The sequence below is a fragment of the Neltuma alba genome, unplaced genomic scaffold (genome assembly GCF_004799145.2).
Source record: "Neltuma alba isolate B1F8T4 unplaced genomic scaffold, ASM479914v2 tig00012763_pilon, whole genome shotgun sequence".
In the NCBI taxonomy this organism is placed as follows: Eukaryota; Viridiplantae; Streptophyta; class Magnoliopsida; order Fabales; family Fabaceae; genus Neltuma; species Neltuma alba.
In genome coordinates this window covers 460,255-602,058 of record NW_021637174.1, presented here as the reverse complement: position 1 = coordinate 602,058, position 141,804 = coordinate 460,255, and the positions used below count along the sequence as shown (strand labels likewise).

The window sequence follows — 141,804 nt, the reverse complement described above, 5'->3', positions numbered from 1 at the left end:
CTAGTATCTTTTTTTATAAGACTTAATTCAATTTTTAGTCCCTCAAGTTTTTTTTATTTAAAAAATTAGTCTTTATATCTCAATAAAAATCTGGATCATTTTGCCCCTTTCAATAACAAAACCTATGATTTGAAAATTGAGGGACTAAAATCAAAATGAGAGTAAATTTGAGGGGCAAAAAATTATAGTAACTCTTTTTATAATTGAAATCAAGTATGGATATATTAAAAATAAAAAAAGAGTTAAATTAAAATACAGTACCTGTTTTTTTAATTACAAAATGATCCTCAGACAACATGGTGCAAAGTTTGACAAGTCAATCCATGATATGGAGATATTTTTGGTTCGTTGAACCACATTTTATGGTCAAACATGTTGGTGAGTACCCGTTGAATCAGTATCAGTATGAATATAGAATCAGTATCAGTATGAATATATATATATATATAATTGAAAATGACAGCTTTTATATTATTTAAAAAATAAATAAAACAGTAAAATATTTAGTGACCTTTAAACGTGGAAGATTATAAATGGTGCGCCGAAAAATACAAAAAGAAAACGTGGAGCATGGTTGAAAGTTGAAACGAGAATGAGAGTTGCCAAAGTAATCATTTGAAAAGAGATGCAAACATAATTACGACTGTACACCTAATGGCGCCGACAGATGAATATGAATCTTTCGCCTCCATGGGCTGTGGGATCTTTTTCTTTTAAAAGTATTTTTATTTCAAATTTACGGTAAAATGGTAAACAAGACCCTCAAAAATATAAAATTACATTGGCAAAAAAAATATATATATAAAATTACAATTTGTGTACTTCAATTCAGATACTGTTTACAAGCAGAAAGAAAACTTTTAATTCAAAATGCATTCCGGTTTTCCCCGAAGACCGCCTGGGTTTCCAGGGTTAAGTTTCAGCCAACCGTTCAAACCAAAGGCAAAAAACTTTTCATTTATTATTGTTTATACTACTATTATTTTATTAAAATGTTATATATTAAATAAAAATGAAGTTATAATACTGTTAAATTTTAAAACAGAAGTAATAAAATTTATGACGATGTTCTTTTCTTAGACTTGTTGTATTAGAAATGATATTGGTTAGTTTCTCGTTTGTAACTCTTGATTGTAAACTAGTTTCTGATATTTTTTATGGGTCTTTAGGTTGTATGCTTAGGTATTCGCTTTTTCTTGTGAGCTTTGGTGGATATGTTAGGTTGCATTTAATTTTTATTTGAGTGTTTGTTTTTGTTTTTGGTTATTGGTGGTTGTACTTGTCTTTTTTAATTAATAAAACTGACTTTGTTTTGGTAAAGATAGGGATTTTATATGTCTATTTCAGCTAATATATATTTAAAAAATTACGTCTAAATTTTAATAAATAAACAAGATTAAAAATTATGTATTCTCAATTAAATTATATAGTCATGTCTTAATTTAGTAAATTTAATATTAAATAGATCATTAATAAATATTAATATCAAAAGACAAATTAGAGATTTAATATAATGAGGGGTAAATAATACACAAGATTTATTATAATATATGTTTTTTATTAAAAAATATACTTCAAGAATTTTTTTAGAATATCTTTTTAACAGTGTCAATGACTTAGACTAAATATATATTATTAAAATATATCAAAGGTTTGTGTAATTAACATAAGACAGAATGGTGGTCAGAATATTTTATTCTTATAAAAAAAGACAAGGAGCGTACTTTCTTTTTTTCGATGGCTTATCCAATAAAAACAACTGTCACCCCTATTATTTATAGAGTCAAATTAGATCACATGCAAATGTTTTATAACAAATAAATCCCGTTACATATAAATGATAACATTGATATCTATGCAGTTTTTTGGCCAAAAAAAAAAGATATCTATATAGTTTTGTTTATTTTATAAAATGTACAGTACATTTACCAAGAACAAAATACAGAGCACATCATTAAAAAAAATCATTTAAGTAATAGTCATATTCTAAATAAATTATCAAAATAAATACCACCTCTGGTCCTTAATATAGGAGTTAGTTAACTAATTTAAATAAATTAAAAAATTCATTAAGTTATTTATTTATAATAAATAAGTGCTATTTTCTTAAAAATACCTTTGTTAATTATGTGTATTAGCTATAGCTACTATTTGATAAAATCTTTAACTTATACAACTACTAGAAAGACTATTTTAAATAAATAAATAAATAAATATAAAAGACAAATTAGTTTGTAGTCTTATATTTAGAATTTTAATTAATTTTTATATTAAGAATCGGACACAATATAAGCAATATCATGAACTTCCATACTATATTTGATGAATGAATGTGTTAAGTCATCAATGGCTTTCAAAGTCTACTGCTATTACTACAATGTTGAAAAGTTCAAAACTAATAATATATTCCTCTGCTCCTATTTATAAAGCACTTCTAACATGTTTCACACAGACCAAGAAAAACCTTAAACTTCATTAACTCTCATTTAAAACTTAATGACTTTTCAACTTTATCCTTATTTAATATACATTAAACCTCATATAAACAAAGTCAACACAATAATAAATGAGAGGTAAAATTATACATCCATACAAAAAATTTCTCTTAATATCTTATAAATAGGATCAAAAAATACTTTCTCTTTCTGTCTTATAAATAGAACTAGAGGAGTATTAGAAACTTGGAAGGGGTCGTTGCTGGTAGTAATTCTGAACAGAAAAGTCCTATGAATGGACAAATTTGACTGATTTTCTCATAGATGGATTCCTAAATAAATAGACGCAAGTGATTATAACAGATACCTAATTCCGTGATTCATGAATATTTGGAATGCTGTATTCATAATAATGACGATTATATTACTTGGCACCACGTCCTACGGTATATTAAATTAAGCGCATTAATCCTCCGCGTTACATGGCTACCACTTTTATACCCCCCCTGCTTGTATGTGAGCACATTCCGTGTTTATGATTAGCACGGGGTGCTCAGTTCATATAGGCGTCTAGTTTCATATCCTCAAATTAGTCAATTGGCTCTTATAATTAGGACTGGAGGTAGTATATTATACAGATTTTTAGGGTCAATTAATGTCTTTTCTCTTCTTCCTAAAATGCCCATAATAGTATATTGAAATTACCCCCTCATCTAATTAATATGATCCATGCCTCATGGAAGTGTGGGTCATTATGAACTAAACTTTAGATAAGAACTACTCCTCCGGTCCTTATTATAAGACCCAATTTGACTTTTTATTTGGTCCTAATTATAAGACCCAATCCATTTTGTCTCTTATATTTATACATTTTTTTCCAAGATAATCCTTCTAATAATGATAGTTTTAGCCAATATACTTAATTAGCAAGGATATTTTAGAAATGACAACACTTATTTATTATAAATAACCAACTTAACTTACTTTCTTAATCTCCTCAAATAAGTCAATTGGGTCTTATAATTAGGACCGGAGGAGTAGTTAGAGATTTGATGTGATTCTAAATGTAAGCCTCAATTTTTTTAATAAATAAGGAGGATGGGCCCAATTTCTTGGTCCACTAAGTATGGGCCACGACGACACTTATTGGGCTCCACTATTTCTTTCTTTGAAGCCCAACATGACAACACCAAAATACGATATCCATGACAATTGGTTCAGAACGGACCCCAAAAATTGTACGGATCGTGATGAAATTTTACTTGTAAAAAACAATTTCCTCATTATATATATGACGAACCAATATTTAACCTTGTTAAGAGAAATATTTATATCTAGTACTCGATAATATATCGAACTAAATTGTCTCTAATAAAAAGATATTTGCATCTAGAAAAGAAATGCAAAGAAGCCAACATTTTTTACTCATAAACAATTGGGTTCTAAATACCATCTCCGGTACTAATTATAAGAGCTAGTTAACTAATTTGAGGAGATTAAGAAAATAAATGAAGTTAGTTATTAATAAATATATATTGTCTTTCCTAAAATATCCTTGTTAATCAAGTGTATTGGTTATAACTACTATTGTTAGAAGAATTAGGAAAAAATGGTATCAACATGAAAGAAAAAATAGATTGGAATCTTATATTTATGATCAAAATAAATATCAAATAAAGTCTTATATTAAAGATCGGTGATAATAGTATAAAAAATGCACAGCAAGGTAAAAAATTATTACTTTATCTGTCTTGTTTTATTTATTGAAGTTTTTTTTTTCCCTTTCTCGCTCTCCTTTTTAAAAGTAGATGGGAATTTGCTTTCTAATGCAAGGGCCGTGATAGTGAGTCCATTAGGACCGTGGATTTAAACGCAGACTTTTTAGAGGGCGGGGCTATCCTTTTTTTTGGTACAATGGGGTGATTAGTTATTGCACATTACAAACACAAAAGAGCCTTGTTTGATATATTAGGCCCAACAGCCCAACTATCTGGCCTTTCAACTAAATAAAGCCTTTATTTCAGTTAGACGTATCATTTATAAATTATAAGTAGTGTGAATTATTTCAGTTTTTCAGCAATTAAATAAAAAATGTTTAGTTATGAATAGCTACGTTACGAAAGAGATAATGGTCAAAATTACGTATTATGCCCTTTTAGTATCAACTCATGTGAAAACCATAGCTAAAGTTTCATGAAGTAATTCAGTCTCATTTCTCTTATTAAAAAACTATTGATAAAATTTAAGTTTGTTAATTTTAAAATGTTAATATTTTAATAATATGTTATATTGGAATAATTATGAGAAACATGCACGCACAGCTACTGTCAAAACTAACAATAATAAAAATATTGCAGTACTAAATTTTCTTGCCGCCAAAAATTGTAATAAAGTAAAACTAGGCGCAAACGAAGGGTTTCAAAACAGTAAGAAACAAGCATGATCTATTGGGGAATTTGAAATTGAAATTAAATGAGACAAAAGAAGAGAAAGAGACAAAATGAGGAGAATCTAATAGTTTGAACCGCACGCTTTGCAAATTCCACAGTAGTCAGAAAGCACGTGTGGCCTCATCTATCAAAGCATCATTATCGCAATGTTGAAAGAAAAATAATGATTATAATTTAATTAATTAAGTTCTAAATTATTCTAAAAGAAAGTGGAGAAGATAAATAATTAAGCAAGTTGATGAGTTATTTGTGGGCTGTGTCGTCCTTGAGATAACAATGAACTATTTTAGCTTGTTCACATCCCAAAAAGCAAAATAGTCTCTAATCACTTTCATCATTAAATTAACAAAGAAACAAACACTACGTTTTGGTTGCTAGCTAAGACATAATCCCTACTTTTAAGTAAATAATATTTTAATTAATTAATAAACAAATAAGTCAGTCAAAGGTACAAAAGGAATAAGAAATGAATAAAGCTAAGGTGGGTTGTATCCTATTATGGCCGACATGGTTTGTTTGGGAGTAAAACAAAAGGGGAACATATAGATTGTGACTTAACTCATTAGTCATTTCTCCAGAGGGATATTACAAAGTAATAGTACATTCGGTCTTTAATATAAGAGTTAGTTAGCTAATTTAAACAGATTAAAAAAATTAGTTAAGTTAGTTATTCGTAATAAATAGGTACTATCTTTTATAAAATATCTTTACTAATCAAGTGTATTAATTAGAATTAATATTATTATAAGCACTATATTAAGAAAAATAAATAAATATAAGAGATAAAGTGAATTGAGATCTTATATTTAAGACCAAAATAAAACTAAAACAAATTTTCATATTAAAGAGAGGAGGTAGTGTGTGTATGTATATTACGAACAAAAGGCAACTCAAAAAAGAGGTCCCCATACTCTCAACATTATTAACTAAAGCAACCCAAAAAAAAAGTTAAAGGTATGTATATAAGCTTTTTGCAGTGCTGAATTTGACTACCATTTGTCCCCAAGCATGAAAAATGTTTGCTTACTTTTTTCATTCTTCTTTTGTTTTTAAAATGTTTGTTTTCTAATTTCGAATAATTTGTTTTTAAAAGTATATATAGTAATATTATGAGAGAAACAGAAAAGGAATAAAAAAAATGCACATTAGTAATATAGTCATATTTTCGTGTTATCATTTAAATGTATTTTTTTCACTATTCATCGAAGAAAAATAACCCGCACACTTATCATATTTATAGACAATCGAATATACAATTTCATGTTTATGAAAAAACTTAAAGAAGTATTTGGTGTTGTGGGTTAGAATGCCTCGACAAATTAATATATTTAGGTTTGATTGATGGGGTGCCTTTTTGTTAAGATAAAAATAGAGATACTGAATGAAAATGCTAGGAAATTAAGTAATTAATAAAAACAAGTGTAAATATATGACATAAAATTTTTAATGCATTTGTGTTTTTAACAAATCTCTTTATTATCAATATAACTTTGTTTTATATTTTTGTGTGTATGTGGATTAAAATGAATCTCTATCTCTATTTGTTCAAAGTGCAGGATTTTCCAAGATATATAGCATGCGCATGTCGACTAGCTGGGGTTTGAATTTTGAAGACGAACTTTGTTGGTCTTTAATTAAATTTAGTTGGATATAAAGTACAGAATAATACAATTAATGCCAATCATAGAAAATGCATGGTTGGTGCAAAATTGATAGCCACTAACATATGCTGTGCTCACTGTGTAGGATCAGTATTTTATATATAAAGTAACTCTCCATTATTTGTGAAATGCTTAAATAATTAATAGGACCCCCATGTGAGCACACTATCACTTATAAAGATCTGCCATTTATGTTACTTTAAAATATCTATATCCAACGGCATTTTCAGAAAATTTTGAATGCAGAGCCTCTTTCTTTGAAATGAAGTAGCCTTATATTCACACCATATTATGGTATACTGCATTTAGTTTGTTATAACTATAACACTACTCCTATGATTTCATTTTAATTTGTCACTCCTAAACTTGGCCATTTTGAACATTGAGATTTCATTAAGAATAGAAAATATTTTACGACTTCAAGAGCATTGTTTCACTACCTCTGCTAATTAATATAAGATCCAATTGATTAATTTGAAAAGACTAAAAAAGATACTAAATTATTTAATTATAGTATATGTTAAATTAAAACGATAAATATTAACAAATTAGTTTGGTTAAAAATTATAAATATAATTAAGTAAGTTAGTAACTTTTTTATTCTTTTCAAATTAATTGACTGGTTCTTATATTAAGAACCAAGGTAGCATAAAAGTATTTATATATTATTAACAAAGTTCAAATATTAACAACATGATTTAATTTAAACATTTGTCTTTACAGAGTGAGTTAAGTTATTACTAATATCTACTGTTGTCAAACTCGCGAGTTGATTCTTTAAGTTTAATATTTTTACGTTTTCAACTAACAAAATCATGTCGATTCAGTTTTAAACTCGTGATAATTGTAAACTTGATTAAACTTACGAGTTCATTTATCGAATTTATCGTTTTTACGTTTTAAGCTTACAAAATTATGTTAACTCGCTTTTAAACTTGTATTAAATTTTTGGATTTGATTATATTTAGTGACTTGATATATGAATTTTATAGAAATTTCTTAGTTGAATGTGATAAATTATGAACATTGATGGATATAATTTCAATTATTTAAATTTAAAATATATTTAAATAAAATTGTTCTCATTTTTTATATATTGATTATTTGATTATATACTTTTAATACCAGTTTATTAATAAAAATAAACTTACTAATTCACGATCTAAGCTTACGATCCGAGTTTATATCATTCTCATAAGTTTGTTTAAACTCGCGAGTTTGACAACCTTGACTAATAACCATTCTAACTTCAATGTCGATGTATATATTTATATATATAGGCCTAAAATAATTAACACGGAACATGTTTAATTAGTATTTGTGAAACATATATGCTATACTTAAATAGAAGCACAAACTTATTAATAAAAAGTCATGTCTCAAATGGAACGAAATTGGGAAAAGGAAAATTTTTTGGGGAAAAAAACGGAAAGATGATTGAAAATTTGTGTGAAAGTATTATAAAGCGCCTATAAAAGATTTCCAAATTTGTCATTATCCTTGCTTTCAGGCTGCAATTAATTTTTCCCCTTTCACATGGAAATTTATCTCTCTTTCTTGCTTTTTCTTTTTTTAAGGAAAGGAATTAGATTTAAACCGAGGAAAAAGACATAGATACTTAAAATTTACCTACTTAAAAGTACTTAGCTTGTTTCGAATAAAACCAAAACATGTGAATTATTTAGACACTATTTACTTAAAGTACATAGGAAAGGAATTTGATTTAAACCAAGGGGAAAAAAAAACTCGTCTCTTGATGAGCTTATCAATTACATAAGATTCTTAATATTCTTTTCATTATATCGCATTTGCTTTTCCTATTTTTTTTTGATACAGTGAAAGAGAAAAGAAAGAACAACCTCATGCGCCTAATTTGTTGTTTCCAAAGATTCTTTAACAACTTTAAATTTACACAGTTTCCACATCTGCCAACACTATATAAATATATATATATATATATATATATATAGTTTTCTTCACGAGCACTCAAGCCACCGCATAATAAATATAACACAAATGTTTTTTTTTTGTTGTCTTTAATTTATTATAACTAGATATATTTCCCCAGATATTACGCACTGCTTGTTTGCATTAAATCAGAGTGCAAAGAAAAATTGGAGAAAAGTCTCTCATTAAGAATTTTATTTGTGAGAATGACTTAATAAATCATAGTACATATACTATATGGAATCAATTTCAGTGCTTATCGTCCATGTTTGGCATCAAAAAAATGCCATGATGCTTATCAAATCATCCCAAAAATTCAAAATTAGTTTTAATGGTCTATATTTAAAATTTTCAACTAGTAATTTCTAAATAAAAAATTATTTTCTTAAAAAATTACAATGAAGATATTATATTTATTTTGGAATATGTACATACTAAAAGAAATACATTTTTTGAAAAACAAAAATATTAAATATTAAATCTACCATCGATATTAAATTTGAATAGTTAGGATTTAATGAACATCACGATGGTCGTCGCTATGATAATTATTGAAATCAATGCCTATACTATTTGTATACAAAATTTGTAAAGTGCTAGTATTTTTTTAATAAAAATTTATCAAGTCTGATACTTCTCACCAATAATATTTTTAATAGGAAAATTTTCTGCATTTTTTCACATAAAAATAATTATTTGTGAATTTATTTTAAAGCAATCCATGCTGTGCAGAGCAAAGGGGGGAAAAAAAACTTTTGTATGGCAATGCGCAGGATGAAAAACCAGCAGGATTAGTTATCAATCAGACTTGATAACAAAGCTAATTATTCCCAGCATCGTCCAACAAAGATGCAGAGCAGAAGATTAATTATGTAAAACTAATAATTATAGAAGCCCTCCACACGTTGTCTCAGTCACCTCAATTTTCATCATCATTTGATTAGAGTTAAAACTTAGAAGTGAAAATATGGCATTATGGCTTAACTATAGCAAGCAAATATATATATGAGAAACCTAATTATTCCAGTTTCCACGAAAGCTTCTTTGCAATACAATCACAATGGAATATTCTCATAGCAATGGGGTTGGATCCAGTGATGATCCATCACACAGCCTTATAAATCAAAACAGCTTTCATATTTACTCCATGGCTTCCGTTTTTAGTACTTTATTGGTACTTCAAAACTGAAACACAGTAATTTAATTTTCAAAAGAGAAAAAAGAAAGGCAAAAACACTGACCAAACGGTCAAAACAGTGGTCAAAGATGAAGGCATGGTGGTGGGGAAGAATCTAATGAGCGCCGAAAGGTACAAAGGACAGGGTCATCGTCGTCATCATCTTCTTTTCTTCAATCCTAAGAAGAGGGTTTATTAACATGAGACAAAAAAAGATGAAAACTTTCTTATTCTTTTCCCATTTTTTCTTCATTCTATTCCCTCGATCCTTTTCCATGTTCATGTTTTCTTCCTCTTTAATTTTTGAACTCGACATGAGTTGTTGCAAGTTCAAAAGTGAATAAGGGGGACCCCATTTCAAAAAGCTCACAAACAATGTATATATATATATATATATATGCACAGAGAGAGAGGGTTTAAAGGTTTCTTAGTTTCTGTCCCTTATTGCATATATATGATCATGATGATCTAGTTTTCCTTTAACTTTTGAATTTGGATTATCTCACACACACACATATACTTTTGGTCAAAATGGTGCTCGTCCTTCATAATTAGTGGCCCCTAATAAGTTTAACTTTCTAATGTGAAAAGTAAGGACGACCAATTATTGCAGCCTCAGTTCAAGTCGTGTATGGTGCTGATGAGAAGATTCACTTATAAAATTAAACTCATGCACTATGACTTACACAGTAAGAGAACAAAAAGTTGGTAGTAAAATAGTACCTTACTGGTTCGTGCCATTACTAACGCTTTCTCTTCGTAATATTCTCTCGATTTTTTTGTTAGCTCTGTTAACTTGGCACAGGTGTTTTTTTATCAGAGATAATCATATTTAAAACACTGTCAGACATTAGATTTGAACACCTCTCTTCACCAGAATTCAAATATTGATTCACTAGGTTATAAAAAATTAGTTCTTTCTATTAAATTCAATTCCTACTAGTATCTTTTCAATAGTAAATAGTACTATTCTTTTGAGTCATTGAACCACTGATGTGAGCAGAGATTGTGTACGAAGCAAGGTATCAGGGTAAGCATCGAACACTTTATATTTCATGTCCTGGATTCCTCATTAGCGATCTGTGCCTTTTCTCTGTTATTCTACGACGTTGATGAACATTATCCATGCATCAAATCTGGTCTGTTTCAGGTGAAATGTAATTGGAGTTCGCGCCTTCACAATTAGTATATATGTTGAATTATAGTGGAATCACATAAATGAAACTTAATTTCAAAGCAGCGAGTAAAAGTAATCATTTTCTTTGGACGTACCGTCAAAGAGCAACATGCTGGCCACCACAAAGTACAGCCTATTGGACAAGCATGTGAGAAGAAAAAATAATAATAAATCTAAAGTGTAAACTAAACGAACGTATGTTGATTTTTTTTAAAAGAATTTTTAAAACATAATTCCAACTATTTTTTACCACAAGATTGTATGCTTTATATTTTGCATGGGGTCATTTGAGTTACATGATTCGCATATTCACATATTCACATGTCGATTGATTGTTGTTGTCCATTATCATAATATTTAAACATGATAAATAAAGACGAGCCGACGTGGAGGGTTAATATTAATCACCAGAGACTTCAATATATCTCGTTATACATTCAATCTGAATTCTGAAAATTATTTTAATATCGTAAAACAATCATGAATCACAATTATAATTTTACTGGGAAAAAAAATTAAAACGATCAGATTAAAGTTGAGCTTAAATTGGTGTTAATTGAATTGAATTCCCTGAAAAGGCTGAACATATAAGGATCTGGATATACATATCCGCTGAGAGGAAAATATGGACGATAGATATTTTTCATTTTTTTTTTCCACAATGAAGGAAAAAGTTGGTAGGGGCACCAACAAAACGAAAGGATTACAAAGGGATACCTTTCCTATTATACCCAAATAAAACATATCAGTACAGTAGTAAAGGAATGATAAGAACCAAAAAGCAAAAGGCAAGAGAGAATGAGAAAAAAGCAAAAGCTAAATCCAACACTTTGACAAGACCACCTTTGTTAGTACTGTGTCAGCCCTCGTGAAATTATCAGTCACCCCTTCCCCACCTCATCCTCATCCTCATCCTCATCTCCTTCCTCCCGCGCCTCTGCATGTTTAAACCTTAAAACCCAGATTCATAAACTAATCATATCCACGTTCCCGCGCAGATCAGTTCATAAAACCTTATCCCTTTCACACAGTCTATATATATAGATATACACACCAGTAGTGTAATAATCGTTATTTGTGTCCCATAATGATTCGTTTCATGTTTGGCAGAGAGGCATAGGGGTGGGTGTGTGAGAATGTCCTCCCCTTTCATGATTATGCACAGATTCTCATTTCTGCATGCAAAAGAGGGAGCTACATATAAAGAAAGCTTATTCCATGCCAAAAATTGGGGTTTGAAAGAGACTGGTTTTTGCATGGGTTTGGAAGGTGTGCAGGGTAGGTCCAATGATGCTCCAGTTTCCATAGCCAGAGGAGCTTTCATAACTAGGGTTACTATTTAAAGCAATGGGCGTGGCCAATGGGATCATCAATGAACTCGAACCGGACGAAGAATCACCGCCATTATTATTATTATTCCCACTTTGTTGTTGCTGCTGCTGAACAAACATGCTCGTACTGGAGGGAGTAGTGGTAGAGAGGTCCACGTTGAAGGGTAGGACAGATGTTACGGAGCCATTGGTGGAAGAAGATGGTTGGATCAAGGAAGGGTTCTTGTTGTAACCAGCGAGAACGGAGGACCAGTAATGATGATCTGAAGTGTCCTGTTTGATGGGTATGGCGAATGTGAGAGAATTGTTAGAGCTTGATGGCGGTGGTGGAGGTGGTTGGGATGCGAAAGTGACGGAGGAGTTGGCGGAGGAGAGGTCTCGGTCGTCGACGGACCGAGCTCCGTCGGGGCTCTTGGTGTGGTCGGACGGAGAAGAATCCGTCGAGTTCTTGGTCTTGCCGGAGAGTCCACCGATGGGAAGGCTACTATTCGCAATGCTCTTCACGTCGTAACGGCTCATGTCGAAGTTGGTCACCGCATTTATTCCTCTGAACTTTATGGCCGCTATATCGTACGCCTCCGCTGCTTCCTCTTGGGTGCCTATTTTGTTGAGATACCATTTAAAAAAAAAAAGGGGCAAATGTGTCATTTTCCATAGGAAGATTTGTATCTCACATGTATAAATTAATTAAATTATTAAATGAAATCTATGTGCGCGTGATATGTACACAAACTGTCACCAAGACATATGATTAGTTTGGTTTAGGTGTATCCGATACATGATATCAGATCTAATTTAGATGGCAAAAAAAAAAATCTAATTTAAAATTATATATATTAATAAAAAAAAGGACTCACTGAAAGTGCCAAGGTAGAGGTCTTTGTTTCCGGCGACTCTGCCTATTCTTGCCTGCCATCGGCCATGCTGGTGATGTCTGAGACAACAAAGTTGAAATTTTAATCCCACAAATACACACACACACACATATTTATATGTATATGATTTTTTTTTTGGTGACACATTGTAGTTTTCATTTGGAATCAAAAGATATGGTGCCAAAAATGCTAGATGCCAAAAAGATTTGGACTATACCTCGTCACTCCTCTATATATTGAGGCGCCTCTCGAGAATCCACTACTCCTCCTAAAATATAAATTAAAAAATTAATATATATTTATAGAAATACATTTTTTTACCGGAATATTTATAGAAATACATTAAATGCATGGAAAAAGAGGGGTCCAAAGAATGCAAGAATTTACCTTCGAAGAGAAGCAACAAACTCCTGCCTTGTCATGTTCTTCATCTCTTCCAGTTCCTTCTGGTAGTTTGAAATCTAACAAAAATAGACAAAAAATAATGAATAAAACAAAAAAAATTGTAAATAAGCAAAAAAAAAAAAAAGAAGGGCATTGCGTGTTGGGCTTACCGGAAAGTTGGTGGTGGTGGTCGGACCCCAGTACTTGAGAGCAGCGAGATCATAAGCTCTGGCTGCCTTCTCTTCCTTATCGTAGCCACCTGCGAATATATATCACAATAATAACACAAACAAGAAGAAACAAAAACCTCTTTTAGCAAAATCATTAGCCTTGTGTAGAATCTGAATCTAACAAATTTACTAAATAAAGCTTTTTCACAGTAGCAACATAATGACGCTTGCTGTTTTTTTTTCCCAAAAAAAAAAATTGCTCACCCAAATACACTGAATCATGATCAGAATCAGGCATCGTTCGTCAGTCAGGCCCAAACCAAAAGCACCATCACAAGAAGCACCCGTCAGAATCTTCAGACTCAGAAATTTAAAATAATAATAATAAATTTTCTCTTTTCAGACGAAAGATCCTTAATCTTAATCTGATGACATAAAGCGAGTAATCAGATCCATTGAAATGGCTATTCGTTATTGGGATTTGAGAGGGAGACACATTCTTTTACTCCCATTTATTCTGGTCCCGTTTATATAGCGAACCGTGTTTGTCAAACCCAGTGTTTCCAGTCCCAGATCTAGTAGACCCGGTTCGACTCAGTTTTAAGAAACCCTAGAGGACGCGATCGTCAATTCCAACATTACCTTGTCTTCCTTTCCGACTTTGCCCTTCCCTTCTGCAACTGTTGTCCCATAGATGAGCCTCGTATCTTCCCGTCCATCTATGCCTGCACTTAAATACTTCAAGTTCATTTTCACACTAAAAACAAATTTAGATAAACAAATAATATCGGTATGTATTTTTTCTTTTTTAGTTTTATTGGGGGGTTCTTATTATTCTTATTGGAGTTATGATAAATCGAATCCCCACCGTGTGACGCCGCGGTAGATGGAGGTGCGTTGGCCAAAGGTGTCGACGCTCTTCTTCGGGGACGGCTCAGCCGGAATCAGCTGCGTCTGTTTCTGTTGCGGCTCGGCTTGCCCTCCTGCGGGAGCGAAGCCACGAAGGAAGCTGGCGGCTATCGTCTTCAGCTCGGAATCATATATCTCGTTCTCCACCACCGTGCCCAGCGTGTTGTCGGCAGGGAACTGCGTAGGCGCAGGAGCAGTTGTGGCGGCGGCTGAGGCGGCAGCAGTTCCGCCAAGGAAGTCCTCGAACTTAGGGCCCCCAGTGAACATGGAGAGGCTGGTCGGTGCTGCTGCGACCGCACCATCCTTGGCTTCGGCAGGGGCGTCGACGGTGTGGTTACCTGAAACGTTTTTTGCAGAAATTTCAGCAAATAATAATTCACAGGAATTAATTATGGGGTGAAATAAGGAAAACAAGAGAGAGATAGAGATACCTGTGAGAGAGAGAGTGGGGGTAGGGGAAGAAGAGGTGAAGGAAGGGAAAAGAGGGAAGTGTGAGGAGGAAGATAAGGGGTTGGAGAGAGAGAAAGCGAGCCAGTTAGAGGAGGAGGAAGAGTCCATGGTGGTGGTATTGGATGATGTGTATAACTGTGAGAGACTGACTTTGGGAAGTGGGATGAACCGGAGGTATCTTCGCTTTTAGGGAGAGAACGAGCCTGAGAGAGAGAGAGCGTGTGTGGGAGAAGTTGAAGAAGGGGGACGCAGAATATGACACAGATATAGAGGCGGTCTTAAGAGAGAGGGGGAGGGAGTTCTGCTAAGTTGGTACCTGCTGAGCCTTGCACGAAGAACGAGGGTCTTCACCATGGTAACTCTAATATCATCAGCCAGACCTTAAGTGATGTTTAAACTAAATGACACACTCTTTCTATCCGTGCCATCTTCATCTAGAAGAGTTCCATCATTATAATTAGAATTATAAATCACTTAATAAGACATCCCCCCTCATTATAAAGTTTAAATATTGCATGGTTTACAAAATGATTAAAATTGATTAAAGATAATAAATATTCTAAAAATATATATTTTTCAAATAAACCCTTGTTTTTAAGTGGGTTGGTGTGTGAGAAAAAAAAATAGAGAGAGAATGCATGTGAAAAGATAATGAGAGGAAGTGTATTAATCAGAGATGTATTTACTATTTAAATAAACCTACAGGAGATCTTATTAAATGAGACAAATCATTCAAAAAAAATAGATCTTGTAATAAGAAATGGAACTAGTATTAATTAATTTTTTTATAATATAAAAAATATTATATTTAAATATACATATAAATAAAATTGAAATTTTCTTTTATTTTCAAATAAAGTCTGTAACTTATTACCTCTCATTAGTTTTGACGAGGTGGCAGGGATGCTATATTCCAAAATTAACAATTCAGAACAATCTCATTTTGTTGCTATAGATACATGTTAGTGTATATCATCGATATATAATATGTCTCATAAAGTTACATGACATCCACGTTAACAAAAGTTTACACGAGTTAGGAATAAGTCATATTGTTTCCCACTTTAATTTGTGAATGATAATATATATATTTGTGCATATATTAGTCATGGAAACAAATATTTTTATTTTATCATAACGAGACAATTCAAATGTGAAATTTACTATATTACCTACTGGTCTTAATATAAAATTTAATTTGTATTTACACTACAAATTAAAACTTACATTAAAGATTAGAAGTAATAAACGAATAAATTGATATATTAATTAACTGTATTTGTCCGCCTCGACGCGATGGGAGATACTGACAATGAGACGATGTTAGCGGCCTTTCCTAACGTTATGTTAAATTGCATGCCGAAAAGTAAATGCTACTTGCAGTTTATAAAAACCTTTTTTTTATTTTAGTTTTAAATATAAAATTTTAATCTATTTTGTCTCTCATATTTATTATTTTCTTAAGGTAGTTATTATAATAATGATAGTTTTAACCAATACACTTGATTAACAAGAATATTTTTTATATCTTAGAAACGTTTATGATGTGCTAATCTCTAGATGGCATGGAAGGATAACAGGTTATTAATTACTACCTAACTTGACTTTTAATTATAATATTTCAATTCATTTTATTTATTTATTTTTTCTCAAGATAATCTACATAGTAATGGCAATTCTGCTAATACATTTAACTAGTAAATATTTTAGGAAAGACAATATCTGTTTATTACCAATAACTAATTTAACTAATTTTTTTAATTTACTCAAATCAGTCAATTAGCTCTTATATTAAAAACTGAAAGTAATAATATTTAGTATAATTAAATACTACCTCCAGTCCTTAATATAAGACTCTATTTGACTTTTATTTTGGTCCTAAATATAAGAACCCAATCCATTTTGTCTCTCATATTTATGTATTTTTTTCCAAGATAGTCCTTCTAGTAATTGTAGTCTTAACCAATATAGTTGATTAGTAAGGATATTTTAGGAAAAGCAATACCTTTTTATTATAAATAACTAACTTAACTTCTTTCCTTAATCTCTTCAAATTAGTCAACTAGGTTTTATAATTAGGACCGGAGGTAGTAACTGGCAAGAAGTTTCTAATAAAAAAAATTAGTTTGAAAGAAAAAACGGTGAGGGTTTTGCTTTGCATGAAAAATTAGTGGGCATTTGCTTCAGAATAATGGTGAGTACTTGCATGCAAATCGCAAAATATACGGAACTGATCAAATATACATGTGTGAATGATCAGGAGCACGGTTCAGCAAGAAGGCATGTTTTTTGATTAATTTCAGCTTCATATTTCAACTTTAAACACTAGAATAGCATCTAAACGAATAATTTACACTAAAATATTATACAGTGATGGCATGAATTTTGTAAAGCGTAAAATCCGAGGAAAAAATATTGATAAACGAGGTTAAGGGATTTATAATTTTAATAAAGTTAGTAAGGGTAAATATTCAAAATTTATAATGCTCACTTGTACGAATTTTCCCAAAATCAGTGGAGACATTGGCGCGCCCACCCTGTGCAGCATGTACCCTGCGAAGTATGTAGGTATGCCTTTGTTGCATGCTAGTACCATTCTTAATTTAAAATCTAATTAATTAATTTAAAAAAATTAAGAATGTTAATTAAATTAGTTAGTATGATATGTTTTTTTATAAAACACCTTAAATATTTTTCTTAATTTTCTCCCCCTCTCCTCCTTTATTATTATTAGGGAATATGAATGGGGCTAATTTAAAAAAAGTTGGTGAACATATAAAATAAAACTTACATATAGGACCAATATCAACTCTCCAATTAAGTCATACAATATGTTATATGAAGCACTACATAAAGTTAGCTACACTATAACCCATGCATATAAAATGTTTTTACTATTAATTTTATATGCTAATTATATATAATAACAATAATATGTACTTTTTAATTATATTGATGACTACCTATTAGCAAGCCCTTCTAATGAGAAATCAAAGCTAGCTACACAAAGATACACTGTCCTGTTGTATCTCACTGTGATAAGTGCTTATAAATACTTTTATACAAGTCAAGACAAAATTCATCTCACATTTTAACTTTGTATTTTATAAGGCATGATTAAAAATACATTTTAAAAAGATTCAATCGTAATTTCACGCAAGCCGGTAGATAATTATAGAGTATTAGTAGTGAGGCGGTTGGTGTATGATTGTGGGGAAGCAGGACGGAAGAAGAGGGGACACGATGACCCATGAGGAGCTGCCATTCTTCACAGTTCTCTCTTTTTCTTTATCTCTTTTATGTATGCTTTGCCCTTTCTTCGTTTCATTCTCTCTGCTTTTGAACATCCCATTCTGATCACTCCCTCCCTTTCTTCTTCTTTTCTCTCTTTTCTTTGACTCACTTCAACCTGCCTTTCCCGCCATTTTCATTACATTCTTCATTTTTTTATCCTTCCTTCAATCCTTACGCATAGAGATAGAGAGAGACCAAACACGTCTCAACTTTGAACCATACATATTTTATAATTTGATCCTATCCTATAATCATTGATGTTCTTCTTTTTTTTTTTTTTTTTAACCTTTTGAATATAAAATAATTTTAAAAAACTTGGAGTGGAGATTTAATTGGGAACACCTGGCTATGTAAATAAAATCATATATTTAATTAAACGGAATTAAACTCATCAGCTGGATTAGCACAGAGCTAAGTTAGATTGATTGATTCTATACTTTTGGCCAAAAGATTGATTGATTGAATGAGTTAATTTGGAAGAAGAAAAAAAAGAGAAAGGAATTAAAGAAAGAAAATGTGATTTGGGCTGTGAGATGAGATAACAAAAATTGGCCCCGGCAGTAGCATACGGCAGCACCGAACTGTGGGGACACGTGTAGCAAGTATCCATGTCCTAAACAAAGAGGTGGTGACACGTGTTGAATCAGTGAGGAGCATGTATCTACAGGTGGAGCATTTTCCCCATTTATAAGTAAATCATGATTGGATTCGTGAGTAATTAATAAGCCACTCTTACTTCTTATAAGAAGCAAAATATTGCGTTTTGCATGCTCCCTATGCCCATTTTTTGACATCCTTTTAACTAAATTACACAATTTTAAAAATTAGCTAAAAATAATTAAAAATAATAAATATGTTAAAGTTGATTTTTTTTAAGTACGTTCTTATTTAACAAAAAAGAGAAATACCATTAATGAGACAAAACATGAAAGAAAATGAAATGTGAGAAAAAACGATGAGAAAAAATAAAAAGCTGATTCAGAATAAAATTGGTAAAAACGCATTTAATATTTTGATACTTCTGAAGAATATCTTTGTAAAAAAATCTAATCGATTTCCATCTAAATTAGTAATGTTATCTCTTCTTTTTTTTTTTGTTGACCAGGAGTAATATTAAGAACCGTGGCGAGGGGAAGGCATAATGCAATGCCTCCAAACAGAAGGAAGGCTCCCCCTGCAACAACAGTATGGCACCGCCACCTCACGCGAAAACCAGAGACGTTCATGCACATATACATACCAACCATCACATTTGTCGCCATATTTATTAATTAATAATAATAATAATAAATGTACACACATATAAATAGGCTCATATATATCTACCCTTTTAATTTATTGCTCTCGCATTTATAAATAGGCTCATTTCCCTACCTACAACGAACTTTCTTCTTTTCATTTCTAGAAACCTCTCTTCATCATCGCTTTAATTTCTACGTAAATACGTACAAACTTGCAAGTCCATCGTTGGTATATATAGCACATATATCGAAGGTACATGCACACGGAATATTACTCTATGTGCATTTAATATTATAATAATAAATATATCAAAATAAAATGATCGCGAGTGGATGCTTTTTTTTTTTCCCCTGTGCTTATCATGTTCAAACCGGTACCTTCACACTTAAATTAAAAAAAAACCTTAAGATAAGTGTTTAATATCAATTGAATCATAAGAGTCCGATAAGGAGGGCTATTAATTAACTTATGGGATTTGGATTGATACAAGGTTTGCATAATCATGAATCTGAAGCATTATTAGATTCCGTGAAATCCAATTTGGTGAGATACTATCTTATCATTATTGGATCATCATTCTCAGTATATATATTACTTTTATTTTTAATATAAGAGTTAGTTTGATATTCAATTTAGTCATAGACATAAGATTCTGATATACTTTATCTCTCATATTTATCTATTTTTTTAAGGTAGTTCTTATAGTAATGTTAATTTGCTAACCAAGACACTTGATTAACAAAGGTATTTAAAAAAAATAACACTTATTTATTATAAATAATTTACTATATTAATTTTTTTAATCTACTCAAATTAATTAACTAGCTCTTATAGTAAGGATTAGAAATAGTATATGAAATTGCGTGAGCATTTTGTCTTTGTATGTGTGTATACGTATTTTTGTGTATGTGTGCGCGCATATATATATATATACACGCATATACGTTGAGAAAGTAGGTAAAGTCCAAAACTCACATGGGGGAAGGAAACAAAAGAAAAGAGAGAAGAAACACATGGAGGAACAGAAATTGCCATACCTAGAGAGAATGGCGGAGTTGTTGAGACAGGAGTGACGTTGTCAGAAATCATTATTCAACTTATATGTGTAACCAATTCACGTACCCTCTCGTATTCAATCAACTTCTTCCCATACAAGAATATTCCGCCTTTCTATTTTTATCAGCTTTTTTCTTTTAATTTTATTGTGAAGGGAAACATCCAGCCTCCAATAACATGAATTTTGATTTGTGTGACTGACTATATGTACCGCTATAGATTTCCCGTGATTTAATCGTAAAGCACGCGCACGCGCACACACATATATAAACCTATATGTTGTAGGTTTATTTGAAATGGTGATATAGGATCCTTCAAACACAGTTTTGTCTTGGTTTATATATGTAAACGTTCTTATGAAACAAATTAACATAAGCAACTCCAAACTAAAGAGACAGGATCCGAAAATTAAAAGGAACATAGAAGTAAGCAAGGTGAAAGACTAATTAGATTATCTTAGAAACGTTTATGTGCTGATCTGGATGGCATAGAGAATAACAGCTTATTAATTAGTTCGGTTTAAAGATGATTTAATAGTGATGGCCAAGTTTTGACAAAGCAGTTGCTAGTTAATTCACAAGCTCACAACTTTCTTCTGGTTTTAATTTTTTTAGCCCCTTTTAGTCAGAAGTGTTATCGTAGTCGTTTTGCGTCACAAGTTTATTTCATCTCAATCTTGAGAGCGTGCAGTGTATTTTCAGATTTTTTTCGATATCCTGGTTCGTAGATAAAATGCTGCAGGGTTCTTTATACTGAAACTTTAAATTGTTACTTTTCAAAATTATATTACTCTATGACTCGTAAAACTCGTTCGAAAGAAATAAGAGGGACGAAAAAGTCAATTAAAAGTGATAAAGACAATGCTATTTTCTTTCAAAATGTTCAATAAATATTATAAAGAATTTTGTATTAAGTACTAATGAGTAGATTTTATAAATAAAACAGAAGAGAATAAGCTACGAAAAAGGTGATAAGAATATAATGAATGTTTTATTTTATTTAATGCCTACAAATAGAATCCATGAAGCTTCTCAATTAATTAATAAAACATGATTTCCCCAAAAACAAACACATTGTCCCCCCACATGCGTCCACATATTAATATGAGGAACCCGCTAATTTCTCTTTAACATATACTCCTCCGGTCCTTAATATAGAACTCAATTCTTGAGTTGGTTTTGGTCCTAAATATAAGACCCATTTCCCATATTTATCAATTTTCTCTAAATTACCCCTATGAATACTCCCTCAACCATGATCAAATAGAAGAGGGAGAGGGGATATTAAGAAAGATGATTATGGTGTTTTAGGAAAAATGTGTCACTTTTCTTATACTTAACTAACTTATCTAACTTCCTTAATCTAATCAAATTAGTTAAATGGGTCTTATATTAAGAACCGAAGGAGTATTATTAAACAGGATGCTGCCTATAATGCACATCTTTAAGGCTTTGTTTGGTGTATAGAATTTGGTTTGTGGGAAGCAAAAAGAGAGGGGGAATCACTAAATCACTTGGTCTAGAACAACCCCATATATGGAAATTTTTTTGATATTCCTAGGAGATTAAAGGTTTTTTTTTCAAAAAAAAAAAAAGAGACCAAAATGTTTTGTAATGACACAATCACGACGTTGATGGGCTGTGCAAACAAACATCAACATTAACGACAAGTTTTGTAGTCTCCAGATCTCTTCGCTCCACGTTGCTTTGTCATCATCCTCTGTGTCCATTCCTTCCTTCCCTCTTTGGATGCCAATAATGAGTCTGTCTATTTTTGAAAATTTCTTCCTCTTAATATTTTCTCATCCCTCTTTTTCTTTCCAGTCCAAACGAAATCTAAAGATCATCTTAATCAGTCTTTAACTATCTTTCCTTCCATTATTCAAATACATACAAAAACATGTTTTATAGCCACATATTCTCCTCTCTATTATACTTTTGTGTTCGAAAATTAATTCACATTAATTCATTGAAAAATCTTGATATAATATAGTGTACCAAACAAGGCCTTAACTGTATAGATCATGCAGTTGAAGAGGATTTTATTGTTGTTAATTTGAATGAACGGTCCGGCTCTTTATAATACGTTTGTATTGAAAATTTTAATTCAAATGGGATAAGCACAAGTCCAAAGGGGAGACAAAAAAAGGCCACAAATCAATCACAAAGCACATGCGAAAGAGATTTAAAAAGAGGAAAAAACTAGACAGAGGAGGAAAAGAAAGAAGGATTAGGTGCATGTAGGTAGAAACAATGGGAAGGAGGATCTCAAAACCCGGATACGAGTCAAAATGCTTTTACACGAAGCAATCAATTATATATAGAAGATATCTCAGAAGAAAGTTGCAGAATATTAATGGTAAAGTCATTTCTTAAGGAATAAATAAACAGAAAGAGACAAAGGAAAATGGCTTCACATTGGTTGAGAGTTCGGCGCGAGCAGTGTGTGTTCGCATTTGAGTTTGCTTTCCCTTCTATCTAAACACAACATGATCCATCCTTAGCCATATATTTATAAGGCCATTCAATAAAAAGCATAACTTACAAACCCAAATGAATCGTCCTATCTCTCACCCTTTTCCGTTTTGACTCTTTATGTATACATTTTTAATACACGAAGATGCTCTCTGAGTAGAGACACAATCAGGTATTAAATGAAAATTTATCTCTTAACAGGAATTCTAATCTTGATTCATTATACTGTGAGAAATTAGTATATTCAATTAAATCTGATCCTTATAAAATATATTTGTAGTTTGTGTGGCGAGTGCTTCTCCAAACCAAAAAAAAAAGAAAGATAAATGAATCATAAAATGTGTCAAATACTTGTTTGTTGCGAGTAATGCTGTTTAAAGTATTATGGGGCATTAAATATAAACATCTCTTGCTATAGGAATTTAAATATTGGTCTATGATAAGTCACGTTATGAGCACTCGCTCTTTTCATAGATTAACCAAATTCTTTGAGTTATAGATATCTCTATTTTAATTTTTAATATTTAAACATTTTCTTGTGTACAAATGGCATAAAATTTGGGATGAGTTGAATTGCTTTGTATTATAAATAGTATAATTAATGTGATGTAAATTTTAAATTTGAGAGTAAGAGTAAGAATAGTTACCGACAAAATGGAGGAGGGTGTAGTAAAAACAACTGACAAGCAAATAATAGAGAGGATAAAGGCGAATATATAACAGAGCAGGTAGGGAAGCAATTAGGATAGGTTAAAGGAAGATCGCATATCTTTGCAAGACCGGTCAAACTTTGTGACTTGTGGTCATATGGACAAGACGAATCATTCATTCATCACGTTCAATCACTGTTCATTTAACATTTTTTAATAAAATATTGGTGTTTATTATTATTGCTTTGTGATCACTTCTCACACTTGTTGACCCACCTCATATTTTTGCAGCACTATATGTATGTGTGTGTGTGTGTGAATATATTTGGCAATACGGATTATTAGTTTAATAATATGGAATAACGTGGTCTTATTTCTCAGCTTATACATGATTAAAACAGGGTCATATAATTAAATGTGGGTCCTAGTCCTAGCTATGGGCGATTTCTATATGTATGATGTGAGATTCACATTACGTGTGCTTCATTATCATTCTATTATAAAAGGAGATCCACCCACAAGTGCATCATCATCATCATCACAACTTGTTCTATTTCTTTTTCCTCCCTCTATCTCTCACAACATCCACATATACTTCTACTTTTTTAATCATTTTGTTTTTCTAAATTGTTAGCACGGTGTTGCTGTTTTAGAGTAAGAAAGCACAGTGACACATATATGTGTGTGTGTGTGTGTGGGTTTACAAAAGCTTGTTGGAATCGTTCAGATATGATTTGAGTAGTTGAAATTTTTTTATTTTAATTATCTATCTATGTCTGTATCCATACCTGGTCTTTTACACAACATTTGCTAATTCATATTTAAGTAACGATCTCTAATAACAATTTTTTAAATTTAAAAATTCAGATTGCAATTTTATATTTTTGAGGGTTTATATCTGTGATTTCTCATAAAAATTTCATTGAAAAATGACATTATTTCTTAACAGTTATAAATAATATATTACTGATGGCTGGATTTGGGGAAACAGGAGCACCAACAGAAAACCAGATTGCGGTTTTACCGCACACGCAGAGACTCAGAGGAGGGTGGAGGGAAAACAGGGCGTCCACATGGAAGGTCAAAAGTCAAAGCATGAGGAAGGGCTGGCACGTGGCATGGTACCAAAACATGCAACTCAGTCATGTGACATTGCGACACGTGGCATAGGACCTGGGCGGCGTTCACGGTGGGGGATTGCAAACCACGTGACTCCTCTTCTTTCTCGCTTCCCTGAATTTGCACTGCCCACATCCTATAGTCGGAGTTTCCCTCCATGCTATGGATAACGTTGCGTCGCTCTGTATTTTCTTTTTTCTTATATTTTCTCATCAAAAGTAATTCTGTTCAAGATATCGTTGAATATTAAGAGCCCGTTTCGTTCAATCCCGTTACAAGACTGCAATAATGATTAACATTGTATTACCAAAAAAAACATGTTTGGTTGCTCTTTAGTTTAGTAATAGGATTTACCATGGTAATGATTATTAACAAAAAATTGGTAATGCCCTTTCATACCTCCTCTTATGAATTCTCACTACCGTTCATTACATGATTCAAAAAGTCTAATTTATCCTTGTGTTTGTTCTTGTTGCCTCCTCCATTATCGACAGCCACCCCCCACAGTACTATTAGCCCCATCAACCAGAATCAATGTTTTTCCCCTTCCTCTCCAACCCTTCTCTCTATTTTTCTTTTCCCGTGACAAGCTCTTCTCTTTTTTTCTCCCTCCCTTCATTATTGTCATTTTCATCTTTAGCCATTAACATTTGAAACTGTGAACGTATTCCTTTTATATCTGTTTTCTATGAACGTCTTTCTTTGGATCTATTTTTCTGTAAATGTTCAGATCATATTTGTTGGGACAAACATGAGATTTTCATGCTTCTATGGTTAGATCTTAGTTTTTATTTTGTTCCCTCTGTAAAATTTGAAACCATGTTTAAAACTTGATTCATATATATTTTTTCTCTTTTAATTTGTTATGCTCGTGATTTTTTCTTTTAAACATGCTGATTCTTATTTGCGTTTTGTATTGATGCTAGTGTTTTGGTTGAGGAAGAAGATGATTGGGAATTGAGAGTCTTTGGGCATTTTGGACCTTTTATAATTCTGATTAAATATGAAAATTAATATATGCACATCTTGTTAATAACAAACCAAACATATTGATGGTAATCATTACTATATTGCACCCTATTGCATTGCATCTCATTGTATTCCCAAAAGAGTTTGCAATTGAACCAAACAAGCTATAAATATGAGTATTTCTCCTAACAATTAAAAAAATTGCATTCGATCATGATTGCCAAACTAGTCATGGGCCGATAATCCTTCAGCCGAAAAGCCCATTAAGCCCAGAGGTTTTAACAAAGTTGATGTCTCGTGCTAACATGGGCCAGCTTTTTTTTGGGGGGGGGGGGCTAAATTTGTCGTTACATCGAATAATTTATTCCAATCCGTATTGCGACATATGCATACGTTTAATGTTCTACAATATCTCAAATAGATTATTTTTAAAAGAGGATATCTGTACCCAGAAAAAAATTATTAAATTGAATAAGGTTTTTTTTTTTTTTTATAATATGAATAAGGTTTCTCTTTTTAGAGATAGTTGGCAAAAGATCTCACAATCGGCAGGGGGGATTTTTTTTGTAATTAATATAATAATTACCACTCACTGGAATTAAGTACTTTGATGCCTGTATTCCGTGTGTGGGTGTGTGTGTGTATATAAGCAGCAAGCAAAAAGAATCCTAGATATTATAATTATAAAGTAATTAACGTAATTACTGCTCTCCAGATCGTGTCCAAAATAAAGCTTTTCTTTTGCTCTTTCTTTTTCTTTTTTGAAATAACGCTTGTCTCTGTATGTGCTCTTGCTTTTATTTCTTTTATGTGGTCAAAAGTAAAAGTAAGTAAATTTATGTGTTTTGAATAATGCCTTTTATAAACAATGAAATGATTTCTGCTGACATATCACGGCTCTTTAAAGGAACATAACTTTATAATATTTCATGAATCTATTTAAAGAATCGCCTCTCCTTCCTAACATTGCATGGACCTACACAATTCATGAGCTTTATCTTAAAAATATCCTTCATAGAATCCATTCTTCAAATATATATCTCTCGTAACGATTAATATGGATCAGACTAGGATAGTTTTGAGATGTTAATAGTAACTTTTTTTTTTTGAAAAATAAGACGCATAATTAATGTTAACTACCTGTTTTTAATCTTGATGTGATTAGATTTAAAGGATATATATAGATATTTTTTTATAATTATAAAAAAACATAGAGACTATAAAATATCACTTACTTACGATCACTTTAATGTTATGCTTTTACTATTAGATCTCATGGTTAATGAAGTGTGAATTGGTTTTTCATTGTTAATGATCATGATAAGGTTTTACGCGTACATGCTTTAAAATTTAAATTAGGGACGGTTTCAAATTTCTTACTTTTCAATCTAATCTAAAAAAATAAAAATAATACAAATACTCAATAACATTTGTTCATCCTAATCATTTCAGGTTTCTCTTGATGACGTCGGTTAGAACAATAATAGGGTCTCTTTTAAGGCATACCTCCCCCCCCTCCTTTATGTATTGCTGTCTTAGGGAGTGTTTGGATAGAAACCAAACCATGGTTTCAGAAGTGCTTTTACGGATTACGAAGTAAATATGTGGAGGAGGTTACCTCGTTTTGCGGAAAAGTGCTTCTGAAACCACGGTTTCAGAACACCCAAACAGGCCCTTATTTTGTGAAGTTACAGGTTTTCTACATTTAGGAATTTATATATACTCACATGACCAGATTACACATGTCAAACTGACAAACTCACATGATCATCAGGATCTGTAAAAAATAATAAACCTCAAAAGTCAACTGGATTAATAATGATGAAATCATACTATCTACTCTCCTTAATATAAGAACTAATTGACTAATTTAAATAGATTAAAAAAATTAGTTAAATTAGTTATTTGTAATAAATAGGTGTCGTTTTTTCTAAAATATCCTTAGAAAAATCAAGTGTATTGACTGGAACTATCATTATTATAAGGACTATTTTCGAAAAAATATGAACAAATATGAGAAATAAATAGATTAGGGTCTTAAATTTAGGACCAAAATAAAAATCAAACAAGCCATTATATTAAGGACCGAAGGTAGTATTTGATAGCATTTGACATTAATGAACGAAGTTCAATGAATGGATTACATTTTTAGTTTTTTGATTTCTTGAGATAATAGTAAAGTTCTCAGATCCAAAGCCGATATTGTGCAGTTAGATTTCCACAATACTCATCAACTTTATGGTCATATTTTCAACACAAAAGCCTAACCTCAAGACTACTTCTCGTATTTTCTATTCCACAATTTCAACATCATACCTTATTTCGCTTGTTGTAGACAAATTATTGGGCTGTGTCTATATTTTCTGTTAATAAGTCTCTTGATAAATTAATCTTGATACAAGTTAAATCAAACTTTAGTAAGAGAGATGCTCATTTAATGTGATCTTATCGATATGTTACCTTTGGTGCTAAATATAAAACTTAGTTAATTAATTTGGAGAGATTAAAAAAAAATTAGTTAAGTTATAATTTAATGCTTGTGTGAAAACGATTTCCTAAAATGCTACTTTCAAGATTCCTGTTTAATAATAGGATTGAAAGATGCTATGAATTTTGAAAGAGATAAAAGAGTTCCATTTTTTAAGGATTCTTAGGATTTATAGGTACAAATATGACTTTTTTTTTTCACTTTATTTAACTTCATATATATGAAATACTTCAAGAAAATCCTAATTATATTTGTGCAACCCTGTTATTTTATGCACGTCCAAAGTAATAAATTAACTATTAGTATATATCATTGACATTGAGTATATACGTTGTCCTCCTAATTGGGCTTCTTTTGATTAAATTTGGTTGCTTCTAAAAATTCTTTCTTAAGATTGGGTCCTTTTTATGACCGCCGTCCACATAAAAAAATAAAAAGTAAAACTACTAGTTATCTTAATTTTCAAATATGTCCTCCGAATTGGATTGTCCGATATTTCAGTTATCTATAATATATTTTGTTCTAATAAACCTTTGCTCCATGGTTTTAAAAAAATTTCTTGTCATTAAGTTTAATTAGTAACAAAAACAATTACGCGATCAAATTAAAAATTGAGCAATATAATTAAGGACTTAAAAAAAATTTTCCTATCAAGGCAATGGCGTGAAAAAAAAATACAAAGTATTACGAGAAGATGTATTTTTTTAAGTGAAACCAAAACGATTGAAGTGAAAAAAAATAGTAACTATAGAAAGAAAAAAAAATCAAATCACAATATTGAAGACAATTCACAAAAAAAAAATGAAGAATGAAATTTGTGGACGAAGCAAAGACGGTCGAGTCTAAAATGGTTTTGGTCAACAATAAATAAATATTGCCCCAACAAACAAATAATATATATATAACGTAACCTTACAAACAACGATACTTGTCATACGCATAATGCTTCCCATTTTGTTTCCTTCTCATTCACAAAAGGACTTTGATCTCTAAAACCCTAAGTAACACAAACACAAAGTGATAAACTTCATTAATTAATTAACATACAACCACTAATTCTACTCAACATTTGAATCTTTCAAACTGAAACTAGTATATATATACATACATATATGAATCATCATCATGCACAAATGGTCTATATATATTATCAAACACCAAGGATTCTAAGTATAGACAGAAAATTTCCATTGATCAGCCCTCCATTATCAGAGATCCTTAGATATTATGGATTTTGAGAAAGAGAAGCAGTTGATGAGGATTCTTGCGAGGAATTCTTCAGTGGGGTGTTCTTCTAGAATATTCTATTACTATAGAAGTGGTGAAGGGGTTCCATTCAACTGGGAAATGAAGCCTGGAATTGCTAAGGATCCACCAAAGGAAGAGCTTCCTCCTCTCAGTCCTCCTCCTGCTCTTGTTAGCTTAGGCCTTCCAAAACCATGCATCCATGAAAACCCTAATTCTTCCACTGTCTGGTGCAGGCTGCGACGTCGTCTATGGAAGAGGATCACTAAAGGAAACCGTAAGAGATCATCACTCCCAGAATGTCCCAAGAATGTTGATGATGATGATCATGTCAAGGATTTGGATGTGTTTGAAAGATTCTTAGAGTACAGTTCTGATTTTGAGTCCCTCGCTTCGCCTCGTGATTCGAGTTCTTCATCTTCTTCTTCTTCCTCATCTTCGCCGTGTCGTCCGGCAATGCATTTAACAAGGTCAGGATGTTCTGCTGGGGAAGCATATGGACGGTCCTTGAGTTGCATGCCATTACATTTTGCAAAGACTCTGAATATTATTATGAAGCGGGACTGATATTATGTGATATGCATGTCGACAAGTGATTAATTGAATAATTTGTCCCTCTTATTTTCCATACTGTTTGATTAGTTTGTGCCGAAAAATAACGTGTTCATGTTCCATATGAGAAGGATCTTCCCAGTTGTGCTGTTATAATTGTATAATGTTTCCACACCTGATGGATCTGCTTAGTTTCAACAATTCCTTGTATACTTGGGTGAGATTTTTACTTGTGATCATTCATGTAAATCCCTCCGAACAAAAACGAATTGAAGAGGCACGTCTTGAAAGATAAAACCTCTAATCTTAATATAAGAGTTAGTTTGTCTAATTATCTCAATTCATTTTTTGTTTATCATATTTATTTATTGTTTTCAAAATAGTTTCTGTAGTAGTTATACATGTTAAAGATTCTATCAAATGATAGTTCTAGTTAATTCACATGATTAGTAAGAGTATTTTAGAGAAGACAATACATACTTAGTATAATAACTAATTTAACTAATTTTCTTAATATTTGTAGATTAGTTATTTAACTCTTATATTAAGAACCAGAGATAGTACAATTTGATGCTTTTTCCCCCAAAAAAAAAGTGAAAATGAAAACAAAATGCAATCCTATCAACGGCATAAAGTTACCCGAGTAGTCAACAAAGTTATACCCAAAAAAAAAAGATATAACTAGCTCTGGTATTTAATATAAGAGCTAATTCACTAATTTAAGTAAATTAAAAAAATTAGTTAAATTAATTATTTATAATAAATAGGCGATATTTTTTCTAAATTCATATTGCCATACCACAAATTTCATAGTTCATGAAATTTAGTATATAACATGTCATGAATGTTATGTTGATAAATATATTGATTTAATAAATATACACCGAGTTAATAAATCGTGAAGATCCATTTAAATCTACCGGACAAGTCCATGTTTTCATGTCATAGACTTGATGTAGATTATGATAGGCTATGCTAATTACATTGACAATACAACATAAGTAAGGCCTAGTCACATGTATCAGCTTCAGCAGTGACGAAGAAGGACTAGATATCAGGGTGCCCTCAGCATCCATAGTTAAACTGCCTGAAATCAGAAAGAAACAAGATCAGGACACAACAACAAATTATGGGACAAATTGAGAAGCAAGTGACAACCAATCTATCACAAAATGAGAAGAAATGCCAAATTATACACTTGGGGTGTTTGGCAACCCTCAAAAGTGCTTCTCCGCAAAACGAGGCAAACTCCTCCATATATTTACTTTGTAAACCGTAAAAACACTTTTGAAACCATAGTTTGGTTTCCATCCAAACACCCTTTTTATCTGGGATGAGAAAGCCACTAATTATCCTTTGTATTTGATTTATAATGCGAGCATAAATCAACGTTTCAACATTTATGGACCTGAACAACTTGCAAGGTTAATGAATTTTAACAGTACAGAGGCACGCATGAATAAGTACATACCTCAGCTGGTGATGGGATGACAGATTCCCTGTAAAATTAAAGAAACAATGACTTACTACTGCATCACACGTAATCAATATTTCCTCAACCATATGGCTTGATTGGATAAGGGAAAATAGAAAGGAAAATAGGGATGAGAGAATACTACCAGGGAAAACTTTTAAAAATCGATTTTTACCAAGGGTAAAGCATTGTGAAAGTACCTTGGCCTCTCAGACTTCGCAAGATGTTTGGACATTATGGACGCCTGCACAGTACAATACATCGTCATATAATATTCAAATATGCAATGCATTGTCATTACAACAGACTGACAAGAAAAATTCTGCCAAGCAGCAAGACAGTAGATAATTGAAAGGAATGATTCAGTAAAATCTCTTTTGTTGGGTTTAGTAAAAGTGGAAACCTTTTTATAATTTTGGATTCAATTGAATTAATAGCCAGTGGACCAAAAGATTTCCTTATGATCTTAATAGAAAAAAAAATCCTCATAGATCAGACGGAACAGAAGTTTCCACTTTAGTCATTCTAGGACGGCTAACGGATATAGAGTCGCTTTACACTCACCCATAATACTGAATTAGAAGCCCCAAGGCAAGTTAGACAGATCGATCCTAAAACCTCACTTGGTGTCTGGTATAGACAAGAGATCAAGGGCGGTGGCAAAGTTCTCCTATGTTTTAATTTTCTTTTTCTATTTTATGAACAAGTAAATGCACCAAATTAGTATTTGCAAAAGCAGAAACATTACCTGCTCCTGTATGATGCTCCTTGCTTCAACAAGCTGAGCTTCAAGCTCAAGTTCTCTCTCAGTCGCTTCTGAGGTAACTTCAGCTCCTTTCTGAGCATCTTGCAATTGTACCATCCGCTCCTTCATATTTCAAGGCTTCAACAATTAAGACATGAACGATGCTCATATTCGTATATGCTAATACTCAAAAGTGGAAAAAGATATTGGTAAGTAAAAACCTTTATGGAAGCCATCTTGGCTCGAAGGCTTTCTTCTATTTGATCTCTAGCCATGTGAAAAGGGAGATCAAATACATCCTGCAAGTAGTACTTGATTAACTACATATGGCAGCTTGGCAAAGGCAAAAAGTCTAATAATAAGCTTCATACCGTCCTCCCAACCAATGGAGATTGTGAAGGATCACTTTCAGCTCTTTCATTATCATTGACAGATTGCTTTGATTGCCCATTGGGAGCATTAATAAAATCACGCATGTCCATCTGAAAGCAGCACGCTCACAAGTCTCAGAATCATGGGCAAGAACACGACGAAAACTACTATGATCTAAGGATGAAAGAAAAATGCTCAAGGAAGAAGTTTCCAAAACAAAATGCATGAACTCAAAATCAATAACTTGCGTACAGCAGAGTAAGTATAAAAGGCATATCCTTACGGCTAGCTACTCGGAGAATCAGGAGTTATAAATGTTTAATTCTAATTTGCCAACTGCATGGTATATATTCCCCATCATAATAAGGGGAGGCGAGTTGAAAGATCAAAAAGGCAGCCAATGCTGAATGAGAACATATAGAAAAAGTTGAAGAAAGGCATATTACATTCAAACACTTGTCGCAAAGCAGAAACTTCAAAAATTGCCAATTAGTACAAGAGAATTACCTGCATTGATCTCAATAATGCCCGTAAATCAGCATTCTCTGCTATCAGTTCTTGATTTTTTGCCTCATAAGCATCTACCTATAATATTATAAACGAAATGTAAGAGATGAAAAAGTCCAAAATACAAAAGCCTGTCAAGCCACAGAGAAAACAAATCAAGCTGCATACAATCTTTTTATAGAAGTCATTGTCTGTCTTCTTCCCATTCCATGTTCCACGTTGCCGCCCTTCTTTCTGAATTACACACATAATGGATACCAAATTACCATGGCACTGAAAAAGTTGCCAGACACATTAAAGCCACTTGTATAATTTATACCTGAAGCAAATTCATTATTTCCATGCCTGACCTAGATTCCTTTTTCTTCTCCATCAATACTTGATTTAGCCTCTCCTGCAGGAACATGATAGACCTTCATTTAAAATTTAATATCTGATAAACTTGTGTTATGTAATTGTTCATAAGTACAAATCCTATCATGTAAGCATTATTCATATAAATAGATTTCTTTTCTGAATTTGAAGAAAGAAAAAAGAAATCCCACCTGCAACTTAATGTATTCCTTTTCCTTCTTCTTCATCTCATGCATTTGTTGAGTCCTTACTTGCTATATCAGCATTGATATATGCATTTTGATAAGAGTCATAATTTGACCAATATAAAGTGATGATTATCAAATGCAGCAAGAAACAAAATAGATCCAGTTTCAGACCTGATTACCAATAACCATTCTTTGAAATTCATCTCGCTCCTGTTGAAGCTTCTCAATTTGAGCCTTGAGAGCAGCAGTGTTTTTAGCTTCCTGAACAGGGATTTAATTCGGAATTAACCAAAAAAAAAAAAAAACGAGAGAATCAAGTAACACTATTTTGTAATAAGAAAGTCTTGAATAACGACATGATTGATAAATTTTGAATTATACTTTCTGTAATATAATTTGCTCTAAATTTAATATAAAAACTTCATATCGTCTTACTGTTCTAGTAATTGTCGCAATCTCCCTGTCTTTAGATTGTAGTTGTCCTTCAAGCCTCTCAACTTTGGCTTCCAATCTTGATATGTCAGATAGTAGTCTATCACACAAAACGTATAGAAGGGGAAAAAGGAGGCCAATCAGCTACTTTATGAAAAAAACAAGTGGAGGTTAAATGCTATTCTGCAACTGCCACAATAAAAATAATCTGAAACTTGATTTCTGAAATCCCATGGCAATAACGTGGATATGGACCTATAAATGTGAAACAGTATAGAAACGCCACTCTCTAGTCTCTTCACCAATTTAGATGACTATCGACCAATGAGCTGCTGAAAAACTGAATCTATAGAAATAAAATACGTGATAGGAACATAGCATATAACGAAAATAAACACACGTGGGAACATAAATCTGATGAAGTTGAATGTCGGATATGTCAAGAAAATAATCCTAGTAACAGAGGTAGCTGGGAAATTGAACTTTATTACGTAGAAACTAGCCATCAGAAAGCCATCCCAAAAATAATACTACAAGTTGGGCAGCACAGACCGGAAGACCGAAATTAAACATACAATAAGGTAAAGGGAACAATTACCGTTGTCTTTGTTCATTAGCAGACTCTCTAAATTCGATATCCCGCTGTCTCTGCTGTAGCAAGAAGTGTATGCAATTGCAAGTCCGTGCAATGGAAACCTGCCAAAGTAAAGGCATATTAAAATGAAATGAGAGGGAAAATCTCTTTATTCTTTTTCCCCGATTTTATAATAAACTCAAAAGTATCACAAATCAATTCTCACAGGGTCATTCGCGAAAAGATCCAGAGAAGCTGGAAACCCAAACGTAACAAGAGACTGGTTCAAATACTTGGCGCAGTGCTCCAAATTCCCCGCATCGGCAAAGGTGTACTCACTATATAACGAGCGCGACATACAGTGAGAGATGTTTTAGAAGGTGAAAAACACAAAGAACCCAACGGGTGAATGAATTGGGAGGAAAACTCACTCGATTGTGGAAGAAGACTGAGAAGACGGCTGCGAAAAGCGAAGGATGAGTTAGCGAAAAAGAAAAGCACAACATTACTTGGGCATGAAAGAATTCAGATTACCCGAAGATCGAAACCTCCGTCAATGGCAGACATTGTGTTTGCGAGTTTTCTTCTTCGTCTTCTTTCTGTCTGTGAAACTGAGCGTGGATTGCATAGATCTAAGCGCTGTGAAAATTTGAAATATGCGAAATGAACATATATACACACGGAAACAAATGCAAAAGCAAAAGGAATAGAGGGAAATAATGTTAACGGATTCGTCAAGGAAGTGACGGTTGAGGACAGGAATTTGGTAGCAATCAGGTGGGGTCGAGTGTTTGGCTTCAATTGTATGCTTAGGCCGTGGAAACAACGATTCCTCCGTTAATTAATTTGGATGGATTAGAAAAATTAATTAAATTAATTATTTATAATAAATAAATATTATTTTTTAAAAATATCTTTATTAACAATGTATATTAATTAAAACTAATTATTTGATGATATTTTTAACATATACAACTACTATAAGTATTATTTTGAAAAAATTAGATAAATATAAGAAACAAAGTATATTAAAATCTTACATTTATAATCAAATTAGATGTCAAACTAGATTTAATATTAAGGGTTGGAGGTAATATGTTTTATTAAGAGATTTGCAAATTGCAAATGGCGTTGGACAGAACATAGTAATAACATAATATGGGGAATTATTTTTGTTTGAATACATCTAATATCTTTTTTTTTTTACTACGCATAAGTATCTTTCTATTATAAATAATCTTATTTAAGGCATTGTGAAGTATTAAATGCGAACACATTTTCTATCGAAGATTTAAATATTGATTTGCTATTTTATGAGAAATTAGTTCCTTCAGATAAACCTAATTCTATTGATTATAATATCTAATTATAGTATAAGCACGACTAAAATCAAATTTTCAACACAGTTCATAATTTCTTGCCAAATGCAGAAAGATTGTTGGCTTGAGATTACAGGCTGATATAGGGGTTTGCCTCCCGACAACACCATAGGTAGCCACAGCCTACAATACCATGGGATAGATTCCTTTGACTCTACGAACTTGCTTTGGAAGGTTTCTCTCCCCATTTTTAAAATATCAACTCAATGCTTTGAACAAAATTCTAATTAATTTAATGAACATAGAATTGCATGAGTATTCATGAAAAAATAATGCTCCAACTGTCTTGGGTGAGGAAAAAATTGAGAAAAAGTTTTTCATTAAAAATTTTATTAGTGAGAAAACCTGATAAATTTTTATACACAAAAAGTCTCAGTATTCTACCTTTGGATAGTGTTGTTCGAGAAAGAGATAAATATGCATATTGCTTGATAAGTACAGAGTGAATTGAGCTGACATTAGCTAAGAATCTTACATAGAAGAGATAAACATACATATTGCTTGATAGTGTTGCAGGCAGTAGGGAATTACATAAAAGTGGCATTTGGAGATACGTGCCATGACTAATAAGCAATATTTCTTGCGACATACACATTGGTTCATAATTTTCAGTTATGAAGTGGATTTTATTCAGATAGGTGGTTTTAGGCAATTTGGCTTATTTACCTTATAAATTCAAAACTAATAAAAAAATTAAATTTGAAAAATAATTTTAGTACTACTTCCGATCCTAATTATAAGAGCTAGTTGACTAATTTGAGGATATTAAGGAAATAAGTTAAATTAGTTATTTGTAATAAATAAATGTTGTCTTTCCTAAAATATCCTTGCTAATCAAGTTTATTGGTTATAACTATTATTGTTCAAAGGACTACCTTGAAAAGAAAAATACTACTTTCGGTCTGTAATATAAGACGTTGTTTGACTATTATTTTGATCATAAATATAAGACCCCAATTCACTTTGTCTCTTATATTTATGTATTTTTTTTCAAAATAGTCCTCATAATAATGGTAGTTATAGCTAATACACTTAATTAGTAAGGATATTTTAAGAAAGACAATACATATTTATTACAAATAACTAATTTAACTCATTTCCTTAATCTTCTCAAATTAATCAGCTAGCTCTTACTTAATTAGTAAAGATATTTTAAGAAAGACAATACATATTTATTATAAATAACTAATTTAACCCATTTCCTTAATCTTCTCAAATTAATCAGCTAGCTCTTACTTAATTAGTAAGGATATTTTAAGAAAGACAATACATATTTATTACAAATAACTAATTTAACTCATTTCCTTAATCTTCTCAAATTAGTCAATTAGCTCTTATAATTAAAACCAGAGGCAGTATATAAATAGGAGAGACAAATTGGATTGTGATCTTATATGTAGAACCAAAATAAAAATCAAACAAGGTGTTATATTAAGGACCAAAGGTAGCATGTAACTAGATATTCAAATTGTTTATAGTCACGTTTATCTTATTCCAGTCATCATTTAGCAGATATCGGTTGTTACTTTTATTAGAGTTGGCTCTCTTAGCATATCTCTGTCTTGATTTATAGCCATTATTCTAATATTATTGTGAAAGTTGGTTGTTGTATCCTGTTCTTCCTCAAATTGTTGGAGGCTCTAATTTAGTCGTTTGTTAAGGTAGTATTAGCATCAAAGAATTATATGTTTTGTTTTGTAAGTTCTTCTATAAATTGGTATCTGATGTGTTTTGCTGTCTCATATGTGATTATCTTTATGCAATTATCTTTTTAGTAGTTGATTATTTTATTTCATCACTTCTTACTACAGCGTGTTAGGTATTTGAAGTAGAATCATTTTCATCAACCATGTTTTAATCCGAATCAACTGATTGCCAAACATATTAGTGTGTCAATAGACTTGGTCATAACAAATATGAATGTATTGAATAGTCAGTTTATAGGATTTTGATGCATAATTTAGAGAGAATTATTATTTGTATGTGCGTTTAATTAGAAAATATTTTTCTTCTTTTTAGGTAGTTGATACTATTTGTATGAGAACTATGAAGTGAGGTTGAAGTTTTTTTATGAAAGGTGAGAGTAGTTATGGCCCATGTGCACATGCTGGTTTTGTAATTGAAACTTGAAGGTTCTATTTGCTGAAGTGCTTTTAACTGAATGCCACTGCAAAATAATGTGGTACAAATTCAAGGAATAATGTCACCTAGTTTGTTCTTCCTCCTGCCTTTTTTCTCTACATCATTTCAAAGATAGGATTAAAGTTCTTGTTAGTTAGAGGGCTTTGTATTTTCAGTGAAAGTTTTTATTTTAAGAAAAAATCTAAAAAAAACACCTCTAAAATTTTAAAAACTCAAATCATGAATGACAACAAAAACATGTTGTCATTTATTTTTTAAGTAATTTTAATTGTTCTTAAAATGTAGTAAACAAAACTAATTTGAAATTTTAAAATTCAAAAGTGTTTTTTTTATTCTCCCTTAAGGAGATAGATTGTAATAATAGTACTAATTTATCTTCTTTTTTTTTCTTGTTACACAATTTTAAGCAGCAATTCAGACTTAGGAAGTGTTTGGATAGAAACCAAACCATAGTTTCAGAAGTGCTTTTACGGATTACGAAGTAAATATGTGGAGGAGGTTATCTCGTTTTACGGAAAAGTGCTTCTGAAACCATAGTTTTAGAACACCCAAACAGGCCCTTAATCCAAATCAAGAGCGGAGCGCCTAAATAGCTCCGACTGTCTAAGACGAACTTACAATATACTCTCAAGCACGAATCTAGATACTCCTCATTCTAGAATGTCTCCCCAGGCGTTGCGATAAGGAATCGAACCCATTTGTTTTGGGTGAGAGGATACGGTACGGACAATGGATATCACTGCATTTGCACCAAACCATAAGGAAAGTTTCACATCTTTTCTGGGCCACTTGTTGGGCCTTGGTTCCTTACATCAAAGGCATATTTTAAAAATAAGGCTTATATGTACCCCCAAAAAAAAAGGGCTTCTTATTCCATCTGTCAAAGAAAAAGGACGGCATTTTATTTTTTGATCAAGGACCTTTCCGGGAGATCCATGGAAATTGGAACATTGCCCAACGATTGTTTTCGTTTGATGTTCCAAATTCTGAATTTTTTAAGTGCCAAGGGCACGTCAAAATTATTTTAAATAAAGTGGGTAAGACCCAACCCATAACTCTTTGGCAGTGAGTGAATTTAGTGCAAATTATATAAAAGCTTGTTGTAATTTTTCATACATTTTCCCTACATTCTACAATTAGGACCATACAATCAGCGCCCTCATCAATTTTTCTTTTGCAAAATGCCGTTCATGGAATGAGGTTAAAAAAATGTATAGAAAGTTACATCTAGTGATTAAGAAAAGGCCGGATCCAACAATCCAATTGTTGACTGACTCGCTGACAACTTGTTTTAGGTTTAAAAATAAAAGTTGGGTCTAGTGGAAAGAGCTAGTAACTCATAATGTAAGAAATCAAATTTTGAATTCCTGTTAAGAGAGGTACTCATATTTACATTTAGTATCTGACAGTGTCTCGGAGCGGATTGACTTTCTGCTAGGAGAATAACTGTATTTAGTAAAAATAAAAAATAAAAAATCATTTTCATACTTGTTGAACCACCATTAAGCGATGACCCAGAACTACACCAAAAATTGGAACGATTTTTAAAAGGGAAAACTAATATGACAGTCCTTATAGTTTGATCATGTTTTGAATTGAGTCCTTGTAGTTTTTTTTCTTTTTATTGAATCCTTAATCTTTAGACCGTTAATAATATCAGTCCTTGCTGTTAATAAAGCCGTTAATGGATGACGTGGCATTTGAGGTCATCGTCTTTTTCAGTCAACTTCTCTTAGCTTCTCTCCCTCCCTCCTCCTCTCGGTCCACCTCCGCTCCCGCATAACTATTATGATGTTATTATCGTGGTGATTCTTTCATTTCTCTTAAAGTCAGGTCTTCCATTTAGAACATGATCCTTCTGGGATGTTTGAATTATGACAATCGGATAGTGATAGCCATGAAGCCAGTTGCCCAAAGCTTAGAGAATTTTTTTGCATCATGTTCAGTCAGAGTCTTGCTGTTTCTATGGTTTCTTATATGAAACACTTTGGACGATTTGTGCTTATTTAGGATGATGATGGTGACAATAATTTGTTTCAAATCATAGCTTGACATGTGTCTATTTTTTGGTCTCTGTGGTAGTGTGGATTTATTTCTGCATCTGAGAAATGCATGACTTGAATTCCTTAAAAATAAGCCCATAAAAGTGATGGCCAAGCAAAAGAGAAGAACGATGTTGTCATGACTTTTGGGCGTCTTCTTCTTCTGCAACGTTACGTAAGCATCAGCAAAAGCAGCAGAGGGAGGAAGAAGGGAAGACGGAATTCATTGCACCTCTCTCATTCCGATTTTTTATTTTGAGAGGAAGTGAAAGTGAGAATTGGGGGTGGTGGAGAAGTTATAAGGAGGGAGAAAGAGCGGTGAGGGTGGAAGGGATAATTGCACACAGATAGTGGTGCGGAACGGAGGTAGATTGAGTGAAGGAGGAAGAGAGAGAGAAGCTAAAGGAGGTCAACTAAGGGGGAGGAAAGGTTCATATGCCATATCATCCATCCTCAATTAGACTAACGGCTTTATTAACAGTAAGGAGTGGAATTATTAACGGTGCAAACATTAAGGATTCAATAAAAAGGAAAAAAACTACAAGGACTCAATTCAAAACATGATAAAACCATAAGGACTGTTAGATTAGTTTTCCCTTCAATAAAAAGAAAAAAAACTACAAGGACTCAATTCAAAACATGATCAAACTATAAGGACTGTCAGATTAGTTTTCCCTATATTATATGCATATAAATATTATTTATTTAATTATCATATTAACAATTACACTGCTGTTCTAATTGATTGAATAATAATAATAATCGGGACACGCTGTTTCTTCTTATTTGACGTGGGATCTAACGTTTAAAATTAAGATTGATTAATAAAAAATTTACTAATTATGTGGAGAAGGTTAGTGCTGAGGTCGTGTGAGGAAGAAAAGGCCAAGTTTGGCTGTTTCTAAGTGCTCATGAATGGACCATTTCATTAATTATTATCATAATCATCATCTTTCCCATGTCTCGGTCCTCCCTTCAAACCTAAAAACCAGTTATTTATTAGTACATCTGATCTTTAATATAAGAGTTAGTTGACTAATTTAAATAAATTAAAAAAATTTAATTAGATTAGTTATTTATAATAAATAAGTATCATATTTTCTAAAATATCTTGACTAATTAAGTGTATTGACTAGCACTTATTATTGCAAGGACTACATTGAAAAGAAAATAAATAAATTTAAGAGATAAAATAAACCGGGTCTTATATTTAGATCCAAAATAAAAATTAAATAAAATTTTATAATAAACACTGAAAATAGTATTTATTCATTTACCATATCTAGAATATGAGAATCCTCCTCTTAATTTGTCCAGATTTACATATCAAGATATTCAAAACCTTGCCTGTTGCACCGAGATTCACTGAATCCTCAGTCCCAAAAAACAAAAAAGGATTCACTGAATCCAAACGATTCATAGTACGGTACAATGCCGTCTTTCACACTTTTTCCAACTGTTCCATCATCCATGCACCCAAAAATAAATAATTTTTTTGAATATTTATAATACTACTAGCAAAGTATAATTGATAAATGGACCAAACATACTTTATTTGCATTTTGGTAATTAAAATGACCTGGTCATGACGCCAATTCCTACCCTTAATTGGTTTTTTTTTCCTATTCTTCATTTTATTGTTAGGGTTGTACTAGCTTGGCTATTTAATATTTAATATAAAAAGTAACGAGAAGTTCAATTTGGTTCTAAATATAAAATTTTAATTTGATTAGTCTCTAATATTTATTCATTTTGTCCTCTAATAGTCTTTATAATGATTACACATGTTAAAGGGTTTGTATTAAAAGATAATTTCATACATATGATTAACAGTGACATCTTAAAAAAACAATAGTAATTTATTACAAAAAATTAATTTAATTATTTTTTTAATATTCATAAATTAGTTATCTAGTTATTACATTAAAAATTGAAAGTAGTATTCTAATAATTTTTTTGAATAAATAATGCTTTTCTAATAATAAATATAAAACATATTTTATAACGTAAATTATATTATAAAATGGGTTTTATATTTATATATACATTTGCTAAATTAAACAGAAATTATTGGAAATTACTCTATTGTACTTTTTTTTTCCTTAAAAAAATAATGACTGTTGGGGTCCGCCAAAAAAACTGGGAAAAGGACGAAGAGAGAGAACAAAAATTATTCACGTTAATTATGAACATGAGAAACAATGAATCCCTGTTTGGGTTCAATTTATTACGGTGTCATAATTTCATTCATTGATAGCCCGCCACAAATCATGAAGGCTGGATCCTAAATTTCTGGTTGAAAAATATTAAAATCATAAATAGTAAATATTTCGACCATATCAATTTCAGAAAAAAATATATGGCAAGATTTTCTTCCTACCATAATTAGGTGTATGAGCGTACGATCCTTGCACGCATTTATGTATTTAGATAATGTCCTTTTCTTCGATTCATTCGGCTCTCATTTTTGGTTATGTTTCGTTTTCAATTTAGGCAACATATTGTTAAGATATTAATTCATCATTAATATTAGTTATTAAATTCTTTAAATTATTTTAGGTACAATCAATCACGTCATGCATGATAAAATTCACTGTACGTTATATGTAACCCAAAAAAAAAAAAACAATTAAGTTACATCTGTTTTTAAAATACCTAAAAAATAGAGCACAGTTGACCCTCCATCAAACAGAGAAACTTCTCTTCAAATTCTCATCTCTGAAATGAGATACAAAAGCTGGGGTTGACTCTGCTTTTAAATAATACTAATAATGACGATGAAAAGAATGAATCTTGAAACAGGTTTCCAAGTTTTGATGCTTTCAATTCAATCAAGTTTCAATCTTTTTTCATTTTCTGATGCAGAGAAGAGAAAAGGAAAGGTGGGACAGAAAAGGAATGGTTGAAAAGGCGCGGCATTAGGTGGTTTGACTAGTCTGGTTTGGTAGGCGTTGTTCTGTGTCGCACTTTTCCCTCTCAATATAAACTTCTCTCTTTCTGTAAATCTCCAATTCACACTCATTTCCGTGGTTTTCTCAACCTCCTCTCTTCTTCTTCTTCATCTTCTGCGATTCGCGTTTCACTCATATTCCCAAACTCTTCCTGCTCCATTGATCTCATATTCTCCCGTTGTTTTTCATTGAAATACCATGGAACCCAGTGCTATGGATATCATCTCGGCGATTATCGACGGTAAGTTAGACACATCCAACGAGGTGGTTTCCATGATATTGCGGAATCGGAACTACGTGGTGGTCTTGACCACTTCCATAGCGGTTTTGATTGGGTGTGTGGTGGTCTTGATGTGGCGGAGATCCCAGAGTTCCAAGTGGAAGCCCGTCGTGCCACCCAAACCGTTGGAGGTTGAGGCGCAGAAGGGGGAGGTCGACGATGGGAAGACAAAGGTCACCGTCTTCTTTGGCACGCAAACTGGCACAGCTGAAGGGTTTGCCAAGGTAGGCTTAATAAATTTTGTGTGTGGGTGAGCTATGATTTTTGGAGTATTCAGTTAAATTGTGCTAATTAAAGCTCGTGTTACGGGCAGGCACTAGTGAATGAAGCAAAAGTGCGATACGAGAAGGCGACGTTTAAAGTTGTGGATTTGGTACTATCTGCTTTCTGTGATTAAAAATGCTTTCCTTCTTGTTACCGGGTTTTTAGTCGTGCATGCATGTGTTGATGCTTATGGTCGGGTTATGGTGATGAGCAGGATGATTATGCCGCCGATGACGATGAGTACGAGGAGAAGTTGAAAAACGAGAAATTGGCACTTTTTTTCTTGGCTACGTAAGTTTTTCTTCTTTTTCTTTCTCTTCAAATTGTTTTCTGCTCCTTCCCACTGTCGGTAATTTAACCTGTTGGAGATCGTGCAGATATGGGGATGGTGAACCAACGGACAATGCTGCAAGATTTTATAAATGGTTTGTAGAGGTAAATTTGAATTGAATTTCTGTAACTTCAATGGACGGATCATTAATTGCAGAAAGTTTTGATTATATCTTGATTTTTTTGCTCGAATTTTAGGGAGAAGATAAGGGACAATGGCTTCAAAATCTTCAGTATGCTGTGTTTGGCCTTGGGAACAGGCAATATGAACACTTCAACAAGGTTTGGGTTTTACTCGTACTTTCAAGTTCCTTTCTGCTTTACTTTCCAAATATGCGGTCATTGCTAATATCTTGGTCTCATGCTTATTCACATTATAAAAGGTGGCGAAGGTGATCGATGAGAAGCTTGCTGAGCAAGGTATTCTATTGATTCCTTTTGCTGCTTGAGGAATTTGTCTGGGAATTATTCTAATTTTATTAATTTTGTGACTTCTTCAAGGAGGATGGTCATTTGGATGATACATATAGAAAGGTTATAGTGAGAGTATTACTGCATTACTTGTTAAACTATAAATCTTTCTGATTTGTTGAATCCATCCTTTTTAGGCATGAACATGGTTCAAGACAATTTTTTTATACATATATAAAGAAACACTCAACTGATATTATCTGTTCCTTCTACTCTCAGGCATTTGAGTCTAGTATTTTTGAGTTGTTGGTACTGTTTTTTCATTCTCCTTTGTATATATTACCCCCAATCTGATCTGAAAGGAAATTGCAGGTGGGAAGCGTTTGGTCTCAACGGGTCTTGGAGATGATGATAAATGCTTAGAGGATGATTTCAATGCATGGTATTGAAATGTTCAGTTTATTTGAGTATATTAAAGTGGATCAGTCGTCCTTGTTGGTACTGAAGTGTCCTCCTTCCTTGATAATTATTGTTATTGCAGGAAGGAATTGGTGTGGCCAGAATTGGATCAGTTGCTGGGGAATGAGGATGGTAAAACTGCATCTACCCCATATGCTGCTACTGTGATGGAGTATCGGGTTGTGATTCATGATCCAGCAAATGTACCTTCTGAGGAGAAAATCAGTCTTAAAGCAAATGGTCATGCTGTTGTTGATGCTCAACATCCCTGCAGGTATATGTTAGAGAAGATTTTTCAGTTGTAACTTGGAGTTGTATCTTACTTTCAGCTGATATGTATTACTTACTCCACATGAAGATCTAATGTGGCTGTGAGAAGGGAGCTTCATGCTCCTGCATCAGATCGTTCTTGCACTCATCTAGAATTCGATATTTCTGGCACTGGAATTAGGTAAGCATCTCTTTGTGAAATATAATCAATAAAAACACTTGTTCATATGCTATGTACTGACTCGTTCTTGTGCATGTGCTGTTTCATAGATATGAAACAGGGGATCATGTAGGTGTTTACTGTGAGAATTTATCTGAAACTGTGGAAGAAGCGTTAGGATTACTTGGTCTGTCACCAGATACGTATTTTTCCATCCATACTACTGAACAAGATGGGACACCACTTGATGGCTCATTGCCACCTCCCTTCCCTCCCTGCACTTTAAGAACAGCACTGGCTCGATATGCAGATCTTTTGAGTTCACCAAAAAAGGTGCTTGTTTTGAGTTTGATGCATCACCAATTGCACGTTTTGCCACTTTTTCCTTATTAAGACTCATCTTCACATTACTTACTAATAACTCTCATGCATTCCAGTCCGCCTTACTTGCATTAGCTGCCCACGCTTCGGATCCATCTGAAGCTGATCGGCTTGTACATCTTGCCTCTCCTGCAGGAAAGGTTGTAACATTTTGTATCAGTTGAATTATCTTAACGTGCTCATATTTCTAATTCTAATTTGGATATTATTTTGTCTTTTCATGCACAGGATGAATATGCAGAGTGGGTGATTGCCAGCCAAAGAAGTCTCCTTGAGGTCATGGCTGCATTTCCATCTGCCAAACCATCACCTGGTGTCTTTTTCGCAGCTGTTGCTCCTCGCCTGCAGCCAAGATATTATTCTATCTCATCGTCTCCTAGGTTAGTTTCTGTAACTACAATTACTTGGCTATGTGTCCACATGTAGGTTTCTTGGCACATAGAGAAATCAGCTAGCGAAGCCTTGTATTCTTTGATTACTTTAATCACAGTTACACGGGTATTTGTACACATGTAAGTTTCAGAATAATCACTTTGATTACGCATTCTACAACAAGCTAAAGGGGAAATTAAGCTTTGTGATTTGTGTCATTTTCCTGAAACTGAGTTGTGCCAACTGCTAACCGTATGCAAAAATCATCCACAGAATGGCCCCATCCAGAATCCATGTTACCTGTGCATTAGTTTATGATAGAATGCCCACTGGAAGGATGCATAAAGGAGTCGCTTCAACTTGGATAAAGGTACTCATATTGTACAAGCTTCCCTGATTAAGGCCACTTGAATTGTGAGGTCCTCATTATGTCACTTCCTATTACAACAATAAACTGAACTCTATTGCCCTTGAACTTTTATCTGGAATTAGTATTGTGAAATATTATCTGGGATTTTCAATTTGTTTTCTTTTGTTGCTCAGAACTCAGTGCCATTGGAGGAGAGCCAGAACTGCAGTTGGGCTCCTGTATTCGTTAGGCAGTCCAATTTCAGACTCCCTGCAGATTCTGAAGTGCCTATAATCATGATTGGTCCTGGCACTGGATTGGCTCCTTTCAGGGGTTTCTTGCAGGAAAGATTGGCTCTGAAACAAGAGGGAGTGGAACTAGGCCCATCTGTTCTATTCTTTGGATGCCGCAACAGGAAAATGGTAACTTATCTTCTGTCCTTCATGCCTTTTATGACTGTTTTTGTGACAGCATGTAATGCATGGAAAGAAAGAAAGAGAGAAAAGAGAGAATAGTTGTAAAGAAGGAAAGTACATCTTGCATAAATGTACACTCTTTCTTGTTACCCTCTTCTTAAATGAATGACTACATATTAGACATAAAGGATCCAATTTTATTTTCCTAGGTGCTGGAACTGTTTGGCATGTTTGGGTTATTAAATTTTTAATGTGTTGCATTTTCTTATTAGGACTTCATCTATGAAGACGAGTTGAACCACTTTGTTAACAGCGGTTCACTTTCTGAGCTCATCGTCGCCTTCTCACGGGAGGGACCCAACAAGGAATATGTGCAGCATAAAATGATGGAGAAGGTAATTAAGTCTCTTTTAAACCCAGCACATCTTTCTCAAACTTTTTATGTTTTAACCTCTGAGCCAACAATCCTTTACTGCGTTCAGGCCCCAGATATTTGGAACATGCTATCTCAAGGAGCTTATATATATGTTTGTGGTGATGCCAAAGGCATGGCTAAGGATGTACACCGCACTCTCCACACAATTGCACAAGAGCAGGTATGCCTATAAGAATAGATTCTGATTTTCAGATACAAGTCCTGTTTCTTAATACTTTAATACAAGAGTTAGTTGACTAATCTGGCTAGAGGGTTTTAATATGTGCTTTTCAAGTTTTATCCTTCGCTTCAGATATCATTCTTATAAATGTCCCTTGGGCCTTTTTGCTGTCCATGGCTTAATCAGGCTCTTTGGTCTGTGAATTTCAGGGCTCTCTGGAAGGTTCCAAGGCTGAGAGTTTTGTAAAGGACCTACAAGTGACTGGCAGGTATCTGCGTGATGTGTGGTGATACAAGGGAAACAAAAACGAAAAAAAGAAGCTTGAAGGAGTAATATGGGATACTAAAAAGGGATTTTGTGCTTGTTACTTTTTCTCAGCAGCTAACTCTATGATTATTTTCTCATTATCTTCATAAAAATTCTTTTTGCTCCTGTCACTTTCATACATAATGATGTAATCCAGATCCAGTTTTCGTGTATTCCTATCGTCTGAGCCTCCAAAATCATCGCCCCCTGTAATTAGCGCAAATTTCTTTATATTACATCGGTTTATTATTATTAGTGTCATTTCTTATTAATCATTAAAATTACTAATGTACTATCTTCGTTCCTGATTATAAGATCTCGTTTGTAGTTCACAGATGAAATCTTATAACTATTAATTTCTCTCAGTTTAGTTATCGTTCGATTCATTATTTAATGCAGCAGTCAAAAATCATATTTTTTAATGCAGAAAATTAAAACAAGACAAATTACATTTACTTTAGATCACTTGATTAAGACCGATCTGGCGATGGATCACGTGCCCAACAACCCTCATAATTTAAGTTCAAAAGTTCCATCATTTTCTTCAACCATAGAATCATTAGATTTGGAAGATCTAAAGCATGATGATGGTCACTTTTCTGAATCGGACTCTGATCATTATTGATTTTGGCTGTGATTGATACTTGAAAGGTGTTTATTTCCTTAGCTTCAAGTACAAATCTATCACCTACAGTATCCAATAAGGCAAGGCAATTATATTCCCCCCAGCAATTTAGAACGCAGAGCAACCGAACCCAAAATTAAAGAAAGCACTAAACAAAGTTGAAGGTGAGCCTGCTTGGTAGGGCTTTTATGGGTTGAAAAGTAGTTTATTTTTGCTACAAGTTCGATTGGAAAATCACTTGGTGTTTGGTTGGACTTAAATCCAAAATGAGCTTATCTAATTTAAACTGACAAACGTACGTTGTGGGAGAAGCTACTAGATCTGTGTTATTGGATCGTCGATTGGAGTTTATTTATCGTTGTGATGTGTCAGGCTTTATTTTTTTCTGAGTTCGGCCATCCATAATTTAAAGTCACTGGTGTTGGAGAGATCGGAGCAAAACAAAACAAAACAAGGCACATGAAGGGTTTGGGTGTTCAGCCAATACGTCAGGATGCATTTTTATTAGCATTCTTTTTTAATAAAAAAATGTGTAGTTGCAAAAACACGCACCACGTGAGAATGAAATATTACAATGAAAATGCCTGATAATTTATGATAAAATTAATAGAATGTGATTGCCCGATTTATTCATATAAAATTTTCATTTACTTTTTGAATAAAATTGACGCTTTATTAAAAAAAAGTAATATAAAAAAATAAATAAATAAATTATAAATATTAAAAAATTAATTAAATTACATATTTGTAATAAATATGTCTTGCTTTCTCTCAAGTTATATATAGCTAATAGAGATATTTTAAGAAAAAAATTATAAATTTAAGAGATAAATAGATTAAGGTATTATATTTAGAATCAAAAGAAGCTTGTTATTATAAATATTTTTTATAATTTCTCTAAAGTTTTAAAATTTAATTCACTTATTAAATTTGACTTCTTCATATTAAATTATTTTAATTTTATTATATTAAGTGAAATCATTTTTTTAATCATGTTTCATTATTTATTAAAACTCATATCTATTTTGGTCATTTTACAACTAAATTTACTTTTACTCAACTATAATCCAAACAACCTTTTACCAATCTTACTTTTTCAAAGTAATTTTTCTGAACTTCAATCCAAACATTATTCAGTTTATCTAATTTAGCTTTTACCCAACTTTATTTTTTTATAAGCCAAATTGATAATAAACTACTTTTTAAATCGCTAATCTAAGTGGACCCTATGTCAGATGGGCCTCACACATTGTTGCCATGTGTAAGTATTCTTTTTATTAAGCGCATGCATACTCTTATTTAAAGTATTATTTGACACTAAATGTAACTACCTCTCAATATAAATTCGAATCTAGCAATTTCCATCACACACAATACCCGTTGATCATGTAAAAGTATTTTTAATCATGAGAAAATTACTATAAGATTTTGAGACATGATGCGATCATCAAAAAGTCCTCAATAATAAATGAGCACCATCAACCTATTATTATTTTTTGTATTGAAACTTATCATTACGTGATGCTCATTTACTGTGGAACTTGTTGGTGTTGTATTCCTTTATTGAAACCTCATGGTTTTTCTTCCTTTAATCGTTGCTACAAAAGGCTGGATGTTCAACCCGTCCTCACTGGTTAAACCATTATTAATTCGCTAGCTGATTTCCCTATTCCCTGGTTCATTGGTTAATCCTCATTAGTGTAGAAAATGAAATCAGGTCTATAAATTTAAGAGAATATTATATATAATACCCAGAAAAATTTACATAAATTTAAAATTTAAAAAATGTATGGTAAAGTTTCATAATTTAGAGATATCACCTACGCTTTAGGAGAATATTTTATTGTGTGTGAGTGAGTATATAATACTACCTCCCGTCCTAATTATAAGAGCTAGTTGACTAATTTGAGAAAATTAAGAAAATAAGTTAAATTAATTATTTGTAACAAATAGGTGTTGTCTTTCCTAAAATATCTTTGCTAATCAAACGGATTGGTTAGAACTACTATTATTAGAAGGACTATCTTAAAAAAATGTATAAATATGAGAGACAAAATGGATTAGGGTCTTATATTGAGGACCAAAATAAAAATCAAACAAAATCTTATACTAAGGACTAAAGATAGTGCATACCCAAAAAATACCTCCCATAAGTGAGCAAACCTTTTTCAAAGAAACCCGCAGATAGAATGCAAAAGTAGGCACCGTCTATGGCGAGTTGGTGTGCAGTATTTTTAACTAACTAGTTACTATGTCTATACGCATATACCATAAAATCTTGCCTAACTATTGTTGACCAAATGTGTAAAAAAGTGGTATAAACGTACTCCTCTACTCCCCTGTATAAATTCTTTCCTCCTGACTTGATTTGATTCAAATATAAATACAATTTAAGAGTATCTAGAACTTTATGCTATTAGGGGGAAAAAAGAGAATATCCAGAGCATTTGCTATTTTTCTCCATAATTAATTTATTATAATTAGTTTAACAAACTTTTGCCAAAATGACAACTACATATTTGAAAATTTTCACAATTTTTTTTATGTATTGGATTAATATTACTTCTGTTTCTTTTTATAAGATCTAAATTTTTTGAATTAGTTTATTTTTTTAATAGGATACATTTCGGGATTGTTTGGATATTAAACACATTTTTATTAATTTTAATCTTAAGTAATTAGCTTTCTTTTATATGTTTTTTTAATCATTTTTTCACTATTTCTCTCTTTCACACGCCCTCTTAAAAATAAGAGTATATTTGAAGGAAAAAATCATAGGTTTCTTACACATTTATGATTGTGTTAACAAATTTTTTAGACAACATATTTCAGTTATTTAAAACTTATAAAAAAAGAAGAAGGAGAGAGTACTATTTTTCTATTTACATGTTGTAATTAAATGTGAACGGGAGCATATGGTAGGGTAAAATATATATGTGTGCACGCGCGCGGGGTGTTAAAGTCAGTAAAATCCAACTAATTATTATAGTTAATTAATCCTTGAAAATTGCCACCTTGAAATTATCAACCTCATACACACATTCAAAACCAAACCAGTTTGCAAGACTCTCACGCCTTTCCAGAATTCTTCACACACACACACACACACAGAGTATGGCAGAAGCAGTTCCTAAATCCCAAGGGCCTCTTGTAGAGATATTGACAGCTTATCTCTCACCAACATCAGCAAATTAAAATAACTATAAACACTCCTGTACTTACAATTAATGAGGGGTATATATGTATATTTGAATCAGAGAGAAAGATACTAACAGCCTGAAATTTTATAAGCGACATCGAATTGAATTGATAGAATTTTTTTTTTTCACATTTGCTCTTATTAAAATTTTATCTCTATAGATTTACAAATTACTTCCTTAGTTCTATTTATAAACTTTAAATTTGGAGAGTGGAGTCTATTTTATAAGCTTCAATATGTAATTTGTTTTAACATTTAATGCATTTTTCTGATTTTTCCCTTAATTATTAATGTTATCTTTTTTATCATACTCTCTCTTATCACATTCTCCTGTACATTTTCTTTTATTCTTTTTTCTCACTTATTATAAGGGCATATTTGAAAATAATATGGTGTTTCTAACTTATTTATTACTTTTAACTAATTTTAACTAACAATTCGATATCCGTAAATTAATTATTTGAAACTTATAATAAGAATACGAGAAAGTATTACTGTTTCTCTCTTTAATTTTAATAGAAGTTGACAATAGATAAAATTGAAAAATGGTGATTAATAACTTCAGAAGTATTTTTTTTTTCTTGTGAGTGAATGTGGTTCGACAGCAAAGATATGCAATTTTATTTGGTGGAGAATTCAATGAGGAAGTGAGAAAACATGGAAGAAACACGATGACTTGGGATTCATCAAAAGCACCAAACCTTCCGGCGACCGCAACGCTATGCCACACTTCAACTTTCAAGGTTGTCTTAACCTTTCTTTATGTTCTTCACACTTCCACACACACTCCATATGTTTTTCTAGTGTTATTAGGCAAATCCTACACATTGTTTGTTTAATGAGAAAAAAAAACAACTAAATTTCAGATGTATTTCAAGACATATTTTCAAATTGCTTTTCATTAAAAACTTTTTATATTAAATGAGGATCATCGAGTGGGGGATAAAGTTTTTTTGGCCACCAACAAGTGAGGAACAAAGTTAAGCATTAACTCATTAGATGTTGTACAATTGATAAAAAGTTGACTCATAATTTAAATAATTATGAGTTCAAATCTTCTTACCAATATAAGAATTTTACTGATGGGTGATTTATAAATATCTTTATAAGCTTTCTTTACACATGAAAGCATATTTTGATTCTAGTAAGCTCTCAAGATTTATCTCACTTAAACTTTTAGGCGCTGGACAAAAAAGTTAAGCATAGATAACAATTACGTTGTAGTTCCAAATTTTCAACTTGCATGAGACATAGGGATTATTAAGATAAATTGACTTTTTTACAACTACTTGAAATAATTAAAATTTACATACGCATATAGAGTACCTTCAAATAAGATTCTGTGGTCCATATATACTATAGTAATTAATACTTTGTCATTAGTTTTGTCCTTATTATTAATTCATAATTAGATTTTTTCATATTTTTCCTCTACTTCAAAATTTTATTGATAGGAATATTTAGTTGATAAATTTTATGAATTGAAAACTGATTTAAAAGAATCATAATGTCATTACTTGATTGATGTGAATTAGCTGAATTCTATAATAGGAACCGAAAAGAGTATTGTATCCATAGCTTGCTTTTTCTTGACGCATTATATATGGATGCATAAATAAATGATCGTCCCTATGCAAATTTTTATTTTCAACTGCATCTTCAAAACTGGACCTACCCTAGATAAGTGCACTTCTGTGAATTTCCTAGTTTTCATTCATTAATTAATTGTTTTTCTCGAGAAAATCATTAAGTACTGCCCAAAAAAAAAACAGTTTATTTTCTCCCTCACAAGCAAACATCCCCCTCTCTTTCTTCACATCCAGGAAAATTATTGAGTGCTCCAGAACCATTTAATCCACTCTTCCTACATCTTATCCTTATTAAAATTAAAATTTCCAAACCCTACTACTTATCATATTTCTTTAAAAGCCCAGCTGATTGTAAAATCTGATAACTTATACATTAAAATTTTTTTTTTACAAAGTGCCTTGTATTATTTAAAGGGTTTTAATACTGAATCAACTTTTGCTCATATAAATCAACCATGAGAAGAACATGGATTAATCCAATGGAAACATAAAATGTTTAATTATATAAATATAGCAAAACTTTGAGAATTTAAACTGATTAATTAAAAAGCTGATAATAATGTAGTTTTGACTTTCGTTATGAAGGAGCATTTATGGACTATAAATAGGAAGTCGTCAGTTTTTTGGCCCATAATTCGGCTAGAAAAAATTAATTAAAAAAGTCAATCTGGTCCATAGGAAGTGAGATATGTCGGCAAATAGGAATAATTAATTTCAACAATATATGGAACAGGAAAATTGCTCCTAGTTAATATTACTAAATGTATTTATATGAAATTTGGGATGAATAAAAATATTTATAATTTATGAAAAACACACAATCTCTATAAATCAGATATATTAATAAGTTTTTTCCCCAAAAAATGCCATATAGGACGCAGCATTTGGATATGAGTACTAGCAGGCCAGAGATCAAGAGGTTATGAAAAAAATGAGTAGAAGAAGAAGAAGAAAATCAACTTCATACAATATTTAATTTTGTTTGTTATTTAATTTCCTTTTAAATGCATGATACAGTAATTGATGTTAAACAAAATTTGGACAAAAAATTTAAAGAATCATCAAAAAAGAAAGCAGCCTAAAAACCTCATATAAATGTAAAAAGTAGTTAGCATAAAGTAATATTTTTTTAGCCTTTTAATTTCAAAAATTTAGATTGGTTGGGTTTTAGAAATTCATTAAGATTAAGGCATGCTTTCCAATTCAAAGAGTGCATAAAAATATTTACAAATGATTTATCAACAAAGTTTTCACATCAATGATAAAATTAAAACGACTACTTTGTAAATTATTATCAGTCAAATTCTCAGCAACTGAATTAAACATTAGTTAGTATTTTTATTTAGTATTACATTATACTTCCTCGTGTTCTATCTGCAGATCACCTCAGAAATTAACGGGAGTCTTATTGAAACCCATTAACTTAGTTTAAAAATTAAATAAAATTTTTAATTTTTCTCATTTAAATCCATATGCTATAATTTGAAAAATGAACCAATCTTACATAAGAATAATATGAGAGAAATGTAATAAATATGATCTTTCGAATGCCATGGGGGAACAAAATGCAATTCTAGCTCTATGAAAACAATTAATACCGATGGCAGTTGTTCAAATGGTTCGGCTTCGGCACTTAGCTTGTAGAGCTTGGTAATAATGCAAATCCATATTAATTAATTTAGAAACGACTTTTGAAATCCAGATCGCACATATGAACAAAGGATATATTAGTGATCGAACATGTTTTTCTCTCTGCAATGTAAATAAATATATGTGCAAACGTGTGTGTGTGTGTGTGTTATATATGCGTGTGTGTGTATATATATGTTCACCAAAACCCATAGCCCCCCAACATCGTTTCAGAGACTTTAAATCTGAACCTCACCAAACCATAACCATATCGCCTTTTCGTTCACTTCCATAAAAAACTCAGAAGAGAACATGAACAGCTTCGATCCACACAGAGAATCTTCCTCCTTGAGATATAATCAGCAAGATATAACAACGTCGACAAATATTAATCATAACATTAATCTTATGGGTGGTTCTGCAACTCCATCTCCTTCTTCTTCTTCGGCTAACCCTATCAACAATGCTTCCCACTTCACTCACGATAAGTTCCGTGGCTTCCCTGAGCTTGACGACCACGATCTGGCGGCCACTGTCGTCCCCGCCGTGACGGTGGTCTTGGAGGGCCGTTCCATCTGCCACCGCATCAACCTCCACCACCACGACAGCTACCACAGCCTCGCCAAGGCTCTCCGCCAGATGTTTGTCGTTGACCATGGACTGACGACGGCTGATGACGGCGGCGATCTTGATCTTTCTAATGCCATTCCTGGTCATCTTATTGCTTATGAAGATATGGAGAATGATCTTCTTCTTGCCGGCGACCTCAACTGGAAGTAAGTTTTCCTTCTATTACTTCTTCATTTTTGCTTTATTTTAGACTGCTGAAGTAAATTTATTATTTGTTTCCTACAAATCCATGTTAATTATCGGCTAATTTAAATTTAGTGTATTTTAATTTGACAGTGTAGGGTAGTTCCAAGATATTGAAGGGATTGACGTCACATTTTATTTAGACCAGGCTGATGGTTTTCTTCTTGCATGTAATGTGTTGATTTTTTTCCCCCCAAATTATGGCGTGAGAATTAATCTCCAAAACTAATAAAAAAATTTTATATGTTAAAAAATTCAATGTATAAAATTGATTTGTAAATAATGCAACTAGTTTTTTTTAATTATTTTACATGTTTGTCAATACTAAATATATATACCAACATCTTGTAACCACTACCAAACAAGATGTTGCTCTCCCAGGATAAATTATCATTTACTTCTTTAGAACTGGGGGAATCCCTGCTCATCACTTAATTAGGCGCTGCCTTTAAAAATTAAAATTCTTAATTATATGACTTGTAAGATTGAGATGCTTTACATATAAAGAGAAATCCATAACTTAATTATTTTTCATACTTAGCTTGTGTGTGTTTGTTGTATATGTATGTATGTAGATCTTTTCTGAAACCATTTTCAAGATATTTCCCCCCTTTTGATTAAGATGCTTATACAATTAGTCATTATCAATTAAATATAAATATTTTTGTTCTTTCTGGGAAATTTAGAACGAGTCACATTATTTATTATTTATAAGCTTAATGTAAGTGTAACATTTAACGTTATTAATGATTTTGACAATATATTAAGCATCTGGAGTTTAATTGATTATATAATAGGGATTTTGTGCGGGTGGCAAAGAGGATTCGGATAATTCCAGCAAAGGAAAACTCAAGGAAGGGCAAAAGAACAGGAGCATGATGTGCTAATTAAGAGGTCATTAAAATTGAGAACGATATATCCACAAGAGATTTGGATTCAGTGTAGATTGTCGATTTAATTTTCTTAAGGAAATTTTATTTATCATTATATGATGTTATTTGCAAACCAAATTTCAAAAAAATGTCATTCCTTTTCTTCTTCTCCCTTGGTACGAATGCCGTATTATTTAGGGTGACAAGGAGTGTGATGCGATGATAGACAAATTAAAATAAATGGTTCAATTCTCTATCATAAAAGAAAAGGGAAGGTAAAATTATTTTTATAAAATGAAACTAATATTAGCGCAAATCACATCCCATGTGATTTTAGATGTGACATCCACATTTAATTTGACATAAATAATTTTACAATATATACTGGGAAAGAAGAAAGAGAAGAAGAAACGATCCAGAATATTCTTTTTGGGTATCTGAATTACAATATGTATTTAGGCCCAACTCAATGATTTGGGCCGGAAACTCAATGGTGTCCGTCAATGCATATGCTCTCTCCCTAAATATTAAAGTAAACATTAAACGATTAAAATAATTGTGTGTGGTACCAAAAAAAAAATAATTTTGTGTTATAAAATATATAAATAATTTTTAAAAATTGAACCAAACCACCATGTGACGAGTGAAGACTCTTTTTTTTAAAAGCCAATTTCACTTTATGAAAATAACTTAATTTTAGATTTCGTAAAATTTTATTGTGTTTGGATTGCTCTGTTTTTTGGGGAACCTTGCAGTAAGTCTCTCCATGGTTTTGGGCTAGTGGCTCATGTGTTGCTATATTTAGTTTTTGCGGGGGCAATAATTTCCAAGTTGAGTGCCTTTTAAAGTTTTCATTTAACAAACGCGGTTTCACAAAAAGTTCTGCCCAAACTTCCCACGTCGCACTCCCAAATTGCAAAGATGCGCGCTGCACGTTTCCCACCAAAAAAGGTCCGAAAATTTAAAGCCTCCGATCCTCCCTCACCATGTTCCACCAATAACAATCGTAGATTCCCAATCCAACGGTCACAATCGCCACCGCACTCCAACACTTGGATTGCCACCTAATCTAACGATCCACCATCCATCTTCGTGACTTATATAACCCCTCAGACATCCGCGTTTGTATCACCAGTGTTTTCAAGCGGTTTGGCCTCGGCGTCTGAAAGAGGAAGAAGAAGGAGAACGCAAGAGAATTTAGCCATGTCTGGAAGAGGAAAGGGAGGCAAGGGTCTTGGAAAGGGAGGAGCAAAGCGTCATCGTAAGGTTCTGAGGGATAACATTCAAGGTATTACCAAGCCGGCGATTCGTCGTCTCGCAAGGCGTGGTGGAGTTAAGCGTATCAGCGGTCTCATCTACGAAGAAACCCGTGGTGTTCTCAAGATCTTCCTCGAGAACGTCATTCGCGATGCAGTCACCTACACTGAGCACGCTCGTCGTAAGACCGTGACTGCCATGGATGTTGTCTACGCCTTGAAGAGGCAGGGTAGGACTCTTTACGGTTTTGGAGGTTAGAGACTTAGAGATTTGGGAAATTTCACCAATTAGGGTTTTGAGTTTGATTTCTCTGTGCAACTATTGTTGATACGAAGAAGTGAAATCTCAACAATGTTCATCATTGTATGATTACGTTTAATCTTATACCCTGGTTTTCATGATCTGATCATTGTTGCCTCAATCAACTTGTTTCTCTATTAATTTCGTATCGTTAATCTGACAATTAAGCTGTTATCGTTGAGTACCCATTGATCGATGCGCTTGTGCTCGCGTAATTAGCAGTTGGCGTGGATTTCCGATGTGGCGTCGATGCATAATTGAATGTATAGACTGAGAAAGAATCAGTTGATTCGAAGCATTAGCTTTAATCTAATGTATTGAGAATGGGTACAATTGCCGTTAGGTTTCAATCTTCGATTCGAAATATTACCTAATAAGGGTCATTCCTAAGTTTGCGATTACTTCTTGCTCTTTTATTTTTGTGGCTATGGTTTCCTTTGGGCTTTGATAAATTGCCCATGATTTCCTAACGCTTTCTAAGTGGATGTTATCGTCTCTGGATATTTCAAGTGGCATTTCAGCATTGGCAATCACATTAGTTTAAAAAATAAAATATTTCATGTTAGTTAATAATTACTTCTATCATTATCGTTGTTATTATTATCGAAAATTGAAATGGGTTAATGTTGCTCACAATATACAAGGCGTACCACAAGCATCACTCCGGAGCTTTTCAAATAGCTATAGATTTGAAGGCAAATTTGTCTCTTTTTAATATGGTCTTGGCTCATGAATACATTTTTACCCCTTCACATTTAAAAATATAAAATCTGCTGAGGCAAGAAAGAGAGACTTTTGAATGATAAAAAAAGAACCTTATAATTCTTTCCTTATCGCTGAAAAGCACTCTTGAGCGATGGTTTAAACCATACACGTAAATATACTCCATATCTCCATCCGTGGCCGTTGATAGAAATGAACCTGCCGCAGCATTAATATTCCTGTCAAGTTCATTGACTTTTTTGTCACCGCTTTCCATGGTGATAAAACCTAAAGCTACCACTTTTTTTTCCCCCTCTTCGCTAAATTCGAACAATTTTTTTGGCATTTTATGCAGTCAAAGTAAAAGAACTAAGAGCCTAAATAAGGCTTGATCTTAATCTTATGAGTTAATGTGTACTGTTGTTTTATGTTAGTATATTTTTTTACATTAATTAATATGTTGGCAAAAAATATTTTAATTAATATAAAATATAAAATTTACAGCAAGCCTTGTTACTTACATGTAATGAGCAAACTGAAATTCATTTCAAAGTATGCATGGAACTAATATCTAGTTGAATTAAATATTGATATCGATAATGATGTTTGATGCTCATTGATGGGCAACTGAAAGATGCATGATAATTATATACCTAATTGTTATGCTAAACCCGGGCAGTTTTATACGGAGAACATGGTAAAATTGAATAGTACTTCCTGTCCTAAATATAAAGACTAGTTGAAGGTTCTAAATATAATTATTCAATTCATTTTTTCTTCTAAATTTATAGTGTATTCTAAAAAATATTCCTATTGATATAAGGTGTTTTTATTCAAATATAATTTCAATATACATGATTGAATTAGAATAATTTAAAAAAAATCAACATATATTTGTTATAAATAATAGGGGTGTTCAAGGTCGGCCCGTCCCGATCTTATTGGGACGGTACGGGACAAAAAAGGGACCGGGACGGGACGGGACACGGGACGGGGTCCTCCCGTCCTGGTCCCGTCCTAGTTCTTTTTTTTTTTTTTTTTTAAATTTTTTAATTTTTTATCGTATTTATATAATATCATTTTTTTAAGATTTGAGACTATTGTATGAAACTATAGATATATTTATTTAGAGTTTTTATATTTATTAATGATTTGAGATTATTGATTATTAGAATTTTTAGCAAGTTTTTATTGTGTTAAAAGCTTTTATTTAGAGTTTTTAATGATTATTATATGTAATATTTTGAGCTTTTGTTTAAGAGTGCCCAAACAAATAAAAAAATAAAAAGATGTTTTTTTATAAGGTTTAAACCCAAAAAAATATAATTAAAAAATTCAGATTTTATTTTAAAAAATTAAAAAAATTAAAAAAATTTTTAAAAAAATGTTCGAGACGTCCCGATCCCATCCCGTCCCGTCCTGACCGGGATTGGGACAACCCCAGGACGGGCTGGGACACGGGACAGAAAATCTGTCCTGTACTGTTCATCGGGACGGAACCGGGACAGGCATGTCCCGGTCCCGATCCGTCCCGTGAATAGCCCTAATAAATAAGTAATTTTTTTAATCTTCCCAAATTAATTATTTAGTTATTATATTAACGATTGAAAGTAGTATTAAAAGAAAAAAAAAGATGAATATTCGCATTTGTGCCTTATATCACACTCCGCAACAGTGACATAAATAATAATTTTTAGGAGTGTTCAAGGCCAGCCCGTCCCGGTCCCGGTCTTATTGGGACGGGACAAAAAAGGGACCGGGACGGGACAGGACACGGGACGGGGTCGTCCTGTCCCGGTTCCTTTTTTTTTAAAAATTTTTTTATCCTGTTTATATAATATTATTTTTTTATTTTTTTAATATTTGAGATTATTGTATAGAACTATGGATATATTTATTTAGAGTTTTTATATTTATTAATGATTTGAGATTATTGATGATTAGAATTTTTAGCAAGTTTTTATTGTGTTAAAAACTTTTGTTTAGAGTTTTTAATGATTATTATATGTAATATTTTGAACTTTTGTTTAAGAGTGCCTAAACAAATAAAAAAGAAAATAAAAAGATGTTTTTATAAGGTTTAAACCCAAAAAAATATAATTAAAAAAAGATTTTATTAAAAAATTAAAAAAATTTAAAAAAATTAAAAAAAAGAGTTCAGGACATCCCAGTCCCGTCCCGTCCCGTCCCGATCGGGACCGAGACAATCTCGGGACGGGCTGGGACACGGGATAGAAAATCTATCTCGTTACTATTCATTGGGACGGGTCTGTCCCGGTCCCGATCCGTCCCGTGAACAGTCCTAATAATTTTATGGGGGAGGTGAATGTGCTAAATATTAAAAATGAAAGTGGGGATTCTACCCAAAAAGAAAAAATGAAACTGCGGATGAATGGTTATATGAATATAGATTAGTAGGCTATTTTACCGCTTGTTAGTGCCTGCTCGTGTTAAGCAAGTTTTCTATGTTTGGTGTTGAACTGTTGGTTCATACAGAAAGTTGCACTATTTTTTAATACCCCACAGGTAAATGAAATTTGGAGACCTATAGGTCTTAACCAACGTGTTGTTACTTGTTATGAGTGTTATGTTTGGGCGCCTGCACCATATCTGGAGTTTAGCGCCTTCGCTTTCGTTTAAACTTTTCATTAAACAAACGCGGTTTTCAAATTTCGCCGCATTCCGCAATCGCGCGTTTCCCCCCAAAAAAACAGACTCTGAAAAAGCTTCGTATCCTCGCTCATCCACACTCAACCAATCAAACCCCTGCATTTCCAATCCAACGGTCACAATCGTCACCGTACCCAAAACACGGATCGATATCTAATCCAACGATCCACAATCCATCATCGTACTTTATATAATCCGGCAGAGCTCTGCTTCTACCGCAGTCGCATCTTGGCTTTGTTTAAGAGGGAGTGGGAAAGAGAGAAGAATCAAATCAAACATGTCTGGAAGAGGAAAGGGCGGTAAGGGTCTCGGAAAGGGGGGAGCGAAGCGTCACCGTAAGGTTCTGAGGGATAACATCCAAGGTATCACCAAGCCGGCTATTCGCCGTCTCGCCAGGCGTGGCGGTGTGAAGCGTATCAGCGGTCTCATCTACGAGGAAACCCGTGGTGTTCTCAAGATCTTCCTCGAGAACGTCATTCGCGACGCCGTGACCTACACTGAGCATGCTCGTCGCAAGACTGTGACCGCCATGGATGTTGTTTACGCCTTGAAGAGGCAGGGCAGGACTCTTTATGGTTTCGGAGGTTAGAGATTTAGGTATTTGGGGGGGAATTTTACGAATTAGGGCTTTTGGTTTCGCTTTCTCTGTGCAACTATTGTTGATGTGAAGAAGTGATATATGGCGCCTCTTGAATTATAATTATAACAATTTCAACAATGTACTTCTTTTGAATGATTAACTTTACTGTTATAGTCTGCCATTCATGATCTGGTCACTATTTCGCGAATTTATTGGTTTCTCCCGTAGTTTCAATCAGAAAATTGGGGATTAAACTTCCATATGGTTTTTCGTCCATCAAATTTAAGTTTTAGTGTAATAAGGATCTTTAGCGGAAAAAGAAAGAATAATAAGGATCAAATGCTCCAAATTAATGAATAATTTTCTTCTATAAGAGAGGCTGGGGAGAATCCGATGACGAACTTGGCGTCAATTTTTATTAAATTAAGTATGCCCTTGAAGCACCTATGTTGGTGCACTCGTCCATTTCGCATTTTTCAAGCATGGACTGCATGGTGGGCTTGAGAGGATTGGAGAAGCGATTGGTTTGTTCGATGATCGGGCTTAGTGGAGGGACGTGGCGGCGGCGGTCGGCGGACGGTGGTTATAGGGTTGGCACTTAGTACAATGCAGCGGAGCTCGATTACAAATTTCGGTGCTAATTTTGTGTTTGTGTTCGCTTGTTTATAGGTTTCAATTTTCTTTACCGTTTGTAAATTTTCATTTCTTATCAATTTTTTTTAATAAAATTATGACCAGGATAACTTGATTTTAATGCATAATAGTCAGGTTTAGATGTGGAAGATGCTGATTCATATAATTAATTAATTAGTACAAGTATCATACAATTGTAGAAAAATTTTGAAAAGCTAAAATGTGGGATGGCTTGACCTTTTGTCTAAAGGATCAAATTAATTTAAGAACAAGTCACAGTACCCAAAAATAATGGACAAGAGTTAAGCAATGACCGACGGAAATACAAATGCGGTGGATATTCGGATTGATTTAAAATTGAATAGAAATTGAGAGTACTAACCATTATTTCTGATTTTTAATATAAGAATTAGTTAATTAATTTAAAAAGATTAAAAAAATTAGTTAAATTAGTTATTTATAATAAATATATGTTTTTTTTAAGAATATTTTTATTAATAATGTGTATTAGTTAGAATTATCATTTGATAGAATTTTTAATATATTTAATCTATGAGGACTATTCTTACAAAAATAGATAAATATAAAAGATAAAATAGATTAGATTTTATATCTAAGATCAAATTGAAAGTTAAATGAATTTTTATATTAAGGATCAGAGGTAGTATTATGTATGATTCGTGATTTAGTGAACCAAATTTTGTACGAACATAATTTATGAGCTTTTCTTTTTGAGAACCTTTAATTGTTATCATATTTTACCTCACGTTTCTGTAATACTGTCACGTTTTTATGTTTTTTTTTTAAAATGAAAACACCAAGGTATCCATTGATAGATCCTTTTACTGGTTTGTAGGCACCTCAAAGGATGGGACAACTGGCTAGGAATTTTAAAGCTTTTCTATGTACAAAGTGAGAATCGAATCCTCAACATTTAGTTAATGGAGGATGAGTCCCAATCGATCAACCACACCCCGAGTTCTATCACGTTGTCATGTTTTAGCCAATGAAACATGCAACCAAAAAAACAAAGTCTTCCCTCAATCATTTCATTCAATTATCGAAAAATAATTTTAGCCCAAAAAAAAAGGACCGCAAATAATAGCTCCCTTCCCCCAGACCCTCACCACCAAAAAAAAAAAAGAGAGAGAGAAAGAATGCCAACTTTGATTAATTACTTTATATTTGAACACAAATCAAAATTGACATGATCAAGGAAGGTTAAAATCCAACAGCCGGCTTCATTTCTTCTTACGCCGCTCTCTCAACTGCAATTAACAACTGCCATGAGATTTTAATTCAAGCATCTCAAGTTCAATGTGATTTCTTCAAAATTCAATTTATTTTGACATTTCGTTTTTATTTATTTTGATGAGAAATATTCATTTCTTGATCGTGAGTTAACTTTTCCAGATACAAGCGTGTCTTTGTATTTTTCCCACTGGAAGGTAACGTACGCCAACATTTTTTATTAACTTGATTTACATATATAGTCGTCAATTGTTGGTGATCATTTATGAATGAATTTATTCCAAATAATTTCATTTTTCATGATAGAAAATGCACTTTAATAGAAACGCAAAGACATATAAACACATGTAGGTGTGTTTGGCACGATTATTAAAAATGAGGATAAGGATTGGGATTGAGATTGAAAAAATATGTTAATAAAGTATTTACAATGAGTGATTGCTTATTATTTAGGTTTCAACAGATACATATATATGAGATTGAGAAATAACATAGGAGGAATGTAATATTTTCTAATTCTACTTTTATGGGATTGTCTAATCTTATGCAACGAGAAATTATTTCTAATAAACACTCTTTAATAATTTTTTTTCTATCTTAATTTTAATCTTTATCAATTATTTTTTATGCTTCATACAACCCAGATTGTTTATCTATTTATAGCATGGATTATAAGAAAAAAAAAAAGTTAAGGTGCAAATATACCTATAAATTTATACCAAATATGCGTTTGGCACTATAAACAAATATTGGATACAAAATTACACATGATGATTTCAAAAAATTACAAAAATACCACGACTGTTAATTATTGTAACGTTGACCATTTGTTTGACCGAAAGTGTTGACATGGACGCTGACATGAATGCTGATGTGGCTTAGAGGGTCTGATAAAAAAGAATGAAGGTGCAAATATACTTATGAACTTGTCCCAAGTGTGTGCCTGACACCATAAACAAATCTTGGATGTAAAAATCCCTATGATCATTTCAAAACAACCCTAAAATATTACAGTTGTTTAATTCATAAAAAATGATTTTCTAATTCAAACTTTTGACTAAAAAAAGTGATAAGGATTCTAAGCTAGTGTTTCAGTCTCCCTCTTTTAAGTGCAACTTGCTCCTCCTTTCAAATGATCGCGTTTCAGTCTCCCTCCAATCCCAATAATATTCTCTCCTTATTGTCGCACTTTCATTGAAGAGAAAAAAACTGAAACTCTCTACAAAACTTGCTCTTTTATTTCCTCTATCAAGGGCTTTCTTTTTCTAAGAAGAGCAATGCTACTCTCTTTGAGTTGCTTGACACGTCTCCTCTAATTTGCAAAGAGGAGGGGTTTACATTTGAAGGAGGGAGATTAAAATAGTAACTTAGCTTTTATGTCACCTAGTTTGGTCAAAAGTCTGAGTTAGACAATCATATTTAATGAATTAAACAACTATAGCATCAATGATAGTAAGTATTTTTGCGTCTTAGGTTTCTATATAGTGTTAAGTGTACATTTGATAAAAATTCATTAGTATATTTGTATCTCCACTCTTCTTTATCAGACTTTCTAAGTCATATTAGTATCCATGTCAGCACTTTCGATCAAACAAACGGTCAACGTTATAATAATTAACGGTTGTGGTATTTTTATATCCAAGATTTGTTTATAATGCCAGACACACATTTGATACAATTTCATAGGTATATTTACACTTTCACTCAAGATAAAATATTCACCAAAAAATATAGAAGAAAAAGATAGAATATTCACTCACTAATGTCCACATTCATGTACGCCTTTCAGAGGTATCGTTTGGACATTTCACTGTGCTCCCTCTCTCTCTACGAATATGCCCCTCACTACTATCTTTTTGTTTGCTTATACTTCTTAGAATCCATCGTCCAAATCAAACCCCCACCCAAAACGCCTTCCCTCTATCCTCCACAAATCCAAACCACCCTCACAAGCTTCCTATATTCTTCTTCTCGTAACCTCCTTTGTCCTCTTCTTCATTTCGTGTGTGTATATATATTCAAATCACAATCTACTAATTATTAATTACCCACTAATACATTTTTCTGTACCCTTCTTCCTTCTGTCGATCAACAATGGCTCATGAAGTTGCCCCTGTAATTCATCAGCCCAGTTATCCACGGTCCTCATCCCCAGAATTAGAGGAATATGTGCAAGAACAGGAGGAGGAGGAGGAGGAGGCACTCTCACTGTGTGACCTTCCTCTCAACGACATGCCGTCCGTGGAGGCTCGCCGTTCCTCATTTTCTGAGGCTTCCGAGTTGTTTGAGTTCTTCAACGACGTCGCCCTCGACTTGTGCCCCGCCGACGATATCTTTTTCCGCGGTAAACTCGAGCCCTTCAACCACAGACCCCATTCCGATTCTCCTTCCGTTGATCACAGACCCGTTAGAGAATCCAATATTCCGCCCAATCCACGCCTAAGATCCGACTCGATTTCTGGGGTCCGATTTCATGTTTCTCGATCGAACAGTGTGGGAACGTCCAGCAATTCTCCCCGCTCCGTTATGATGAGGAATAGCAGGTCTCTCGATTGCCGCAAGCTTCGTCGGTCTTCGAGCTCCGTTGTGTTTATGGCTCCGGAAGTGGAGCGAAATTCTTCGACGGTTAAGAGAGCGACGTCGAAGGCGCGCTGGTGTTCCGTGATGCTGGGGACGGTGAAGCCACCAACGGAGATGGAGCTCAGCGATATGAAGAACCGGCAGGCTCGGCGGAACCCGTCGAGGAGGATGTTCCCGGCGGTGATTGAAGGAGGAGGGAAGATGGCGGAGAATCGGAGCTCGGCTAAGTGTTCTTGGAGGATACTGAGAGCCCTCACTTGTAGGGATCGTAGAAGTGTATCGGTGACGACGTCGTTAGCCGTACCACAAGCCACCTGATCAGAAGTCACGTGACTTGCACATGCATATTTGTCCGGAAGTAACCTCATGGCGGCGCCGGACGATGAGGGTGATTGCCGTGCATGTCAGGGCATTTTAGTCATTATGAGTAAATTTGATCTTGATATTGCGTAGAAGGGAAGATGGTGTACAGTGGCAATCCATGAGGGATTATATAATGGTATTGGTACGCGTATGCCCTTTCCTGTCCAAAAACAGTTTTTAAGAAAAGAATATTATTAATATATTTCACTCGCTGCCCCTTTTATTTTATTTATTTTGTTAAGAATCAGACGGTGGCTATATGAAACAAAAATACAATTATGACACGGACATAAAGAAAAAGAAAGTCATATACTCCTCCGGTCCTAATTATAAGACCCAATTGACTTATTTGAGGAGATTAAGGAAGTAAGTTAAGTTGGTTATTTATAATAAATAAGTGTTGTTATTCCTAAAATATCTTTGCTAATCAAGTATATTGGTTAAAACTATCATTATTAGAAGGATTATTTTGGAAAAAAATACATAAATATAAGAGAGAAAATGGATTGGGTCTTATAATTAGGACCAAATAAAAAGTCAAATTGGGTCTTATAATAAGGACCGGAGGAGTATAAGGTTAACATACAAGATCTTTTGATTAGAAATAAAAGCAAGAAAAATGACAATGAGATCTTTGATCTCTCCTATTGGCCAACAACCATCTTTTTTTTTTTTCACGAGAAATAACTTCAGTTGTAAGCTCGTGGGACATTGTTTATTACTAGTTCCCGTCTTTAATATAAAACTTTATTTCACTTTTATTTTGATCCTAAATATAAGATCTCAATCCATTTTTTCTCTCATATTTATATATATTTTTTAAGATAGTCCTTCTAAGAATGATAATTTTAACTAACACACTTAATTGACAAGGATATTTTAGGAAAGACAATATCTATTTATTATAAATAACTAACTTAATTTCTTTTCTTCATTTTCTCAAATTAGTCAACTAACTTTTATAATTAGGACGTGAGGTAGTTTTTTTCCCCTGAGAATCCTATATTTTGACCGTGAAAATCTCAGTTATTAATTTGTATCTCCTGTGAAAAAGATTCTACTCTCACCACTAATTGTTTTGTTTAGGCAATTCAAAGAGTCAAAAAGCTATTTAAAAATTAAAGAAAAATCGTGTGATAAAAGAATTTCACCTTTCCCCTGCCTCAAAAGTTAGACACTAAAAAAAAAAAAAAATACAGCCCGTTTGATAGGGAGAGTATATTTTGAAGGAAAGGCAAGCCAATGGAATAAAAAAAATAGTTTTGAGCCTGCTCTATTCTTTTCTTTGTGTACAAGAGCTGGACTCATTTGGATCGTATGGGAAGACATTTTGCTTTTGTCAAGCAATTTCTGTTAAGTAGACATTTTAGGATTTTCTCACCCATTTTCCTCTTTTTTTTTTCATCTTCATTTATGTCTGGTATAACTGCTATTATGTAAACTTTTAGTTATCCGACGCGTTGAATGTGCAAAGAAAGAAAAAGGAAAAATGATAAATTAAAAAATATAAAATAAAACATCACCAAAATACCCCTCACACGGTCACCATTGGGAATAAATAAACGGAACGCTTCCTCCTCCCTCTACATCCCTCATCGAATTTTGAAACTATCTTCTAGAATTTTTTTGGGCCATATAGTCTGGAATTTATTCAGTCATTATTATTCTATATATTGAAGGATGCGTAAAGCAAAAGCATAGAATTTTGCTGGCAAATAAAAAAAAAAAAAGAGTAAAAGCATAGAATTTAAAATTTTCTTCATAAAAATATATTAGTAGTGCAAGGAAAAGTAGCAGTCAGAATTTTCTGTAAACGACGTCGTAGTACATTTTGAAGCTGAAATGGTTTTGGTTTTCCCTCCCAAATTTCCCTTCGTCTTCTTCGCCAAAGTGGAGAGAGATGAAGTAGGGAGAAATGACTCCAGAAAGTCTCTTGCAGCTTAGAACAGAAAAGTGCACCGTCGGTTGTCCCGTACTTGATCGCTTCCTCGCCGGTGGCATCCCCTGCAACTCCATGACGGAGCTAGTGGCTGAAAGCGGCTCTGGGAAGACCCAGTTTTGCCTACAACTTGTCCTCTCTGCTCAATTACCACCCTCCCATGGCGGCTTATCAGCTTCATCCCTATATATCCACACCGAATTCCCCTTCCCCTTTCGCCGTCTCCGACAACTCTCCACAGCTTTTCTATCCTCGCACTCGGACATTTTCACATCTTCAAACAAATACGATCCTTGCGACAACGTGTTCGTGCAGGGCGTTTATTCTGCGGATGAGATGCTCGATATAATGGCCAAGATAGAGTCATTCCTCCAGGTGAATTCAAAATCGAAGTTTCCTGTTAGGCTAATAGTGATCGATTCCATTGCTGCTCTGTTTCGATCCGAATTCGAGAACACTGGTTTCGATCTGAAGCGCAGATCTTCGCTATTTTTCAAGATTTCTGGGAATCTGAAGTCAATGGCAAAGAGATTTGGATTGGCGGTAGTCTTGACTAACCAGGTGGTTGATTTGATTGGGGGAAACGCAGAAGGTATGAATGGGATTAGGGTTGGGAATTTGAGCAGTTTAAGTACCTCGGGAAGAAGGGTTTGCGCTGCGTTAGGAATTGCGTGGGCTAATTGCGTGAACTCGAGGCTGTTCATATCGAGGAATGAGGAAGTGGTCGTAGGAGGAGGAAACGCCATGGTTGGTGAGGAAGGAGGTGGGGTTTATCAACAGAGCAAAACGAGGAGGAGGCTCAGTGTTGTGTTTGCTCCTCATTTGCCAGAATCCTCCTGCGAATTCGTGATCAGAAGAGAAGGCATTTTTGGGGTAGAGACGTAACTTACAGAGGTACTACTGACACTTCATAGAGTGCAATACATTGTTTTGTTGGGAGACTCAATTTTTGGGTCTGGCATTCGACTTCTTAATGTTCTAATTTATCAAAACGTGTACATGGCTTGTTTATCTCATGAAAACTCTCGTTTCTTACAGTAAGAAGTTTCCATAATTTTTGTAAGGTCATCATATGTTTAATCCTTAGCGCCACTCCGAAACTGAAAAAGGCCAAAGAAAAATCATGATTTTGGATTGGCTTCTATGTTACCATGGTAACAGGCTTCTATACTTCATCTTCCCTCTTCACATCCTCAAATCTTTGTCGCAGTTGTCATAGCCATTTTCCTTATCAGAAATTAACTCAGCTTATACCTTGATGTAATTCGTTCTTCGTCTATACCACCTTCTCCTTCGCATCGTGTCGTATAAGTGAAAATTCCGAGGCATTCACTTCTTGTCTTGATACCAAAGAGAATTTTGTAATTGTCAGATGCATTTCGGATTTTTTTGTTGTTGACTAAGATGCATTTCAGATTTCAAACTTGCATAAAAGGCACATGAATTTTTTTTGGCTCTTTTTTTAAATAAAAAAGTTGCATCCAAACAGGAGTATCTCACCACCAAATATAGCAAAACTTGCATTAAATGATAAGTGAAAGCATTTACAATTCGTGGCCCCAGGAAAGAAAAACGAAACCCGTTCTTGCCTCCTGGTCAAATCCTATTACTGGATAAAACTTCTTTAATCTTAAGAAACTATCTTCTTCATCAGCACTTTTCCTACTTTTCCCCCCTTGAGAGGCCAAGCCAATACAATCAGATGAACATTCGACCAATGACCTCAATTCTATCAGTCACAAGGCCAAGAAAAGCACTGCAAAAGTAAAAGATCGATATGAGTGCGTCTAACAGAAGGAAACCTCTCGAAGAATCATTCATATGGCTATCTTGATTAAGAGATTAGAAGCATCAATTCAGTTAAACACGATGACAGCAGCAATAAATTTCTGATGTCTATATCTTTAAGCCCAAAAATCGCTTCAAAATCTGCCTGTGCTTCTCAAAATATCCATTAGTGACTTATAAATAAAGAAAAAGGTCTTGCTTAACAAACAAACCACAATCAGCATCAATTCAAATAATCTCAAACACAGAAGATAGGACAATTGATTATCTCTAACGTCTATATCTTTAAACCTAAAAGTCGCTTTGAAATCTGCCCGTGCTAGTTGAAAAACCCATAAGCGACTTCTAAATGAAGAAAAAGGTCTTGCTTAACAAATAAATCACAATCAACCAACTAGTAGCCAAGGGAGATGTCACCTTATCCAACAAGGTTATTTGTAAATTGAATTACAAATATGCTTTTGCCAGATTCAGGTACTAATGTTTATTTGTGTAAGAATAAATAAACACTTCCAAGGCTGTTGAAATACCAAATGATCTGGTTGAGTAAAACGGCACCTAAACTGAAGGGGAATAAGGAAACTGCAAAGCGTAACAAGAGGAGGGAGAGACAATGCCCATAATAGCAAGGGGTATATTCAAAAACTCAGGAACCAGAACTGGTACTTTTAATTTAAAATTTATACGAGAGCCCTATCATGCTATGACAACTACCTATGCATATGGAAATCTATAACATGAACGAATAACCTTAAGAATATAATTGGCAAAACAGAACAAGATAAAATTACTCAAGTTCAGCTAATTATCAACATAATATCTAATTGCAGCGAAAGCCAATGAGACATATTTGGCTTGGGAATAATATTATGTTATGAGATATCAGTCATGTGTTGGGCTGCATATGATTATATTGTTTTGTACCATAATTGAAATTTTCTTTTAAATTTGAAATTAATGGATCCTACGACATAATTTTGTCACAAACACGCTCTTAGAGAGAGTCCTACTTCTTTAGATTTTAAGAATAAAGTAGGACGCTAGGGTCAAAACCAGTCCCATAGATTGAATTTCTTAAAAGTGAAGTTGAGAGAGATAAAAACAAGTAAAATTCATTTCACTGAGAACAAACATAACTGTTCTATCCACTGTTTTTGTTTAAAAAACATAAACATGCTCAGTATTTTATCACTTCTTACTCCTATTTCTCATTAAACAACCTACCAATGTAAAGGTTCACTCCCCCTTCTCAATATGTTCTATTTACAATCGTTCCTTTCCTACCAGAACTCCCAAATATACTCCATGTGAAGGTGTTACTTTAAAATATGGTTCCAAGTAACTGCTGAAGAAAATGAATCAAATGAAGTAAAATAAAAGCAAAGCAAGAGACAAATCTCATAAACCATTAATATATATAGGTTGGTAAAACACACAGCCACACACACACACACACATATAGAGAGAGAGAGAGAGAGAGAAGAGGGATAGATTGGTCCCACTGTAAGATTTCTCACTCTCTACCACGTCAATATTTTATAAGAGTATATTTTCATTAATCCATCTGTTAGAGTAAAAATAATCCCTATATTCATGGCTTCCTTTTGCCCTCATTAAATCAGCATGCCCCTAAAAATAACAAAATCTTATAAAATCCTCAACTGATGCTTCTAAGAAAAGCAGTAATTGTTAACCATATTATCAAAGATTGCAACAAGTGCCAAAATCTTCTAGGTAATGTCTAGAAAGCAAAAGACAAAGTTAATTTCCACTTTATATTCTATACTGGCCTCAAGGGCATGAGAAAATGAATGCGATAAACATAAATTAAACACTGTAATTCAAAGCTTACCAATGAGAAATACGGTCAGCATCAGAGCAAGTTTAACTTGAACTGAACAACTATGTCGCAAGTGTAGGGGGCTGCGAAATTGTCTCAATAACCAACCAGTCCGACTCAAAAGCTGCATAGTATTAAAAGTTCATTAACTTCTTATTGGAATGCGCTGCAAAATCTGAAGTATTGAGATGAATATTATTAAATCTTAAATACTGGTTAAAAGGACAGAAGAATCAATACTGAGCACTGCTGTTGTTTTGTTTTGCATGCATATCTTAAAATTAAAAAAATTTATTCACTAACCTGATTGAATATATGAACTGCTTGAATGGAACGAGGATATTCTTCCCATGTTTGTCTCCAAAATATGGGTTTTGATCCTTTTTCTTTAGGGGTGGCATCAACAGCCTGCCTGAATTCATTTCTCTGTTCGTCTTCATCGGCAATTACAACTCTTAAAGCCCCATAATTAGATGAACTCCATGTTTTCCTTGAGCAAGGGGTTCTATCTGTTTGAGAAACTATATCATCAGTACTTCCAGAAACTGCATCTGCTTTTATGTCTATTACGTAATTTTCTTCCTTGTCACTGGCAATGATACCCTTTGAATCTGTATGATCAGCAGAAATAATCCCATTGCAGTCATCATTAACATTACATTTGCTATCTTTTCCGTTGACCTGATTCTCTAGTTCAACCTTGGCACTTCTTACAGTCTGAGAGGTTCCAGATAGAAATGCAGCTAGATCATCTCGCTCCGCATCGTCCAGATTAACCCAGCCAAGAGGTTGCCTACCTTCCTCAATATAAGATTCCCTCAATGCTGCTTCAACATGGGAAATTTGGTTCTCTATGGCAGAAATAAATTGCTGATGTCTACTGTTCGTATTGTCATCACCAAGATGTCTATAGCTTAGCCTGACAGCTTTCTCAAATTCTTCCAACTATTTCAGCATGATCAAAACAGAAAATTAATAAATATGAACATTTGCAAAGGGATTGAAGGAGCAAAAAGACGATAACTGACTTGTCGGGGAATCTATAAAATGAAACAACATTGTAGTTTGAGCTCCAAATGTCTATGATAGTTAAAGAGAAATGGGAAATGAAAGTAAGGACAAGGGCAAAATTAACTTACCTGCCATTTTGCAGTACCTAAAGCAGTTTGCAACTCCCTGCGTAGTTCGTCTAACACCTGGGGAGTTGACATTGCTCTCCTCTCTCTTATCCATGCCCTGTATTTAGATTCCATTCTGGGAAACGAGAAATCAAGATAAACGGAAATGATTTTTGTTTTGCATGACAGAAATCAAATACATAATATAAATGGACGTTTTAAGAAACTCTACAATAATGATTCCCCCCAGAACTAACTGAAGTAACCCCTTAACTAGTAAGGCATAATATGCTGGGATATGAATATCCAAAGGATATGAATATCCAAACATCACTCCCAGTTAAAGCGAATAAGTTATTTCATCTGATTCCAAATTATTTGATGCAAACTGTACGCCCATTACACACACGACCATAAGATTTGAAAAGGGGGGGCAAGATTTCCACGCCTCTCATTCTCCTCTCCCTCGTTTCTATACTTTCCGCCCACATAAGATGTGAAAGATACCCCCGATATTTCCTCTACTTAAAAATAAAGGAGCTACTAAATCGGAATTCATGCCAAATTTAGGCGTCGCAAAACACATAATAATTCAAACACACATCGCCTCGAGCCCGAAGAAGCAGAGTTTGAGAAGCAGTCTTACGAATCATATAATTAATTACAACTACAAGTAACAAAGAAACGAAAATTAAAAATCATACAGAAAAACACGAGTCAGGGATCTGCAAATTAAGAAAGGAAGCATACGTGTCAGCTGATTCCTGCACCTCCTCAGCTGCAGAAAAGAAAGCATCCTTTTGCCATAGATCAAAACTGTTAGCCACCAGCATCTTCATGAAACCGAAAGCAGCAACTCAGGAGAACCGAATCAAAACTGCAATTCGAACGAGCTCCAATCCAAGGGAAAACCAATCAGGCTTCAATAATTAAACGTATCGCGCGAGCAAAACTACCGGTTAGACAGAAAACTTGACAATGGCTACTTTCTCTCTCTTCTGCGATATGGTAAAGCAAAGCAGAGAAGGAAGAGAGAGAAAGATGCCTCCAGAATTTCTTGCGCTGGCACAGTAGGCAACCATTTCTCTTTTTCTTGGGAGAAGGGTTCTATCCCCTGCGTGCACCTCTACAGTATGTCAAAAAAATGAAGCCAGTTGGAAACCCCCACGTGTTGACAAGGACACGTGTCATGTTGTAAGTGAAGGTAATTATTGGTGGCCATATTAGGAGATCGCATGCAAAAGAAAAATGAGAGGTCAGGTAAGCGACAGAGATGGAGAAGCGTCGGCGGTTGGAGAAGGAAAAGGACAAGAAGGTGGGATCCTTACTTGGCTTCGTCCAATGTGTTTGTGCCTCTTGCCTTGCATCTTTGCTTTACCAAGCTATTCACAGTTTGGTCCCGCTTCTCATGTGCCCACAAAATAAATTTACTTAATGAAAAACAAATAAATTTTAATATTTTCTAAGTTATAGTAATAAATATGTTTGCAAAAAACAAAAGTTATATTCAAACTACCAACCAGATAACTTTTGTTAGCTAGGTTGTGACTACCACGTGAGTTTGACGTGTAAGAATGAACAAAAAATTGTTTTATGAGTTTTTTTTTTATGTAGAAATATGTTAATCCATTAAGTAAAACTCACACATTATTCAAATTAAAAAAAGCACCTTTCAAATTATTTTGAAAGCATTAAATTGGAACTGAATTTTCTTTATCAATCAACTAGTCTTATAAATGATGACAAAAAATATTAAATATTAAATAAATTAAAAGGAAAGATGAAGCACATGTAAGTGTGGTGGGCGTGTCCAAGTCAGAACTCACTCAACCATCTAATTGATTTGGCAGTTTTAGTGGCTGAAAATGAAACTTTGGTCTTGCTTACTTTTTAATGCTCCATATCAATTCACAATTGACCCCAGAGGATAATAATGACATCTTTTATTTGGGCCTTCTAAACTCAACTTGATCTAAGATCATGGGACTTTAACATTCAAATAAATATGCATTCACGGACAGCAACAGTTAAGACTAAATGGGCATGCTTTCAATGCAACGTCTATTCTTTTGTTTTAGGAGTACAAATTAGAATTGCTAGGACATAACTTTTAACTAATTATTTGCTTAACTCTTACTACCTCCGGTCCTAATTATAAAAACTAGTTGACTAATTTGAGAAGACTAAAGAAATAAGTTAAGTTAGTTATTTGTAATAAATAGTTGTTATATTTTTTAAAATACCCTTACTAATCAAGTGTACTAGTTAGAACTACTATTATTAGAAATACTATCTTGAAAAAAAAAGCATAAATATTAGAGATAAAATGAATTGGGGTCTTATATTTAGGATCAAAATAAAAATCAAACAAAGTCTTATATTAAATATCAGAGGTAGTACAATTTTTTTTATTTTTAAAAAATAATTAAATATGCAACTTTTTTACTTTCATGCCATCCATAGTACAAGCTGCCTCTCGGAAGAATATCTTTGTTCTGGGTGTGTGATATGATTTAGCAACAAAAGCCTCAACTTCTTCAAATGCTTTAACTGCTCAGGCAATCTTATAATTGACACATTTAAGATGTTTAGGTATTTTAGGTCTTCAAATCTCCCTCTTATCGAGAATATATATGAATAGTGACCTTTGTTTAAAAGAAACTTTGAAGCCTATAGCCTCTAGGTCATGTTGAGCCCTAAAGAGATACTCCCTCCGTTCCTTATTATAAGAGACGAATAACCGAATTACATTGATAAAAAAAAAACAGTTAAAATGAATTAAGAACAATCAATGTGTAAAAGGTATAATTTTTTTCCAAAAAAGCCCTCATTAATAAGGAGAGAGAGCATAAGAGAGAACAATGGTAAATTATTCAAAGAAAGAGAAGTGGGAAGGAGAGAGAGTGTGAGTTTGAGACAATAAATATGAGTAAAATAGAAAATCAACACAAAAAAATAGAGACAACTTTTAAGTGTCTCTTATATATAGGAACATGCTATAAGCATCAAATGTCTCTTATAATAAGGAACAGATGGAGTAATCTTTTAAACTTCTTCCCAATTGTTAGGGTGACTAGTCCCAACATCATCCTTCACTACGTACCTCATTTTTGACGCATGTTTATATGCTAACCATGTAGCCATATGTCTTACTATGTTATGCATTTTAACATATTTTTTTGGTATTCCAATCCTCTAGTAAGCAAGCTTGCTTCAAACTTGACATTATATCTTAATCCTTATTTCCACGCTTCATGTATGTTATCATCAAAATCAGCTAAAAACTTTTTCCCAATCCAAAATAAAATAAGCTTTCCTTTATCTATGTTTTAGTGCTCAGGAAACAAGGAACAATATAGAAAGCAACACTTGTAGGTATTATCATTTGGCAATATGTGATAACTAAATTCAAGCAAGCGATAAACTTCATCAACCATACCTAAAAACCCTGAAGGTAACTCTTCATAGTTTCTAAAACGCCAATAAGACCCACTTCCTCCGTCTACTTACAAAGCTCATTATACTTTAGTTTCATACAAATAGCCTTACTCAGAGGCCACTTAATCAAAGAATGATGGGCAGCCCTCTTAGCGATGGCATCAAAGATGCTCTTTGCTCACGAAATCATTTACCTCTGCTAATTTTAAATTTAACTTTGCTTTTTTTGACCATATCATCGGTTTCAAAACAATCACTTCTCCAGTGAAAGCTTACAGTAAAATGAACATTGCAACAGATAAATTGGTATTTATTCCGTTTGAATGTTCGAAAGAGAGATTATTTTTATACTATAATGGAATTGTATCCATAAATCATTGGGACAAATTGCTTCTAACTATGCAAAGATGATCTTTTAAATATATAAAACTCTGGTTTATATCTTATTACTACTACCGGTCCTTAATATAAAAACTCGTTTGACTTTTATTTGATCTTAAATATGAAACCCCAATCTATTTTATCTATTATATTTATTCATTTTTTTCTAATGTAGTTCTTGTAATAATAGTAGTTCTAACTAATACAATTGATTAGCAATGGTATTTAAGAAAAGACAATACCTATTTATTGTAAATAACTAATTTAACTAATTTTCTTAATCTACTCAAAGTAGTCAACTAACTCTTATATTAAGGACCGGATGTGGTATATCTGTATACAATACATTCTGCGTTACCACATAATCCAAACAAACCATTTAAAAGATTAAATATTTATATATATTGACAGAACCATAGTTTGCGGGGACGAACAAATTCATAAGTCTATAGTATTAAAAGTACATCTTAATATTAAAAAGTTTAAATATATATCATAAACTGTCTTCCAAAAAATTTAAATGAGAACATGAAATTCTTGGCCCTAAACAAGACCTAGGAGGCTTTTTCCTCCCAAAAAAAAAAAAAGACTACAATTTTTTTAATAGAAAGATCCGATGATCTTCTCGTTCATCAAGTGAATGAGGAGAAGAATGTTGCTTTGATCATACTTATCTTTTGAATTTTTTTTTAATCAATGCAAGAAACTAAAATGCCCAAATTTCATTTCAAAATCTAAATGAAGAATTAGAATAATAGAAATAAAAAAATGGTAAGGTTAAGGACATGAGAAAAACTGACAAGAGTGAGTCCTATGACAGCGTCCTTTATCATACAGATTAATGCCCCATCGTCCAGAGCCAGAGGGAACAAAGAGTAACACAGGAGACTTCAAAGTAACTCCGGAAAAAAGTATGCCAAAAAAAAAAAACTCCGGAAGAAAATAATATGTCCATGTTATGATCACCCTAGAAATCAAACAAATAAATCAACCAGAACAATAGCAATGAAAACTTCAGTAGCTCTATTATTCAGGTAAGCATAGTGGCAACAGCTATTTCGTTGTCTCACCCTCAAACATAAAAGATTCTGAAATGGAAATGAACATATAAAGGGGGGGAAGGGAATCTTGAAGAAATGGATAAAAGGAGAATCTTCAGAGGAAAACTAGAGACTACGCGAGACAAATTCCCCACCCCTCGTTAGCCTTTCTTCACAATCCAAAGCATACAAGCACATCAGTTACATGAAAGAAGGCGGAGCTTGGTGCTAGCAAAATTAAGAAGAACAAAAGGTACACATATGCAGGCAACAGATGTGAGAGGTACAGGAGAGCATCACTAGGACTTGCACAATGGCAGATATGGCGGCAAGGGGAGTTGGTTTTAAAGGGAGGAGATATAAAACACCAAGAAAAAATACATGTACAAATACTTTTGTTCCATTCTAATTCTCCATACTCAACAGACATGATCATAGTGAGTAATGATACAGAATTGGAACCCGTAGATAATGACCCCGACTTTGTGCTTTTGTTCTTGTTTGTTTCCCAACAAAAGGTAAGTTTCAAAGAGAAGCAATTGAAAAGGGGCAGTGCAGTGAGATGAGAAGAATCACGAACTGAGAGTGAGAAGGGAAAAGATGGTAGATCTCTTAATTGACGATTTTGTTTATTCATTTATTTAAATTCTCTTGCTTCATCAAGAAATCCTCTTTTTTTTTTTGGTCATAAAGAAATCCTCTGATTAAAATTACCTTTTGATCCCAAATAAGTAAATTGATGTTAAGAATTTTTATATCCCTTAAGCATAGCTTTGTCAATTATATAGAATTATATATTTCAAGGCTATATGGCAGCATAACTAACATGATGAATATATGAAAATTAAGTTATTAGGATTTTATTATTGACTAATGATTTAAATTTTTTTCATTCAATCAATAACATGAACTATAAAATAATACTACCTCTAATCTTTAATATAAAATCTTGTTTGACTTTTATTTTGATCCTAAATATAAGAATCCCAATCCATATTGTCTCTTATATTTATTTATTTTTTCAAGGTAGTTCTTATAATAATAATAGTTCTAGCCAATACACTTAATTAATAAAGATATTTTAAGAAAAACAATACTTATTTATTATAAATAACCAATTTAACTAATTTTCTTAATATACTCAAATTAGTCAACTAATTTTTATATTAAAGTAGTATATAATATAAATAATTCTAATTAAATCATACTAATTAATTCATATAATCATACAATATACTAGTATAATGTTAATGTTAACTTCTTTCCATAAGAAGTTGCTTCCTAAAAAATTTGTTTTGTTTTAATTAGAGCCTAAAAGAAAAGAAGCATACGTGGGCGCGTCCAGTGGATTCCTGCAGAAAAGATCGCGTCCTTTTGCCATAGATAATCAGTTAATCACTGTTAGCTACCAGCATCTTTTGTGAAACCGAAAGCACCGATTCAAGAAAACCAAATCAGAACCACTTCCAATCCAACAAAAACAACCAACCAAACTTCAATAACTAAAGTGGTATCATGCGAACAAAACCCCCTGTGGATAGAAAACATGATACTGGCTTCTTTTCCTCCCTTCTGCGATACGGTAAAGCTGTGTTTGGCTCGACGGAGGGAAGGGGAGGGGAGGGATTTTAATCAAGGGAAGGGGAGGGGAGGAGAGGGGAGAGTAGCTACAAAAGGGAGGGGAGGAGAGGGGAGAGTAGCTACAAAGGGGAGGGAGGGAGGGGGGGATTTTAATGATCTCCTGTTTTGATTGATTGGAGGGGAGGGGAGGGAGCAATTTTAATAATACCTTATTTTGTTCTAATAAAAAATTGACTATTTTAACCTCATAAAATTTAAATGAATTTTCTCACTTTTTTATTTTGTTAAGATATAACTATAAATATATAATACAATTCACCAATTTTGATTTATAAGACACAATCACACACTTATAGAATATCAAGATAAAAAGTCACAAGTAATAGATTTCAATCAGAGAAAAGACTCTGAAGGTGAAAGAAAATACCAACGGTCTCTTGGAATTAGAAGAAGAGAAAAAAAAAAGTTTACAAATGCTCACTAATTTTGGAAACAATTATCTTAATAACCTCTTGTTAGATACTTAAAAGAACTCTCTTATGTAGAAATGTTTACGACTGATTAGAGTTTAACAAATCGAAAGGGTATATAAGAAATTAAAATATTATCTCTCACCTCCCCTCCAAAAAACCCCACTTTTGGAGGGGAGGCTAGAAGGAAAAGAGAGGGAAGAAAAACACCTCCCCTCTTTAAAAAACATCTTAACCAAACGAGGGGAGGGGAGGAGAGCCCCTCCCCTCTTAAAAAATTACACTAACCAAACAAGGGGAGGGAAACAACTTCCCTCCCCTCCCCTCCGAAAATCCTGTACCAAACATAGCGTAAAGCAAAGCAGAGAAAGATGCCTCCAGAATTTCTCAAAGTAGCCTTCACATAACATCCATGTTAAATAATTTTCATTCTTATGCACGTGATTAACAAAAATATTTTTAAAAAAACCACACTTATTTACCGCAAATAACTAGATTAATTATCATCCAAGTTGTAGGGGATGTTTGACAATATGATGAAATCATTGGTTTGAGACCAAACCATGGTTTAGATCTCAAATTTGCCAAACAGGAAGGAAAATTAACAAACCGCGGTTTCATGCCAAAACCATAATTTCAGGAAAAGTGAATCTATTTTGCTTCTAGTTTAAATTAGAGAGTATGATTGTACCTGTCAGAATAGATCTCAACGATAATATGATTTTAACACCTCTCAATTCTTTTTTTATAAACATATTTAATCTTATATTTTATAAATATATACACATATTAATTATATTATTTTATATATTATTAATTATGTTAATAAAAAATATATTATTAACAATTTTATTCCTTCAAATTTAAATATATCATAAAATTTATTCTTTATGTAATTATCATATTAACTTATGTCCTTTTTAATAATCTGTACATATAAAAAGTGCTTCTGATAACAATTATCCAAACATTCTCACTTCTAAGAATCACTTTTTCGCAAAATCTATTCTTTACAAAATCTATTCTCTCAAAAATCTATTCTCCAAAAACTATTCTCCAAACCATGGTTTGGTTTCATCTAAACACCCTTTTAGGAGTTAGATTTACAAACATAAGTTTCGGGCGCAAGACATATGGTGTTATTTGTTGAATAATTTTACCAATAGTTAGTTATATGAACTGAACTGATTTATTTAAGCAATTAGTTTTAAATTGATTATCAAAACCGAACAGGTCGAGCTCTTGTTAATCTTAATTTCCTCCCACTCTTAATACATTTAATTTTGAAAATAAATTAAGATATAGTGTCCATGAAAACTTAACACCGATTGATGGTGTGGTCTGACCCAATCCGAATCAGTTCTGTCTAATTTGGCTTCCATGAACTTGGTATATACAAATACGCATTGTTTTTATCCCATCACATACCTTCCCGGTTCCAAGCAATATTTTACAAGTCTGTCTCAAAAAATATGAAACAAAAACTTCAGAAAAGTGGGGGTAACAAATTGAAGAAAATGTCAAAAATTCGTTGATCACTACACAAAGAATTCCTATATAGGGTCATATACCAGTTGCATATGGCAGCCAGTAATCATCAGAGGCATTGAGGCGTTTAATCAATGGCAATGATGAGGAAACCAACAGATACATACATGAGAAAAACTGGGTACAGAGCAAGGGCTTTTCTCCTTGGATTGACTGCGGTACTCATGAAAGGATATGCAGCCCAAGAGCTCCATGCCAGCGTCACAGATACCACAACCACTTTCAGTATGACATTGTCCTTCAACATACAGATTAACGCCCCAACGTCCAGAGGGAACAAACAGTAACCCAGAAGACTAATGCTCTGGAAGAAAATAATATGTCCGCCCTGGAATTCAAAAGTAAAAGGATGAAAAGACAACCGACAACTATTTGCACTCAACGAATTATAGATGGGTAAACTGTCACAGCAGCTCCCAATTTTTGTTTATAACCCATACTGCAATTTCTTTGTACAATTTTATCCCCTCGATAGATTAAAAGATACGTTTACTAAACAACATCACAGAGAAATATGAAGTTGATTAAATAAAAGCTGAGACTCAAAATATGACAAGATGTGAGAGAGATGGGGAGGGAGGGAGGGGCTATTACCAGAAGCAATACATTCAGTGTCAAAATTACAGCACCAGCAGCGAGTAAAGCAAAAGCAACAGCGAATACTTCAGACTGAGACACAATCAGAAGCAACTGTTAGCAGGGATTTACTAAACCCAGTAGAATAAACCGTCAGCTAGCATACAAAACATAATACAGAAAGAAGACAGAGCAGGGTGATACAAAAACTGAACAAAGTACCAGGGTATGAACCCCTAAACTTGATAAGAGCTATAAAGAGACTCAAAGGCATGCGAGAGTTAAAATAGTGCATCTTCAATCAGATTCGTACAATAGCAGATATATGGGCAACGGCAGTGGCTTAGAAAAGGAATACCCCATGACATGTAAATCAATTGGAGTTATAAGATAAGGTTAGCAAAGCTTATAATTGCTCAGTTTCTCTATGTAGAAAAGAAATATGTTCTAATCAGCTGATACTTATCCTTCCTTCCTTCGAATTTCCAGAATTATTAAGGGAGTTAAATGTTGCAAGGTGTGCGATAAGATATGCATGTCATTTTAACGCATATGATCATGTTTTCATTGTATAGGACAAATACTGAAGGGAATACATGCCACATTCTAAAAATTATTGTGCATAGATATAGCATGCACACGTACATAGGCAAAACATGTAAAAATTGAAAATTGCTAAGGAAAGATATTCTAAATCAACTCTTTTTGATGAGTTCTAAGCAAATAAAATGCAAAGAATGGGTTCAGCATCTACCATCAAATCAACAATAAACTATGAATTTCCAAAATCCCTATAAGAATAGGAGTTATAATCAGCAAAAACAGAAAAAAGACGGTACAAAATATCATTAAAAGGAGATTAGATTTTCATGGAAAAATGCAAGCCTCTCTACCTCCAAAAATCACACTCAACATCTTGAGAGGTCATGTTGTAGCCAAGTTATCAGAATGACAACCAAGCAAAAACAAGTTGAGGGTGCAAACTTTGTAGGAAAATATATCACTTCTAAATCCTAACAAATTCATCAGATGTCAAGAGGCATAAACCATCACATTCCTGCAAGACAAAAGTTAGGTGACTAGAGAAGCAACTTCCAACAAACTCCTACAACTGTAGTTCATGGAATAACAAATTTGGCAATTCAGAAAATATATTCTATTTCTTCTCCACCAAAAGTACAATTCTATCAAATTGAGAAGTGCAAATACACAATCCATTCCTAACCCAAATTCTAACAGAGATACTAGTGAAGTAATTAAACTGATTTGTCTTTTTTTTTTTTTTTTGGGGTATCATCGCATTTCCGTACTGAACAGGTTTAAATTCATCCTCCAGGATTTGGTAATTCGATAGGTACAGGAAAACAAATGACAAAAGATGAAAATCGCTTATCTTAAAGATTAGGGAAGAAAATGGGCCTCGAAGCAGAGTGCCAAACATGATCAGAGAAAATCAAGAAGCCAAACAATCAGAGGTTACAACTCAAATAAACACTTAAAAAATTCTAGCATGGACTTCATATTTATAGTCAAACTAAGCCCTACAGTTCATACATCAGGTCAAGAATCTATATCAACCAAGTTTCCAGATATAATGAACAGTCATCTTTGCAAAAATGAAATGGCTCAAAAATCTAATTGTTATAGCAAAAGATCTCAATTTTAGAAAGAAAATCACAGAAGAGGTGAACAATTGATCCGCTGTGCTCGCTTACTTTCTTGACAGAAGCAGACCATGATAGAGCAAGACCTAGAAACACGATAAAGAAGAAAGGTCCCCATAGATCCCAATCCCTCAAAGCCTTCCCAGGGTCTTCACGGAAGGGGTTGGGAAATACAACCAGCTTCAGATTACTAACAATCCTCGAAAAATCCCTCTTGACGGTCTCCCAGACCGGCTCTGTAAGGGTATTAGGAGTGGAGCCGAACCCATCGGTAGCGATGCTCGGACGGCCATTAGATGATGAGGTTAAAACCACAGGGGCAGCTGGCACAGGCAGGGACTTCTGATTCGAGGATTGTTGTGGAAGTTGAGGCGGTGGTGGTGGAAGATTAGAAGGAATGAAGGGGGAAGAAGATACGGGAATTGAAGCTCGAGGAGGACTGGGTGGTCTGGCGGGAAGAACCGTGGGGGGACTTGATTGGACGCTGGCGTGAATAAGATTCTCGATCTCGTCAATGTCGGACTGGGACGAGGGGTGAAGGGGTATTGTATCGCTGTTCGACATTTTTGGCTCCGAAGAAAGAGGGATTTACGGGGATCTAAGGAGTGAAGTGAAGAGAGATCTGGCGTGAGAGAGAGAGAGAGATCAGAGAGAGCTGGCTTTGCTATTTTGGATCGAAGAGGGATACGATCTGGCAGACCGGCACTAGCAAGATGATCGGTTAATCGGTCACGGTCCTTTTCATCGGGTCGGGTTTAGATCCGCATCTTTCACTCCTTGATGAGATGGAAAATAGCCTTTACTTGACTTCAACAAGACGCGTTCGGGGGAAAGATGAATCTCAAAGTACGAAAAATAAGAGCTGAAATGGCCTGTGATTTCATTAAAAGATTATTTTAACGAAATTACCTGTAAAATAACTTGTGGAAGAATGATGGGTAAAGATTTATAAATTGTATTAATGAGATTAATAGCTCTAGCAATTGAAAGTTTAAGGCCATTGAGAAAAACACAATTTGATCTTATACATTTTTTTGGTCAAAATGATCTTATACATTTTTTTTTTGCCAACGATCTTATGCATATTAAGAAGCTGTTCTTCTTCGTGAAGTAATGACAAATTTAAATTCAAATTATTGATACAAAAACAAGCAATACTAATGTTGAGAAACATCAATATAAAATTTTCAAGATCTTTATCACCATGTTATGTGAAGTTTAAGTCCTTACTATTTATTTATTCAATAAGTTAATACAAACTTTAGTTTTTCAAATTTGCTTTCATTTTGATTTTAATTCCTCAAGTTTTAGATAACAGATTTTGGCTTCTCAAGTTTCTTTTCATTTATAACATTAATCCTTATAATCCAATAAAAATTTAGATCATTTTGTCTTTTTAGGACTAAAATTTATGATTTGAAAATTGAGAAACCAAAACTAAAATGAGTTAAAATTTGAAAGAGCAAGGATGATATTAATCCTTGTTCAATTTACCATTGCAAGTCTCAAATTATTAGACAAAAACATTGCGGGTTTTCGTACAACTCAACCTCTGGGGCTAGATACAGGACATTGTAAGTTACGATCCTTGATGTAATACTTATGGCTGTCAAATTTAATATTTTCATTAAAAATATTTGTTACATTAAAATTTCAAAAACGGGAAAATCATCATCAGCATACGAAGCACAAAAAAGATTTTACTATTATTTTCTTACAACTTCTAAGAGTTTATGCAGTTGAAAATTAATTTCTCTGCGCATTGCATATAAGACCCTTTTTTGCGTAATTTGATGTGCTAAAAAAAATGAATGCCTGACATTGGATGAATAAAAACAAGTATTTTGGATTTTAATATTCAGAAAACCATCTCTATCTAGATTCTCCTAAAAAATATATGAATTATAAATTATAAATTAATACCAACTAGAAGTTAAGCCCTCTATTAATGCAATAGGATTAATTAAAAATTATAACGGTGCAGACATAAGGATTGGTTTAAATTAGGGCATAATGTTCATCAATAATACATAAAATTAAAAAGGCCCACATGTAATATTAATAATTTGCACCTTACTTCTTAGGCATCCACGTTTAGCCCAAAAACGGTCACCATACATTAATTTATTAACTCTTGATGATAAAAATCATATGCGAGACAATTTATTTGGCAGCATTGAAAATCAGCCTAAAAAAATGTTACCATTACAAAAATATTTCAAAACTGGGTTTTCCTTTTCCCTTAATGCTTTCAAAGATTTCACAAATGTTGCTAGTTCCTTTGGTTTCCCTTTATGCTATATGATTGGGCTTGAAATAAACCCATAACCCACCATGGGTTCCGGAAATAATGTAAGGTGATGAGAGGAATAAATAAGTTGCCAGAGTGGAAATGACAAGCCATGCTAGGGCTTGAGAGCAAGAGCGAGGCCGAATTTGGTGGATGAACTCGAGACCTTTGTATAGTCACATTCAGCAGAAAATGTTATGAGCGAGTTAGGCCTCCACGCTCTTTGGCATTGGAATGCAGCCTTGCCATCATTAGTGAATCGAGTCTTTACCAGGGTTCCAGGGCTTATTGTCTGTGAGGTTCCAATGGCAAATCCATTCTCAAAGGAGGAAAATCTATGAGTCAACTCTGCAGCAACAGTGAATCCATCTGGTCGGTCCACATAATGAATGTAAGACGTCTTCAGGGCCTGTCCTTTATCAACCCTGCATTGACAAATAGTGAGTCACGTCATTTTATTTTGTTTAAAATGCCAGGCAAATAAATATAAAAAAAAAAAAAATTTAGTCAGTTGATATATCCTCCATTATGACTAGTATAAACCGGTGTTCATGTCATGAATGCTTATATCTTGTACACAGATGGGATTTGCTATTCACAACTTTTGAGTTCCCGAATTCACCAATAATAACTAATAACTATAACTTTCTTTTTTTTATAAAACATTTTCCGAATCACAATTCTTGCACTGAAAATATAAAATATATCTTAGAGAAGGGCATTCGATTCACAAATTGAGCATTAAGCCCAACCAACAACAGTGCTGACCAAATGACCTAAATGTCTACTTATTCACACACATAATTCTTTGGCACAAATTATTGAGACTTGAAAATGCTAACATAAAATACTGGAAGAATAATATTAAACCAACAAATATGGTACATAACACTTACAAAATAAGTGATGCAGAGTAATCTGGTTTGTTGATAGTTATCCCAGCATTATATTTCGTAAATGATGCAGATGCTGTACTAAATCCAACTTCAGCACCCACATAGAGATCCTTAGAACCAATAGCTGCTGAAAGCTCCAAATGAGGGGAAGGATTCAAGCCAATACTAGAATCGAAGACAGCATGAGGATGTAGATACTGGACATCCAGCTGAAGTGATATTCACAGGGTCAGAGTATGAACGTCCAAATAACAATGGCTTCAATGTTCTCAAATCATTCCAAGATGATTTTTTCACATAAATATATATCACACAGAACAATCTCCCAACAAATATTCTCTCCACCCAAAAAAGAAAGAAAAATGCATTCTCATGCGTTCCTAGTTTCCAAAGTTAGTCCCGTTTTAAATTTTTACCTGTAACTGAAGATTAAAGCATCGGCTTGTTACCCCATGGTTTAGAATTGCCAATAGTTAGTATCTAATCATTCTTTTATTTTTCCTTCTTTTGATTAGGGTCTAGGTGAAGGTAAATTTTTCTAACATATTCGAGGCAGATTCCCGAATCAAAATCATCAGGCACTATCCAGTATCATTCTACTAATGAAATGTTCAAAACATCAATTTTATCTCAATAAGCAAGTGAACTTTAGAATTTTTATTCTTCTGTTTGTCATAAAAAACCAGCTTCAAAGTTTACTCATCTAAAATTTACACAGTAGTTACAACATCTCAAACAGTTATCATGTATACCATGCCAAGCACATATTTTTTTAGCATACACTCATTTTATTCAGTCCAAAACAAATTATGTCTTACACATTGTGTGATTGATACTCTTGACGGCTATGAAACTGAGTCAGCCTCTGAAGTCATGATAGTGACATTGATAAATTAAAAAACTCCACAAAGATAGAAAACCAAATATAACATTTAATGCATTTGCAAAATGCAAGTGCATGGTTTTAATTTTCTACCATATGCAGACCAGCAAGATCAAAAATAAGAGAAGTTGGATTATACTCACCTTGCCTGACTTGTGATCAGGTATATTGAAGCTCAAGGCCGCTTTTGTGTTAGAGAAGATATCATGGACAGTCACTTTTGTTGATACCTGACAAAATATAATGTTTTCATAATGCAACACAGTAACTGCCAATTACAGTATAGTATCCATAATATATAAATGTAATGAAAAGCAGCATATAAGTTTAAAGGAGATGATCAGAGTTTCTTACACTGGAGTATGTATCAATTTTCACATCAAAATTAGTATTTCCACTCTTGTAAAGGGTATTAATATCACCAACAAAAATTTGGTCCTTCTTGAAACCTGTAGCGGTAAGGCCCTGCAGGATGGAAATTTGAATTTTAAATCAGAAAAACCAGACAGCAGAACAATCAAAAGCCTACAATGGTCAATCATTCTTCTCGATTATCATTCCCATTAGAATATGCAAATCAACCAATGAATTCAAAGCTATATGCTGCCAGATTCATAAAATCATAAAGCACAAGGGAAAAACAAAACAATCTCTGCTGACAGGGCTAGTGTTATGATCCCTCTTATGTTCAATTAACCATAAATTATTGAAATAAAAGAAAAATAGATTCAGAGATTTATAGTTTATTGAATAAATTTTTGTCGCTAAAGTGACAAATGTTCAGTAGCATAATTTAGTTAAATATACAAAATAAATCAACACTTTTCATGTCATCTAACATCAAGCTTATAAAAAGATATTTACGACTTCATCAATTGCACATTATATATAATCTATTCTATCACTCTTCGTTTCTCCTGTGACGCAGCAAGAAATTTAACTGATTTGTAGAAAAACATAATTTATATGGCAAGTGAGAGAGGTGGCTGTGGCATGGGGATAAAGACAAGGATTCTTAGGGGATCAACTGATTGGGGGTAGGGAGATGGATTGGGATGTGAGGGAGAAAGAGAACAAAAGCGCAAGGGAAGGCTTAGGTTTGGCCACATCCACCTTTGCCTTATAGCTATATATCAACCTTCACAGACCTTCTATTTTCTTTTCCTTTCTTTTCTTTCTTTTTTTCTGGGTGGAATGCCTTTAGAGACTTTATTGACAGAAAGACGAAACTCAACCTGAGAAGAAGAGAACACAAATATTTATGTGAAACAGCAGCTCTCCAGCTTATCATTTAGTAGGGGATGTTCAATTATTTTATAAGAACCAATCATGGGATAGTGAAACCAAGAAGTTTTAACACCACTTAAACAACAGGTGTAAATTGAAAATGAAGATTAAAATAATATATAATAAATAAAACAGCAAAACACGTGATAAGTTATACCAATCCAGAAGAGCTTGGAATTGACAGGCTAAACTTTTGATTAAAATTGTAGTCCTTGTACAAGATATCTGCGAAAGAATGAGACTCATGTGTGGGTATAACATGAAGAGCATTGTTTAACAAAATAAGATGCAAAAAGGGGCACAACAAGGTCTCAAACACATGCTTACCTCTTTCCCTTTTCCCAATATCAGCAAATGGTGCCGGACCATTGGCCATAATTAGTCAGAATGAAGTATACTGCACCTGGGATGCCACAATTATTATATAATTTACATTTCCAATTAAAAATAAATACTAATAAAGCTACAGAATGAGATAAAGGAAAAAAGTAAAATCATAATATTACCATGCATAGATATGTACACAAATATCAGTGTCATAATGATCTCTTTCCAACAAGCACCGATGGACCTACAAGCCACTAGATTTTCCTATCTCTTTAAAAAAAAAAAGGGGGGGGGGAAGAAGAAGGAGAAGAAAGAAAGATGTCAACAAATAAAGGGAGATCTACGTGTGACAAGTACTTGAAGCCCAAGGGCTTGTAAGCTCCATAAGCTACGGATATGTACATAATACAATATGAAATTGTGTCAGTGTTCTGTAGAATAATTTTTCAAACAAATAACAGATGTGATAAAGCCACATTTACAAGCACGAGTTGCTTTCAGGTGCATTATGATCAGTGAACTTATTCAGGAAATATAAAGTAAGCTTTGAGCAACAACAATGAATAAATATGAAGTTAAAACTATTAAACTTTTTTACTTATAGCATAGAAAAAACATCCATGGGCCATAGCCCTCCATGCTATCCCAACATTCACCAAACATAAGCAAAGGCAGAAACATAAAAATCTCAAAGCCACAAACGCTCCTACTATTCTGGTTTTTTCCCTGACGAAAAAACGTAAGGCACTCTAATTCCTCAGCTGCTTAACCAAATTCCCGAATGGAAATGCCTACCCGTAAGTTTCTATACAAGCAATCAATACCAAGATAAAGAAACCGGCTCAAACGAAATAGTTCGGAATAAGCAAAGGCAGAAACATATAAATCTCGAAGCCACAAATACTCCTATTCTGATTTCTTCCATAACGTAAAATGAAGGCACTCTAATGCCTCAGCTGCTCGACCAAATTCCCAAATGAAAATGCCAATCCGTAAATCTCCGTAGAAGCAACCACATTCAAACCCAAGAGAAATAAGCTCAAATAAATAACGTTTAAGGGGGCAGGGGATGGGAAACCCAAATAGAAAGAAGTCTCATAGCTATGATGAGAAGCCTGGTGATCGGTTTCATTCATTCTCCGAAGCTTCCAAAGAAGGAGATGAAGAGAAATGACTCTTACAGCTGAAGGGATAGTGAGCGGAGAGGGAGCGCCGCCGTCAAACCCTGGTTGCAGCTTCCAACTACCGCCGCCTTAGGTCCAAGCCGTCGTCTGGTCACTAGTGCGTGTGTATGGCACAGCTGGCTGCGGAGTCTGTGGACTGTGGAGGCAGCTTGATGCTCAACCAAAAAGGAGAGGCGCAGGTCAAAAGAGCGGACCCCGAAGCCGCACCACTGTGGCAGCGTGATGAGTGGATGATTGTGTCACACGAGGTGACTAGGCTTAATCACGGACCAATGACAAGTTTTGCTTTTGTTCAAGATGATTTTTTTTTTTTTTTGCCAGCTTGTTCAAAATAAAGAAGTTGAAAGATTACATGAAAACAAAAGGCAGCAAAAAAGTGTATAATTATTCCCAGCCTTTTTCTAAAATAAAAACAAAAAGGGTTTTTATTTAATCCCTTTATTTTTGCCAACATATTTGATCCAATTATTAAACATAGACATACATATAACCATGTGAACTATAAACAATATGAGCAAAAAGTTTAACTGTAAAATTAAATGATAACGAATGTGAAGCTATTTTCGCTAAAACTAATTTTGGACTAACAAGGGATTTTTTAAAAATTTCTAAATCAGTTGTATATGTTTTTACATAAGGAAAAGCTGCATAATTTAGCTATTGCTTGAAAAATTCAACAATAACGCCATGTCGTAAAAATTTTCTAACCGTAGGTATGAAAATAGGCATCCAAGTGATCAACACTAATAAGCCCCTATTTGAGATTGTGGTAGAAGCTTTCAAAAACAACTTTTTAATCATAATTTATAAAATATAAAGTAAGTATGTAAAAAAATTTGTTTAAATTTACATAAAAATACTTATAAATACTTAAGATAAGCAGATACAAATAAATCCTAAAACAATACTATCTGAGAATGACATTAAGCATGGAGGTTCATTATATTAAGATAGCCCTTTCAAAGGTTTATTGTGTCTTCAAAAGCATTCTTACACGTATCCATCCGATTATCGAAAATGTAGGTCAATTAATTAATTAGTTCTTTGACTTTAGTTGTCTTGTTGATCATGTTTTATATTTTTCTCTAACTATATTATTCTTAGTGCTTCTTCTATTTCTTTCCTATTGTAATGAAATTTAAATCTTTTATTAATATATATATTAAGATAACATAATGATTTAAAAATGAACAAATACCATTACGCTATAAAAGCAATCAATCAATGAACTCAAAGTAGCCAATAAAGTAATTTTTTTAATCATAAATATAAGAATTAGTTAAAAAATTTTGTTTTGACCATGAATGCAAAACCTCAATTTGATTAGACTCTCAAATTTATAATTTTTCTTCAAATTATCTTATTAATTCCATATGTTAGAAGTTTTACTAATCACAGTAGTTTCTAATACAAATGATTAAATTGTATTTGAAAATAAACACATGTTTTTTACAAATAAGTAATTTAATTAATTTTTTAATATATATACTGATTATTTAGCCCAAGAGTTGGAAGTATAATTCTAGTGATCTTATACAACAGGCATAAATGTGAGATATAAGCTCGAAATCAGGCCACTAAACCTCTCCTTCTTTCGTCTATCCCCACTTTAACGAGCGCAGTATAAAATCCTTATATGGGAGTGCCTGTTGGGATCAATACACCCTCCCCTGCGTTCATAATTTCATGTCTTTATCATCCCTGACCCTTTTCTGATATGGTTCAGCACAGAAGCAGAGATTACAGACCATAGATACAGTCAACCTTTTTTATTTTATGTTTTCTGTAAAAATAAACAAATCAACAAAATGGTCAAAATTAACGAAACTCTGCTAGAAAATTAATCAGCCTAAGGTATATGATACAACTTTGAAGGCTTCATACTATCTGTAACATTGAAGTACTTGAGCGTTTTGATCCACTTCTCCTGATTCTTCAGCAAATGGACGGCGATTGTGTCCGGCCACAGCTCGTGGGTGCAGGTCGTCGGCGGCTCCGGATAATTGTACATCGACCACTTCCCATTGAACCTGTTCTTCCCTCGCCGTCCCTCCCTCATCCACTCTCCGAACACCTTATCCTCCGGCCCCTCGAAATGCTTCCTCGGAATATCCGACTCCCTTATCCACTCCGCTATGTCCCACGACACCAGATATCCCATCCCCGACATGTAATGCACGAACGGGTCCATGCTCCGGCAAGGAATCACATACCCGTAGTACAGATCTTCCCTCGGCAACGGTTTCAGAGATTCCACCAAGTTTGGGAGTCTCAAGTACGTGTCGTCGTCGGCTTTCATGACATAGTGGTACGGAGGGTATGGTCGGTCGGTGTCGTTGAAGAGCTCAGGGAGACTCGAGAAGTACGTTAGCGTTTTGCCTTTGTTCATATTTTCTGGGCAGTTGAGGATTATGATGTCGTCGTGTCGCATGATTTCTAAAGCTACCAGAGTTTTCTGGTCTTCTTTTGTCAGGTTGCAGAAGACAAACCTGACATCAATTTTCGCGCCTTCCACAGATTGTATGCCGTAGACTAGACGGAGGAAATGCCGCTTGAGGTACTGGTCGGGAAGCGTGAGGATACCGATGAGAATTCGAATGTCATCGCCGCCGTCGGAAGAGGAAGAAGCAGAAACGGCAGTAAGAGACTCGGAGGAGGAAGAAGAAGAAGAATTATTCGCTGCATCACAGCCACGAGTGAATCTTAACAGGCCATCGAATCGAGCTTCATTAATGGAGGCATAGATACAGAGGGAGATGATGAAGAAGAAGCAGAGGATGATGAAGCGCCCTTTTTCTGACTTGGAAGGCTTCATAATGCTCATGAGAAGAAGTTGGAGATCGATCGAACCGCAAAAGATACGATTCTTTTGATTTAATTTGAGCACAGCAAGATCGAAGTTTGTGCTGCTCTGAGATGCGTCTCGTCAAATAACGATACTAATAAATTCCAGAGTATCTTGGGTTCTACGCACGAGATCGTGTTCATTTTCGTGCTTATGGGAGAACCCCTTTTGACTTCTTATAAGATCTGAAACAATTTCTTACAAAGCTATATATGAAACCTTAAAATAGAGCTACGCGGGGCAGCTTCGTGGTAGTAAATAACATATAAAATAAATGGGGTTTGACATAACAGGGGAGTTTTAATTTGAGCTTTGAGAGACGAATTCTGATTTGATTTTGCCCTGATATGAAGAAATTAAACGAAGGAGGGTTTAAAGGTGGTGGAGTAGAACCTAAAAGTGGGGGTGCATGCATATTCATGCGTTGACACGTGGGTGTGTTGGTCAACTTTTCGTAAATTAGGCAAATGTGCATATTGAAGAACAAGTTATATAGAATAAGAGGGTTAAGCATCATTCACGCCAGACTTGACTATGAAGTAACCAGATTAATTGACTTAATAGTTTTCCTGACGGTTCTGCGCTGGGAACTAAAAAGATTACGTTTTCAAAAAGAAGAGACGAGTTTGATTTGTGCAATAAATTATTGTATAAGTCGTGAGGAGCAGTTTTTGTGGGTGGTAACTGGGGTGGCTCTCGTGGAAGGCCGACGTGAGGATCATGAGAAGGCCACTTTTTCAGCCTTAAAAAACGATAATCATCATCAGCTTTTCGTATTCTCTTATGGTTTCTTTTTGAGAGCTTTGACTCTACTCAACTGAAACAGGACGCATCAATTGCAACCCTTTGCTTCTTGCTTAACCAATGTACACAATATATATAATTTGAGTGATAAATTAAGAGAGAATGGGGAAGAAATTTAAACGTAAAAGTGATTTAAAACATCTAACATCTCTCATCACGTATAAAATGATCGATTACTTTCCTTTATATCTTCCTATAGTTGCTTGAACCGCCCTCTGATCTCCTCGGCCAAAACTCACATAACGGGATTCTTCAGTTCTTCATTGGAACCACATCAAAACTGATCATCACATCAAGGGATTCTTCATCAGTTCTTCATCGAAACCATCAAAAGCATCTCAGAGAGATCGGAAGCACAGTGCTCATTCATGTCTTGTGCTTGTGTTAGGCAAGGGAAGTATATTTCTACTCATTAATTAGTTCGTGTTTGCCTTTGTTATCACCTGACAACTTCTATATATACAGTCTTGATTTTCATCCCTTAATTGCAAATTAAATACAGACCCCATCTCACATTATATTTCCTCTTTATTCCCTGAAGGGCTTTAATCATTTGCCACGCTTCTTATGCCAAGTAACCACAAGAAATGTTACAGAATTGCATCAAATTGTTAAGATTTTGATTATTTTGTCGTTATGTTATGGAAGTTGTCACCTTCCCCCCCCCCCCCCCCAATAGATTTCAAAAGATCTTGGCGTTCTAACCACAGCTGCACCGCGCTTTTTGCCCCCGATCGAGTGCCGGTGCGTTTCTATGCTTGTGAGTCAGAGCTAATTTGATCTTCTCCCTCGCTGAAAAATTTGAATTCGACTAAGCTCTACTTACACATACATATGCATGCTGAAATCAATTATAAATCCAAAATCATAGTTACCTCACAAGTTACTAAACCCCTATAATTAAGTACCGAAATCAATTATAAATCCAAAACGTAGTTACTATTTTATTCCTATTTATAAGTCACTTATAAGGGAAAAAAAACTTGTTTCTAAATATAAGTTATTTGTAGGATAACTGATGAACTTTTTCTAATTTTGCTCCTATCAACTTCATAAATGTAGAAAGAGAGAAAGTGGATAGGTGAGAAACATATTTTAAATGCATTTTTTAATGAGGACAAATGTGAAAAAATAATACTCCTCCGGTCCTAATTATAAGACCCAATTGACTTATTTGAGGAGATTAAGGAAGTAAGTTAAGTTGGTTATTTATAATAAATAAGTGTTGTTATTCCTAAAATATCCTTGCTAATTAAGTATATGGCTAAAACTATCATTATTAGAAGGATTATCTTGGAAAAAAATATAAATATAAGAGAGAAAATGGATTGGGTCTTATAATTAGGACCAAATAAAAAGTCAAATTGGGTCTTATAATAAGGACCGGAGGAGTAATTTAAATTTACTGTATTTCTTAGTTTATGGGCTTAGAATACAAGTGACTGATAACTAGAAATAGAGTGGTATTTTATAAGCTAGTATAAATATAAGCCCGAATCAATTTGTAAATCAAAATCCATGATTTTCTTATAAGCTACTACCTCTGATCTTGGCTATAAGAACTATTTAGAGATTCATTTGATTATAAATATAAAATCTTAATCTACTTTATCTCCTATATTTATCTATTTTACCCTCATATAATCTCTATAGTGATTGTAAGAGTTGTTTCAATACATATAATTAACAAGAATATTTAAAAAAAATAGCACATATTTATTATAAATAATTAACTTAACTAATTTTTTTAATATTATCAAAGACTAGAGGTAGTACATGCTTTCGGTTACACTTTCTAATAGTGTGTCCAAACACCTTATTTTTAAATCATTCGTGTTTATAATTCAATTTTGTAAGTTCCGTCTCACCTAACACTTATTAATCTAATACATGAAGCATGCGAAGGCTGCTTATGAAAAACATATATGTTTGATAATCTCATAAATGTTTTTTTTCCTGTTATGCATAAATATCCTCCTATTAAAAGCAATTTTATTTGAGATATTATCATGTACTAAGAAATTTGAACCTTGGTTTGTCATCTCAAAATTGATTTTAATCAAAAGTATTGGTTTGGGGGCAATTGGCAAAGGATGGGCGCTGACTCGCTGAAGGCTGAACAATTCCATTTTTCCTTGACACCGCTAAACGATTCATGTGATAATTAGAGTCATTTTAATGGGCTGCGGCCTTCTCTTATTGGGCTTTTGGAGAGTAAAGTGGGCTTTATCGGACTCTTTCCACCTAACAAGGACGGTTTTGTATTCGCCGCAAATCACCACAGCTCACAAAAACAATATCAGATTGATCTCATCCGTTATCACTGGCCCTGCGGAGGGATTAGCAAAATTTCCCCTTGCCCGTTGCAACAACAAGCATTCTAAACTCATTGAATTTAGATTTTTTATATCTCATTTGAATAGTCTGAATTTGATTCTTTTTTTATTTTCATTCGTTCAAAATAATTATTTTAATATGTATAAAATCTAAAATAAAGATAATTTCTTAATTATCATTATTTCAAAAAAAATAGTTTTTCATTTAAAAATAATTATTAAATATTTTAAATCTGAACAGATTAAATCAGATATAAACGATTCAAATATGATGAGCACTGAAACTAGTTTCCCCTCCATAAAAGCATTTCTTTTTTTAAAATTTTGCCTCCAAGTTTCAATCAATATATATCTCCCCGAAATCGTAAATAATCAATTCACAATTGGCCCGTTCGCTTTTATTATGGTGCTGATCAATTCGAAGCATTGAGAGGAGATTAAGTCCCCGGTCGCTTGATCCTATCACGTAATGGAGATTGGACGCTACCCAAAGACTCAAAACCCAAGAAACCACAAATAATTAAATCCACCTTATAAAGCATACACATGATCAAAATACACACTCACATTTTTGTAGTTGAGTTATTAACAGAATGCTATATTTATATGTTTTTTAATTTTATAAATATCATTTTATCTAACTATTGAATGATGTCTAACATACTATGATTATATCAGATTTTATTAAAAAACAGTTTTTTATTTAATACAATAAAGACATGCACACCAAGATCAAACCCTAAACTAACGTAATGGGTTGTTGTCGCTGGGTAAGTAATCATTGACTTAAATACAGTTAACCCATTCCAATACACAACTTAATATATGGTTTGCCCTTCATAACACTGGTAATAATTTATCAGTACCCCAAATCCAAACAACTATTATGAGATACATATAAAGTCCCTCACACACACTCGGATGAAATTCATGGAAACGATTACTGAATCTTCAAAAAAAGAAAAAAGAAAAAAGAATGACAAGAAACATCATTTAGTTTTCAACTAAGGAGTTTCTACTAAATACAAGAGGTTGATTTATTCAACATTTTTTACAGCATCCTTCTAGCTACTAGATTCCTCAGATCTTAACTCATTTTGTGACCCATTATACAACAATTTACCCTCAGAGAGAGATTCCTGATAAATTCTTACATACACTTCTTGTATATATAAGATCAGTAAGAGGAGTCAATGAACTTGTTAAAATCTAATGAGCCTATCTATAGCGCGTCAATATCCATCACTTGACATACCCAATAAGATAGCTTAATTCATTGACTCCTCCTACTAATCTTAGATTCAAGAAGCGTACCTCTAGCTAAGAATTTTTGGTATCTTCTCTTCTTTGACTACAAAATGTAACCTAGGTCATAATCTTGAAACATTCCCTGATCTTCTGGCTGAAGAATTTGAGGAGTGCTGGTGGTAGTAGTTGAATCCCAAGAGTTCGAGGATGCTGATCTGCCGGCATCAAAATCATTGGACCACCAGCTCAAATTGTCCTTCGATGAACCACTACTCATGATCTCTCCGAAAAAACCATATTCACCTCCTTGGTTCTCCTGCTTTTTCTGCTGTGATGTCACATAACCACTCATGAGAATGTCATCAAGCTCAGTTTGCAATGCAGAAACTTGATCCATTCCCATATCAAACTGATCAATCCGGCCCATGTCCGCCGGACTATTACCGGTTGCTGGACCTGAACTCTCCGGTTTGATGATCTTTACGCCTTCTGGTTGAACTGCATCATCATGATCCGTAGTATAATTCGCAGAAGCTGGTTTGTAAAGTTCATTATTATCTTTCTCTGGCATGGTTGTGAAATCGGAGGTATGGTTCAGGGATTGCAGGGTGTTGCAGATGACTTTTTGTTGGAGAGGGTGCAACTTAGGCCAGAGGGAAGGATTGTTGTAGAAAGAGAAATTAGGGTTTTGAAGTTGCATGTGAAGTTGAAGCCTTTCGAGAGCCGAGTTGCTGAGGGTGTGATGATCAGAATTATTAGAGTTGTCCTGATCTGTACTGTTTTCTTTTTTGCGCCTACCAAGTAGTTTCTTCTTCAGCCTTGTGTTCCAATAATTCTTGATGTCGTTGTCTGTTCTTCCAGGAAGCTGAGCCGCAATAATGGACCACCTGTAACACATAGGTCATGAACATCAAACGGCTCTTCAATTTCTATCCACAACAATAAATCAAATTTCCATGGGTTTGGTGTGGATGAAATGAGAAAGTCTCAGCTTGTGATAATTTAGATAGTAACCTATAACTCAAAGCCTATATATATATATAACCTTTCTTATATATTTCATTCATTCTCAAGTCTGTCTTTCCTCCAAAGATAATATGGTTAAATAAGTTGCAAATTTACAGCATAACTGGATATCAAGAAATTTTTTTGTGCAAATTTACTCTCTAAGTTTAGAATTATAGCAATGTTGTCTCTTACCATTGAAAAACTAATATTAACTGTTAAAATAGTGATATTGACAGTTAATATTTTTAATAATAGGAGGCAATATTGTTACGATTTTAAATTTCCAGGATAAATTTGTATCAAAAAGAACTTTTGGGTAGTCAGCATTCCTTAATGAAAACTTTTAGAGTAAATTTGCACCTTGACTTGTTAATTAATGAGGTAAAAGTAAAAAGAACTGTTAGATTAAAGGAACTAACAGAGATTCTAGAGACAAAGAAAAAAGACAAACGGGAATGTGCGGGGAAAGGAGAAAAAGTAATACATACCTGCTGCCAATGCTAATGTAAAGGCTGCTAATGATGTTGTCTTCTTCTTCTGTGAAACTACCATGCTTGATGTTTGGCCTCAGGTAGTTTAACCATCTTAGTCTGCAACTTTTCCCACACCTCTTCAGCCCTGTGAAACATATATATATATACATATATTTAGATTTTACCCACATCAGAAGATCGATCAATTACACATTATCAGGTTAATTAATAAGTAAAAACTAGTACTGATTAGAGATATTGGTGAAATGAAAGATCGATGCAAGTTCCATCGACTTTTTGAGATAGAATAGAGAGTGAGTAGTGAATAGCATATATAGATACCAATTTTTTGAGGAAGAGCAATCCAGTTGCCTCCAGTTCCATGTTTATCGATATAAGCTTTGAGTATGGCATCCTCTTCTGGAGACCAAGGTCCTCTCTTCACGTTGGCTTTGTCACAGCAAGGAGCTCGACCCATTATCAATCTGATAATCAATCTTGTAATTATCTTCCTGATTCTCTCTCTCTCTCTCTCTCTCTCTCTCTGATCGTTTTTTGAGAGATATGAACTGTCTTGATTTCTGTGAGAAAAGGCGAAGACCACAGCATTTATAAGGGGAGAGAATGATACATGTGACTCTCAAAATAAAGACAAACTAGAAAAAGTCATACGTTACACCTCATCAGCTCTAATACCTATTAATTAATTATTCATTATATTTAATTCCATATCCGCTTCCTTTTTGGATTAGTTCGGTCCATCTTTTGCATATGCATATATTAATGCATGCAAATGGACAATAATTTCCTTCTTTCTTTTCCTTAAAGGAATATGGATGTTTTTTCGCAGTAGGTCCATTCAAGAGTTTGATTTCATGTATTACTGATCCGATACTTAATATAAAGTATATTGAACTAATTTGATTAGATTAAAAAAGTTAGGTAAATTGTTTAATTATAAGAAATATGATTTATTTTTTTAAAAAAACACCATAATTATCTTTTTTAATATCCTCTCTTTCTTATGGTTAAGAGAGTATCAATGCGGATAAATAAGGAAAAAATTAACAAATATGAAAAATAATTTTTATATTTAAGACCAAGATCGACTTTGCAATTAAGTCCTATATTAATAACCAGAAGAATAATTCACAATTTCATCCAAGTACGTGGATCAAAAGGAACCTCTTTTTTTGTATCGTGTCCTCTCCTATAGACTAGATGTTCCATTGTGGTTGAAACCAATCCTAGCTAGCTTTGATATTTCAAGGAATACACACACACCTAGGAAGCTAATTAAGTAAAAATGGATTCGTGAGAAGGGGAAAAACTGGTGCTTTGTATGAGTTGTAATTTTGTCCCCATTAATGAGACCATGGCATTTCTTTTTCCTTTTATTGAGGAAAATTCTTACCAAGTACTACATTTAAAAAAAAGAAATGAAATTTGCGACAAAAATTTATGGCAAAATATAACAAAAATTCTTATCATGCGTTTTTTTTTTGGTTGAGGACCAAACATTTTTTGTCATGAATAAAATGAACTCTTTTTCTCAGTCTTAACATATTATGCTATCGTAAAGATCTTTTTTTCATATAGGAAAAAGTTTTGGTGAGCCATAACAAAATTACTACATATATTTTAACTAAAATTAATAATGCGCCGTGTCTTATTCTCTTACATGTCTATGATATATTAGCAGCTTATCTCTAATTAATTCAAATGGAACCGATATGTGACCGTGCAGGTAAAGTTTGTATGAATATTCCAACCACTCTAGTATGTGATAGCCAAAAAATATATTGTTTTTTCTAAAAAAAATTGATATTTCTTGTGGGAAAAAATTTATGTTCATTTGACTCGAGCACCTTTTAACCGGCCTATAAGAATCAAGGCTGTATAGGACAACTCATTGTTGAAATAAAGTGTTCAAGTAAACAGATGGATAACACAGAATGATGTCAAATTATAAACGGCAAAAAGTCTATGTTAGACTTTTAACCTATGAATCTTACATCACCCAGCTTTAACTTCTGATTTACAATTGACAACAACAATAGTGCATGCACTGTACCCATTTTGAAACTACTTTGTGAACAATATGACTTTGTATGTAGATTTATATTGATATATATGCATAAAGACGATGGTGGATAAGTTTTACTGTCTCTCCATTTTTAATATAAGAGTTAGTTATAGTTTTAATTTGATTTTAAATATAAAACTTCAATATATTTTGTTTTTGATATTTATGCTCCTAAGTAATCCTTATAGCTATTATACATATTAAAAAATTTTCATGAAAAAATAATTTCGATGCACATGATTGATAGGGATATTTTAAGAAGACTACATCTATTTATTATAAATAACTAACTTAACTATAATTTTTTTAATTTTTACAAATTAATTATCAAGTTCTTATATTAAGGCAGTAAGTAATATATGGTTTGAGGCTTGAGGATTAACACTATCTCTTTCATTCGGCCAAAAAAAAAAAGAGTCCTTGAAAAAAACTATTTTATCTACAATGGCCACTCATATTGGTGATACAGTTGAACACTAAAAGAACTCACTACTCTATGAGAATTTGGAATTAAATCCCTAATCAACGTTAATTACCACAAGATTCTTTTTCCGTTTTTCCTTAATTTAACCTTTTGAGATGGCCCTCCTGGATCATCATTGACATAATGTCATAGTTTTCGTCATTATCAAATATCAAGTGGTTCAGGAGTTCAATTTTTTCTGTGAGGTCATCTTTAATTTTAACAAGATGTGCGCTTACATGATGATGCTGTAAGACTATTGAAACGATGAAATATGAAAAAAAAGTCAAGCAAGAAAAAATAAAGAGAAAAAAATCCCACTTGATATAGAATATACAGATGCCTTCGTCACTCAAACTTTCTGAGAAGAAGCATATGAATCACTCATTGACCTTGGTTTCATAAATGAATTAATAAATGAGGTAGGGCAATTCTTAATTAAGTGGGAGAAAGGGAAGATTTCTAGAACTGTGCCCTACACAGAAACGTAACAAAAGCAAGCAATCAAATTTTCAAAAAGCACTCTTAACTTTTCCATTTTGTAAACATTAATTAATAATTTAATATCCTACTTAATCATCAAATGGAGGCTCAGATATTGAAGACGAAGAAGGTATGCTTCTGCTTGTCTTTCTCCTTAACCTGGAATCTTCACATTTAGTACATTTCACATTATGCACATAGTAGTAATATATAATGCCCTTTTCTTCTTCGGAAAAAAAAAACAATAAATAAAATGAGGTGAAAAGACAGTGCAATATTTCGTCATCGGAAGGACCCGACAATTATAAAGCAGAGCCGGTGAAAGCAGTCCCTGTACGAAGATAAGGATCGAATTATACACAAAACATTTATGATTAATGTGGAAGAAGTAATTATCGGTATCTGGCATTTCTTCATTTTAAAAGAGAGCAAGAAAAACCAACGTGATTTGAGTTTAGCAGAAATATTAGTTTCTCATATCATTTTACAAATTAAGGTTAGAGTCTTTTCTGAAAGAGATACTCACATTTAACACCGAACAATACTTCTAATAGAAGGATATCTAAAGTAAAATTAATAAGAATATTTTAGGATCTAATCAAATCTCTCGACTAAATAAGAGAACACTAGGTTATGTTTTTTAAATAAAATGTTGATTAGATTATTTAAATTTGATTTCAGCAACATAAATTTTAAATTTTTGTTTTTTTCTAATAAAGATATGTTGTCAAAAGACCCTTTTTTCAACCAAAAAAGGCATCCTATTTCTTATATATAGAGATTCAATTAATTTTGAGACTAAAAAATAGTACTTGTACATATTTTTATATATCTTGTATTTATATATACAGATTGAGATAAGCATGGATAAAAGCTGTAGATTAAACTATTACACTATGTATTAATATAAAAGAAACGGGAGATTCTGCAAAAAGATCATCGTACTGTTGCTTCTGTCGTCAGTAGGATTGAAAAGATGCTTAGTCTATTATATAAAGGATAATCTAATTGATATAATTGAAGGCCATTTATATATTACCCAATGCTCAAATCAAATTATTAGTTCTTCCTCAGCAACACTCTAATGACTAATTGCATCGCTCCAACTAATACGTGTCACTGATAAATATAAAAGCAATTAAGCTGCTACTTGCTATACTATTATGTATTCAAATAATTAAATGACCTCAAATTGGTCTTTACTTTCGCCTAAAGTCACCCTCCAAAATTAATGTCAAATGTCAAACTTCTAATTAATCACTACTTGTGTAGTACTTGTTTTAAACAATACTGTCAACGAACCCATACAAGTCCAGCACCCACCGGCCATTTGACCTAAATCACATCCCAATTTTTTTTTTTTTAACAATGTGTCAATGTACATATAATTATTGACACCTTAAAGCTACCCTCAACAACTTGATGCTAGTTATTTGTGTAAACATTTCTTATTTTAATCCCAAGTTATGTACTACCTCAATCTTATATTTCAAGTGTCATTTTAGTAGAATTTTTGTGTCCCACTTTAACTGTCTACAAATTCAATGCAAAATTAGATATTTGTTTTCAATTTTCCTCTTAACAAGTAATTAATGTGTAGTTTATGGCATCAACTAGTCCAAAAAAAGAAAAAAAAAACCCAACTAGATTTAACGTTTATTTGATAACTCATTCAAAGGGTACTCTGCAATTTTTGAGATAAAACAAACATCTCATAGGGACAATTTAATGAAATTATATCATTATGTGATTTATATTGTTTCTCAACAGTTCTGTGCAAGTGCCCAAATCTTAAACCACTCTTATGTGGGAAATGCTGCTATTGGTGATTATAGACACTCGTAAGGACTCAACAGGCACGAGACTACTTTGACTTTTAATACCAACGGTCCACTCGTGTGTTAGGTGCAGCGTACAAGTTTCCAATTCTTGAGAGAGTAGAGAAGCTCCCAAAGAGCAGATGATGATTGTGTCACAGAATTTGACCTTGTGGATTTTCTGCTAGTACTACAGGACAGAGTTGGTGGTTTTATCCAATTGGATAGCATCTTTCATGAACTGCTAAATAAGAAACCATTAAAATCCCCATATGAAAAATTAATTATAGCTGCATTATCAGTGGCCAGACATTAGCTTAATGATAAAGTCAACGAGGCGTTGAATTTGTAGCTTCCACAAAATCTTGTAACCAAACTACTAACAAAGTTCCAATGGATTGACTCAAATGACATAGGATTAAACAGAACCCGCCAGAAAACATGGATTCAATGTATTCCTTGCTGATAATGCTTTTATTGCTTTATAACTAAAACTTATTTGGAATGGACCTTTTTTCCTGGCCTATAAATCCCAATAGGATTTGAATACTTTCAAAGAAACTTCTCAATCTGTATGTATGTACAAGCGTTTTCCTTCCCAAGCACAAAGTCTTCTCTTCCAGAGAACTGTAGTGTTTCCATCTGGCAAGCAAAGCCATGGCCATGAAGACGCTGAAATACTGGCTAGGTGAAAAGAGTTCATTATAATTAATTGCATGTTCCATGCTGAACATAAAAAGAAGCAGGTCGTCATAAAAATGACCTTTATTTATACAGCTCCCAGAGCCAATTCACATGCTAAACCGTCCCTTCCTCCCCCTCCCATTTCTATTTTTCTCTTTCTTTTCTTAAAAAAATTTGGGTTGGTTTTTCCATCTCTTCAAGCTAAGCTAAGAAGGGTCCCCTGAATTGATCAAATCATGCTTCACCCTTATCCATTCTCACTTCCACGCTGCGTATAATGCATGAAGGGCTACTGAGCGTATTGAGATCAACTGAGACTACTTCACATTCATTTGCGCAGCCATACTCCTTAGCTTCTTTGAGATTTCTGAGAAGGATGGCCTCTCTGCTGGATCAGAAGCCCAGCAACTTTCCATTAGAGACTTCCACTCAGGATCACACCACGTCGGGATTTGGGGACGTAATGTGTTGTTCACAATACCCCCTGCAAATCAAAGACAATGTATGTAGTCCAGATTTCTAAAAGCCAGAATAGACCTAATGCATTTGGAGCAATGGACACACGAAGATGAGAACACAGGTTATATCTGAAGTATTGAAAGGTAATCAACCATCATACTCTCGTCCATCAAACATGCAAGCTCAATTCATACATCGGCGTACAGAATACCTGCACCCTCGTGGTAGATGTAAACCCACAAATTTTATAGAGGCCAATCCAGTCTATCCCAGTTTAGAAAAGCCAGTTCCTTGTCATTTCGTTCGTGGAATTAGTGGGAACACAATGAAATGCTAAAAAGATTACAGGTTTGTTTGGTTTGACATTTATTTATATTTTATTAAATTAACATAATAAAAATTCATTTTTACGGATGGCAGCGGTGAATGGGTGGTCAAGTAGTGGAGAGGACTATGGAGGAGGTAAGGGCGAATAATGTCCATTCTCAGGATTTCCACATATTGTAATTCTCATTTAAACAGTATAATCCTGATGCATGTACTTAAGAGAAACAACATTACAACATGTAATTTTCTTTACATTACATAAATTCAACCAAACATCTGAATCAACCTTTTACATCAAGATTACATGTAATCCCCTTTCACATAATCAAACCAAATGAGACATTAATCACATATGAATTGCATAAACATTGAATGCAGCTCAAGCAAAACACTAGAGCTCAATAATGGACCATTTAAATTACCAATATAACATCAGCAATACACGAACTCATATCATGCTGATAATTCACGATATTGCCTGTTAAAGTAACGATCTACTTCAAGCCTGACATCTCCCTAAGTAACATAAAAGCCATGTTTATACTCAAACCTCACTTCATTTCCAGCTTTACTGTCACTAGATTGGGAAGCTCATGCATAACAAAGAGGAGGAAATTAAGAAATAGGTTAGAATATCATGTATTAATCCGATTTTCCAAGGCAGTCTAGCCTTAACTACTACCTGAAGAATATTAAGAACAGGAATTGTCTTAACCCCATCTTAACTGCCCACAGTAATACTAAACACAAAAACCATCTTTCGCACGTGAAAGAAGACTGAACTCGTGGTAACATGATTTGAAATCTATAGGAGAAACTGCTAACACTGTACAAAACCACAAATCTTGTTGAAAACAAATCCCTTGCATTACAATGGAACAACTTCTAAGTGTTCTATGTCCTAAGACATCAATATTAATAGCACGTTTTCAACAAGGACTACAAACTGATATTCTAAATTCTAATGTGAGAGAAACAATTCGAACATAAAAATGAAAGCATATCATGTAGCAAAACAAATGGCACAAGCATTTTAGCTCTTACTTGGCGCTCACCTATTATTGAAGCACAATGCATATCAGCATAGGGTTCATCCCCAGTGAGCAATTCCCACATGACAATCCCGAATGAATAAACATCAATCTACAACACAGGCAAAAATAGAACCAACAAGATCGTGTGGAAAAGATGAAAAAATACCAACAACGTACAGACGAACATAAATGCAAGTAATACCTTCTCTGACACCATATTGCTTTTCCCACTTAGGAGTTCAGGTGCCATCCATGGCAAAGTACCCCGCACCCCTCCAGATACTAGTGTGTGCTGTTTTACCTTTGATAAACCCAAATCACCAATCTGAACAGAAATATATGAATTCCATCAAATTTACGACGTCCAAAGCAATATCTTTTGGAACAGGAAAAAAGTTGTACAGAGAGAATTGAATCAGCTACTTCATTACAAAAGGATAATTTTGGAAAGTTCAGTATTAACTACCTAAAAGTTGAGTTGTGCGATAAAAGTTATGTTTACCTTGCAGACAGGCCGCTGCGGATCTCTCATGTTGACCAGTAGATTCTCACATTTCAAATCAAAATGCACAATGTTCTTTCCATGCAAATACTCCATCCCAAATGCCGCATCCATAGCTATAATGAGCCTCTTACGACGATCTATAGTTCTGTTGAATTACTTACACATAAAGGACATGAATATAATGTAACCAATAAGTAATAACTTACAGATATGGCACACATTCCTGAGAGGCAGGGATGATAGAAGATTGATCAAGAGTGAGCTCATTATTGAATTACCTATCTTTCTTATGCAAGAACTGTTTCAGGGATCCATTAATCATGAACTCTGTCACAGTTGCTAAAGAACCATCAGGACCATCACGGACAATACCATAGAAGGACACAACGTTTGGGTGATGAAGTGAACTGAGTATCAATGCCTCTTTCCAGAAATCTGCAATCTGTGACCACAGAAGAGAAATAGCTATAAATAGTTGGCTCTACTAAATTGTTGCAATATAAATAATAGTACCTGCATATACTTGTATATGTTCCACTATTCGCTTTTTCTCTAAACATTGTTATACTTGGGAAAAATCAGATAAATTAAACATTGTTATAAACATTGCTTATATAGAACAAAAACAGTGACACTGACCGGGACCATGGGATAGACGACCTTCTCAATTGGATTTTTTCCAAGCAGACAAAGCAAATTCAATAATTATAACTTATTAAATTACTTCTGGGTATCAAAAATTTCTTCCTATTGATAAGACCCATCATGTAATACAAGATAACATTTAAGACATCAATAAGCTTCAGGGCCAGGGGTCAAACATTTCATGGCATGCAAAAGAGAAGAGATGATGAATATCAGTTTGTGATGAATAGTTAAAAAAAAAAGGAAAATGAACTGAATAAAGATATTACCAATCTTTCTCTTTCTGAGGGCCTTCCAGCAAAACAGCTAGCTTTTATCCTCTTAATTGCCACATCAGAACCTTTCCATTTCCCGTGATAGACAGCCCCATAAGTTCCTGAACCTAGTTCACGGATCTCTTCCAAATCATCATTTTTAATTGTCTGGAAAAGGAATCAGCATACCCGCATCAAACAAAAGTCATGCGGTAAAAATAAAGCCAACAAAGACCTAAGAGAAATTGACGAGATTAGAAAATCGTAGACTCAATTAGTATTAGCACAAAAACCTGCAGTCCTCTAGCAATAGCTTCCGCCTCAGCTTTTGTAGGTTCAATTTTAGAAGTATCCACATTGTCATTATCAGAGTCCAACTCTAAATCACCATGAGCATTCTACATTGCAGATAGGGAAACTGACATTAGGAGACAGCATAAGTCAACCTTTACCACACCAATCTCTAAATAGAAGAAAACACATTTGCTATCTTTACCCCTGTCTCTCCTTCATTTGCTGTTTCCTCTTTGATTGCTGAATTGTGACTCTGAGAAGTGGTGTGCGCCTTAGCTCTAGCTTTCACCTCTTCAGCTCCTTCCAATGCAGCCTTTTTTACAGAAGCAATCAACTCAGGTAAGAAACTGAATTGATTAGCTAGGTGCTTGGAATCTTCAGGAGCAGTTAGATCCCCATCTGCTAGTTTCACATCACCACCACATTCTTCAACAGGTTTTGATTTTGCATTTTTAGACTCAACAGAAGCAGCAGCTTCACTATTACTCTCAGGTATTTTGTTTTGCTCTGAAAAAGATATACTCTGAGCATGAGAGTTCTCAACCTTGTCTGCATTTTCTGCCCCTTTATCTTCACCATGCAAACTAAGCGAACCCATTGCTTCAGATATACGAGTACCATTGTTTGAAACCTCTTTGTTGTGAGCCATATTAAAAGGTGATTTTGGTAGCTGCACTGGTTCCAATCGAATGCCGACATTAATGTCCTGGGGGGGATGAATGGTGTCCACAGCAACTGGGTGTTGATTTTCTTGACCAAGAGTCCTTGGGTTGAACTTCACAGCATGAGCATAAGGGAATTCTGTAATGGGCAATCCATCATGACCCGGCATTTTGTGTGAGGAATCAACCCAAGGACTTTGATTATCAGCTCCAACGTAAATTCTTGGACTCCCCTCTCCCCTTATTCCTGCATTTACCACACCATTTAACTGCTGAGGCGGACTAGATGCCTCATTAGATGGTCCAATGCGAAGTGGAGCCGGAGTATTTCTCCAGAAAGCAAGCCCAGGAACATGTCCATGGGTCACAGGGTAATGACTATCAGCTCCATAAGGAGGTGGGTTCCCATACCGCACACTGCGCTCTTCCAAAGGAGGAATTTGTGGATGGGCTGTAGTAGCCACAGCTTGATCGTGAAACAGTTCAGGCCCCAATTCAGGTCCAGCTCTTTGGTGAACGTAATTTGAAGCCAAATGATGTCCATCAGCCACACTGCCTTGCCCAAGAGAGAAATTTATGCCAGAACCATCAAGAACATAATGATCATTCAATCTTCCTGATCCAGAAACGTGGCTCTTTGCTTCCTCAGCCCGATTATTTGTTTGATGCGGCAAAGCCCAAAATCTCTCATGATTTTGAGTATCATTATAAGCAGGCCTGTGATCATTATTTGGCTCATTAGGATACATAACAGGATGCAACTTTGAATCTGCATTCATTATAAAAGTATCCCTGTTTGAGTGGCATTCTGCACATGGATTAGCCCCCAGTGGAAGTCCATTATTAATATTTGGATGCTCAAAATGAGATTGACTCCTCTGAAAATTCATCCGACAGTGCTCACAAATACTATTCCCATCAACAACATGAGGGCCATGAATAATATTGCCAGGAAAACCTGACTTCTCACTAGATGCAGGTCCAGTTGGATACCACACAACATTATCAGCATATTGTGGTTGATTGTCATACACAGGATGGTGATTTACCTGGTGCCGAGCATATTCTTCTGGCATTCTATCAAGGCATTTATCTGGTATCTCTGCAAATGGCATCTGATACCTTGCAGAAGAAGGAGAAGATGGAAATTCTACCACTGATCTAGAGTCATGGTGACCATGATGCCTAGGAGAGTAATATGCAGGACTCCATGGTGCATCTATGTCACTATACCTCTGGGATATAGGTTGCTGGTGTTGCCCTGATCCAATGTGAGGTAATGTGGGATGATGCAAGTTAAAATGTGTCATGGGCACCTCACCACTTCTCTGGCTATGAAGGCCACCATCCACATTGATTGGATTAAAGAACTGATCAGCTACATGTAAATCCTCAACCGAACCAAGCACAGGAAACTCACCGTGTTGCTGCTTCCTGAAATCCGAAGCATCGTTTAAATTATTCAATGCATCAACATACCTTCTCTCAGTATCCCTCTCATCCCCATCAATGAAATGTGAAACATCTTGTTCAGATTGTGAGAACAAAAATATTCTGAGCCTAGTGAATCCATCACTTGAACCCAATTTGTCATACTCTTCCATCATATTAACCACATCATCGTCATTCACAACAGAGACGAGGGCATCAAGATCTTCATCAGGCTGCTGGTACTTTAAGACTGCAGTCCCATCATACAGCTCCCTCATCTTACTCATCAACTCCTCATAACCAATATCTCGTGGAACACTCACAATTCGCGTCTCTCCACCAACATAGCGAAGCTTCCCATCTTGGGGACGGGGCATTATATTTCCGAGAAAGCTACATAAGAATTTAACCCGCTGGCTATCATCATTGCAAGCAGGCGCCGGATTCGGTGCAGAACCAGAACCGGGTGTAGAAGGTCGAATTACAGTAGAGCTATCCATTACAATTTGTCGTCGATCAATTCAGTTCTGCCTCGCTTAAGCATTGAAATCCTTCATTAAACGTGAACACAACTGGTAATATACAGCTTGCAAGTTTCACCAATACAAGCTAGAACACGAAAGTGCTAGCCCGATCTATTGCTCGACTTTATCGGATACGTAAATTTTCACTTGTGAACGTCGTGGAAGATATGGAAAGCCATCACATTTCCCGAGAATGACCACAGGTTTGAATAGGGACAGAGAATGCCAACAAATACATATAAAGATAAAAAATTTAAAGGGAACGAAACCAAAATAATGATAACAATAATCCAAACCCAAAGTACAAATCCAAAATAAAATTTCGGCGAGCAGACTACTCAAATCGCCGGGGAGGCATATTAACAGGCACCTGAATGGGCCAATTCGATAATACCCGGAGACCTAAATTCAAAAATGCCCAAGTCAAAAAAGGTTAATCAATGGAATCTATTTCACCACTTCCATGAACATTCGCAGCTCTGCTCTCTAATTCTCGTACTACAGCTGATCATTTGGAGATGGGGAATCCAAGCTGCTGATCTGGCAGAGCAAAGAGGTGGAAATCAACAAAAAAGAATTTAAAAGAAGAAAACGGAAGAGTGATGAGCAGAGTGCAATATTAAGGTGACGATGATGAGGAGGGAAGGAGGAGAAGAGGAGGGTGACGATGATGCTGGCGAAGAAGGACCGCCATAGGCGATAGGGGCTTCTGGGTCGCTCCAAGATGCGATGCCTGGTCGCCATGTAGTCTCCCACGTGGCACTATCTCGTTGCCGCAATTTTTGGCATCTTATTTTATCTGTCGCGGGATATGCCTCCTGCCTGTTATGGCACGGGCGGGATGCTCAGGAGAAATAATAATAATAATAATAATAATAGTAGTAGTAGTAGTAATAATTTTTATTATTTATTGATTTGTTGATTTTTTTTGGCCAGAATTTGATTTATTGATTGATGATTATAATTAAATTTTTATATTTTTAATTATAATTATTATATTAATATTACAATTGGTTGCGTTTATGGAGTAAAAAACAAAAGCAGCTATTAATTTATTTCATTAGCATGAACTTTTGGTTTAAATTTAATATTTAAAAAAGAATTTGTTGAAATTATGATCCAATAATTAATATTAAAATATAGGAGAGGGAAAAGAAAATGAGACAATTAAAGAAGCCAAAGTAAAAATAAGCTGTGTTGAAGGGTAATATGATCTGTTTTAAATTTTATTTTATTCAGGACTATCTTTGAGATTCATCACTTATAAGCACGTTAGATTTAAATGAACATTAAAGAAAGTTTGCTAATAGATTATGTGTATGTGAACAAAGGCAGAATTTTAACATGCAACAATTAAATATGAGGTAATGTAATCTTACACGAAGTCAAAGAAATAAATACTACTGTTCTCTTCAATGATTTAACTTGTTAAAAATCTTATCTTAGATATAAATAGATTATGCACATTTTAGCAAAAATAAATATGATTCGTGAGAGATTTTATTCGTAAGAAATAAAAATAGATTACCATCTTTAAACAAAGAAACCATTAAAGACTTATCAATGACATTATTAATATATATTGTTTACAATATATTAATCATACTGTAAACAATATATATTAATACGTCTTTAAATATATTAAAAAAACATATGTTTCATATTTCAATTTTTCTCCATATTTTATTATTGGGTTTATATAATTTTTTGTCCTTGAAATTTAGGTCTATTTTGATTTTGGTCCTTCAAATTTTAAATCCATATTTTTAGTCATTAAAATTTAATTTGTCTTAAAGCGTTATCTTTTAAATTGTAATAGTTAAAATATGCTAAAATTTCATAAACAACATTGAAATGGTGATATGGATTTATTATATAATATCTAGCTGGATCTTATGTGAATAGCAAAGCTAAAAAAATAGGTCCCCAAAATACTGTTATTTTCCTCACTGTTCACTTGATAAGCTATTCACTGTGTTGCATTTTGAAAATTTATTCTCTTTATATAATCATTTTTCATGTGTTGATATTGAAGACTTTTTTTGTTTTGGACCTGTTATTCACTAGGTATCATTTAATAAGTCTAAAATTTTACTTTAACGGCGTTTATAATGTTTTAGCAAATTTTAACACTGTTAAATTTTTAAAGACTAGTATTTTAAGATGGTCTAAATTCAAATTATTAAAATAATAAATTTGAAATCTGAGAGCTTAGAACTAGAACGAGGCTCAATTTTAGAGATAAAAAATTAATGGGTCCGTTTGGATCAGCGATTGGAAAAGCAGCTTATAGAAAAAGTAGCTTATGGAAAAGTGAAGTTGGTAAAAGTTAAATTGGATAAGCTGAATTGTGTTTGGATTGGAGTTCAGACAAGCTAGTTTACAAAAATGAGATTGGAAAAAGCTTGTTTGGATTATAGCTGAGTAAAAGTAATTTTGGCTGAAAAATTACCAAAATGAGCATGAGTTTTAATAAATAATGAAATATGATTAAAAAAATAATTTCACATAATACAATGAAATTACAATAATTTAATATGAAGAAGTCATAAAAAATATTTTAAATATAAAGTGAAACATGAAAAAATAAAGTATATTTTTAGGAGCATATTTAAAAATAAAATATATTTCTAACTTATTCATTACTTTCAACTAATTTTAATTGATTTTTTATTATCTACAAATTAGTTATTTGAGGCTTATAATAAGAACCAAAAGAAGTAATAAATTTCTTAATTTTTTCTCTCTCCATATTTCAAAAGCCATAAGCCATAAGCTATAAGCCATAAGCTGTTAATTTTAGCTTATAGCTTATTGTAGCTTTTCAGACAAAAGCCCGATTGCAAAAAAGCTGATCCAAACAAACCCTACTTTTGTCAATCGAGCTTATAGAGCTTATAGAGCTTATAAGCTACTTATAAGCTCCAAATAAGTGTTGCCAAACAGGCACAATATATATAACAGTCATTTCACATGTAGAAATCAGGCTTCATATGTTTAATACTCCTCCGGTCCTAATTATAAGACCCAATTGACTTATTTGAGGAGATTAAAGAAATAAGTTAAGTTGGTTATTTATAATAAATAAGTGTTGTCATTCCTAAAATATTCTTACTAATTAAGTATATTGGCTAAAACTATCATTATTAGAAGGATTATCTTGGAAAAAAATACATAAATATAAGAGACAAAATGGATTGGAGTCTTATAATTAGGATCAAATAAAAAGTCAAATAGAGTCTTATAATAAAGATCGGAGGAGTAGCTGAACTAACCTCTTCCTCCGTCACAAGACTTTACAACTTTGTTTGATTTTTCAGCCTGGAGATTGTATTTCGAATTCTCCTTCTCGCGACCACACTACGAAAATGCGAAACATTTCTATTCCAGGGCCAACCCAATCTAGCCTTTTCAATATCACACATTAAGTGTTCGTTTTCCACCTCCTCCCAACGTAATTATTCCACTAGAATAACAATTTGTCTTATATTTAAAAACAACTATCTCTTTTGGTTTTAAATAATTGAGTTGTGAATATTAAAAAAATTTAGTTAAATTAGTTATTTATAATAAATGAGTATTATATTTTCTAAAATATTTTTTTCTCAGTCTAAAATACTATTAATAATCATATGCATTAAAATAAAAACTCTTTAATATATGTAATTACTGTAAGTATTATTTTAAAAAAATAAATAAATATAAAAAAACAAAAATGAATTGTGATTTTATATTTAGAATTATATTTACTTTTTGAGAGTGAAGGTAATATTTTAAAGTTTTTGGAAGTGACTTATGCTGTTTTATGATTGGATAACATCAAACGCAGCCTCGGTCAAAAAAAAAAAGAGCATAAAACGCAGCCATGAGTAATGACATTTCTTTGGACGTAATTGAGATTAAAACAATTTATCTCTGGCAAAAAAGTGAAACAATTTATAAATTATAAGTATGACTACAGGCCATTTAAAACAGTTTATAACATACCTGTTTAGGATAGTTTATAAATAATTTTTTAATAATAATTTATAAAATATAATATAAATATTACGAAACTGTTTCGATTTATATAAAACATGTTTATCGAGAAATTTTACCATGATGGCATGATCCCAACCAAACAGACACTGCAAATTGAGAACTTCTTGGGGGAGATGATAAATAAAGAAAAAGGCATAAAATAATAAATAGCTGGTCCCCTTCTCCTGCTCGTTGCTGACGGGAAAGTTTGTAAACATTCATGCTTTCACAATCGTTGCTGCAACTACTTCTACAGTTCTGCCTGCCTTTCCCACTAATAAATCTTCCCATTTATCCATTTCCGAGTTCTTCTGTTCCTGCACCCTTCTTCCATCGCCATGTTCCACTTCCCCTTCCGCCTTCTCTCTCGTCGTCCATACCATCGCCGCCACCTTCATTTGACCACCACACAACACCTCCAGCTACCACTCTCCTACCCCATTTACCTCATCTGGGGCTCTAACACCGCTGTTGGCAAAACCCTAGTCTCCGCCGGCATCGCCTCCTCGCACCTTCTCTCTTCCCCTACCCTGTTACACTACATTAAGCCCGTCCAAACTGGTTTCCCTGTCGACTCTGATTCCCGCTTTGTTTTTAACAAAGTCTCTCAGCTCTTTCTCCGCCGCAACCCTTCATTTTCTCTTTTTGCGTCCAATTTAATCATCAATGCCTCAGGCCCTGCTTCGAATGCTGCGGGTGAGATTGAGAGTTGTGGGAGGGAGATGTCTGTGTTGGATTGGCGTGAGGAAAAGAAGTTAGTGGGAGAGGGAAATGGATTTTCTGAGTTGATTTGCAAGACAATGTATGCGTGGGAAGAAGCAGTGTCACCGCATTTGGCTGCAGAGAGGGAGAGTGGAACCGTGAAGGATTCGGTGGTGCTTGAAACATTGCATAGATGTTTTACGGATGTGTTGGAAGGTGGGGCTGGCAAGGAGAAATCGGAAGTCTTATGTGTAGTTGAGACTGCCGGTGGTGTGGCCAGTCCGGGTCCTTCTGGGTCACTCCAGTGTGACTTGTATCGGTATCGTTTTTATTCTTATTTTTCTTAAAGCATATACGATCTGCATGAAAAAGATAGGGAATACGGAGATGGCTAAAATTTGTGGCTTTTATCACTTCTATAGCGAAACCGATCCAAATGTGTGTTTTAAATTAGTATTTTTTGGCCTGAAGTGTTTTAAATTAGTTGACTACTCAGGACATCAAGTTTTCATTATTAAATCATGAAAGGAATTGGTCCCGCAGAAAAGGGAAAAAAGATCATAAGTATGAAGCAAGCGAGAAAGATGAAGTCAATTATTTGCGCATTCTCAAAAACGATTCCATTAATGCGATCACTAAGTGAAATAGCAATCCGGTCAGTTGTAACATATTTTCGCATGTTCCTTCGAATGTATTAAATTGATAAAATTTTCTAGTTTTATTAAAGTTTTCTCTTCCTCTCTACATTTAGACTCATACTATTTAGGACCAAATCTTCTTTCTGTAAGTGACTTGCACATTTAGTACCAGATTGCGAAATAGGAGAAAGATACATGGCGTTGACTTGTCAAAACAATAGACGAGATGCTTAAATTGAAGTAATTTGTTGCAATATAGTCTGTATATTTTGACACATAGCCGCCACCTGTGTTTTTCCTGGTTTGCCATGTGTCATTGCATCGTGCACCTATGGATTTACAGAGATGTAGATTTCGTCAGAGATATTTGCCGTTGGTAGTAGCTTGTTTTGATGATTTCACTGTTAAGCGCTGACATTTGACTTATGCTGTGGGGAAGCGTGACTAACTGGCATATTTTGCGTTGCCCAGTAGTGGCTGCTTGATGCATGCCATAAATTCTCACTGACTTATGATTCCCATCTAATAATCTTCTGCCATTGGTGAATTAACAAGCCCATTCATTGAGATGGACGTCAATTGAATTTATCGACAGTCCAACGCCCATGAATTGGTTCGTTATTTTGCTTAGTTATCATGGGGAAAGCTTTTTTTTTTTTTTTCCTTTTTGTTTTTGGGGTGCGCTACATCTTGGATAATATTAGCTTGAATACTTCACGTCATCACGCATTCTTTGAACCTTACTACTCTGTCAGAGTGCTATCGTGGTAGGCTCATAGTTCATGTATGACACTCTGCTCTAACAATGATCTTATAAAGTGGGGAAGGAGGTTGGTCTAGGCAAAGGCAGAATACACATCTGCGAAATGTCAAACAAGGATGATTAGTTTTGCACGTGCAATGAATATTATTATACTGAGAACAATCTCTATGTGCAATTTTCTATTAAATCAGATGCTTCCATCACTTTCTGTCAGGCCATTTCGTATTCCCGCTATTCTTGTTGGTGATGGACAGCTAGGAGGTATTTCTGGAACAATTTCAGCATATGAAAGCTTGACACTTCGAGGCTATGACGTTGTTGCCATTATTCTTGAAGATCACGGCCTTCTAAATGAGGTTTCGCTGACGTCCTATACAAGAAACAAGTAAGCTTGATTACGCTAGTTACTTATTTTAATTTCCTTTGGTTAGATGGGGCAAAGTTACTCCTTCATACTTTTTAAGGCCAACGCCTGTTCCCCTTTTTAGTCCCTAGTCTCTCTCTCTCTCTCACACCCATGCACCCACGCACATACAGAAATATGCTAAAACTCAGTCCTTTTCCATTTATACCTGCATTTAGGTTTTAGCTTTCCATGTGTTTTTCATCTCCGGCTATTTTACTGTGCACGTATTTCTTTATCATCATTTCCTTCTTTATACAGAGTTCCGGTGCTTTTGCTACCCCCGGTTCCAAAAGATCCATCAGATGACCTTATGGAATGGTTTGAAGGTTCTCATCATTCATTTAGTACTCTGAAGGAAATAATGCTTTCTGCTTATTATGAGAGAATTAAGAAGTTGCACGGCATGCCAAGAAAGGCTGGGAATATCTTCTGGTGGCCTTTCACTCAACACAAACTTGTACCAGAGGGAGGCATAACCGTAATTGATTCACGTTGTGGCGAGAACTTTGCAGTCTTCAAGGTTTGTTTCTAGTAAAATTCATATTAATATCTTCCTCCTTGTTGTATGTTTGTATTCTTCTTCTTCTTCTTTTTCCCCCCCTCTATTTTTACTAAATCTTTGAAATGTAACATGGCCGATCTTAGTAGGCAGCACCAGTTTGAGCATACCGCATTCAGTGTTTACTTTTACATCTGTCGGTCTGGCGAACTTATTTTCTTTTTTTTCATTTTGCTGATACAAATATGCCGAATCATGAGACTGTCATGCTACTTCCCTTTTCAGGGTCAGAACACAGAAGTCATAGAACCTCTATTTGATGCATGTGCTAGTTGGTGGACGCAAGGACCCAGTGCTACCTTGCAGGTCATACTCGTGTGCTCTTTTAATGTTTGGATTCTGGTATTTCAAAGTCGCAATAATCATATTGGCTGTTTAACTAATGTCATATGTTGAAATATAGCATCATGCCTTTTGTCTATCCTAGATATGCTGCCAAATTGTTATCTTTATTTAAAAAAATTTCCAAGGCTTCTTTGTTCATTTTCACCTTTATTCAACTAGCTCTTATGCAACTGCTAGGGAGATGTTGAGAGCCAACACAAAAAAAGCCATTTATGAGAAACTAGTTAGGACCGTGCCTATCTTAAGATTTAGTTGATGTAAATGACAAGCGTTTGGTTATTCCATCTAAAATCTTACAGGTTTTTGACAGGATATTAATTCAGTTACCTGGAAACTTTTAACATCTAGTTTATGTTTGTATGAGTATGCCTATATTGGCCAGAATGTTTATTATTATAGCTTATAAATATGCGATGTACTGTGATAAAAGCAATATGAGTTTCTGAATATGGTGCATTGACAGTTTATGCATGAGAAATAATTTTTTTCCTGATGTTCTAATGTAATTTCCGAATGTTTGTTTGTAAGTTGTATTCTCCTCAATGATTACGTATCTAAATTTTTCCTTAATGTGATCTGTCCATTTAGGTGATTTCAGACTGAGCTTGCAAGGGATATGGGATATACTGCTGCGAGATTTGGGCATGTAATGTTTCCTGAGAATGTTTATGAACCAGCATTAAATTGTGCTGACCTTTTGCTTGAAGGTGCTGGGAAAGGTAAGTGTTCTTTCTTTACCTTTCATTTTTATTATCTATGAATGATATATTAGATATTTCTTGATCTTAAGGCAATCACGACTAGTGCACTTTGTGAATATATTTTTTGGTTTAGTGGTGGTATGAGTGTTACTACACTATGTTGCCCATGTCAATATTATCTGCTGAATGCCCATATTTTATGAATGATTGCAGTTCTGTAGATTCTGACTCTCATATTTTTTTGTATCCATTATATCATTTAAGCTGCATTTTTTTCCAGGTTGGGCTTCTCGAGTATACTTTTCAGACAATGGATCAACAGCAATTGAAATTGCTCTCAAGATGGCATTTCGTAAATTTTCTGTTGATCATGGACTCGTTCCAGATGTTAATGATACCACAAATGAGCGGCCTGTTGAGCTTATGGTGGGCATCTTTAGCCTTTTAATTTAGTCAGCTGTAGCTTTTGTCTTGTGGTATATTTTTGACCTATGAGATTAGTATTCAATAGCAGGAAGATCTATCTAGTTGATGAAGTGAAAGAGCCTCATTTGATTAGTATTATGTGTATTAAACTGTGCAATAGTATACGAAAGTTGGAGGTCAAACCTGTGCCCTCAGATCACAAATATTCATTTCTGATTGAATATTTTTTGATTACTTGTGAAACATTGAGACTTAAGATCATAGATGACAGAGCCAATAAATGTGCAGTTAGAATATTATTTTCCCATCACTTCTTTGATTGGGGTTTTTGTGCAATTAAAGAGTGATTAAAATTTGGCTTGAGACTAATCTAGTACATGTGAGAAAAATGGCTTACTTATAGTGTGATTAAAATTTAGATTATTATGCTAAATGTTAGGTCCTCATACTTAGGTCTTTGTTTTTCAGTGCCCAGATTCGATATGAGCGTCTGCCATCAATGCTATGGATATGTCTATAATGCTGCATTCTAACTCGGATTGAATTAAACTAGGCAGCTGATGTTCGAAATTTAGCAGGTTTAGTGGTTAGAGGTCAAATTGCACATGAAGAATTACTCCTAGTTCACGAACCTTGAATCACTCTTAGTTATCCATGGGAGTAAAATACTATTCCCCCCTTCCCCAGTGGTTATAATTCGAAAAGTTTATGTTAATTGGACTTTTGGGGGCACATTAGGGCCATGGAGATCCTGTGTGTGCGAGCGCGCATATATGAGTTTGGGCAAAATTCATGCGAAGTCAAATGCAAAATGACCCAAAATGATATACAGCATCACTATGATGTGGCGGTTGAAGAAGGAGGATCTTATGATGTGGTGGTTGAGCATAGGATCATCTCTATTCCCTTTCAGTGTCCCTTTATTGTGAACATTATATATGCTGAGTATTCTAATGATCATTAGTATCGTTCTGCTTGGCTTGCTCAGAATGTTGATCATCATCTGGCTATTAATCTCTTTCGTCTCATTCATGTTATTTTTTTCCCCAACCTGCGGAGGGGTTGGGATATAGTTGAAATTGACGTTTTCTTCAAGGAGTCTTCCAGACATTATGACTTTTGGACTTCAAGGTTGAGTAAATCATGCTATCTCTTCATGAGTTGAGTTCACTCTGTATAAAATAATTGTGGACACTGATAAACAATTGATCCGAGTAGTTGTGTGTTTGTTCACTATAATTCTTCAAACAACTGGAATGTATGAGATATCTCTGAAAGCACAATGGCACTGTTTTTAGCCCTATGAAGTAGACATCTAATCAATCATCGGTTGATTATTTCAGGTTCTTGCACTTAAGAGTTCTTATCATGGTGATACATTGGGTGCTATGGAAGCACAAGCAGCATCTTCTTATACAGGCTTCCTGCAACAACCATGGTGTGTGTGTGTGTGTGTGTAGTGTCTTCTCTTTATGCATTAAATTGTCTTCATTAACAGGCTCATGTCATTTTGCACGCTATCAAAGAGACATCAATTAAAAGGGCTGTAGGTTTACTGGCGCATTTTGGTTTTCAAAACCTTTCTATTAACGAAACTCTTTCAAAATTTCTAGGTACACTGGAAGAGGTCTTTTTCTGGACCCTCCTACTGTGTTCATATGCAACAGTACATGGACTCTTTCCTTGCCAGAAGGGTTCAATAGTGGAAGTCTTAAAGATGAACATATCAGTATGTTTGAAATTTCCATTGGTTCAATATTCCTTTCTTTATTGAAGTGTCTCTTTCTTTGTTCTGTTGTTTTTTCCCCCTTTTGGATTGAACTTTGTTCCATTTTTAACACTTTTCAGCCTTTCCTTCACGTGATGAAATCTTTTATGAGGGCCGGGACATGTCAGAACTTGCTCAAGTGTATTCGTCTTACATATCAGAACTATTTTCTAGAAATAGAGGGTTGTGTATTGGAGCATTGATCATGGAACCAGGCAAGATAATTGGTTATGTTCCTTCAGTTTCTGTTGTTGTCATTGATCTTTTGTGGCCCAGTCATTGAATTCTGCTCATATTGCTCGAAAAATTGGGAGTGAAAATGTGATGGCTGTTTTGGAACATGAATCAGTGCTGGAAAAACAAGAGCAGAAGTCGCTGTAGAAAATTTGGATTCGAGTGATTCCAACACTAAAAAAAAATGAGATTCTGAAATTCAAGATCCATACCAAAATCACAGTAATCCTATAGTGGAATATGGCGAAACGATTTGAAATTAACTGGCAACAAATGAACAAAAGTTCACTCCAAGGGTACAGGTTAAGTCACCACCTTAGAGAGATACAGAACTGAATGATGAAGTTTGCATTCACCACTCTGTGGAATCCTCCAAAGAGATACAGAAATGATTCACCCGTTTACACCTCTGTGGAGTCCAAAAAAAAAGTACAGAACAATAAAAAGGAGTGCAAAGGCTCGTCGAATTCTTTGATCAATCAAAGTTCAGGTCTTCTGAACATTACATCTGACAAACTATTGATAGATAACTTGAGACAATCTTCCGAGCATAGAAAATAACAAAGTTAAATGCCAATTTTCATGCAGGACAAGCTGGTGCAACATCCAAACCTATTTCTCTAAGAATTTAATGAAAACATTGATTATTGACTTTCTAGAAGCTAGTTAAAATATATCATAACTTATTCTAGAATATTTAGAATAATGTAAAAATCCAATTCATAAGGAAATAGACATTTAGGCTTTTTGAATGACTACTTATCCGTCAATTTGGGACCTGGATTGTCTGTCAAATTATTGAACTCATAACAGGCTTGATTCTGCTCTTCGGATAGCAAAGTAGTCATTTACCGAACTTTGGCCAAATGGACATCTTTGCTCTGATCAATTTCAAGGGATGCTTTTAGATCACTCCGCTGGTCTAAACTTGATACTATGTCCATAGTATACAACCACCCGTGCAAATGTAAATCTTTCACAGAGAGAAATCATCTCGCTTTCTCCAAGCAGCTTCTTTTGTAAGATGTTCCGGAAAGCCTCTGAATATTCCTACTTTGATTGCATTCATTGACTGTAAGAGGTGGGGTGGGCTGCGAATAACTGTTACAATTTCATGCAAGTTGTGCCTCACTTGATTTATACTTCTAAGAAAGGCTAAACCTCATAGCTTCTGGCAATTCTTCCATGTTTCTTGTTGTGCGTTTTTTAGTCTTGATCTTCTAATGTTAAGCCTGAACTGTTTGTAGTCATACAAGCTGCCGGAGGAATGCACATGGTTGATCCACTTTTTCAGCGTGTACTTGTTAATGAGTGTCGGAAAAGAAAAGTTCCTATCATCTTTGATGAAGTTTTTACTGGTTTCTGGCGTTTGGGAGTAGAGGTGATTGCACTTGCCACTTAGGGACTTTTGTTTTCTTTCTGCAGTTGGAAACTGTATCTCATATTCTCTTTTAAGTAATTGACATTTGATATTTCTTCACAGACTACTGTAGAGCTAATTCATTGCATGCCAGATATTGCTTGCTTTGGGAAGCTGATGACAGGTGGTGTCATACCCTTGGCTGTCACTTTGGCAACTGATACTGTGTTCGATTCATTTGTTGGAGACTCAAAGGTATTGCATTTTTCTGAAAACTATTCTTTGAGGCTGACCAGTTGGGTTGCTTAATCATAATACTCAACAATAAATCCATCGTTTGATTTAATTTGATTCATCATACGTCTAAATCATAAGATGGACACTTCTAGTTGATTTTGAATTTTATTTCCTCAACTTTCCTATGTAAATTACTAAGGAGGGTCAAAATGGGCTTAAGCTTGCATCTCAATTCCAGATATTTTCTAGATTACTTGTTCTTATCCGTGTGTTGAGCAAGAAAATCTCAATGCTCTGGTTTTTCTGGAATGAAGTTTCTTCTCTCCAGATTGTTGTGGTTACTTGAGTCATATCTCTTATCAAGAGGAAGGAGATTTGCTGCCAATATCTTGATAGGTTTTAAGGATTCTTTTTCTTCATGTGATTGAATTATCTTGTGGTATATGGAAAGAAATATGACTTGGGTAATGGCTAGGATCAAATTTTTTAGCCCTACAGCTCTCCTTTTTCTGCCTTAAGAGGAAACTATATATGATGTGTTTTTTTTTTCCTTTACTTGAAAATTTGAAGTTCTCTCATTTTTTGATTAATGTTTTATTGGTGGAACTTCATAGATGTTTTATTTTCCTTTTGGTCCTGTTTGTGTTTTGTCTGTATGCCAAGCAAAGTTCCTGGACGATCCTTTTTTGTCTTATTAATCGATGCATTCTCTTTGTTCTGGTTAGTTGACGGCTCTTTTGCATGGCCATTCTTACTCTGCTCATGCTATGGGGTGCATGGCTGCAGCTAAATCAATCAAGTGGTTTAAAGACCCTTGTTCAAATCCCAATATCACATCTGATGGAAGGTCAATTAGAGAGGTAAGGTTACCGCAGTTTGTTGTGATTTCTTTTATTTTCTTTTCAGCTTCTTAATTAGAGAGGTAAGGTTACTGCGGTTTGTTGTGACTTCTTTTATTTTCTTTTCAGCTTCTTACTTCATAAATGCATTGTTCTGGTCTACATTTCTTTTCACTTATTTTTGTTAAGGGTGTACGAAATTTACTTTTAGCTGTATACAATCTATATATATATATGTTGTGTTTTGTCTCTTGGATAAAACTAGATTAAGAATTGGTTTATTAAATAAGAGTGATGTGACTGAATGGGATGAGAAAACTGTCCCCATGTTTGGTTCTAGAAGAATGGAATTATTATTCTATTCCCTTCTGTTTTAATGTTTGTTCATGGAATTAACAAATTCATAATATAAAACCGTAATTACGACTAATGAAGTTAATTAGGGAAACAAAGAAGCATTAACTCATTCCCCACTCGAAGCAGGGCTTAGAAAGTGATTAGCAAATTCCATATCTTTTCACATCAAACATACAAAACCTTATGCTGGGAAATAAATGCAATAATGGAATTGCCACTCCTTCCTATCTTGCTTTCTTTAACCTTTTTTTCTTCGTTTTTTTTTTTTAAAACTGTGGTATTTGTGAAATTCTAAATTGTTGCTCTAATAGAGTTTTTTGTGTTTGCTGTTTGGAATGTTCATTGATATATTATCCATTGCCTTAAATTTGCAGTTATGGGATGCTAGAATGGTTGATCAGATTTCGTCGCATCCTGCTGTCCGAAGAGTAGTTGCATTAGGAACTCTCTTTGCCTTGGAACTTAAAGCAGAAGGCCAAAATGCTGGGTACCGTTTCACAAACTTGACCCTTTTTTGAAAAAATAAAATAAAATCTGTCAACACTTAATTCTAGGATTTCCCTTGGATAATGTTAACATTTTTTTTGCCAGTTACACCGTCTTTTGTTTTTGCCAGCGTTGGATAATATTAATAAGCAATATACACATATCATTGTAGCAGCCGTTCTATAGTTTGTGGTGCCGTTGCAATTTAAGGGATGGGCAAGTTATTCTTTATATTTTGGTATCTTCTAGTATGTTTACAGTTTTTGCTTGACGGCAACCTCTAGCATGGGGATATTTTTATTTTATATTTTCTCATACCACCATGCATTTACTTACTATATGCAAAGGATCTAGATCCTTATAACAAATGCTATTCATGTAAACATTTTCAATTTATCATCTTGAATACAACTGCATTAAGGGCCGTGGACAGCCAAACATTATGTTTACAACTATAATTAGTGTTCTACCCCCCGGTAATGGTCTGTTGTAGCTGCGGATAATTTATTCCTGATTTATTGTCTTTGCATGGGTAGAACATACAGATACACACCTTGAAGTTTTATCATTTTGCTGCTGTGCCTCGTTGGATCAAAGCTGGAAATCGCTTTCCTTGTGTATTAGGAAGTAGGGAAACTGACCCTAGACCTCTGTCTTCCTTGATTGATGATAAAAATTGAGAGAATTGCCGTGAGGTCCCAAGGAAGAAAGACAGTTATTAAAAAGTCTCAATGACAATGGAGCAATTAAAACCTGTTGTGTGTCCTTAGTTGTTATAGGACTTTTTGTGAATATATTCATTCCTCCTTAGGATTTTGTTGCAATTCTCTCTAAAACTTACTTGACTAACATGATAGGTTAATTACTGTTAGTCCAGTTGCAGCATGTCAAGGAAAAATTAAAAGAACTTTAGAACAACCAAAACCATTAACAAATCACTAAGGATTATAATTGTTATTTTTACTTCCCAAAACATTGTTGAAGTGTTAGTTAGGCTAGAATCTCTGCCCAATAACTAACTGATTATGATCTGTGACATTGTGCTTGCTGTGAGTATGGGGGGAAAAACAAAGAAAACGTAAGGCCAAATGGGGTTCATGTAAAAGAATAAAGTTCAAAGTTGAAAACTTTGTGGTTCATTCTACTCTTCATTCATGAGGTTTGATAGTAACTGCAAGTTTATTTTCTGTTCTGGTCAACGATGCTAATGGTGAAGTTCACAGGTATGGATCATTGTATGCAAGATCCCTTCTTCAGAACCTTCGGGATGATGGCATTTACATGAGGCCTCTGGGCAACGTCATATACCTCATGTGTGGACCCTGCACGTCTCCCCAAACTTGCAATGAGTTACTTGTCAAACTTCACCAGAGACTTGAAGAATTTATTCAAAACACCACAGATCAATATTCTAAGTTGTGAACTTGTTAATTTTGGTTTAGCCAGCCGCAAGTCGGAAGTAGGGCACTTCTGATGCAGGTTAAATGTAGACTCTTGACTTGAAAGTTACAATTTTCTCGAAGCTCAATGTCATGTGTTTGTTGTAACAGTTTTTTAGGCTTAATTAGTACTATATTTGGGTAGTAGCTTAGCTTTTTGTTTTCCCCGTTTCCAGTTGGATCCTTTGTAATATGGATACTTGGCAGAAGCTCTAACGATATCTGTATGACGTCCAACGTGGGCAATTTCAACTGTTAGTGTGCATTTGCCTTCATAGTGGCCCTTCAATATAAAACAAAACTCGTCGTGTTGTAATGTGATGTAAACTTGTCCAAGTTTGATTCAATTTGATTGGATGTACCTGACGGACCAATCATACTCATTAAAGGTACCGGACGGCCGGATGCAATCAGATTTTTTTTTTTAATAAAAAAAGGTCGAACATTATGCTGAGTTTTACTTTTATAATTTTTTTTAAGCTACGAGATTTTTACAGCTGCTTTGATAAGTCTGTCATTCTTTCTTTTTCTTTTTTCCCATTTTTGATATGGGGCTTTGAGCAGTCTTTCAAGACTCAATTTACTTGAACTTACTTATCTGAGCAGCCTATTCAAAAGAAAGAGGATCAGACTGGTCACTCATTAATCAGAAAGCCTCACTTCTTGTCTGTTGATCTTCGTCCAGTACATTCAATGGAACTTGGTCTCGATGCCAACCAGTTCGCTAACCACTCAGAACAGTTTTGCAAGGTCTCAGCTGAACGAACTTCACCACCCGGCTTTGGATCGAAATCCCACTCTGGCTAAATACATCTCATACTTTGACATATTACTTCTGGTGAAGAGGTAAGTAGTTAGAAATTTAATTTGATTCTAAATATTTTCTTAGTAGTACCTAATATTCTAAGTTTGAAAATCGTTCTTGAGAAAAATATTTTAAAGACAAAATTGTACCCAAAAAATCTTTTAGAATAACTGTCGATTAATTTAGGATACTAAATGTTATAAAAAAATACTTCCGAATCACTCCATGTGAAGTAGGAAATACACTGGGGACTAAATCCATACATTTTGAAGATTATTCTTCCCTTTACAAAATATGAAAGATCTTTTTCATTTGCATCTTCCATTCTCAAACGCTTAAGTAACAGCAGATTCTATCTCGCAGTCAATTATTGAGTGAGGAGCATATTCACAAGAATAATTACCTATCATTTGAAGTGGGTAATGATATTCTTAACCAAAAAAAAAGTTGTGGATCTATGTTCGGTATGCAGACAATACATATTTTTTATAACTTACTATTTTCACATGTATTCTCTCTTGTTCTATGGGGTGTTTGGCAATATGAAAACCATGGTTTCAGAAGCACTTTTCCGCAAAACGAGACAAATTTCTCCACATATTTACTTCGTAAACCGTAAAAGCACTTCTGAAACCATGGTTTGGTTTCTATCCAAACACCCTCCATATGTAAGTTTCAAACTTAGAAAGGGATATAATTCATTTTATAAGTTTTAATTTAGTGTTTATCTTGCAAATTTTTCAGTTTTATCATTAATTATTTATTTTTTCTCTTTTGCTATAACCTCTTCTATCACATTTCCCCCACATATTCTTTTTCATAATTTTTCTCATTTATTACAAAGATATATTTGAAAACAAAAACATATTTTTAACATATTTATTATTTTTAATTAATTTTAACTAGTTATTTATTATCTATAAATTAATTATTTAAAATTTATAATAAGAATACGAAAGGAGTACTGTATATGAATGACCACCGTTGATACTTGATGAGCTGACGGGTTAATTAAAATATTAAATGCTGGCTCTCGTGTACCCTTGTGGTTTGCGGCCCTCCTTTTAAACCATAGGGCACGCTTCCGAGCGCTGGCATCCCCACACAAAAAACAAAAAGAGTAATAAAATAAAGGGAAAATTTCAAAAAAAATCTTTGGAATATAAGAAATTTTAGATTGGGTTCTGAAATTTCGAAAATGATAGAAAGGGTCAGTAAGCGTTACTTAGATTTGTTTAGAGAGTAACTACTTATTTTTTTATAGTCAAGTACCTTATTATTAACTACAACTAATCTTGTAATCACTAGAACAGTGTAAGCGTTACTTAGATTTGTTTAGAGAATAACTATTCACTTTTACTTAGTTATAGGTAAAATTGTCAATTCGTCTTAATTTCACGAATAACAGATTGGGTCAATGACCCTTTCTGTTATTTTCGAAATTTCAGAACTTAATCTGAAATTTTTTATATTCCAAGGGCTTTTTCTGAAATTTTTCCAAAAATAAAATATTAAATGAATAAAAGTTAAAGATGACGTCATATCCAAATCATTAGACGACGTCACCAGGTCCTATCATGAGGCTTATCTGGTGTCCACCAGTAACCAACGTACGGCTACGATTGCTCCTTTCGTTTTACTCTTCAACGACTCCGAGATGAGCCGCTTTAAACATCATACAGGGCATTAAATCTAAGGGAAAATATTCCAGTACCATGCTGATGGAGCCCGCTATCATGAACCGGCAAATTTCATCGTCTTAAATTGATCAAAATTTGTGGCTCGATGCATCAACGATTAATTTAGTGAGGCCTACCGCGTTGGCGTGTTCCTTTGAGTGGCTGATTAGTCCTCTCTTCGGCCACGAGTCGCCAGAGAAGACCACAGTAATGCGAACAATGAAGTGCGACGACCACTTTGAGTTCATGTAACTTCGACATTACATTATTTCGAACTTCTCGCTCTGTCACCAAACACTACAAAATTCTCTCTGAGGTATTTCCCCTCTGTTTTCCCGCTTCTATATGAGCTTTCTCTCCCTACCTCTTCTTCCCTTTCCCAGTTATAATCAACTTGATTTAATTTTCTCGTGAGTTCAGTTGTTAAAGCCCCCCGGCCCTCTAAATCTGTGGCTGCAATTTGCTTGTTTGGTTTCCCTCTATCTTGATTGGGCTTCAATTTGTGTGTTGTTTGAGATCTGATGTGAATATAATTTTTTTCTGCTTTGACTGTAGCAGCTAGGGTTTAATAGTCTAGCTGAGAATGCTAACGTTTGTGGTTTCCATGGTTGCAGATCTGTTAATCCGAAGGAAGTGTAAATGCAGCGGAACGCAATTGGTATGGGAAAAAGGACACTGGAGGGTGGGGAAGATGAGCAGCCTGAAAGGAAGAGGCCTGCTCTTGCCAGGTAATAGCTCGATAGATTTCCTGTTTCTCGTCCTATTAGAATCAGTTAGGGTAATGCCAGTGCCACTGTTATTGAACACTCAGCTTGCTCCCGAAGATAATTTTCATGTTATGTCCCTCTTCCTAGTTATATTCCCTCACATGTTCTGGTGGTTGTTTGTAAGAGTAAAGTTAACATGGCTACTTGCACGAGCTACGACCATGGTCTTACAGCATACTGCCGTTGTCCAGTTGTGCATACTCCTCATTAGCAGAGTTTTGAGACGGTGGTATCCTTTATATTTGCTGTAGAAGCTCTTGCGAACATTTCCACTGAACTGGTTTTTATTTTTATCTGGGGTATGCTGACATCACCATGAACAGAAACTCCTGGATTAGAGTGAGACGCTCGCTCACATACCCTTAGGCTTTGCTTAGTTCTTTCTAGAACTCACATGCTTGAAAACTAACTTTGCTTATGCCCCATTGCTCTGTGAACGCTTTTTCCTGGCTTTCTTAGAGTAGGAAGGCTTTTGTTCTAAGAATGTTGTCTTTTATCCTGTAAATACTGAGGCAATTCCCCAAAGGAAGATAAATCTCTGGATCAAGCTCTCTTGTCCTGCTATAGGACACTGGTGCGATTCATTCCCCCACTTTTTCTTAGTTACCCCGGTGACGGGTCCATTTCAATTCCTCTGTATCTCCAAAGGTCGAGTCTCTTGACCTTGAGATAAGGTTTTATTGCTAACCATGTCATTTTAATGATTAATGACCTAGTTACTAAAGTGATATCTAAATTCTGAGTAAGGTTTAAACGTCCCAACTTTGAACCTGACAGCTTTTGTTTTTAACCATAGAGTCAGTTAGTGGAGGAATTAAACTTAGACAAGTGATGAGAACATCCTTGTCCCTATGAAATCTCCTGGTGTGATCCTCATAAAATGCATGAGAATTAGGGATTGTAGCCTTTGATCTGTATAAAGGGAGAAATGGTCACATTTTTGCAACACAAAAGTGGTCATGTACAATTTCTAGACAGAAGGCGGGTTCTCGCATCTAATGCGAAGTCCTAGGGTGGTCACAATGTGTTTATTTTATTTCTCAACCTTCATTATTCAAATTATTTTCTGATTTTCTCCTATTAGTTTCCCTTCACTGATAGGCATTTATTTTTTAGCGTAATTGTAGAAGCTCTCAAAGTGGACAGTTTGCAGAAGCTTTGCTCATCATTGGAACCTATCCTTCGTCGAGTTGTAAGTTTTCTGGCTTCTAGGTTATGTTGTGGTTTCTTTTTTGACTTGAATATTGGGAGTGTTATGTGCTTTCTGCCCCAACTCTGTGTTGTTCTTGCTATTGTCAGCCTTTTGAAGTTTTTGCCCATGTTACATGATAGACTTAAATTACATGCTGATTTGCTTTCTTAACTTGGCAAGAGATGATCTAATGTCAAATTATTTTGCGCATCCAATTTTTTGGGTTATATTGTGGTTTCTTTCTTTTTTGACTTGATTATTGGACCATTTATGTGCTATCTGCTCCAACTCTATGTTATTCTTGCTATTGTTGGCCTTTTGAAGTTTTTGCCTCTCTTACTTGATAGACTTAAATTACAAGCTGATTTGCTTTCTTAACTTAGGAAAAGCTGATCTAATGTCAAATTATTTTGCACGTCCAACTTTTTACTTCCAGTTATCCACTTAACTCCATTCCATTTTTTCCTTACTCGTCTGTAGGTCTTCTGTGGCTTTGTGTGTAAGACTTTATTTATTTTTCATGTGATTAGGGAAATCAATAAAACTATTTGCATGCAAGAGCTTACACTGTATGTTAATACGTGATTTATCTTATGTCATTACAGTTTATTCATTTGGTACCTGACTTTCAGTGGAACTAATGTGATACAGGTTAGTGAGGAAGTGGAACGTGCGTTGGCGAAGTTAGGTCCTGCAAGACTGAGTGGAAGGTCTAAGAAATTTTACAATTTGAGGCAATTAATTCCTAGTTTTCCTATTGGCTTTTAGAAATCTCCCTTATAATGCATCTATATGTTTTTCATTCATATTTCCATATTTGTATCTGTAAACAGGGGAGAAATGGTTTTTGGTACTGTGGACTGGTTAATGATAAAGTCAGGGTGCTTTATATTTTGAGTTCATTTTCTCCTGTAGAATTTGGCATAAGTTAAGTGGTCTTTTTTAACAGTCTATGACTTATGCTGGGTTCTTAGGGTGTGTTTGGATGGATGGCAAAGGGTAGAATGACAACGGTCTAATAAGAACTAAGCTATTGCTTCGTTGTTGGCATGTAATGGAATGGCAAAGGAGGGGCTCCAAGATGACTCCTTGCCATTCAAAACCCTTTTTTTTGGGGGGTGGGGGTTGGTTGGGATGAAATGAAACAGACAGGTGATAAAATTACAATTATAACCTATTTAGCTAAAAACTGGCTATAGTCATATTCTAACTATGAGATTAATATTGGAAAATGATTTATAAGTCATTCTATTCCATTTATGAGTCTCTTCTCTCATTAACTCCTGGATATAGCCTTGGTGTGGGGGGGGGGGGAATCCTCTTCTAAAATTTGACCGGTGTATCTACATAAATATGCAATAATGTGGTTTAGATTGTCTGCATATTCATACTGCCAAAAATTTGTTCTGCTAGTTGATTGTACAAGATATTGAGGAAAATTTGTACAGAAATCATTTTGTGAGGTGTGTTTAATCCCCTGCAGTCCCTTAGGGTAGATAGGTAAACCAAGTTTGGCTATATTTTATTTGATCGGTCTTCATTTAAATGGCTTGTTGACTCAGTCTTTGAGGACTTGGTGGTTCTTCCTTTCAAGTTTCTTTCACAATTGTTTCATATTATATCTAAACTTTTGCAATGTCTATTTGTGAATCTCTGGTGAGGATGGTATATTCTTAAACTTGGAAATATTTCAGGTCCCCACCAAAAATGATTGAAGGTCCAGATGGAAGAAACTTGCGGCTCCATTTTAGATCCCGGCTATCTCTTCCTCTTTTCACTGGAGGAAAAGTGGAAGGCGAGCAGGGTGCAGCAATTCATGTTGTTCTGATTGATGCTAACACTGGAAATGTTGTAACATCTGGATCTGAAGCTTGTACAAAACTTGATGTTGTCGTCCTTGAAGGTGATTTTAATAATGAAGATGATGAAGACTGGACGCAAGAAGAATTTGAAAGCCATGTGGTGAAAGAGCGTGAAGGTAAGAGACCTTTGTTGACTGGGGACCTTCAGGTGACACTCAAGGAAGGTGTTGGAACAGTGGGTGAGCTGACATTTACTGATAATTCAAGTTGGATAAGGAGCCGCAAATTTAGGCTTGGCTTGAAGGTTGCCCCAGGTTTTTGTGAATCCATTCGCATCCGTGAAGCTAAGACAGAGGCTTTCACTGTCAAAGATCACAGAGGAGAATGTGGGTTATGCCTTTACACCTTCTAGTTTTTTCTTGCTGATCACGCTTTCCCTGCTTATATATGCTGTAGTACAAGCTTTTCATGTTTACATTTGGTCCTGTTTACAGTGTATAAGAAGCATTATCCACCTGAACTGAACGATGAAGTATGGAGGTTGGAGAAGATTGGAAAAGATGGATCATTTCACAAGAAACTTAATAGTAATGGAATATTCACAGTTCAAGACTTTCTTCGACTTGTAGTCAAAGACCAACAGAAATTACGGAATGTAAGTTTAGGATTTGCTTCTAAATCAAAATTATTTCTTTGCTGTCATTTTCTCATATACTTCAACTGTAGATCCTTGGAAGTGGCATGTCAAACAAAATGTGGGATGCTCTCTTAGAACATGCAAAGACATGTATTTTAAGCGGGAAGCTCTATGTTTATTATCCAGAAGATACAAGAAATGTTGGTGTTGTTTTTAACAACATCTATGAGCTGCGTGGCCTTATTTCTGGAGAACAATTTTATTCTGCTGATTCTCTTTCTGATAGCCAGAAGGTTAGTCAACTTTATGCATTTCTTTCTCTGACTTTATCAGATATTTTTGTTCGCTTCTCAAACGATGAGTTCTCTATGATAGTCTGTCCTCTTCCTTCAATTGGATGAATCACTTATGTTGGCATTTTGCAACAATTTATGTCCTCATGTTTTACCCTCTCTCGCCAACAAGAATGATATCTACTTAACTAAACAAGCACATCTTGCATTGCTGACTTAAAAATAACTAGTTTGCGTAGGATTGCAGTAGATAAAGACTTGACATGTTTCAAAGGTTGCAGACTACTATTAAAGCTTTCTGAGTGGTCTCTTTAGAGAAGAGTAAGTTGTATGCCTTTAAAATGCTTTTGCAAGTGCAGGTTTATGTAGATTGCTTAGTAAAGAAGGCATATGAGAGCTGGGATCAAGTTGTAGAGTATGATGGCAAATCATTCTTACCTAGCAATGATTTAGATCATCAACAGCCACAGTCTGCCCTCCCCGTTACAGTGCCTTCTGAGCAGCAATTTAATTCAGGACTGCCTGTTGGAGGTAAGCGTTGGTGCCCTGCAAAATCATGTCTGATGGACCATAAACACCCTCCTTTTCTTTTTTCTTTTTGGTGATGGATGTAGTCATTTGGGTTCTGTACCATTGCCACTATACTTGTTTTTCTTGTCAATTTTTCAACCCTAGGCCCCCACATATTTGCCCAAGAGCAAATATACATGTACAGTAACAACCTTTTTTTGTCCTGGACAGATTTGTTTGTATCTTAAGTATTGTGAAACACTAACCACCCCCCCCCCCTGCTGTATTGGCCAGCTGATTTTAAGCCCTCTTTACGTCACCTTTTTCAGGTTATAATGATGGTCTGGCTATCACATACCCAAGTCAGCCCCTGATTTCAAACTCCAACTCTCGGAACCAGTTTGACAGCAGTTCATTTGTATCTCAGGATCAATTACTCAGCAATGCCCATCAAGCACACAACTCCCGAAACGATCATGGTCCAGTTGGCTTGGCCCTTGGTCCTCCTCAGCCATCAACATCAGGGTTCCATGCTGGAACCTCTTCAATTCAGCCTTCAACTTTGAATCCTTTCGAGGAGTGGTCTAATAACAGGGACAGAGGGGTCGATGAATTCCTTTCAGAGGAAGAAATTCGGATGAGAAGCCATGAGATGCTGGAAAATGAAGATATGCAGCACCTGCTTCGCCTCTTCAGCATGGGGGGTCATGCCCCCTTAAATATCCAAGAAGACGGCTATGCATTCCCGCCATACGTGGCATCACCCATGCCAAACTTTGATGAGGATCGTGCTCGTCCTGGCAAAGCTGTTGTGGGATGGCTGAAGATCAAGGCAGCAATGAGGTGGGGCTTCTTTATTCGGAAGAAAGCAGCTGAGAGGCGGGCACAGATAGTGGAGTTGGATGATGAATAGGTTGTTTCAACGATGATCCTAGACTCTCACAAGTAGCCTTGATATCTCACTGACATTGCAAATTGTAGGTCCTCTTTCCAGTGCCAACAAAATTGTGCAGTCCGAGTCTTCGCGACGCACAGGTCTTGATATCTGATTAGGCAGAAGATCTTTTTGTACAGTTTGCTGTACAGTATGTTGATGTTTACGAAAACCCTTGATTGTTTTTTACTGTCTTGTCTTTGAGCTTGGGTTCCCTCCAGGTACGGACCATCCTGGGTAGACCGCATCCACGGAAGTTACCCTATCTTGTGTTGTTTCTCGTGATGGTCCATGCCCATGACCGTGAGAGAATTCAACTTCTTTATCTTTCTATTGAGCGTTGGGTTTCAAGGAATCTGTATTTATTGTGCGAACATATTCTAATGTTTGAGGGGGTAAATTGAATCGGACGTCCCACATTTATTAATGTATAGGAATTATAAGCTACTTTATTTCATCTGGTGACTGCCCCATTATTTGCTTGTCTTTCAAGTTCATGAATACATGGACTTGCTAAGTATGACTTCCTTATCTGGAATGTGAAATTTTAACAACATAAATGGTCATACAAAACGATTGATTCAAGAAAATTAAGAAAAATAAATAAATTACTTTAAATATTTATATTCATAATTTTTTAAAACTAATTTGCTTAAATCGATGCATAATTTAATGGGACACAAACCTATTTAAAAAAGATCATGTAACATGATATAATTAAGTCATTTTTTAGGTTTTTTAATCCTCTCAAATTAATTAATTAGATTCTGTATTAAAGATTGAAGCCTGTATAAACCTTTTTGTGGCGGGCAACTAGTAGTATAACTTTGATCTAATATTACCAATCCTAGTTAATCGAGTGAGGGGGGTTGGGTCAGCATAAATTTCTTTGTGGGGGAAACTCGTAGTATGACTTGTGATGTAATATTACAAATCTTGGTCAACCAAGTGAGAGGGATTTGATACTCTAGTCCTTTCCTGGATGATCCTCAAATGTAAATTGATAATATCATATATGGTTATATTATAAGGACACACATTGCTATATTCTTAATTTCTTATCAAATACTCCTCCGGTTTTTAATATAAGACCCATTTAATTGATTTGATTAGATTAAGGAAGTTAGGTAAATTAGTTAATTATAAGAAAAGTGACACATTTTTCCTAAAACACCATAATCATCTTTCTTAATACTCACTCTCCCTCTTCTACTTGATTATGGTTGAGAAAGTATCCATAAGGGTAATTTAGAGAAAATTGATAAATATGAGAAATTGGTTTTATATTTAGGACCAAAACCAACTCAAGAATTGGGTCCTATATTAAGGATCATAGGAGTATAAGAAAGCACCGAAAACCAGAGCTAAGCAGTGACGACTTTAAGATTATGGAAGTTCGTGGGTGACGCAGTGGGCGTCACACAAAAAGTATGAAAGCTGATAAAGCCGAAGGCCATAGAAGAGTGCATATGACATGGGATTTGGAAGAACTTGGCCATTGCTTTCTACTTTCAGGAATTAAAAGGTCTACCTTCACGTCATTACCATAGTCTTCTACTACCTCCATTTTTGGCTGCTTGTGTACCAAAACTTTCTGTTATACTTGAGATCGTGGCACTGGTTGGATGCGGATACTCCTCAATTATTGAGCGACAAGCTTTTGTATCCAAATGAAGATTAAATGGAAGAACTTTTTTCTTTGATGGGATGATATTTATTATTTACTTTTGTAATTATTATTTTACACTTTTTACATTTATAATTTCTTATGATTATAGGGGTGATGTTATTCCTCCATGCTCACAATCTTTTTAATTTAATTACCCATTCATTTCATTATATCCTGGCATACAAAACGAAGTTGAATCCACCAAAAAAAAAAAGCTCTAGAAAAGTCTAGATCCTCAAAACATAACGAATTAATGTTAGAATCCATATTAGGAGAAGTATATATATTTAATGCCTAACAGTATCTCAAATAAAATTACTTCTAATAGAAAGATATGTGTGCTTAGTAAAAAAAAGTAACACCCATGATTTCAACCCAAAAAAAAAAAACATGAATGAGTACATAACAAATATTATCATATAGGAAGTAGAGTCCAGTTTTTTTTCTTCTTTCCTTTTTTTTTTTTTCTTTTTCAAGTGGGAGGCTTAAGGTGGCTATAAATTTAGAAGGGTGTTCAGGGAATGGAACTGGGTCATGGGACTTTCCCCCCCCCCCCAAAACCTCCTTCCATCTCTTTCTCATGAAGAAAACGAGAGATTGACACGCGTAGTCATCAAAGGAGCTCCCTTTTTATTACTCCAAACATTCTTCTTCCAAGGCATACGAGAGGCAACAAATAAAGAAGAAGCCATGAAGACAACTTGGACGTGTTGCCACAGAGATGGTAATGAGGTTCTGTCACTTTGTCATTCTTCTATCTATGCCCTCTGTAGTTACCATCGGCAATTTCTTTTTTTGCCCCAAGAATTGCAGGAAGAGAAACTAGTTGCTCACAAAACTTTTCACTTATTTATTGTGTTTGGTCACAAGGAATATTGTGGTTTGATTAACCTGTTTGATTATGTGTTTTCACATTTTCCTATGCAAAGTTTTCTGCGAAGCAACAAAAAGCTGCTATTGATAATGGATTTGAACTCATAACTTCAATTCTTACAAACTAAACCAAACTTTAATTATTAGACGCAATTCAATCTTTTGCTATTATCATTCCAAAAAGCTCAAAATAAGTATAACTCCTTATAAGCTTGTTATCTATATGTATATTAATATTGATAAGCCCTATATAGTCCAAGGAATTAAAGGATGATCCTGATTTTGAGTTAGTTTTATTCCAATAAAAAATTAATTGTATAAATAAAGTCTTTAGTCCTATAGTTTGTATTAATTCTAACTTTGATTTATCAATTACTTTATGAGCCATCCAATTTTGGGGATAGAAATATCAACATCAATCGCAAATCTAATTCAAAGATTACCAAGATTGATAGATAAAAAAAAATTTGATCGTCTGTAATGCTATTAGAAGTCTTGTCAAGACTATCGACTAGTACTTTCTTTGTCCATTATCTGGAATGCTATTTGCCGCCTTTCTTCGATTTATTAGTGTATGATCTTATGAAATTGAGAAACAAAGAATCACAGACAAAACCGTTGAAGTAACTGAGAGAACAATCTATTTTATTAAGAAAACGAATGTTGTCATCTGTTACATCATAAAAATTGGCCGTACAAGTCGCCAAAGTGATGAAAAGAAAGATGAAAAAAGAATGAAAGAATTCGAACCCAAATTCCTATATGAACAAACCAATACTGGAATGACCGCCGGAAATAATAAATTAAATTCTGAGATTGCTCTGTTTTCTTCTAAGAGGTTCTGCATTCTGGAGGAAGGCCCTGGGGAAACCTCTTAGCGTCAGTGCAGTAATTGTAAATCATGTAGTTTTTCTGAACCCATCTCAGCCTCCCTTGTGAAGTTGTGTCAAGCTCTTGTGAGAACCACGGAGAATTGGTGGAGGATGAAGTTGAAGATGAAGCACAGGAAGATTTGCCAGAAGACCAGACGCAAGCATCGGCTTTGAAGTTTCTGTAGGAAGCAGTGAAGGGAGCCTGAGACCAATCCGTCTTCACGAGGCCGCCTCTTGTTGCCCAGTCATCTGCATTCCACAAGCTCGAGTATATCCTCATTGGCTGGTTCTTTGGGAATGGCACACCAACGGACTCTGAGTTCTTGAACTCTCTGATGGGAGTTCCATCCACTGAGAATCTGAATTAGATTTAAACAGAATCATATATCAGACTATGCATAAGAAAGAGGACAGACGTGAAATACAGGGAAATAGTTGAGTGGAGAATAAAGACTTACATGATCCTTTGGGGGTTCCAGAGGATGGAGTAAGTGTGGAAATCTGCGGTTGGGTCAAACCAGAGATAGAACTGTTGCTCTCTGTTTCCTTTTCCCTGGCTGAACACGTTGGTGTGAAGAATGTAAGGATCCCCGCTCAGGTTTCCCAGAAATTCAAAGTCTATCTCATCCCAGTTTGATCCTTTTGAAGATAACTGCAGGTACAGATTCCTATTAGCGACAATGGGTACTAATCCCTTCAAGGGATATTCTGCAATACCAATAATAGGCACACAAAAAGAAAAATAAAAAAGCTTACATAATATGCAGTAACGGTGCCAGCAGAGTTTCCAGGGACGAGCTTGAGCTGCATGTCGATCTTGCCAAAGAGATACTCATTCTTGGATTGGAATCCTGAGCCTGATGCCTTGTCGAGTGAGAGGGTGAGAAGCTCGCCATTGTTGAGCATCTTGCCTCGACCGTCCCCCCATGTTATGTCAAACTCATTGTTCAAATTACCAGCAACGGTAACAACCATGAGGGAGCTGACAAGAAGCATTACTGATACACTTCTGAAAGAAGTCGTAGAAGAAGCCATGTTGTGAGAGAAATTATGGAATGATTTTTCCTAATTGCTAGTGAAGTTGGAAGCATGAAGATCAGAATGAACTTGGGGTGGCTATTTATAGCGGCGAATAGGGTGAGGAAATGAGGCCGAAGATGCAGTGAGCTAGCTAGCCGTGCTGTATTATTGTGCAGCTGTTTATGTTCCTCAAAAAGAGAACTTGTGAGTAACAAATTAGCTGTCCAGATCGCACTTGATTTTGGTCCTATTCAATTCAATACCAAATTTTTAACGCGGGGTTGGTCAAACTTAAATTAAAAGCTTAGACCTTTCATGCTCAAATGATCAGTGGGCCCCACTGCCAGCAAAGAAAGGAACTCTTGCAGCTATATATTTTATTCCAAAACTCGGAGAGCCTCCACCGCCATGGATGGGGCCTGCGTGAGACGGACATTGGGACGAAACATCCTTGTCCTTATCTTTATTCCTAACACGCGCACGTGCTTACGCGCTTCGAAACACGCGCAAGCAATTCCAACATCCCCGATTGAAACAAGTAATTTAACGGAGTGTTCGCGCATTGATGCGCTGGCGTTCGCTGCGATATTTAGTGAGAAATTTAGTTCCGCTTGAAGTATTAAAAAAGATGAATAAAAATTGAAATTGGGATTAAAAGAAATCTATTCAAAAAGTATTTAGTATAAAAAATTACTTATTATATGATATTAGACAAATCTATATATATGGGATTGGGGAATACGATGGAGAGATGATATTTCCTAATCCTACTTTCATAGATTTGTTTAATCCCATATAATAAATAATTATTTATATTAAATAATTTTTAATGATTTTTCTTAATGACATTTCCTGTCTCTATTCCTCGTTTTCAATGGTTTTGTATCAAACGGGACCTTACCCTATAGCTTTGTAATTTTCATTTGGATACATATGATTAGGCCAAATCAATGTGGCAATTTACGTTTCTAATGTTAATTAACCTGTAATGTTAATTAATCTGTAAGTCTTTATAATTTCAATCAATTTTGAATCAGATCCCTATAATTTTTTTTCTTTTTATTAGGTCCTTATACTTTCACCTGTTTTGAATTAGGTCCTTGCATTTATTTTTCTTTTTATCAAGTCCTTATAATTTTACTAAATTTTTAATCAAGTCCATGTAGTTTTAATTTTTATTTATTAATTAAATATAAAATTAATTAAATAGATTAATACTAAAATATAAAATATTAGTAATGAAATTAAATTAATAATTATTTAACAAAATAAGTAATATAATTAATTAATTCAGGAAATTTTTTTAGAACAATTAATATTCTTTTGCTGGAAAAAATAAAATTATTATAATAATTCATGGAAAAATTAGTAAAAAAATCCCTGTTTAAAATTTGAACTGACCAGAAGGACCTAATTTGTGCAAGTGCAAGTATAATCCGTGAGTGCAACAAATCAAGTCCTTCTGGCCAATTAAAATTTCAAACATGGATTTTTTTTTACCAATTTTCCCATAATTCATTGTTTTTATAATATTATTGTTTATAAAATAATAGTAAATAATATATACTATTTTATGTTTATAGAATAGTACTATTAAAAGTTATAAAATAAAGAATAAAAAATTCAGGGACTTAATATAAGGTGAACTTATAGGACTTGATAAAAAGAAAAATAAATACAAGGACCGAATTAAAAACAAGTGAAAGTATAAGGACCTGATAAAAAAGAAAAAAACTATAAGAACTTGATTCAAAATTGATTGAAATTATAAGGACTTGCGGATTAATTAACCCAAAATATTAATAAGATTGTGTTTACAGATTGTATTAAAAAAGCATATCTGTCTCTCTTTTTTTTTTTGGCGGCCCCTGAGCTTGTCTGAATTTTTCTCGCTAGTTGAGGATTGCTGGCTATTTGTACCATAATCTCGTTAAAATCTAGACTGTGCTTTACTTTGGTTCATATTT

At 34.1% G+C, this 141,804-nt stretch overlaps 16 protein-coding genes across 22 annotated transcripts; 7 read left to right on the top strand and 9 right to left on the bottom strand.

The window, feature by feature from the left end:
• Positions 1-11,455: 11,455 nt before the first annotated feature.
• Positions 11,456-15,193, bottom strand: LOC114730712 (AP2-like ethylene-responsive transcription factor AIL5). The gene is made up of 9 exons (XM_028917820.1): positions 14,948-15,193; positions 14,476-14,854; positions 14,250-14,332; positions 13,872-13,880; positions 13,608-13,696; positions 13,441-13,514; positions 13,271-13,321; positions 13,036-13,112; positions 11,456-12,777 (listed from the first exon to the last, which is right to left on the bottom strand). The coding sequence occupies exons 1-9, from the start codon at positions 15,072-15,074 to the stop codon at positions 12,059-12,061; spliced, it is 1,608 nt and encodes a 535-aa protein (XP_028773653.1). The 5' UTR covers positions 15,075-15,193; the 3' UTR covers positions 11,456-12,058.
• Positions 15,194-30,845: 15,652 nt separating this feature from the next.
• Positions 30,846-35,365, bottom strand: LOC114730794 (afadin- and alpha-actinin-binding protein). 2 transcript variants are annotated; one of them, XM_028917906.1, is made up of 16 exons: positions 35,236-35,365; positions 35,133-35,149; positions 34,928-35,039; positions 34,726-34,823; positions 34,131-34,227; positions 33,867-33,956; positions 33,699-33,761; positions 33,473-33,547; positions 33,322-33,387; positions 33,154-33,231; positions 32,646-32,756; positions 32,496-32,573; positions 32,278-32,397; positions 31,730-31,773; positions 31,527-31,554; positions 30,846-31,142 (listed from the first exon to the last, which is right to left on the bottom strand). In XM_028917906.1, the coding sequence occupies exons 1-16, from the start codon at positions 35,266-35,268 to the stop codon at positions 31,134-31,136; spliced, it is 1,119 nt and encodes a 372-aa protein (XP_028773739.1). In that variant the 5' UTR covers positions 35,269-35,365; the 3' UTR covers positions 30,846-31,133. The 2 variants fall into 2 exon arrangements, with proteins under 2 accessions (XP_028773739.1, XP_028773738.1); XM_028917905.1 differs by having other exon boundaries at positions 35,133-35,161; positions 35,236-35,364.
• A 7,884-nt stretch (positions 35,366-43,249) lies between these two features.
• On the top strand, positions 43,250-48,064 carry LOC114730801 (NADPH--cytochrome P450 reductase 2). Its single transcript, XM_028917916.1, has 17 exons — positions 43,250-43,719; positions 43,809-43,868; positions 43,974-44,050; positions 44,137-44,194; positions 44,288-44,371; positions 44,473-44,509; positions 44,873-44,942; positions 45,042-45,233; positions 45,318-45,410; positions 45,500-45,722; positions 45,827-45,910; positions 45,999-46,150; positions 46,416-46,512; positions 46,686-46,913; positions 47,180-47,302; positions 47,390-47,503; positions 47,713-48,064. The coding sequence occupies exons 1-17, from the start codon at positions 43,414-43,416 to the stop codon at positions 47,791-47,793; spliced, it is 2,079 nt and encodes a 692-aa protein (XP_028773749.1). The 5' UTR covers positions 43,250-43,413; the 3' UTR covers positions 47,794-48,064.
• A 7,099-nt stretch (positions 48,065-55,163) lies between these two features.
• On the top strand, positions 55,164-56,543 carry LOC114730742 (auxin-responsive protein IAA33-like). The gene is made up of 2 exons (XM_028917850.1): positions 55,164-55,627; positions 56,462-56,543. The coding sequence occupies exons 1-2, from the start codon at positions 55,164-55,166 to the stop codon at positions 56,541-56,543; spliced, it is 546 nt and encodes a 181-aa protein (XP_028773683.1).
• Positions 56,544-57,679: 1,136 nt separating this feature from the next.
• On the top strand, positions 57,680-62,253 carry LOC114730741 (uncharacterized). Its single transcript, XM_028917848.1, has 2 exons — positions 57,680-58,049; positions 61,687-62,253. Exons 1-2 carry the CDS (start codon positions 57,740-57,742, stop codon positions 62,052-62,054), a joined length of 678 nt encoding a protein of 225 aa, XP_028773681.1. The 5' UTR covers positions 57,680-57,739; the 3' UTR covers positions 62,055-62,253.
• A 3,895-nt stretch (positions 62,254-66,148) lies between these two features.
• Positions 66,149-67,034, top strand: LOC114730704 (uncharacterized). Its single transcript, XM_028917814.1, has one exon. It carries the CDS (start codon positions 66,162-66,164, stop codon positions 66,825-66,827), a length of 666 nt encoding a protein of 221 aa, XP_028773647.1. The 5' UTR covers positions 66,149-66,161; the 3' UTR covers positions 66,828-67,034.
• A 1,647-nt stretch (positions 67,035-68,681) lies between these two features.
• Positions 68,682-70,120, top strand: LOC114730807 (DNA repair protein XRCC3 homolog). The gene has a single exon (XM_028917923.1). It carries the CDS (start codon positions 68,788-68,790, stop codon positions 69,694-69,696), a length of 909 nt encoding a protein of 302 aa, XP_028773756.1. The 5' UTR covers positions 68,682-68,787; the 3' UTR covers positions 69,697-70,120.
• Positions 70,101-74,624, bottom strand: LOC114730806 (uncharacterized). Of its 2 annotated transcripts, none has more exons than XM_028917922.1 (5): positions 74,308-74,624; positions 73,579-73,693; positions 72,743-73,384; positions 72,452-72,563; positions 70,101-70,151 (listed from the first exon to the last, which is right to left on the bottom strand). In XM_028917922.1, the coding sequence occupies exons 1-5, from the start codon at positions 74,394-74,396 to the stop codon at positions 70,141-70,143; spliced, it is 969 nt and encodes a 322-aa protein (XP_028773755.1). In that variant the 5' UTR covers positions 74,397-74,624; the 3' UTR covers positions 70,101-70,140. The 2 variants fall into 2 exon arrangements, with proteins under 2 accessions (XP_028773755.1, XP_028773754.1); XM_028917921.1 differs by lacking the exon at positions 70,101-70,151 and adding an exon at positions 70,246-70,567 and having other exon boundaries at positions 74,308-74,623.
• A 7,175-nt stretch (positions 74,625-81,799) lies between these two features.
• On the bottom strand, positions 81,800-84,951 carry LOC114730808 (protein YIPF6 homolog). The gene is made up of 3 exons (XM_028917924.1): positions 84,307-84,951; positions 82,610-82,684; positions 81,800-82,343 (listed from the first exon to the last, which is right to left on the bottom strand). Exons 1-3 carry the CDS (start codon positions 84,817-84,819, stop codon positions 82,083-82,085), a joined length of 849 nt encoding a protein of 282 aa, XP_028773757.1. The 5' UTR covers positions 84,820-84,951; the 3' UTR covers positions 81,800-82,082.
• A 1,340-nt stretch (positions 84,952-86,291) lies between these two features.
• On the bottom strand, positions 86,292-91,222 carry LOC114730792 (mitochondrial outer membrane protein porin 6). Of its 2 annotated transcripts, none has more exons than XM_028917903.1 (7): positions 91,120-91,222; positions 89,939-90,014; positions 89,769-89,836; positions 88,679-88,789; positions 88,468-88,554; positions 87,442-87,650; positions 86,292-86,970 (listed from the first exon to the last, which is right to left on the bottom strand). In XM_028917903.1, the coding sequence occupies exons 2-7, from the start codon at positions 89,985-89,987 to the stop codon at positions 86,661-86,663; spliced, it is 834 nt and encodes a 277-aa protein (XP_028773736.1). In that variant the 5' UTR covers positions 89,988-90,014; positions 91,120-91,222; the 3' UTR covers positions 86,292-86,660. The 2 variants fall into 2 exon arrangements, with proteins under 2 accessions (XP_028773736.1, XP_028773737.1); XM_028917904.1 differs by having other exon boundaries at positions 89,939-90,015; positions 90,847-91,215.
• A 1,556-nt stretch (positions 91,223-92,778) lies between these two features.
• LOC114730791 (beta-1,3-galactosyltransferase pvg3) lies at positions 92,779-94,163 on the bottom strand. The gene has a single exon (XM_028917902.1). It carries the CDS (start codon positions 93,944-93,946, stop codon positions 92,972-92,974), a length of 975 nt encoding a protein of 324 aa, XP_028773735.1. The 5' UTR covers positions 93,947-94,163; the 3' UTR covers positions 92,779-92,971.
• Positions 94,164-97,964: 3,801 nt separating this feature from the next.
• Positions 97,965-100,394, bottom strand: LOC114730790 (transcription factor MYB36). The gene is made up of 3 exons (XM_028917901.1): positions 100,179-100,394; positions 99,852-99,981; positions 97,965-99,242 (listed from the first exon to the last, which is right to left on the bottom strand). Exons 1-3 carry the CDS (start codon positions 100,312-100,314, stop codon positions 98,459-98,461), a joined length of 1,050 nt encoding a protein of 349 aa, XP_028773734.1. The 5' UTR covers positions 100,315-100,394; the 3' UTR covers positions 97,965-98,458.
• A 4,733-nt stretch (positions 100,395-105,127) lies between these two features.
• Positions 105,128-112,236, bottom strand: LOC114730716 (uncharacterized). The gene is made up of 8 exons (XM_028917822.1): positions 109,090-112,236; positions 108,887-108,991; positions 108,609-108,761; positions 107,973-108,136; positions 107,692-107,839; positions 107,392-107,514; positions 107,211-107,298; positions 105,128-105,853 (listed from the first exon to the last, which is right to left on the bottom strand). Exons 1-8 carry the CDS (start codon positions 111,478-111,480, stop codon positions 105,687-105,689), a joined length of 3,339 nt encoding a protein of 1,112 aa, XP_028773655.1. The 5' UTR covers positions 111,481-112,236; the 3' UTR covers positions 105,128-105,686.
• A 3,501-nt stretch (positions 112,237-115,737) lies between these two features.
• On the top strand, positions 115,738-127,979 carry LOC114730717 (bifunctional dethiobiotin synthetase/7,8-diamino-pelargonic acid aminotransferase, mitochondrial). 3 transcript variants are annotated; one of them, XR_003738854.1, is made up of 15 exons: positions 115,738-116,545; positions 117,842-118,012; positions 118,292-118,553; positions 118,818-118,898; positions 119,536-119,656; positions 119,919-120,064; positions 121,408-121,502; positions 121,678-121,793; positions 121,913-122,047; positions 123,314-123,447; positions 123,550-123,681; positions 124,389-124,523; positions 125,234-125,346; positions 126,569-126,824; positions 127,470-127,979. XR_003738854.1 is itself a non-coding variant. In XM_028917824.1 (14 exons), the coding sequence occupies exons 1-14, from the start codon at positions 115,863-115,865 to the stop codon at positions 126,765-126,767; spliced, it is 2,523 nt and encodes an 840-aa protein (XP_028773657.1). In that variant the 5' UTR covers positions 115,738-115,862; the 3' UTR covers positions 126,768-127,057. The 3 variants fall into 3 exon arrangements, 1 of the variants encoding a protein (XP_028773657.1); XR_003738853.1 differs by lacking the exon at positions 127,470-127,979 and adding an exon at positions 127,391-127,462; XM_028917824.1 differs by lacking the exon at positions 127,470-127,979 and having other exon boundaries at positions 126,569-127,057.
• A 1,441-nt stretch (positions 127,980-129,420) lies between these two features.
• Positions 129,421-135,860, top strand: LOC114730777 (calmodulin-binding protein 60 B). Of its 2 annotated transcripts, XM_028917887.1 has the most exons (10): positions 129,421-129,584; positions 129,883-129,996; positions 131,152-131,227; positions 131,879-131,937; positions 132,922-133,415; positions 133,524-133,684; positions 133,756-133,959; positions 134,319-134,490; positions 134,799-135,382; positions 135,451-135,860. In XM_028917887.1, exons 2-9 carry the CDS (start codon positions 129,908-129,910, stop codon positions 135,380-135,382), a joined length of 1,839 nt encoding a protein of 612 aa, XP_028773720.1. In that variant the 5' UTR covers positions 129,421-129,584; positions 129,883-129,907; the 3' UTR covers positions 135,451-135,860. The 2 variants fall into 2 exon arrangements, with proteins under 2 accessions (XP_028773720.1, XP_028773719.1); XM_028917886.1 differs by having other exon boundaries at positions 129,423-129,584; positions 134,799-135,860.
• Positions 135,861-138,569: 2,709 nt separating this feature from the next.
• LOC114730810 (probable xyloglucan endotransglucosylase/hydrolase protein 23) lies at positions 138,570-139,881 on the bottom strand. Its single transcript, XM_028917925.1, has 3 exons — positions 139,574-139,881; positions 139,276-139,469; positions 138,570-139,176 (listed from the first exon to the last, which is right to left on the bottom strand). The coding sequence occupies exons 1-3, from the start codon at positions 139,850-139,852 to the stop codon at positions 138,777-138,779; spliced, it is 873 nt and encodes a 290-aa protein (XP_028773758.1). The 5' UTR covers positions 139,853-139,881; the 3' UTR covers positions 138,570-138,776.
• Positions 139,882-141,804: the final 1,923 nt, after the last annotated feature.

Coding starts and splice junctions, on each gene's coding strand:
- LOC114730790 (XM_028917901.1), bottom strand. CDS start 100,314: ATGGGTCGAGCTCCTTGCTGTGACAAAGCCAACGTGAAGAGAGGACCT. Junction 99,982..100,178: donor TGCTCTTCCTCAAAAAATTG/GTATCTATATAT, acceptor TATGTTTCACAG/GGCTGAAGAGGTGTGGGAAA. Junction 99,243..99,851: donor TACATTAGCATTGGCAGCAG/GTATGTATTACT, acceptor TATGTGTTACAG/GTGGTCCATTATTGCGGCTC.
- LOC114730801 (XM_028917916.1), top strand. CDS start 43,414: ATGGAACCCAGTGCTATGGATATCATCTCGGCGATTATCGACGGTAAG. Junction 43,869..43,973: donor CGTTTAAAGTTGTGGATTTG/GTACTATCTGCT, acceptor GGTGATGAGCAG/GATGATTATGCCGCCGATGA. Junction 46,513..46,685: donor TCGCTTCAACTTGGATAAAG/GTACTCATATTG, acceptor TTTGTTGCTCAG/AACTCAGTGCCATTGGAGGA.
- LOC114730806 (XM_028917921.1), bottom strand. CDS start 74,396: ATGAAGATGCTGGTGGCTAACAGTTTTGATCTATGGCAAAAGGATGCT. Junction 72,564..72,742: donor CAGTTCATATATTCAATCAG/GTTAGTGAATAA, acceptor AATACTATGCAG/CTTTTGAGTCGGACTGGTTG. Junction 70,568..72,451: donor GCTGACCGTATTTCTCATTG/GTAAGCTTTGAA, acceptor TTACTTTTGCAG/TGCTTTTCTTGGCCTTGTGA.
- LOC114730808 (XM_028917924.1), bottom strand. CDS start 84,819: ATGTCGAACAGCGATACAATACCCCTTCACCCCTCGTCCCAGTCCGAC. Junction 82,685..84,306: donor GGTCTGCTTCTGTCAAGAAA/GTAAGCGAGCAC, acceptor ATTGTGTCTCAG/TCTGAAGTATTCGCTGTTGC. Junction 82,344..82,609: donor CACTGAATGTATTGCTTCTG/GTAATAGCCCCT, acceptor TTTGAATTCCAG/GGCGGACATATTATTTTCTT.
- LOC114730717 (XM_028917824.1), top strand. CDS start 115,863: ATGTTCCACTTCCCCTTCCGCCTTCTCTCTCGTCGTCCATACCATCGC. Junction 122,048..123,313: donor AGCATTGATCATGGAACCAG/GCAAGATAATTG, acceptor AACTGTTTGTAG/TCATACAAGCTGCCGGAGGA. Junction 124,524..125,233: donor ATGGAAGGTCAATTAGAGAG/GTAAGGTTACCG, acceptor TTAAATTTGCAG/TTATGGGATGCTAGAATGGT.
- LOC114730794 (XM_028917905.1), bottom strand. CDS start 35,268: ATGTCTGCCATTGACGGAGGTTTCGATCTTCGG. Junction 35,040..35,132: donor CAGTCTTCTTCCACAATCGA/GTGAGTTTTCCT, acceptor CTCGTTATATAG/TGAGTACACCTTTGCCGATG. Junction 32,757..33,153: donor CATTATTGAGATCAATGCAG/GTAATTCTCTTG, acceptor TGCTGCTTTCAG/ATGGACATGCGTGATTTTAT.
- LOC114730742 (XM_028917850.1), top strand. CDS start 55,164: ATGAACAGCTTCGATCCACACAGAGAATCTTCCTCCTTGAGATATAAT. Junction 55,628..56,461: donor GCCGGCGACCTCAACTGGAA/GTAAGTTTTCCT, acceptor ATTATATAATAG/GGATTTTGTGCGGGTGGCAA.
- LOC114730712 (XM_028917820.1), bottom strand. CDS start 15,074: ATGGACTCTTCCTCCTCCTCTAACTGGCTCGCTTTCTCTCTCTCCAAC. Junction 14,855..14,947: donor CCCCACTCTCTCTCTCACAG/GTATCTCTATCT, acceptor AAAACGTTTCAG/GTAACCACACCGTCGACGCC. Junction 13,322..13,440: donor TTTGTTGCTTCTCTTCGAAG/GTAAATTCTTGC, acceptor TTTATATTTTAG/GAGGAGTAGTGGATTCTCGA.
- LOC114730807 (XM_028917923.1), top strand. CDS start 68,788: ATGACTCCAGAAAGTCTCTTGCAGCTTAGAACAGAAAAGTGCACCGTC.
- LOC114730704 (XM_028917814.1), top strand. CDS start 66,162: ATGCCGTCCGTGGAGGCTCGCCGTTCCTCATTTTCTGAGGCTTCCGAG.
- LOC114730741 (XM_028917848.1), top strand. CDS start 57,740: ATGTCTGGAAGAGGAAAGGGAGGCAAGGGTCTTGGAAAGGGAGGAGCA. Junction 58,050..61,686: donor TCTTTACGGTTTTGGAGGTT/AGAGACTTAGAG, acceptor CTTCTACCGCAG/TCGCATCTTGGCTTTGTTTA.
- LOC114730792 (XM_028917903.1), bottom strand. CDS start 89,987: ATGGCCAATGGTCCGGCACCATTTGCTGATATTGGGAAAAGGGAAAGA. Junction 88,790..89,768: donor TTCCAAGCTCTTCTGGATTG/GTATAACTTATC, acceptor TCCATCCTGCAG/GGCCTTACCGCTACAGGTTT. Junction 86,971..87,441: donor TACTCTGCATCACTTATTTT/GTAAGTGTTATG, acceptor TTGTCAATGCAG/GGTTGATAAAGGACAGGCCC.
- LOC114730777 (XM_028917887.1), top strand. CDS start 129,908: ATGCAGCGGAACGCAATTGGTATGGGAAAAAGGACACTGGAGGGTGGG. Junction 131,228..131,878: donor AACCTATCCTTCGTCGAGTT/GTAAGTTTTCTG, acceptor AATGTGATACAG/GTTAGTGAGGAAGTGGAACG. Junction 131,938..132,921: donor CCTGCAAGACTGAGTGGAAG/GTCTAAGAAATT, acceptor GAAATATTTCAG/GTCCCCACCAAAAATGATTG.
- LOC114730791 (XM_028917902.1), bottom strand. CDS start 93,946: ATGAGCATTATGAAGCCTTCCAAGTCAGAAAAAGGGCGCTTCATCATC.
- LOC114730810 (XM_028917925.1), bottom strand. CDS start 139,852: ATGGCTTCTTCTACGACTTCTTTCAGAAGTGTATCAGTAATGCTTCTT. Junction 139,470..139,573: donor GCACCGTTACTGCATATTAT/GTAAGCTTTTTT, acceptor CTGTACCTGCAG/TTATCTTCAAAAGGATCAAA. Junction 139,177..139,275: donor TGGAACCCCCAAAGGATCAT/GTAAGTCTTTAT, acceptor AATCTAATTCAG/ATTCTCAGTGGATGGAACTC.
- LOC114730716 (XM_028917822.1), bottom strand. CDS start 111,480: ATGGATAGCTCTACTGTAATTCGACCTTCTACACCCGGTTCTGGTTCT. Junction 107,840..107,972: donor TTCTTGCATAAGAAAGATAG/GTAATTCAATAA, acceptor GTAATTCAACAG/AACTATAGATCGTCGTAAGA. Junction 107,515..107,691: donor CGCAGCGGCCTGTCTGCAAG/GTAAACATAACT, acceptor ATTTCTGTTCAG/ATTGGTGATTTGGGTTTATC.